The following is a 144,179-nucleotide window of genomic DNA, read 5'->3' on the forward strand; positions in this document are numbered from 1 at the left end:
ATTATATCTACCACTGTGGGCAGGAATCCCTCAGAAGAAATTGAGTAGCCATCATGGTCAACAAAAGAATCTGAAATGCAGTATTTGGATGCAATCTCAAAAATGACAGAATGATCTCTGTTTGTTTCCAAGGCAAACCATTTAATATCACAGTAATCCAAGCCTATGCCCCAACCAGTAATGCTGAAGAAGCTGACATTGAACGGTTCTATGAAGACCTACAAGACCTTTTAGAACTAACACCCAAAAAAGATGTGCTTCTCATTATAGGGGACTGGAATGCAAAAGCAGGAAGTCAAGAAACACCTGGAGTAACAGACAAATTTGGCCTTGGAATACAGAATGAAGCAGGGCAAAGGCTAATAGAGTTTTTCCAAGAGAATGCACTGGTCATAGCAAACACCCTCTTCCAACAACACAAGAGAAGACTCTACACATGGACAGCACCAGAAGGTCAACACCGAAATCAGATTGATTATATTCTTTGCAGCCAAAGATGGAGAAGCTGTTTACAGTCAGCAAAAACAAGACCAGGAGCTGACTGTCGCTCAGATCATGAGCTCCTTATTGCTAAATTCAGACTTAAATTGAAGAAAGTAGGGAAAACCAGTAGACCATTCAGTTCCGTTCAGTTCAGTTCAGTCGCTCAGTCGTGTCCGACTCTTTGTGACCCCATGAATTGCAGCAAGCCAGGCCTCCCTGTCCATCACCAACTCCCGGAGTTAACTCAGATTCATGTCCATCGAGTCAGTGATGCCATCCAGCCATCTCATCCTCAGTCGTCCCCTTCTCCTCCTGCCCCCAATCCCTCCCAGCATCAAAGTCTTTTCCAATGAGTCAGCTCTTCACATGAGGTGGCCAAAGTATTGGAGTTTCAGCTTTAGCATCATTCCTTCCAAAGAAATCCCAGGGCTGATCTCCTTTAAAATGGACTGGTTGGATCTCCTTGCAGTCCAAGGGATTCTCAAGAGCCTTCTCCAACACCACAGCTCAAAAGCATTCAGATATGACCTAAATCAAATCCCTTATGATTATACAGTGGAAGTGAGAAATAGATTTAAGGTACTAGATCTGATAGATAGAGTGCCTGATGAACTATGGACGGAGGTTTGTGACATTGTACAGGAGACAGGGATCAAGACCATCCATAGGAAAAGAAATGCAAAAAAAACAAAATGGCTGTCTGGGGAGGCCTTACAAATAGCTGTGAAAGAAGAGAAGCAAAAAGCAAAGGAGAAAAGGAAAGATATAAGCATCTGAATGCAGAGTTCCAAAGAATAGCAAGGAGAAATAAGAAAAGCCTTCCTCAGTGATCAATGCAAGAAATAGAGGAAGACAACAGAATGGGAAAGACTAGAGATTGCTTCAAGAAAATTAGAGATACCAAGGGAACATTTCATGCAAAGATGGGCTCGATAAAGGACAGAAATGGTATGCACCTAACAGAAGCAGAAGATATTAAGAAGAGGTGGCAAGAATACACAGAAGAACAGTACAAAAAAAGATCTTCATGACCCAGATAATCACGATGGTATGATCACTCATCTAGAGCCAGACATCCTGGAATGTGAAGTCAAGTGGGCCTTAGGAAGCATCACTATGAACAAAGCTAGCGGAGGTGATGGAATTCCAGTTGAGCTATTTCAAATCCTGAAAGATGATGCTGTGAAAGTGCTGTACTCAATATGCCAGCAAATTTGGAAAACTCAGCAGTGGCCACAGGACTCGAAAAGGTCAGTTTTCCTTCCAGTCCCAAAGAAAGGCCAACAAAGTTCCATCTAGTCAAAGCTAGGGTTTTTCCATTAATCATATATGGATGTGAGAGTTGGACTATAAAGAAAGCTGAATGCCGAATAATTGATCCTTTTGAACTGTGGTATTGGAGAAGATTCTTGAGAGTCCCTTGAACTACAAGGAGATCTAACTAATCTATCCTAAAGGAATCAGTCCTAAATAATATTCATTGGAAGGACTGATGCTGAAGCTGAAACCCCAATACTTTGGCCACCTGGTGAGAAGAATTGACTCACTAGAAAAGCCACTGATGCTGGGAAAGATTGAAGGAGGAAGGAGAAGGGGATGACAGAGGATGAGATGGTTGGATGGTATCACTGACTCAATGGACATTAATTTGAGTAAACTCCAGGAGTTGGTGATGAACAAGGAAACCTGGCTTGCTTCAAAATCCATGGGGTCACAAAGGGTCAGAGATGACTGAGCAACTGAACCGAACTGAAACACTTGAGGGCTGAAATAAAATAAAAGGAAGTTAGAGGGGCACCAGCGATTATGATTAGAAGTCAAGTCAACAATTTGATGGCTCATTTTGGAGATCAGGTATGCTGCTGGGTCATGTTAAAACAAGTGTTCAGAGGTGCTAGGACATATACTAAGAACAGCTAACTAATTAAGATCCTGCTCTATTGGATATTAAATCCCAAATCTATGCCCTTTTTGATTTAGGAACAAAGTGGCTCTGGGTTTTTTGTTTCTCTTTGGTTTTGTCATATCTTGCTTTGGTATTCATAGTGACCAAAAGGTACTGACAAATCCTATGTTCATTTATTCAAGAAAATTATTAGGTATATGCAAAATGCTTCTTTTGATCCTAAGTACTATGCTCTAGGTACTAGAGATACAGAGAGGAGAAACATACCATTCCTATCATCAGTGTATTTACAGTCTGTGGAGAGCAGATGCAAAACAGTGGGATGGGTCAACATGGACCAAAAGAAGCAATTGTTATTCTTTCATCTGATCTTTCTTTCCATCATAGTTTTTTTTTTTTTTTTATTCCTTTCCAGTGGGAGCTTATATATTCATTTGATTGTTTGTTCAAAGGTCTCTATCACTCTACATTCTCTGCCAAGTGTAAAGTAAATGCCAATAAACATGTATTTTAAAAATGAGCGGGGCGGTCCTAAGATGGTGGAGGAATAGGATGGGGAGACCACTTTCTCCCCAACAAATTTATCAAAAGAACACTTAAATTCTCAGTAAATTCCACAAAACAACTTCTGAATGCTGGCAGAGGACATCAGGTACCCAGAAGAGCAGCCCATTGTCTTCAAAAGGAGGTACGAAAAAATATAAAAGACAAAAAAAGAGACAAAAGAGGTAGGGATGGAGCTCTGTCCCGGGAAGGGAGTCTTAAAAAGAGAGAAGTTTCCAAACACCAGGAAACACTCTGAAAGCTGAGTCTGTGGCGAGCTTTGAAACCACAGTGGGCAACATAACTGGGAGGAAAAATAAATAAATAATTAAAACCCACAGATTACATGCCCAACAGTAACTCCTTCAGCAGAGAAGCAGCGCAGATGCCTGCACCCACCACTAGCAAGTGGGGGCTGGGCAGGGAGGAGCAGGCTGCATTGCTTAGAGTAAGGACCAGGCCTGAATGCCCTGAGGGCAATCTGAGGGAACTAACTTGGGCTAGCAAACCAGACTGTGGGATAGCTACGACGAGAAAAGCCCTAACCTGAGACACCACCAGACCCCCTCACAGAACAAAGGACTGACTAGAGCTACGCAAAAAGCCCTAACCTAAGACACTATCAGGCTAATCACAGAACAAAGAACTGAGCAGAGCTAGCAGGCTGCAGACCATCCCCTTCTGGTGACAAGCAGCCAGAGCCAGAAGTGGGCAATCGCAGCCCCAGAGAGACATTACCTACCAAACTGCAAGCAGGCTTCTTTGCTAACTAAGACTTCTTGGGGTTCTGGATGGTCAACATCCTCCTGAGAAGGTATGTCAGTTGTACAACCAGAAAACTGAGCAGCAGGGACTGGGGAGGTGATAAGTTGCAGTGACCACGTTCGCCAAACACCTCATCACCTGAGCTGCTCGGACCTGGGAAGGGTACAAAATGCAGGCCCAACCAAGTCTGCACCTCTGAGGACTACCTGAGTGCCTGAACCTGAGCGGCTTAGACCTGGGAGCTGCATGCAGCCCAGGGCTGGCCTTGGACAGTTCCAGATGGAGCAACCTAGAGCCTGAGCAGTGTGTGCAGGGAGGGTACATGCGCCATGAGCAGGGGCAGGCCCAGTGTGGCTGAGGCACTGCGAGCACACCCCAGTGTTATTTGTTTGCAGCTTCCCTCCCTCCCCACAGAGCGACTGAACAAGTGAGCCTAAAATGTGTCCACCACCGCCCCCTTGTGTCAGGGCAGAAATCAGACACTGAAGAGACCAGCAAACAGAAGAAGCTAAAACAGAGGGAACCCCCTTGGAAGTGACAGGTGCAATAGATTAAAATCCTGCAGTTAGTACCGACTACATAGGAAGGGGCCTATAGATCTTGAGAAATATAAGCTGGACCAAGGAACTATCTGAAAATGAACTGACCCCACACTGCCCACAACACCACCAGAGAAAGTCCTAGATATATTTTTACTATTTTTACTATCATTTTTTAATTTTTAAAAAAAATTTTAAGTCCTCTATTTCTCCTTATTACTCCTCTAATTTTTATTTTTATAACCTACTATTACTTTGCAAAAAAAAGAGACCCTATTTTTTAAAGCAAACTTCATATATATATATATATATATAATATTTTAATAATTTTTGTGACTTTGTTTTTTATTCTTTTCTTTAATATTGTATTTTTGAAAATCCAACCTCTACTTTAGATTTTTAATCTTTGCTTTTTGGTATTTGTTATCAATTTTGTACCTTTAAAATCCAATCTTCAGTACCCATTTTCACTAGGGAGTGAGATTGCTGGCTTGACTGTTCTCTCCCTCTTTGGACTCTCCTTTTTCTCCACCAGGTCGCCTCTATCTCCTCCCTCCCCCTTCTCTGCTCTGCCTAACTCTGTAAATCTCTTTGTGTGTTCCAGACGGTGGAGAACACTTAGGGAACTGATTACTGGCTGGATCTATCTCTCTCCTTTTCATTCCCCCCTTTATCCTCCTGGCCACCTCTGTCTCCTTCCTTCCTTTTCTCTTCTCTGTATAAATCAGTGAACATCTCTGAGCAGTCCAGACTGTGGAGTGCACATAAGGAAGTGATTACTAGCTAACTTGCTCTCTCCTCTTTTGATTCCACCTAATCTCATTCAGATCACCTCTAACTCCCTCCTCCCTCTTCTCTTCTCCATGTAACTCTGTGAACCTCTCTGGGTGTCCCTCAATGTGGAGATACTTTTCATCTTTAACCTAGATGTTTTATCAATGGTGCTGTATAGATGGAGAAGTCTTGAGAATACTGTAAAAATAAGACTGAAAACCGGAAGCAGGAGGCTTAAGTCCAAATCCTGAGAACACCAGAGAACTCCTGACTCCAGGGAACATTAATCGAAAGGAGCTCATCAAAAGCCTCCATACCTATACTGAAACCAAGCACCACCCAGGGGCCAACAAGTTCCAAAGCAAGACATACCACACAAATTCTCCAGCAACACAGGAACACAGCCTTGAGCTTCAATATACAGACTGCCCAAAGTTACTCCAAAGCCATTGACATCTCATAATTCATTACTGGACACTTCATTCCACTCCAAAGAGAAGAAATCCAGCTCCACCCACCAAAACACCTACACAAGCTTCCCTAACCAGGAAACCTTGACAAGCCACCTGTACACCCCACCCACAGTGAGGAAACTCCACAATAAAGAGAACTCCACAAACTGCCAGAATACAGAAAGCTCACCCCAAACACAGCAATATAAACAAGATGAAGAGACAAATAAACAAGATGAAGAGACAGAGGAATCCCCAGCAGGTTAAGGAACAGGATAAATGCCCACCAAACCAAACAAAAGAGGAAGAGATAGGGAATCCACCTGATAAAGAATTCTGAATAATGATAGTGAAAATGATCCAAAATCTTGAAATCAAAATGGAATCACAGATAAATAGCCTGGAGACAAGGACTGAGAAGATGCAAGAAAGGTTTGACAAGAAATAAAATAGTCAATATATAATGAATAATGTAATAAATGAGATCAAAAACACTCTGGAGGCAACAAATGGTAGAATAATAGGATTAGTGAAGTAGAAGATAGAATGGTAGAAATAAATGAACCAGAGAGGAAAAAAGAAAAATTAATTAAAAGAAATGAGGACAATCTCAGAGACCTCCAAGACAATGTTAAATGCCCCAACATTTGAATCATAGGAGTCCCAGAAGAAGAGGACAAAAAGAAAGACCATGAGAAAATAGTTGAGGAGATAATAGTTGAAAACTTCCCTAAAATGGAGAAGGAAATAATCACCCAAGTCCAAGAAACACGGAGAGTCCCAAACAGGATAAACCCAAGGCAAAACACCCCAAGACACATATTAATCAAATTAACAAAGATCAGACACAAAGAACAAATATTAAAAGCAGCAAGGGGGAAAAAAAAACAAAAAACAAATAACACACAAGGGGATTCCCATAAGGATAACAGCTGATCTTTCAATAGAAACTCTTCAGGCCAGGAGGGAATGGCAGGACATACTTAAAGTGATGAAGGAAAATAACCTACAGCCCACATTACTGTACCCAGCAAGGATCTCATTCAAATATGAAGGAGAAATCAAAAGCTTTACAGACAAGCAAAAGCTGAGAGAATTCAGCACCACCAAACCAGCTCTCCAAGAAATGCTAAAGGATCTTCTCTAGACAGGAAACACAAAAAAGGTGTATAAATTTGAATCCAAAACAATAAAGTAAATGGCAATGGGATCATACTTATCAATAATTACCTTAAACATAAATGGGTTAAATGCCCCAACCAAAAGACAAAGACTGGCTGAATGGATACAAAAACAAGACCCCTATATATGTTGTCTACAAGAGACCCACCTCAAAACAGGGGACACATACAGACTGAAAGTGAAGGGCTGGAGAAAGATATTCCATGCACATAGAGACTTCAGGAGAAGTCTTTCATAGAGAAAGCAGGAGTAGCAATACTCATATCCGATAAAATAGACTAGACTTTAAAACAAAAGATGTGAAAAGAGACAAAGAAAGCCACTACATAATGATAAAAGGATCAATCCAAGAAGAAGATATAACAATAATAAATATATATGCACCCAACATAGGAGAACCACAACATGTAAGACAAATGCTAACAAGTATGAAAGGGGAAATTAACAATAACACAATAATAGTGTGAGACTTTAATACTCCAGTCACACCTACGGATAGATCAACTAAACAAAAAATTAACAAGGAAACACAAACTTTAAATGATACAATAGACCAGTTAAACCTGATTGATATCTATAGGACATTTCACCCCAAAACAATGAATTTCATCTTTTTCTCAAGCACACATGCAACCTTCTCCAGGATAGATCACATCCTGGGCCATAAATCTAGCCTTGGTAAATTTAAAAAAAAAAAATTGGAATCACTCTAAGCATCTTTTCTGAGCACAATGCAGTAAGATTAGATCTCAATTACAGGAGAAAAACTATTAAAAATTCCAACATATGGAGGCTGAACAACATGCTGCTGAATAACCAACAAATCAAAGAAGAAATCAAAAAAGAAATCAAAATATACATAGAAATGAATGAAAATGAAAACACAATAACCCCAAAGCTATGGGACACTGTAAACGCAGTGCTAAGGGGAAAATTCATAGTAATACAGGCATACCTCAAAAAAAAAAAAGAAAGAAAAAGAAAAAAGTCAAATAAATAACCTAACTCTACACCTAAAGCAACTAGAAAAGGAAAAATGAAGAACGCTAGGGTTAGTAGAAGGAAAGAAATCTTAAAAATTAGGGCAGAAATAAATGCAAACAAAACAAAACAAAACAGACCATAGCAAAAATCAACAAAGCCAAAAGCTAGTTCTTTGAAAGGATAAATAAAGTTGACAAACCATTAGCCAGACTCATCAAGACACAAAGGGAGAAAAATCAAATCAATAAAATTAAAAATTAAAATGGAGAGATCACAACAAACAACACAGAAATACAAAGGATCATAAGAGACTACTATCAGCAATTATATGCCAATAAAATGGACAACGTGGAAGAAATGGCCAAATTCTTAGAAAAGTACAACTTTCCAAAACTGAACCAGGAAGAAATAGAAAATCTTAACAGACCCATCACAAGCATGGAAATTGAAACTGTAATCAGAAATCTTCCAGCAAACAAAAGCCCAGGTCCAAATGGCTTCACAGATGAATTCTACTAAAAATTTAGAGAAGAGCTAACACCTATTTTACTCAAACTCTTCCAGAAATTGCAGAGGAAGGTAAACTTCCAAACTCATTCTATAAGACCACCATCACCCTAATACCAAAACCTGACAAAGATGCCACACACAAAAAAAGAAAACTACAAGCCAATATCACTGATGAACATAGATGCAAAAATCCTTAACAAAATTCTAGCAATCAGAATCCAACAACACATTAAAAAGATCATACACCATGACCCAGTGGGCTTTATCCCAGGGATGCAAGGATTTTCAATATCCACAAATCAATCAATGTAATTCACCACATTAACAAATTGAAAAATAAAAGCCATATGTTTATCTAAATAGATGCAGAGAAAGCCTTTGACAAAATTCAACATCCTTTTATGATAAAAACTCTCCAGAAAGCAGGAATAAAAGGAACATACCTCAGCAAGATAAAAGCTATATATGACAAAACCACAGCAAACATTATCCTTAATGGTGAAAAATTGAAAGCATTTTCCCTAAAGTCAGGAACAAGACAAGGGTGCCCACTTTCACCACTACTATTCAACATAGTTCTGGAAGTTTTGGCCACAGCAATCAGAGCAGAAAAAGAAATAAAAGGAATCCAAACTGGAAAAGAAGTAAAACTCTCAGTGTTTGCAGATGACATGGTCCTCTACATAAAAAACCCTAAAGACTCCACCAGAAAATTACTAGAGCTAATCAATGAATATAGTAAAGTTGGAGGATATAAAGTCAACACACAGAAATCCCTTGCATTCCTATACACTAATAATGAGAAAACAGAAAGAGAAATTAAAGAAACAATTCCATTCACCATTGCAATGAAAAGAATAAAATGCTTAGGAATATATCTACCTAAAGAAACTAAAGACCTATATATGGAAAACTATAAAACACTGGTGAAAGAAATCAAAGAAGACACTAATAGATGGCGCAATATACCATATTCATGATTGGAAGAATCAATGTAGTGAAGATGAGTATACTACCCAAAGCAATCTATAGATTCAATGCAATCCCTATCAAACTACCAATGGTATTTTTCACAGAGCTAGAACAAATAATTTCACACTTTGTATGGAAATACAAAAACCTCAAATAGCCAAAGCAATCTTGAGAAAGAAGAATGGAACTGGAGGAATCAACCTACCTGACTTCAGGCTCTACTACAAAGCCACAGTCATCGAGACAGTAAGGTACTGGCACAAAGACAGAAATATAGATCAATGGAACAAAAGAGAAAGCCCAGAGATAAATCCACACACATATGAACAGCTTATCTTTGACAAAAGAGGCAAGACTATACAATGGAGAAAAGACAATCTCTTTAACAAGTGGTGCTGGGAAAACTTATCAACCACTTGTAAAAGAAGGAAACTAGAAGACTTTCTAACACCATACACAAAAATAAACTCAAAATGGATTAAAGATCTAAACGTAAGACCAGAAACTATAAAACTTCTAGAGGAGAACATAGGCAGAACACTCTCCAACATAAATCACAGCAGGATCCTCTATGACCCACCACCCAGAATATTGGAAACAAAAGCAAAAATAAACAAATGGGACCTAATTAAACTTAAAAGCTTCCACACAACAAAGGAAAGTATAAGCAAAATGAAAAGACAGCCTTCAGAATGGGAGAAAATAATAGCAAATGAAGCAACTGACAAACAACTAATCTCAAAAATCTCAAGCAACTCCTGCAGCTCAATTCCAGAAAACTAAACTACTGAATCAAAAAATGGGCCAAAGAACTAAATAGACATTTCTCCAAAGAAGACATATAGATGGCTAACAAACACATGAAAAGATGCTCAACATCACTCATTATCAGAGAAATGCAAATCAAAACCACAATGAGGTACCATTTCACGCCAGTCAGAATGGCTGTGATCCAAAAGTCTATGAGCAACAAATGTTGGAGAGGGTGTGGAGAAAAGGGAACCCTCTTACACTGTTAGTGGGAATGCAAACTAGTTCAGCCGCTATGGAGAACAGTGTGGAGATTCCTTAAAAAACTGGAAATAGAACTGCCATATGACCCAGCAATCCCACTGCTGGGCATACACACTGAAGAAACCAGAATTGAAAGAGACACATGCACCCCAATGTTCATCACAGCACTGTTTATAATAGCCAGGACATGGAAGCAACCTAGATGTCCATCAGCAGGTGAGTGGATAAGAAAGCTGTGGTACATATACACAATGGAGTATTACTCAGCCATTAAAAAGAATACATTTGAATCAGTTCTAATGAGGTGGATGAAACTGGAGAGGATTATACAGAGTGAAAGTGAAAGTGAAGTTGCTCAGTCGTGTCCGACTCTTTGCGACCCCATGGACTGTAACCTACCAGGCTTCTCCAGGCAAGAATACTGGAGTAGGTTGCCATTTCCTTCTCCAGGGGATCTTCCCGACCCAGGAATTGAACCCAGTTCTCCCGCTTTGTAGGCAGACGCTTTAACCTCCGAGCCACTAGGAAAGCATACAGAGTGAAGTAAGCCAGAAAGAAAAACAGCAATACAGTATACTAACGCATATATGTGGAATTTAGAAAGATGGTAATGATAATCCTGTATGCGAGACAGCAAAAGAGACACAGATATATAGAACAGTCCAGGTTCGATGCAGGATATAGGATGCTTGGGGCTGGTGCACAGGGATGACCCAGAGGAATGGTACAGGGAGGGAGGTGGGAGGGGGGGGGGGGTCAGGATGGGGAACACGTGTACACCTGTGGCAGATTCATGTTGGTGTATGGCAAAACCAATACAATATTGTAAAGTAGTTAGCCTCCAATTAAAATAAATAGATTTTAATTAAAATAAATAAATAAATAAAATGAGCTAGTGGAGATTCCTTAAAAAACTGGAAATAGAACTGCCATATGACCCAGCAATCCCACTGCTGGGCATATACACTGAGGAAACCAGAACTGAAAGAGACACGTGCACCCCAATGTTCATCACAGCACTTCCATAATAGCCAGGACATGGAAGCAACCTAGATGTCCATCAGCAGATGAATGGATAAGAAAGCTGTGATACATATACATAATGTAGTATTACTCAGCCATTAAAGAGAATATATTTGAATCAGTTCTAATGAGGTGGATGAAACTGGAGCCTATTATACAGAGTGAAGTAAGCCAGAGAGAAAAATACCAATACACTATACTAACACATATATATGGAATTTAGAAATATGGTAACAATAACCCTGTATAAGAGACAGCAAAAGAGACAGATGTATAGAACAATCTTCGGACTCTGTGGGAGAGAGCAAGGGTGGAATGATTTGAGAGAGTGGCATTGAAACATGTATATTATCTTATGTGAAATGAATCACCAGTCCAGGTTCGATGCATGATACAAGATGCTTGGGGCTGGTGCACTGGGATGACTCAAAGGGATGGTATAGGGAGAGAGGTGGGAGGGGCGTTCAGGATGGGGAACGCATGTACACCCATGGCGGATTCATGTCAATGTATGGCAAAACCAATATAATATTGTAAAGTATTTAGCCTCCAATTAAAATAAATAAATTTTTACTAAAAAAAATTTGAATAGAGAAGGAAAAAAAAAATGAACTAGTGGATAATGATGAACAGCTAACTGAGCCTAACCAAGTGAGTATTTCTAGGTAGATATTAGATGACAGGAAGATGGAGAAAATTAGACTATGGGAGTAAAAATTCTAGTTAAAGGCCAGGATCTATTAATCACTTGGTACTGCTGAAATATAGATGTTGAAGCTAGTTAAGATAACTGAAGTTTGGAAGTCAACAGAGGTCAGATATAAAAGGGCTTTGCTTTAGTTTCCTAATTCTTTGCATTCCATTTGTATGTTCTCATAGCTTCCATGTTACAGGAATCTGGGCATGGCTTAGTCGATGCCTCTACTCAAGATCCCATAAGTCTACAATCAAGGGGGCTAAATTGAGGGTCCCAGCTGAGTGTTGGAATCCTCTTCCTAAAACATGTGTTTGTTAGGCAAAATTCACCTTCCTGCCAGCAGTAAAGTTCATGATGGCTTTTTCAAAGCCAGCAGAAGGACCAGCACCACTTTAAAAAAAAAAAAAAAGAAGAAGAACTTTCACCTGATTAATTCAGGCCCACCCTCAGGCAATTTTCTACTGGCATGTAATATAACTTAATCATAAAAGTGACATCTATAACATTGACAGGTCAAGGGAAGGAGATTATGCAAGCCACAACTTAGCAGTTTAGGGCCCCTCTTAGAAATCTGCCTACCACATTGTTGCACATTGTGTAAAGGAGCTTGTCGTCTCTCCTGAGTAATGGAGAGTAACTGAAAGGTTATGAGAAATGGAATAGTAAAAGCATATTGTTTTATCTGTGAATCGGTGATGTGGATGACAGATTTTAGAGGGCATGTAGTTTCACCAATATCTCAGTGAAAGATGGTGATGGGGCAGTGGGAGTGAAGGGTACCGCTGTCCACCTTTAATTCATATCAGAAACCTAGGTAAACCCTGATTTATCTATTTGCTTTATTTTCCACATCCCAGACATCAGCAAGCTGTATCAGCTATAACTTTCTAATACTAAGAGAACATGTAACTTCTCTCCATAGCTATCACCTAGCCTAAGTCATCATCATCAACATAATTCATTCTCTATATCTTTTAAAATATAGCTTAGATTTATGTTACTACCCTTCTCAGACCCTTCAATGGGTTTTCATTGCATTTAAAATAAACTAAAACTCTTCATCGTACCTCACTGGATTCTTTATTCTGCTTACCTTTTAGACCTAATGATAGGCTCTGAAACCACCCTGTTTCAGCTAAAGGTCCTTTGTTTGTATAATATAACTGTTCATCACTCTTAGGTATTTGCTGCTGCTGTTCCTTCCGCTTAGACTTCTCTTCCTCTAGATATTTGTAGCTGGCTCCTTCACATCATCCAGATCTCAGGTTAAATGTCATTTTGATAAAGGGATAAGCGAGCCATTCTCAGTCATAGTACCTTATTTTATTATCTTCTTGGTTTCAGAAAAGGCAGAGGAACCAGAGATCAAATTGCCAACATCCGCTGGATCATCGAAAAAGCAAGAGAGTTCCAGAAAAATATCTACTTCTGCTTTATTGACTATGCCAAAGTCTTTGAATGTGTGGATCACAATAAACTGGAAAATTCTGAAAGAGATGGGAATACCAGACCACCAGCTGTCCTCCTTGAGAAACCTGTATGTAAGTCAGGAAGCAACAGTTAGAACTGGACATGTAACAGCAGACTGGTTCCAAATAGGAAAAGGAGTACATCAAGGCCGTATATTGTCACCCTGCTTATTTAACTTCTATGCAGAGTACATCATGAGAAATGCTGGGCTGGAAGAAACACAAGCTGGAATCAAGATTGCCAGGAGAAATATCAATCACCTCAGATATGCAGATGACACCACCCTTATGGCAGAAAGTGAAGAGGAACTAAAAAGCCTCTTGATGAAAGTGAAAGAGGAGAGTGAAAAAGTTGGCTTAAAGCTCAACATTCAGAAAATGAAGACCATGGAATCTGGTCCCATCACTTCATGGGAAACAGATGGGGAAACAGTGGAAACACTGTCATACTTTATTTTGGGGGGCTCCAAAATCACTGCAGATGGTGATTGCAGCCATGAAATTAAAAGACACTTACTCCTTGGAAGAAAAGTTATGACCAACCTAGATAGCATATTGAAAAGCAGAGATGTTACTTTGCCAACAAAGGCCCATCTAGTCAAGGCTATGGTTTTTTCAGTGATCATGTATGGATGTGAGAGTTGGACTGTGAAGAAAGCTGAGCACTAAAAAATTGATGCTTTTGAAATGTGGTGTTGGAGAAGACTCTTGAGATTCCCTTGGACTGCAAGCAAATCCAACCAGTCCATTCTAAAGGAGATCAGTCCTGGGTGTTCTTTGGAAGGACTGATGCTAAAGCTGAAACTCCAGTACTTTGGCCATCTCATGCAAAGAATTGACTCATTGGAAAAGATTCTGATGCTGGGAGGGATTGGGCGCAGGAGGTGAAAGAGACAACAGAGGATGAGATGGCTGGATGGCATCACCGACTCTATGGACATGAATTTGAATGAACTCCGGTAATTGGTGATGGATAGAGACACCTGGCATGCTGTGATTCATGGAGCCGCAAAGAGTCGGACTGAGCGATTGAATTGAACTGAACTGAAGGGATTCACATACAGATTAATTTATTTGTTTATAATTTGCCTCTCCCCCTGAAAGGAAGTTTCAAGATTCCATCCCTTTCACTCATTGTCTCTAATGTACAGACATATAGCTCATACATAATAGACTGTTTAACAGGTATCTATTAAACCAGTATATGCATATGAAGAAAATTTGAACTCATTTGGACTTAATGGTTAATTGAATGTGATTGACAATGGAAATGAAACATGAACAGACCTTAGCTTTTTAATTTGAGCCACTGAGATTAAAAAATATATATACATAAAAAGGAGTAGAATTTGGACAGAAGATAGGCATATCATCTAAACAGAAAAACAATAAATGAGATGTGTAAGAAAACCTTTTAAATAGATTGACAAAGTTTTAGGAAGGAAATGGATCAACAATATTCAGTAATCAGAATATTACAACACAGCCTTTCCATTCACTGTGAAGAACCTGCTGGTGACTTTAAGGAGAGGAATTTCTTTGTCTTCTGCAGGATTAAGTGAAAAACTGGGGAAATGCCAAGTATCTCAAATACTAATCATTTAAATAAGTAATCACTGATGTATAGGAGTTAGTGTCAGAGAGACAGACCTCTGTCTGTAAGGACAAACATGTTTAAACCATTCTCCTTGATTTAACAAAAGAGCGATTCTAATTATTCAATGATTGAGGAGTGATTTTTGCTCTTGTTGAGGGTGGGTAGATATTTTATCTGAATTTTTCATGCCCAGCATGTTTTCCTCCTAATGTTTTTCTTGCCTTTTAGAAAGGCCACGTTTATTTAAAGGAAAAACTAATCTGTCTGTGCCTGATGCTTTTCCATTTAGCTCAGCCAATTATTTTTTTTCTTAAGAATTGCATTCTGATCAAGTGATGTCATTGATTGTCAAAGGTGAAAGTCACACTTACCTAGCAAAAAATCTCCTGACCCTACCAAAAGGCATGCACTCACTTTGAGATGGCCACCCCCAGGGAGTCTGCCTGAGGTTATGGGCTTGAGAGAAGCAAGACAGAGTGCTGTGTCCTTTTACTACTGCTGCTGCTGCTGCTGCGTCACTTCAGTCGTGTCCGGCTCTGTGCGACTCCATAGACGGCAGCCCACCAGGCCCCCCATCCATGGGATTCTCCAGGCAAGAACACTGGAGTGGGTTGCCATTTCCTTCTCCACTAGAGGCCAGCAATCGAACATGAGGCAGCACTGGAAATTAACCCTCTGCCAGGGATCTGTGTTATCCCCTAGTCTATCATTCATTTGGTAGCTTGTTCCTGAAAGTTTTGTGTGTTTCAGCTTTTCTCCCTAAGCACCACTGATCTAGCAACACCATGGGATATTGAGACACAAAACAAAAATGAGGAAGAGAAATTAGTGGAGTGTTTGAATCAGACCAAAGGCACTCTCCACTCCGTGTGAATTCACACCCCGCACCTTAAGGAAAATCCTGTGCAGAGGACAATGAGGCTGCCGAGTCCTGGTTTATACAGAACCTAGGATAGTGGATTGTGGATTTGGATGAAGTCTTGTTGCTGTTGGTTTATTCTTTTTTTCCATCTTGATTCCTCACTAAGACACATTTTAGGGAAAATAGTGACTAAGCCCTTAGGTTGTCACCTTGAACTTCAGCAGAAATTGAGGGATGTTTAAGTCCTGCCCTCCCTTCCCCAGGGGACTTCCAGGGTGACTCTTCCTCCAGTGGGTTCTTCCGGTGACATTCAACTCTGTGCACTGGAGACTCAGCACAGCTTCCATCTATTTGTTTCATTCTGGAGCTCGCAATATCAGAATGAGTTCATGGCATCACACCTTTCCTCCCTCTCTGAATCAACTGATCTGGAGATCACATTGTTTTGTTTATTCATTCATATCTGTCTCTTTTTTGACCCCATGAAATGTAGCCTGCCAGGCTTCTCTGTTCATAGGATTTCCCAGGAAAAAATACTGGAATGGGTGGCCATTTTCTTCCCCAGGGAATCTTCCCAACCCAGGGATCAAACTCACATCTCTTGCATTGGCAAGCAGACTCTTTACCGCTGAGCTACCTGTGAAGCCCGAAGATAGTGTAAGCGTGAATTAATAGAACAAGAAGATGCTCTGCAGATTATTTTGCTCATTGTCATTTTGAGTGTTGCATATTTATTTATAGTTGGTAAGCACCTGTTTTACATTTAAATAAGAAAGAATTAAGATTATCCTTTTAATACCTTCACACTTTTCTTGGACTCCTATATGTTTGATGAGTGGGGAAGAATTAACCAAGCTTTAGCCAGTGCTAGGAATGAGAAGTAAACACACAATTTTTTATTCCACTGGTCATGTGTCACACTAGTCCTAACTTTAAAGAAAATGATGGATACCAAATGAATTCCAACCACTCTCTGAAGGAGAGCTGGGTCCCCTGGCTGCCAGTTTTTATCTCTGTTCACTACACCATGGACGCTTAGATGGCAATGAGGGTGTGGGATTGTGCTTGCCCAATGTACATGGGCAGGAGGAGAAGGGGACGACAGACGATGAGATGGTTGGATGGCATCACCAACTCAATGGACAATGGGTTTGGGTGAACTCCGGGAGTTGGTGATAGACAGGGAGGCCTGGTGTGTTGCGGTTCATGGGATTGCAAAGAGTCAGACGACTGAGCAACTGAACTGAACTGAATGTACATCAGCAAAATTAAACTATACTCATAGGAGGTAACTTCTCTCAACTCTCGTATCCTCTAATTCCCCACTACTGACCATGTGCCTGCAAGTTAAATATGTGAGTTCTGAGCCGTGAACAGATGGACTTAGAAGCAATTCCCTTTCTCCCTTTTAGGGCTTACTAGGTGGCGCTAGTGGTAAACAACTTGCCTGCCAATGCAGGAGACCTAAGATAAGGAAGACCCCCTGGAAGAGGGCATGGCAAGCCATTCCAGTATCTTTCCTGGAGAATCCCAAGGACAGAGGAGCCTAAGCATCCATGACACTGTCCTCCCCTGTGCTCTCCACTCTATCGAGAACTAAAGAAACTTTGCGACCTCAATTCTTGCCCAGAGGGAACGTTCTTGTTTTCTCCTGAACCTACTGTAAATTGTTTCACTTTCAACATAGTCAAGACTAGGCCTGACCTTTATGCCAGCAAATTTAGAAACCTCAGCTGGTGGCCACAGGACTGGAAAAAAATCAGTTTTCATTCCAATCCCAAAGAAAGGCAATGCCAGAGGATGCTGAAACTACCACACAATTGCACTCATCTCACACGCTAGTGAAGTAATGCTCAAGATTCTCCAAGTCAGGCTTCAGCAGTACGTGAACCATGAACTTCCAGATGTTCAAGCTGGTTTTACAAAAGGCAGAGGAACCAGAGGTCAAATTGCAAACATCCACTGGATCATCAGAAAAGCAAGCAATTTCCAGAAAAACATCTATTTCTGCTTTATTGACTATGCCAAAGCCTTTGACTGTGTGGATCACAATAAACTGAGGAAAATTCTGAATGAAATGGGAATACCAGACCACATGACCTTCCTCTGAGAAACCTATATGCAGGTCAGGAAGCAACAGTTAGAACTGGCCATGGAACAACAGACTGGTTCCAAATAGGAAAAGGAGTACATCAAGGCTGTATATTTTCACCCTGCTTATTTAACTTATATGCAGAGTACATCATGAGAAATGCTGAGCTGGAAGAAGCACAAGCTGGAATCAAGATTACTGGGAGAAATATCAATAACCTCAGATATGCAGATGACACTATCCTTATGGCAGAAAGTGAAGAGGAACTAAAAAGCCTCTTGATGAAAGTGAAAGAGGAGAGTGAAAAAGTTGGCTTAAAGCTCAACATTCAGAAAACGAAGATCATGGCATCTGGTCCCATCACTTCATGGGAAATAGATGGGGAAACAGTGGAAACAGTGTCAGACTTTATTTTTTGGGGGGGGGGGCTGCAAAACCAATGCAGATGGTGACTGCAGCCATGAAATTAAAAGATGCTTACTCCTGAGAAAGAAAGTTATGACCAACCTAGATAGCATATTCAAAAGCAGAGACATTACTTTGCCAACAAAGGTTCGTCCAGTCAAGGCCATGGTTTCTTCTAGTGGTCAGACCACCTGAGAGTTGGATTGAGAAGAAAGCTGAGCGCCAAAGAACTGATGCTTTTGAACTGTGGTGTTGGAGAAGACTCTTGAGAGTTCCAACCAGTCCATTCTAAAGGAGATCAGTCCTAGGTGTTCATTGGAGGGACTGATGTTGAAGCTGAAACTCCAATACTTTGGTTACCTGATGCAGAGAGCTGACTCATTGGAAAAGACTGTGATGCTGGGAGGGATTCGGGGCAGGAGGAGAAGGGGATGGCAGAGGATTAAATGGCTGGATGGCATCACTGACTCAGTGGACACGACTTTGAGTGAACTCTGGGAGTTGGTGAGGGACAGGGAGGCCTGGTGTGCTGCGTTTCATGGGGTCGCAAAGAATCAGACATGACTGAGCGACTGAGCTGAACTGAAATGTTCAGTAATAACAAAATGGAAGTCTAGACCTACTGTATCAGGCTGTATCAGACAGCTAAATGCTAAGGATCATGGAGCTCGGGCTTTCCAGGCTCATCCACAGGATCTACCTCTATGTGTCAGGAATAACTGCTAAAAATGGCCTGGAGCACTCTGACTGTAACAGGGAAGAATATCTGACTGCTTACTAGATTTATTTATTTTATATTAACCTTTTTTATTCTATTGCTTTTGTTTCCAGTTAAGAATGTTGCCTATAGGCTGAAATATATAGGATAGCCCATTCTCAAGGGTCTAACCTTAAATGTTATAACATTTTTCCACTCATATAGAGATAAAAATTTGCAGAACAGAGAACAACATTTGTCTTGTTGGAGATTACAGAAACACTATGACCTGGGCTGTATGTACAACTGCAAGAACAAAAGTTTACAACACCAAGAAGTTTGTAACAACCAAGCACATCCCTACCTCCTATTAGTATAAAAGAAGCCTGAATTCTGACTTGGTTAAGATGCTCCTCTAGGACATTAGTCTTCCATCTACTTGGACTTGCAGCTTTCCAAATAAGGTTAATGTTCCTTGCTCCATCAGCTTGTATCCTGATTGATTGACTTGTTGTACTGTGAACAATATAAGCTTGAATTCAGAAACATGAACACCACTGCTGCCAAGTCCAGACCTAATTGCCTAGAGATGGAAAGAAAAGTTCTGCTTTCCCTCTGGTCTTAATGCCTGCTTCTCCATCCCTCATTCCATAATTCAAAACAGGCCTTATATCAGGTTTGTGCATGCACGAGTGCTAAGTCATTTCAGTTGGGTCGGACTCTTTGCGAAACTGATGGTGGAAACAGCCATTCATTGTGGGGATATTCTGCTTCCACCCACAAGGGTATGATTTTACACAGTGGCCTCCACTGTGGAAGTTCAATCAAAATGTCATAGTTTCAGATTGGTGTCTCCTGAATTATAAGTTCAAAAATATCTTTCATTCATTTCGTAAACCAATGTTTGTTGAGTACCTAATATGTATAAATTGTTACTGTGACTGGCAAATAGTACATGCTCCATATATTAATATATCTGTTCACCGAATGAATGGATGAGTCTGATACTTTCACTTAGATAAGCTGATGGCTTGTTACAACAACTTTCTCTGTAATCACTCCTAATCTGAATTCAGGTGAAGGTTATATCCTTTTATTAGTAACCATGGGCAGTGAAAGTGAAAGTCATTCTGTTGTGTCTGACTCTTTGCAACCCCTTGGAATTCTCTAGGCCAAAATACTGGAGTAGGTAGCCTGTTCCCTTTTTCAGGGGGTCTTCCCAACCCAGGGATCGAACCCAAGTCTCCTGCATTTTAGGTGGATTCTTTACAGGCTGAGGCACCAGGGAAGTCCAAGAGTACTAGAGACCTTCCTGACCCAGGAATCGAAGCCAGGTCTCCTGCTTTGCAAGTAAATCCTTTACCAGCTGGGCTAACAGGGAAGCCCAGCAACCATGGGCAAGTTACCTAATTTCTCTAAACCACAACTGCATGATTGGTATAGAAGATGCTGTCAGTGATGATGGTGATGATGATAATAAAGCACTAATGCCTCTCTTATTGGCTTATTGTCAAACATTTCAGTTATGGAAAATAATATTAGGATATGAGAGGACTCAGTTTAATCATGAATGAGATCTGTAATTAATCTTGTGAATCTGAGTCTCATGTACCTAATGAATTGTAGTTAATCCATAAAATCAATGAGGTTTACCTCTGCCAAACTTCTTGTCTCAGTTTGCGAGGTACTGTTCTGGATGTCTGTGTGGATAACAGTCTCTGAACAGGGTCGCTCTTAATTGGGACCCTGACAACCTGTGTAACACTTTTCAGGTTTCTCACTTAGCAAAGAGAAATTGTATGTCTCGGTTTCTGCTTGAAGGTCCATCTTGACTGGACTCACTGTCTGGCATTCTGACAAGGGGCATGCTTAGTCTCCAGTGTTACCTGCCTCCATGTTTTCCAAACAGAATAAATCCTTCTGATTATTGACACTGAGCAAGCCTGGCCTCACCTGGGCCCTTGAGAGTTGTTACTTTTTAGGAATAAAACTAAAATCTATATCAGAGGCTTATCTCGAAGATTGCAAGAGAAAAAGAAAAAAAAATGTGAAAACAGCGCAGTAATTCAACTGAAAGTATTCAGTGAATGATAACCTTTATAATAATGATGTGCTATCATCACTCACTTCCTTTTATCATTTATCTCTGCCTTATCTTTTTTTTTGCTTATCATTTAATGATATAAATTAGCTTAAGTTGTATGGGTTGACTAGTAAATACAATCCTCATTTTCTACAATTCCAAAGAACCAAAAGACATCTGGCACTATAGCCCTGGTGATGCTGGGATACAATTCATGCCCACAGTTTCCTCTGGGCTAATCTATTTCGCTTTTTCTTATTTTTAATGTAAAACTCATAGAATCATAAAGGTCTCCCACTATTCCAGGAAATGCTTGCCTATAAATTTAAATTTCTTCCTAGAATCTATCAGGTATCAACATTTTAATATTTTATGTACTGCAACCATACCTTCAGGACACACTACTTGTTTATATAGCAAATGAGCAATTGCAATTTCCTTTCAGGAAAACTTTTTATTCTTTGAATAATTCTAACAATGGTTGAGTTTCTAGAAAAATCTACATGATGTTTTGTATTATTCATGGAAGAAACTATGCCTCCCAATTTACTGAATTCCCGGATCTATTTCAAGTAAACTCACAGTAAAAAGTCTTGAGACATTGGTATAAAAAATGTGGCCACAAAGTGGCCTTTTGTAAAGCAGCTAAATATTTTTTATACTAATTTGGTTTATCCAGGTTTTACTATTATAAGGGCCAATATCTAGCAGATAAAATTAATATAAGAGAAACAACGTCTTTGGTCTGTCTTCTAGAAAATAAGTACATTTATGAATTATTCTCAGCATATTTGGACCACAGGGGAAGTGATGAGCTCTACCTATTTGCCTTCTTTCCAGATGCTTATCTCATCCTGTGTTACATGCTATCGGAACAATGGGCTTCCATCCATTCTTATACACTTCAAAGTACTCAGTCCAGTGACTTTCATAATACTGGAGTCAAAAGAGTTTAAAATAATACATGAGCATAAATAAGAGCATAAGAATCTGTTTGCTTTTTTAAATATTGGAATAACAGGAAGCAAGTGAGAAAACAGCACTGAAACATGTATATTATCATACGTGAAATAGATCACCAGTCCAGGTTCAATGTGTGAGTCAGGGTGCTCAAGGCTGGTATACTGAGATGACCCTAAGGGATGGGATAGGGAGGGTGGTGGGAGGGGGTCTCAGGATGGGGAACACATGTACACCCATGGCTGATTCATGTCAATGTATGGCAAAAACCACTACAATATTGTAAAGGAATTAGCCTCCAATTAAAATAAATTAAATAATTTTAAAAAACAATAATAAAAGGATCATGGAAACAATATCAGAAGTATAGGAGAATATTACTACTTTTTGCTAGAAAGGACTAAAACTAGTAAAGTCATGATCATCATCCTCATTATCAAATTTTTATTTGATAAATATTTAAATGTGTAACTTGTCTATAGAGTTATTAGTGTCCTTTTCTATTTTTAATCTATGTTCTATCTAGCCTCCTTCTACCCCATGCTTAGCTTTCAGAGAAATGCTGGTGTTGCTGTTGTAGCTGTTGTTATTCAGTTGCTGAGCTCTGTCCAACTCTTTGTAGCCTCATAGACTGTAGCATGACAGGTTTCTCTGTCCTCCACTATCTCCTAGAGTTTGCTCAAATTTATGACCATCGAATCAGTGATGTTATGTAACCATCTCATCCTCTGCCTCTTCCTTTTCATTTTGCCTTCTATCTTCCCCAGAATCAGTGTCTTTACCAATGATTTGGCTCTTTGAATCAGGTGGTCATAGTATTGGAGATTCAGCATAGTCCTTCCAACGAATATTCATGGTTGATTTCCTGTAAGATTGACTGGTTTGATCTCCTTGCAGTCCAAGGGACTCTTAAGAGTCTTCTCTGGCAACACAATTTGAAAGCATCAGTTCTTCAGCCTTCTTCATGGTCCAGGTCTCACATCCGTACTTGATCACTGCAAATAATAATAATAATTATTATTATTATTATAGCTTTGACAATACAGACATTTGTCTACAAAGTGATGTCTTTGCTTTTTAATATGATATCTAGGTTTGTCACAGTTTTCCTTCCAATGAGCAAGGATCTTTTAATTTCATGGTTGCCATCACTGCCCAGAGTGATTTCGGAGGCCAAGAAAAGAAAAATCTGTCACTATTTCCTTTTTTCCCCTTCTATTCGTCATGAAGTGATGGAACTGGATGCCATGATCTTAGTTTTTTGAATGTTGAGTTTTAAGCCAACTTTTTCACTCTCCTCTTTCACTTTCATTAAGAAGCTCTTCAGTTCCTTTCCACTTTCTGTCACTAGAGTGATATTACCTGTGTATGTGGCTTGCAAATATTTATCCTGGCAACCTTGATTCCAACTTATGTTTCATCCAGCCTGGCATTTTGCATAATGTACTCTTCGTATAAGTTAAATAAATTGGGTAACAATATATAGCGTCATCATACTCCTTTCCCAATTTTGAACTAATCAGTTGTTCCATGTCGAATTCAAAATGTTGCTTCTTGACCTGTATACAGGTTTCTTAGGAGACAGGTAAGGTGGTCTGGTACTTTTCCACAATTTGTTATGCTCCACACTGTCAAAGACTTCTTTAGTCAATGAAGCAGAAGTAGATGTTTTTATGGAACTAGCTTGCTTTCTCCATGATCCAACGAATGTTGGCAATTTGACCTCTGGTTCTTCTTCCTTTTCTAAGCCCAATTTGTACATCTGGAAGCTCTTGGTTCACATCCTGCTGAGGCCTAGCTTGAAGGACTTTGAGCATAACCTTGCTAACATGTGAAATGCTGTGTCTTTGTGTGTTGGTTGCTCAGTTGTGTCCGACCCTTTGTGGCCCTTGAACTGTAGCTTGACAGGCTCCTCTGTCCATGAAATTCTCCAGGCAAGAATACTGGAGTGGGTTGCCATTCCCTTCTCTAGGTGATCTTCCCAACCCAGGATCCAACCCAGGTCCCCTGCATTGCAGGCAGATCCTTTACTGTCTCAGCCACCAGGGAAGCCCCAAATGCTGGAATACTATCTAATTATTTTTGGTTAGACTCAGACTCCTGCCAAAGATCCCCCACCTGATTTCCTTCCACACCAAGCTGGAGTAGGCACAAAAACAATCTCAATGACCCTGTAATGCCTTGAACTGAAAATGCAGCTTCATCCTAACTAGAGAGGCCTATACTCTGTTGGAGACTGAACTGCTGTGCTAAGCATATCAAAGTAAAGCAATTGTCCAAAACGAAAAAACTTGCAAACCCATGTTTCTACCCAATGCTGCACAGATGAATATAGGTCTCATCCCATATCATTCTTTCTCTCCGAGACTTGCTCCCACTCATGAGACTGCCAAAAGTATATCTTTATCATAATTATCACTTCAAGAGGATGTCAGATTTGTACTGATTTTTCATTCTTTCAACAAAGGTTATTCTTTAAAAGTGACTCCATTGTAGCTACAATGGAGGTACACTGTATGTACATAGAGGTCTAAAAGGGCCCTTTCCTAATGAGTTGAAAGTAAGAGGAGGAGATGATGTTTTACATGGGCATAACATATTCTTTCCCTTAAGTACTTGAAAAAATCTAGAAGAATAAAGAATAAAGTGACAATATTTTTTTAATGCATATCAAAAATCAGACGTTTTAAAACATTCTATTATTTTTTATATGGGTCACATCAATGTAATAACTCATAGCTTACATTTTCTACCATTATACAAACACTGAATTTCACAAAATGTCTTAACTTGCAAGATATGATGAACAAAATATATTCAATTATATTTTATATCCTACTCTATTTCTTTCAATAACAAAAGTGAATCTTTACTCCTAAATTGATTTTCAAACCCATTAATGGATCCTGACCCACAGATGAAAATCCTTGTCTCAAAAACTCACACTCTATGAACTTACATATTAAAAACAAGTTTTAATAACTTTGATGATTAATCCCAAAATACAAAAACAGAAAACAGCCAATTGCACAGTTAAACAAGTAAATTGGACTCATCTCAAATGCTAGTAAAGTAATGCTCAAAATTCTCCAAGCCAGGCTTCAGCAGTACGTGAACTGTGAACTTCCAGATGTTCAAGCTGGTTTTAGAAAAGGCAGAGGAACCAGAGATCAAATTGCCAACATCTGCTGGATCCTGGGAAAAGCAAGAGAGTACCAGGAAACATCTATTTCTGCTTTATTGACTCTGCCAAAGCCTTTGACTGTGTGGATCACAATAAACTGTGGAAAATTCTGAAAGACATGGGAATATCAGACCACCTGACTTGCCTCTTGAGAAACCTATATGCAGGTAGGGTAGCAACAGTTACAACTGAACATGGAACAAGAGACTGGTTCCAAATAGGAAAAGGAGTACGTCAAGGCTGTATACTGTCACCCTGCTTATTTAACTTATATGCAGAGTACATCATGAGAAGAGGTGGATTGGAAGAAGCACAAGCTGGAATCAAGATTGCTGGGAGAAATATCAATAACCTCAGATATGCAGATGATACCACCCATATGGCAGAAAATGAAGATGAACTAAAAAGCCTCTTGATGAAAGTGAAAGAGGAGAGTGAAAAAGTAGGCTTAAAGCTCAACATTCAAAAAACTAAGATCATGGCATCTGGTCCCATTACCTCATAGGAAATAGATGGGGAAATATTGGAAACAGTGTCAGACTACTTTTTTGGGCTCCAAAATCACTGCACATAGTAATTGCAGCCATAAAATTAAAAGATGCTTAAAAGAAGAGAAGTGAAAAGCCAAGGAGAAAAGGAAAGATATAAGCATCTGAATGCAGAGTGCCAAAGAATAGCAAGAGATAAGAAAGCCTTCCTCAGCAATCAATGCAAAGAAATAGAGGAAAACAACAGAATGGGGAAGACTAGAGGTTTCTTCAAGAAAATTAGAGATACCAACAGAATATTTCATGCAAAGATGGGCTGAATAAAGGACAGAAATGGTATGGACTTAACAAGCTGAAGATATTAAGAGGAGATGGAAAGAATACACAGAAGACCTCTATGAAAAAGATCTTCACGACCAAGATAATCATGATGGTATGATCACTCACCTAGAGTTAAACATCTTGGAATGTGAAGCCAAATGGCCCTTAGATAGCAACACTACAAACAAAGCTAGTGGAGGTGATGGAATTCCAATTGAGCTATTTCAAATCCTGAAAGATGATGCTGTGAAAGTGCTGCACTCAATATGCCAGCAAATTTGGAAAACTTAGCAGTGTCCGCAAGACTGAAAAAGGTCAGTTTTCATTCCAATCCCATAGAAAGGCAATGCCAAAGAATGTTCAAACTACTGTACAATTGCACTCATCTCACACTCTGGCTAAGTAATGCTCAAAATTCTCCAAGCCAGGCTTCAGCAATACGTGAACTGTGAACTTCCAGATCTTCATGCTTCCTTTATTTTTTTTTTCTTTTCTTTTTTTTTTTTTTCATGCTTCCTTTAGAAAAGGCAGAGGAACCAGAGATCAAATTGCCAACATCCACTGGATCATCAAAAAAGCAAGAAAGTTCCAGAAAAACATCCATTTCTGCTTTATTGACTATGCCAAAGTCTTTGACTGTGTGGATCACAATAAACTGTGGAAAACTCTGAACGAGATGGGAATACCAGACCACCTCACCTGCCTCTTGGGAAACCTATATGCAGGTTGGGAAGCAACAGTTACATGGAACTGGACATGGAACAACAGACTGGTTCCAAACTGGAAAAGGAGTACGTCAAGGCTATATATCGTCACCCTGCTTATTTAACTTATACGCAGAGTACATCATGAGAAATGCTGGGCTGGATGAAGCACAACTGGAATCAAGATTGCCAGGAGAAATATGAATAACCTCAAATATGCAGATGACACCATCCTTATGGCAGAAAATGAAGAGGAACTAAAAAGCCTCTTGATGAAAGTGAAAGAGAGTAGTGAAAAGGTTGGCTTAAAGCTCATTATTCAGAAAACGAAGACCATGGAATCTGGTCCCATCACTTCATGGCAAATAGATGGGGAAACAGTGGAAACACTGTCAGACTTTATTTTTAGGGGCTCTAAAATCACTGCAGATGGTGATTGGAGCCATGAAATTAAAAGACACTTACTTCTGGGAAAGAAAGTTATGACCAACCTAGATAGCATATTGAAAAGCAGAGACATTACTTTGCCAACAAGATCCATCTAGTCAAGGCTATGGTTTCTTCCTGCGGTCATGTATGGATGTGAGAGTTGGACTGTGAAGAAGGCTGAGTGCCGAATAATTGATGCTTTTGAATCGTGGTGTTGGAGAAGACTCTTGAGAGTCCCTTGGACTGCAAGGAGATCCAACCAGCCCATCCTAAAGGAGATCAGTCCTGTGTGTTCATTGGAGGGACTGATGTTGAAGCTGAAACTCCAATATTTTGGCCACCTCATGTGAAGAGTTGACTCATTAGAAAAGACCCTGATGCTGGGATGTATTGGGGGCAAGAGGAGAAGGGGACAACAGAGAATGAGATGGATGGATGACATCACCGACTAGATGGACATGAGTTTGAGTGAACTCCAGGAGTTGGTGATGGACAGGGAGGCCTGGCGTGATGTGAATCATGGGGTCACAAAGAGTCGACACGACTGAGCGACTGAACTGAACTGAACTGATATTGGATAGAAATAAGAAAGGAAGCAAAGAAGTTGAACTTTCCAGCAAGACATGTGAAGATTCAGTACATTTTCTGGAGTACTCAAATAGGGACCATTTAGAAAAGACTTTTGGATACCATTGGGGTAGGAAAGGATGGGATTAATAGAGACAGTAGCATTGAAATATATACATTACCATCTCTAAAACTAGATAGCCAGTGGAAATTTACTGTATGATGCATAGAGCTCAAATATAGTGCTCTGTGACTTCTTAGATGAGTGGGATTGAGTGAGAGGTGGGAGGGTGACTCAAGAGGAAGGGTATGTATACCTATGGCTGATTAATGTTGGTATATGAAAGAAATCAACACAATATTATAAAGCAATTATCCTTCAATTAAATGACCCGTCTCCTAGAGTAATGGAAATAAAAACAAAAATAAGCAAGTGGGACCTAATTAAACTTAAAAGCTTTTGCACAGCAAAGGAAACCTTAAACAAGGTGAAAAGACAATCCTCAGAATGGGAGAAAATAATAGTAAATGCAACAATTGACAAAGGTTGATTTCCAAAATATACAAGAAGCTCATGCAAAAAATACCAGAAAAACAAACAATCCAATCAAAAAGTAGGCAGAAGACCTAAACAGACATTTCTCCAAAGAAAACATACAGATAGCTAATAAACACATAAAAATGTGGTCAACATCATTCATTATTAGAGAAAGAGATTTTCTCAAAACTACTATGAGATATCACCTTATACCAGTCAGAACAGCCATCATTAAAATAAAATTACAAGCAATAAAGGCTGGAGACAGTATGGAGAAAGTGAAACCCTCTTGCACCATGGATGGGAATGTAAATTGGTAAAGCACTATGAAGACAGTATGGAGATTGCTTTAAAAAACTAGGAATAAAATTTCCATATGACTCAACAATCACACTACTGTGCATCTAAACAAGAGGAAACCATTAAAAAAAGACACATGAACTTCCACGTTCATTGCAGCACCATTTATAATAGCTAGAATATGGAAGCAACCTAGATGCTCATCAACAGATGGATAGATAAAGAAGCTGTGGAACACATATACAATGGAATATTACTCAGCCATTAAAAGGAACACATTTGAGTCAGTTCTAATGAGGTGGATGAGCCTAAAGCCTATTATACAGAGTGAAGTAAGTTGGAAAGAGAAAAGCAAGTGTTGTATATTAATGCTTTATATGGAATCTAGAAAGATAGTACTGATAAATCTACTCAAAGTAGGCAATGGCACCCCACTCCAGTACTCTTGCCTGGAAAATCCTATGGACAGAGGAGACTGGTAGGCTGCAGTCCATGGGGTCACAAAGAGTCAAACGTGACAGCAACTTCACTTTCACTTTTCACTTTCATACACTGGAGAAGGAAATGGCCACCCACTCCAGTGTTCTTGCCTGGAGAATCCCAGGGATGGGGGAGCCTGGTGGACTGCCATCTATGAGGTTGCACAGAGCCAGACACAACTGAAGCAACTTAGCAGCAGCAGCAGCAGCAGCAGCAGCAGCAGATGAACCTACTTGCAGGGCAGTTGAGTCGGAGACTTAGAGAACATACTTGAGGATATGAGGCAGGGTTGCGGGTGGGAAGGAGAGGATGGGAGGAATGGAGAGAGGAGCATGGAAATATATGTTGTTGCTGTTGTTCAGTTACTCAGTCATGTCCAACTGTTTGTGAACCCATGGGCTGCAGTACGCCAGGCTTCCCTGTCCTTCACCATCTTCTGGGGCTTGCTCAAACTCATGTCCATTGAGTTGGTGATGCCATCCAATCATCTCATCTTCTGTTGTCCCCTTCTCCTCCTACCTTCTCTCTTTCCCAGCATCAGGGTCTTTTCCAATTAGTTGGCTCTTTCCCCCTCCAAACACCATCCCAGGTAACAGAGTCTCTCTGCACACCATGTGGTTTAATAGCCTAAAAATTGGATCTGTTGGAAATACTAATTTTATTATTTTTAATCACTCCCAACAGACATAAATAAGTCTATACTTCTGATAGAGAGGCTAATACTGAACTTGACCTCTTAATTCTCTTAGCGAGCCTCCCCTGTCAACTCTGCTCCAACCTCACCTCTCTGGACCAGCTTCTAGTTCTCTCTTATCTCAGCATAGGCACCAGGATCTCTGTTCAGTCATCTCAGCATTTTGTGAAATACTGTGGATTTTTCTCTGACAACTCAGTCTCCAATCCTTTTTGCTTATAGGATTTCTTCTGTTTTTTCTTCTACCCAGTTTTAAGTACCCTCTCTTACCTGAGTAATGCACATTTCACCTTTATTTTCCTATTTTTGATTATACAGTCTTACTAATTCTGTACAAAGTAGCTAAAGACAGAAAAGGGTGAAAAGTCAGGGGATGGAGAAAACTAAGCTTTTTTTTTTTTTTGACACAGGACTTTGGAGTTCCATGAAATCTATGGACTACTAAGGTTACCAAGAGTAATCCTCAGTTATCTGCAATATCAACTTGTGCAGAACAATTTCTTCCTAAAAGATTATGTAAATGTACTTCACTTGCTTTTATGCCAAAAACATTCCATATTGCTTTACTAATAGAATTTTAGTTGTCTGGTGAAATGTATAATAGTCCTGACAACTTGATAGAATACATCAGTCTAGGTATGACTGAAGAGAATGGGTTTCACAAAGACTTTCTAAGCTCCAGAGTGCTTAGTCTTAGTGTTTCAGGAAATGTTATAACCCCCAAAATGTATATCTCCTCAGTCAAGGCCCTAGTAAGTTGTTCTGTGTATATTAACAACTGATTCTAAAGTTAACATGGAAAGGCAAAAGTCCTACAAGAGCCACCAGAATGGCTCTTGTAGAACAAAGTTAGGGAACTGATACTACCCAATGTCAAGACTTACTGTAAGCTATGGCAGAGTGGTACTTGTGAAGGTAAAGAAAAATAAACCAGTGAAACAGATTAAAAATCAAAGGAATAGACCCACATCAATACTGATCAGTCAAAGTCAACTGATCCTTGATGAAGGAAAGGTTACTTGATGGAGAAATGATTGTCCTTTCAAACACACAAATATTATGCTGGAAAAACTGAACATCCTCCTACCAAAAAAAAGGAATAATAAAAGAATATAGACACAGACCTCTCACAAAAACTAACTTGAAATGTATCATAGAACTAAATGTCAAAGGCAAAACAATAAAACTTATGGAAGATAACTTAGGAGTAAATGTCTATAACCTTGGTTATGGCAGTAACATTTTAGACACAACACAAAAAGTACTGGGCTTCCCAGGTGGCTCAGTGGTAAAAAATCTGCCAGCCAATGCAGGAGCTACAGGAGATTTGAGTCTGATCACTGGGTCAGAGAGACCCCCTGGAGAAGGAAATGGAAACCCACTCAAGAATTCTTGCCAGGTTAATCCTGTGGATAGGGGACCCTAATGGGCTAGAGTCCATGGCATCACAAAGAGTCAGACTTGATTGAGCAACTAAGCATGCATGCATGCAGCACTACTTTTGTTATATATCACAAGTTTGATATAAAGTATATACTTATCTTCTCAGTTTTAACATAATTATGTCTTCTATTGTAATTTGTTTTTTGAGCCATCAGTTATTTAGAGGCATATTTTTATGTTCAACCAAAATTATGTTTAGGTGAACATTTCAGTTGCTGCAGATCCAATTTGATTATGATTAAAGGACATGCTCTGAGTGCATTTTAGTCTTTTGAAATTTGTTGACAATTGTGTGCAGTTCTTTCAGCATTCTTTGGCATTGCCTTTCTTTGGGATTGGAATGAAAACTGATCTTTTCCAGTCCTGTGGCCACTGCTGAGTTTTCCAGATTTGCTGGCATATTGAGTGCAGCACTTTCACAGCATCATCTTTCCGGCTTTGAAACAGCTCAACTGGAATTCCATCACCTCCACTAGCTTTGTTAGTAGTGACGCTTTCTAAGGACCACTCGACTTCACATTCCAAGATGCCTGGCTCTAGGTGAGTGGTCATACCATCATGATTATCCGGGTCATGAAGATCTTTTTTGTACAGTTCTTCTGTGTATTCTTGCCACCTCTTAATATCTTTTGCTTCTGTTAGGTCCATACCATTTCTGTCCTTTATCAAGCCCATCTTTGCATGAAATGTTCCCTTGTTATCTCTAATTTTCTTGAAGAGATCTCTAGTCTTTCCTATTCTGTTGTTTTCCTCTATTTCTTTGCACTGATCTCTGAGGTAGGCTTTCTTATCTCTTCTTCTTTGGAACTCTGCATTCAGATGCTTGTAACTTTCATTTTCTCCTTTGCTTTTCACTTCTCTTCTTTTCACAGCTATTTGTAAGGCTTCCACAGACAGCCATTTTGCCTTTTTGCATTTCTTTTTCTTGGGGATGGTTGATCGCTGTCTCCTTTACAATGTCATGAACCTCCGTCCATAGTTCACCAGGCACTCTGTCTATCAGATCTAGTTCCTTAAATCTATTTCTCAATTCCACTGTATAATCATAAGGGGTTTGATTTAGGTCATACCTGAATGGTCTAGTGGTTTTCCCCACTTTCTTCAATTTAAGTCTGAATTTGGCAAAAAGGAGTTAATGATCTGAGCCACAGTCAGCCTTGTTTTTGCTGACTATATAGAGCTTCTTCATCTTTGGCTGCAAAGAATATAATCAATCTGATTTTGGTGTTGGCCATCTGGTGATGTCCATGTGTAGAGTCTTTTCTTTATCTTTCAAATCCTAAAAGATGATGCTGTGAAAGTGCTGCACTCAATATGCCAGCAAATTTGGAAAACTCAGCAGTGGCCACAGGACTGGAAAAGGTCTGCTTCCATTCCAATCTCAAAGAAATATAATGCCAAAGAATGCTCAAACTACCGTGCAATTGTACTCATCTCACACACTAATAAAGTAATGCTCAATATTCTCCAAGCCAGGCTTCAGCAATGTGTGAACTGTGAACTTCCAGATCTTCAAGCTGCTTTTAGAAAAGGCAAAGGAACCAGAAATCAAATTGCCAACATTCAGTGGATCATCAAAAAAGCAAGAGTGTTACAGAAAAACATCTATTTCTGCTTTACTGACTATTTCAAAGCCTTTGAAGGCACGAATCACATAAGCTGTGGAAAATTCTGAAAGATATGGGAATACCAGACCACCTCACCTGCCTCTTGCGAAACCTGTATGCAGGTCAAGAAGTAACAGTTAGAACTGGACATGGAACAACAGACTGGTTCCAAATTGGAAAAGGAGTATGTCAAGGCTGTATATTGTCACCCTGCTTATTTAACTTACATGCAGAGTACATCATGAGAAACACTGGGCTGGATGAAGCACAAGCTGGAATCAAGATTGCCAGGAGAAATATCAATAACCTCAGATATGCAGATGACACCACCCTTATGGCAGAAAGTGAAGAAGAACTAAAGAACCTCTTGATAAAAGTGAAAGAGAAGAGTGAAAAATTTCGCTTTAAAGCTTAACATTTAGAAAATTAAGATCATGACATCCAGTCCCATCACTTCATGGCAGATAGATGGGAATACAGTGGAAACAGTGGTTGACTTTATTTTCTGGGGCTCTAAAATCACTGCAGATGATGATTGCAGCCATGAAATTAAAAGACGCTTACTCCTTGGAAGGAAAGTTATGACCAACATAAACAGCATATTAAAAAGCAGAGACATTACTTTGCCAACAAAGGTCCATCTAGTCAAGGTTATGATTTTTCCAGTAGTCATGTATGGATGTGAGAGTTGGACTATATAGAAAGCTGAGCACGAAGAATTGATGCTTTTGAACTGTGGTGTTGGAGAAGACTCCTGAGAGTCCTTTGGACTGCAAGAAAATCCAATCAGTCCATCCTAAAGGATATCAGTCCTGGGTGTTCATTGGAAGGACTAATGTTGAAGCTGAAACTCCAATAATTTGGCCACCTGATGAAAAGAGCTGACTCATTTAAAAAGACCCTGATGCTGGGAAAGATTGAGTTCAGGAGGAGAAAGGGATGACAGAGGATGAGATGATTGGATGGCATCACTGACTCAATGGACATGGGTTTGGGTGAACTCAGGGAGTTGGTGATACAAAGGGAGGCCTGGCATGCTGCAGTTCATGGGGTCACAGAGTCGGACAAGACTGAGCAACTAAACTGAACTAACAGCTCTGTGGTCAATTTCAATAAATGCTTAATGAAAACTTGAAAATAATTTCTGTTATATTGTTATTAGGTTAAGGGTTCCATGGGGATTCCCTGGTGGCTCAGTTGGTAAAGAATCCTCCTAGGGTGCAGGAGACCTGGGTTTGATCCCTGGGTTGTGAAGATCCTCTGGAGAAGGAACAGTTACCCACTCCAGTATTCTGGCCTGGAGAATTCCATGGACTGTATAGTCCATGGAGTAACAAAGAGTCGAACACCACTGAGTGACTTTCACTTTTACTAAGGGTTCCATCGGCTCATGTTTGTCCATTGAGTCAAGTTTGTAAAGAATATTGTTCAAGTCTTCTCTATCATTAATTGGCATTTTTTGGCCCATAAGTTCTATTGATTATTGAGAAATATTTAAAAATATTTAAAAATATTTGTAGAATGTATAAACTTGTCAATTTGCTTTACATGATTTCCGTTGGTGTTATTAGATAAATATACCTTTAATTCGGTCACATTTTCTCTGGTAAATTAAATATTATACTGAAATAATCTTTTCACTGCTAGTATTTTTTTTTTGCCTTAAAACTTCACTTACTGATATTAATGTAATATTACGTTATCTTATAAATATATAATATGACATGAATATTACATTGTACTGTTTATATATATCACATAATATATTTATTATATGCTATATTATCATGCATTTATATTATTTGTCATATATAGTGATATATAATTGTGTACATATTTTATATTTTATGAATATAATGTCCACTTTATAGATGAAATGTGTTCTTTATCAAAATATATTGCCTCTTTCTTATCACTTTATTTAATTGCATTGTATCTTTTAATGGGTTTATTTAACTGTACATTTTCATTTAAAATAGATACTGATCTAAAGAGTTTATATCTGTCATGTTACTTTACACTTTTTCTCACTTATTTTTTCCTTGTTTCTTCTCTCTGTTGTGTTAGCTAAATATGTTTTGCAGTCCATTACTCCTCTTATTATTTTGAAAATGTTATGCTCTATATTTTAGTGGATATTAGAGAAATTAAAACACACTTTGTTAGTTTATCAATGTCTAAATTTATTTATGGCTTTCTGTTTTATATTGCTGCTATTAAGAAACAAGTTGAATTTTTATTGGTTGCTCTCTGAAAAAAGAATGACATTTTCTGTTTTTGTGATCTTATTTCTGTCTTTTGTATTCTGCTATTTCATATTTTGAATGGTTGTCAGGAAGATCCGCTGGAGAGGAATGGCAACCCACTCCAGTATTCTTGTTTGGAGAATTCCATGGACAGAGGAGCCTTCCAGGCTCTAGTCTGTGTGGTCGCAAAAAGTCAGACACAACTGAGCGACTAACACACACTCACAGATATACTTTGGTCTTCATTCATTTTATAGGTTGTCTCTAATTGGTGCATTTCCTGAAAAATTACTGTTTCAAGTATACTTCAAATATTTTTTCCTGTCACGTTTTTCCTCTTCTCTGTTCTAAGTTCATTCTATATTTCAGTCCTGTCTTTATGCTGTATCCTGTTTGATTCCTTTAGGACGTATCTTTTAATTTACTAAAATTATTTTACTAAAATGCTTTATATTTTATTAATTTTGCAGTCAGTTGGTCTCAAATCACTATTAAACTTTATCTTTGAGTCTCTACTTTAGTTTGTTTTTAATATTTATGAAATCTATTGATTTTTACAGACTTACTACACATTTATTTTTTCAGTTATTCGCAAACTTTGCTTTCACTATTTAAATGAAGAAATACAGTGTTTTAATTTTTCTTTTGTAATTAAGATATAAAAGGTTTTTCTTTAAAAAATCTATTACTACTGTATTTTCATCATGGTGCAAAGTTTCCTAGTGCTTTTGTTTTTGTTTTCATTTTAATTTAAAAAAATATATAAGATAAAAAATCATGAGCAAATTTTTTATCGCAAATTTTTATCACTAATTTGTTTGCTCGATGAAAAATTACAAGATAAACTACACTTTAACTACCACCCAAGTCAAAAATAATGATATGAACCACACCAAGATTCTCTCCACAATCCTGAATCATAGACGCTATCTTTTCCCAAAATATAACCATTGACCTGACTATTTTAGTAATTGCATTTTTTTCTTTACGCTTTTTTCACCCAGATTGCAGTCCTAAGCACCATAATATAATCCTGATCATTAACTCCTCACCATTTGTTAAATATGTATATGTATACATGATTCCTCCTTTGCATGTGTTCCTTTCTAAAACAATTTACCTGAATGTCCCAGGTTATTTCACCTTTAGGTTTCCCAAGGTTTTGAATTTTTCTGATTGTTTACTCTTGGTATAGGTCTACATGTATCCATGTTCTCTACATCCCTCACAAATTGGCATCTGAATCCAGAGGTTTGAACAGGGTTAGCTTTAGTCTTTCTCTCAGGATAATATGTGCTTTTATAAGTAGGCACAGAATGTCTGGGTTTTGCTTTTTATTTTATTCTTTTGTACTTTAGGAGATGTCTGTGCTCAATGCATAGGTATTTAATTAGAAGTACTGCTAAGTCTCTTCAGTCATGTCTAACTCTGTGCGACCCCAGAGACGGCAGCCCACCAGGCTCCCCCATCCCTGGGATTCTCCAGGCAAGAACACTGGAGTGGGTTGCCATTTCCTTCTCCAATGTATAAAAGTGAAAAGTGAAAGAGAAGTCGCTCAGTCACGTCCGACTCTTAGAGGCCACATGGACTGCAGCCTACCAGGGTCCTCCATCCATGGGATTTGCCAGGCAAGAGTACTGGAGTGGGGTGTCATTGCCTTCTCCAATTAGAGGTACAAAATGGTAATATTCTAAATATATACAATTAATTAGCTTGAAAAAATTTATAGATACTTCCTTCATATACTATTTATACAGTGGTATGTATTGTATCTATACATACTGTACTTACTTTTACAGTTCATGTAGATAGTGCAAATTAATGCTTAATTTATCCTTCTCATTTATACAGTTTTATAATATATTTTGATTTCATTTTATCCTCAGAAGATGATAATTTATATATTTTTGAAAATATACTAACTCATGTACCTGAACATACATTAGTTTCAATTATTTAAAATTGGTATCTTTATTACAGTTCAAACTGCCCCATCTTTGGCCTGTGTTATAGATAAAAGTTGTTTTCTGAGTTGTTGTGTGTAATTCTACCCTCTCCAGATTTCTGACCTGGAGAATTCCATGGACTATGGGTCGCAAAGAGTCAGATACAACTGAGCTACTTTCACTTCACTTCAATTCTAGAAGACTTTGACAGATGTATTGCTATCAAACGACAAGTTCCAGATAGACATTCTAGATTCAGACATATCTTCACAAGTCTTCATTTCTTTCAACAAGAGACTTTTGGACTCAGAGGGAGAGGGAGAGGGTGGGATGATTTGGGAGAATGGCATTCTAACATGTATACTGTCATGTAAGAATTGAATCGCCAGTCTATGTCTGACGCAGGATACAGCATGCTTGGGGCTGGTGCATGGGGATGACCCAGAGAGATGTTATGGGGAGGGAGGTGGGAGGGGGGTTCATGTTTGGGAACGCATGTAAGAATTAAAGATTTTAAAATTAAAAAAATAAAAAAATTAAAAAATAAAAAACACGAGAGATAGTATTTCAAGACCACAATTTGAATTCCAGAATGCTTACTACTGAGCTAGAAATATCTCTTAAAATAGTTTCCCCTTATAACTGCATCTGTGTATTTTTTTTTAACTTTTTAATTATTTTGGTTGTCTGAATCTTGATTTCTAGTAAATTCCTTAGGAAAGAACAGTATTCTCTGAGCTTTTGTATGCTGATTAACTTCTTAAATGTGATTTTATATTTGAAACTCAACTTTACTAAATATAAAATAGCATTTCTCTCCCTTAAACATTTTAAATATGTTAATAGCATTTTGACATAAAACTACAAGAAGTCTAATAGTAAACTAATTTTATTTTCCTTATAATTCATATGCCTTTTTTTCCTTAGATATCCAAAGTATTTTTTATTATTTTTGTTTAAAGACCATTATTATAAATAGAATACATCTTGTTTCTAGTCATTCTGGATCAATATTATCAAGTGCCTGCTATTTTCTTCAATGGATATTTTCTGAACATCATTACAGAAACTTTTATTGACCAATAGATTTTGACATTTGTTCTCTTTTCTTGCCTTGGCTTCCTTTTCAGGACCTGCTAGTATAAATTCGATCTTCTGTGCTTGTCTTCAATCTCTCACTTCCTTCAACAAGTTTTTCTTTAATCTTACCTTTAATTTTTCTACAGGTATTATTTGTCATTTTCATTTACTTTGAATTTCATTTACTTTAGCCTTAATGTCTAAGTGAATGGTTACTTAGATTTTGAATTCTTGAATTATGTCTCCTAGTTCTGCATTTTTATCATTCTGATATATGTACTCTCATGTCTTACTATGGATGTGAGAGTTGGACCATAAAGAAGGCTGAGTGCTGTAGAGTTGATCCTTTCAAACTGTGGTGCTGGAGAATACTCTTGAGAGTCCCTTAAATTGCAAGATCAAACCAGTCAGTCCTAAAAAATAATCAGCCCTGAGTATTCATTTGAAGGACTGAAGCTGAAGCTCCAACACTGTGGCCACCTGATGTGAAGAGACAACTCACTGGAAAAGACCTGACGCTGGGAAAGATTGATGGCAGAAGAAGGGGATGACAAAGGATGAGATGGTTGGATGGCATCACCAACTCAATGAACTTGAGTTTGAGCAAGTTCTGAGAGAGGGTGAAGGACAGAGAAGCCTAGTGCGCTGCAGTCCATGGGGTCACAAAGAGTCAGACACTACTGAGCAATTGAACAACAAATGACTTATTTAATTTTATTAATATATTTTAAACATAGTACTTATAGTTGTCGTGTATCTATTAAGTATGTCTTTCTGGAATTATTTTACTCACTGGAAAGATGTTATTATTCTGATCTCTTTTACTTCATATAGTAACTCTGTAGGAGGCTCTATAGTTCCTGTAACTGCTGGTGGTTTGTTCCTATAGGCTTGTAACTTAAAGTATATGAGCAAACCTGTTATCTAACTTTCATCTTAAGTTTATCTGTGATTTTTGTTTTTCATTTTCATATGTAAAATTATTTATAAAACAGAAACAGACTCACAGATTTATGGAGCAAACGTATAGTTAAAAAGGGGAAAAGTCAAGGGAGGGATAAATTGGGAAGTTGGGATTAACATATACATAATACTATTTATAAAATAGATAACAACGTCCTCCCTACATAGCACAGGGAACTTCACTCAATATTCTGTAATAATCTATAAGGAAAAAAATCTGAAAATTAATAATCTATGAGGTTTTGCTTTTGAAAGCATAGAAAATAAGGTAGTTTTACCCTGAAAATCAAGATTCAAAAAAAATGAAGTGATGAGTTTCATCAAATTTCTTTCTACTGTTTTCATATTTTCCAGTTTCTCTTTCTCTATATCAGAGGTCAGAAAATATTTATTATTAAAGGTCAGACAGTAAATAGTTTCATATTTACAGTCTGTATGGCCTCTGTCAAAACTAGGCAATTCTTCCTTCATAGCAAAAAAAGCATGATTGCATTCCAATAAAACTTTATTTTAAAAACCAGAGAGTTGTCAGATTTGGCCTACAACTCACAGTTTGCAAACCTCTACAATATATATATTCCACTGAGAGTGATGGAGCCATCCATAATCCATGAATGCCAATGGAAACAGATGAAAAGATCTTGCAGAAAAGCCCATTTTCTCCAATCAAAGAATGAGAAAGAAGAATGTTCCCATCCCATCCCATTGGTGCTTCAGGGACCCTGAGTCAGAACCCTGTTTATAATTCCCAGTACATTAAGGCCAACAGAAATAGCCCCCCTTTCCCTCTCCAAATGGGGAGGAAAAGCCACATTGTCTATCCTTGCTTAAAATTAAGCAAATATGAATCTCGCGTGCTTTCATTGAATATCCCATCTGTTTACATTGATACAGTGTGTGGACTGGATTATGGAGAGGAGGAGCTAATGAAAAGGATTCTTTAAATTTGTGTATAAAATTTTAAGCAAAGCCCTAGACATATCATGGTTAAACAAGCTAGAATCAACACAGCAAAAGTTGTGAGATTTCAACCATAGTATGAAACACTGCCTGGTTTCAGATTAGCATCTGGGATCATACAAACTAGACAGAGTAGAAACTCTGTAAGATTTTGAAAACTCAATTGACAATTGAACCACTTTCAACAAAACTGCAAGATATGCATTCTAAACCTAAATACAAAGATTGCCTGCTTAGCTCTTATTTTAAAATAAAAACTAAACATAATACTGAAAACATCCAGAATAAAAGCCAAGTTTACTTGCCATATCAAAAACCAGGAAAATCTCACCTCAAATGGTAAAGACAATCAACATTTGTCAATACAGAGATGAGAGAGATGTTGGAATTATTTACAAGATTTTAAAATAGCTATCAAAATGCTGTATGTAATTATAAACATGCTTGAAAATTAGAACATCTTAGTAAAGAATTAGAAGCTATTAAAAAAGAATTTTATAATTTTTAAAAAAAGCTACTGGAAAAAACTCTAAATGGGCTCAACATAATAATAAAATTGACAGAGGAGAGAATCAGTGAACTTGAAGGTAGATCAGTAGAAATAATTCAATCAAAACAGGAAAAAAAAAAAGAAAGAAACCCTAAAACCTAGAAAATTAATAAAAAATCTAATGCTCAGGTGTCTACCATCCATGGGGTCGCAAAGAGTTAGAAACAACTTAGGGGCCAAACTACCACTCAGGTAGTCAAAATCCAATAAGGAAAGGAAAAGAGTTTTGAGGCCAATAAAATATCTGAAGAAATAGTACCTTGAAAACTTCCTAAATTTGAGAAATAAATGAAGGTAGCCTAAGGAGCTCAATGACTTCAAAAGACTTTACACACAAAAAAACAAATCCATGCCAAACATAAACAGTCAAATTTCCGATAACTAAAAATAGCAGAAATAATATTGTAAATAGCCAGAGAGAAATGATGCATTACCATAAGGGAATAATTACATAAATAGCTGCAGATTTATAGATCCAACAAAATCCATAGCAAAATTTGAGCAGGTATTTTTGGAGAAATTGACAAGGTCATACTGATGCTAAAATCTACAAAATGCAAAACACAAAAAAAAAAATCCTTGAAATAAAAGAAAGAATTAGGACAGCTTTCTCGATTTTAAAATTAACTATAAAACAGTAATAATCAAGATAGAGTGATAATTGACATAGGAATAAACATAAAGATAAATGGAAGAGTTAAGAGTACATGAATAAATCTGTATATGAATGGTCAATTGATTTTTGACAAAGATACAAAGGAAGTTCAATGAAGAAAAAGATTATTTGTTGCCTGAGTCTAGAGTTGAGGATCGAGATTGATGGATTGACATATAAAGATTATTTGAGGGTGGTAGAAATGTTCTAAAACTAAATTGTTATCATTGCTGGAAAACTCTGTAAATTTACTCTACATCATTGAAGTTCAAGCAGGTGAATTACACAGTTTTTAAATTACATTACAATAAAGCTATTCTTAAAAGAGATAAATAAGAAACAAACCTGAAAAGGAGATCAATCTGAGGATTCACTATTTAATTATTTTGAGTTTTAGAATAAGAAAATAGAAAAATGGAAAGCAAAATTATACTAAAGAAATAATTTTAAACAATTTCCCCAAACTGAAACATAACATAATAAATAACATCTAAAAATAAATAAATTCTGTACCTAACATCATACTTAAAGGTGAAAGACTGAACTCTTCTCAAGCATAATCAGACAAGGAAATGTAAACTCTTATTATTGAAATCACACTCATTATTATCACTCATCTTATAATATTATCTTATTATTATCACACTGTTATTATTGCTAGAAAAGACTCCGATGCTGGGAAAGAGTGAAGGCAGGAGGAAAAGGGGATAACAGGGAATGGGATGGTTGAATGGCGTCACTGACTCAAGCTCTGGGAGAAGGACAGGGAAGCCTGGGATGCTACATCCCATGGGGTCACAAAGAGTCAAACTTGACTAAGTGACTGAACAACAAATTGTTATCACTCTTATTCGACATCCTACTTGAGACTCTAGCCAGTGCTATAGGGCAGAAAAGAAAAAACAGTCATACAGATTGGAAAGAACAAAATAAAACATATTCATTTTGAGACTTGAAAAGCACAGAAGATGACTAAAAGCTGATAGAACTGAAAAGTGATTTTAGTAAGGGCATAGGATACAAAGTAAATATGCAAGAGTCTATTTAAATTCTATACAGTAGCAGTGACCAATTAAAGATTTAAATGAATGGAATAATATAATTTATTATAGCTCCAAAATCATGAGTTATAGAAAACATGTATAAATATTATGAAATATGTGAAAAGGCTATATGCTGGAACCATAAGCCACTGGTGAAAAAAATCTAAGACCTTAAAAGTTATTGACATATAGCAGATTTATGGAGCTTTCCAGGTGTCTCAGTGGGTAAAGAATCTGTCTGCAATGCAAGAGATGTGGATTTGATCTCTGGGTTGGGAAGAGCCCCTAAAAGAGGGCATGGCAACACACTCCAGTATTTTGGCCTGGAGAATCCCATAGACAGAGGAGCCCAGCAAGCTATAGTCTACAAGGTCACAAGGAGTCAGACAGAGCTGAAGCAACTGAAAGTGCACCATATTTATAAATTAGAAAACCTAATGTGTTCAAGATGTCAGTTTCTTCCTGACTAACCTATTTAATGCAATCCTAATCAAAATCTCATTAAGTTTTTTGCAGAAATGTATAAGATGCTTCTAAAATATGTATGAAAACACGGGAAAATATTTCCTCAAAGTCAGTCATGAAAGAAATGAATATTTGGGATCTTGGCATAAAAAAGAAATATGAAGAAAAATTCCCTCGAGTAACAGTGACAGAGATCTCATGAAAATAACTGAAGTTGCACCAGCAAACAAAGATTTCAGATAGTAGCTACTGAACACAAAATTCCAGAGGGAAGTCTCCAAGGAAAATATGTCAGTGCTATTTTGTAAAACAAGTTCATCTTAATGAGACGGGAGTTAAATATGTTTTACATCTCTGACATAGAGTTCAGATTAATGATACTCAGAAAAAAATAAGATGAAAAAACAATCATATATTCAAAGGAGAGAATATGATACAAAAGAAATGAAATTGTGTGAATGTGTGTGATGGTGGTAATATACACGTTAAATCTTTTTTCATAGAGTAGTAAGTCTACAGAGAAAAATTTTAAAAATCAGGAAACAGAAGTGTAAATTTGTCATTTAGGAAAACAGCTTTAAATAAATGAAGAAACAACTGAAAAACATAAAACTGGAATTGAAGTGGGAAAGTAGGGAGTAAGAAACTGCTATGAATTGCAATAGGTATATTGTAATATGTACATCTCATTCACATTTTCAATTAAATATTTATTAAAATTTTATAAAGTGTAGCACACACATAATGCATATATTACTAGTGCACAGTTTAATAATTTTCATAAAAGTGTTCTTAAGTTTCAAAGACCAGGTAAAGTCTGACACCCTGCATGAATTCCCTTACCTCTTTGTTGTTCATTTCCTAAGTCCTGTCCAACACTTCGTGAACCTATGGACTGCAGCAAGGCAGGCTTCTGTGTCCTTCACTATCTCTCATTTGTTCAAACTCATTTCAGTTGTGTTGATGATGCCATCCAACCATCTCATCCTCTGTCACCCCCTTCTCCTCCTGTCCTTAATCTTTCACAGCATCAGGGTCTTTTCCAAAAAGTCAGCTCTTCACATCAGGTGGCAAAGTACTGGAGTTTCAGCTTTAGCATGAGTCCTTCCAATGAATATTCAGATACGATTTCCTTTAGAATCCACTGGTTTGATCTCCTTACAGTCCAAGGGACTTTCAAGAGTATTCTCCAGTATCACAATTCAAAAGCATCTATTCTTCAGCACCCAGCCTTCTTTATGATCCAATTATCACACTCATACATGACTACTGGAAAATGATAGCTTTGACCATATGGAAATTTGTCAGCAAAGTGATGTCTTTTCTTTTTTTATAGAGTCGTATCATCTGGATATCTGAGGTTGCTGATATTTCTCCCAGCAATCTTGATTCCAGTTTGTGATTTATTCAGGCTGGCATTTCACATGATGTACTCTGCATGTAAATTATATACACAAGTTAACATTATATAGCCTTGTTGTATTCATTTCCCAATTTGGAACCAGTTCGTTGTTCCATGTCTGATTCTAACTGTTGCTTCTTGACCTGCACACAGGTTCCTCTGAAGACAGATAAGGCAGTCTGATATTCCCATCTCTTGAAGAATTTTTCGCAGTGTATTGTGATCCAGATGGTCAAAGGCTTTAAGCAAAATTTTTTTGTTTCTGGAATTCCCTTGCTTTCTCTATGATCCAACAAATCCTGGCAATTTGATCTCTGGTCCTTCTGCTTATTTGAAATTTAGCTTGTACATCTTGCAGTTCTTGGTTCATGAACAGCTGAAACCAAGTCCGTTATATTTTGAGCATAATCTTACTGGCATGAGAAATGAGCACAATTGTACAGTAGCTTGTACAATTGTACAGTCAGTTTTCATTCCAGTCCCAAAGAAAGGCCAACAAAGGTCCATCTAGTCAAAGCTAGGGTTTTTCCATTAATCATATATGGAATGAAAATCGACCTTTTCCAGTCCTGTGGCCATAGCTGAGTTTTCCAAATTTGCTGACATATGGAATTCAGCACTATAACAGCATCATTTTTCATCATCTTGTAGGATTTGAAGTAGCTCAGGTGGATTTCCATCACCTTCACTAGCTTTATTTGTGGTAATGCTTCCTAAGGCCCACTTGACTTCACACTCTAGGATGTCTGGCCCTAAATGAGTGACCACATCATCGAGGTTATAAGGGTCATTAAGACTTTTTTTATATAGTACTTCTGTGTCTTGCCACCTGTTCTTAATCTCTTCTGCTCCTGTTAGGTCCATTTCATTTCTGTCCTTTATTGTGCCTATCTTTGCATGAAATGTTCACTTGATATCACCAATTTTCTTGAAGAGATCTCTAGTTTTTTCCATTCTATTTTTTTTTTCTCTCTTGTTGCACTGTTGTTTTAAGAAGACCTTCTTATCTCCCCTTGCTATTCTCTGGAACTCTGCATCCAGTTTGTTGTATTGTTCCCTTTTTCTCTTGATTTTCACTTTTCTTTTTTTCAGCTGTTTGTAAAACCTCCTCAAACAACCATTTTGCCTTCTTCCATTTCTTTTTCTTTGGGATGGTTTTGTTCACTGAGTCCTGTACAATGTTAGGAACCTCTGTCCATAGATCCTCAGGCCCTTTGTCTACCAGATCTAATCACTTGAATCTATTTGTCAGCTCCACTGTATAATTATAGGGGTTTTGATTTAGATCTTACCTGAATGGCCTACTAGTTCCCCTACTTTCTTCAATTTAAGCCTGAATTTTGCAATAAGGAGCTCATAATCTGAGCCAGTCAACTCCATTTTTTGTTTTAGCTGATGGTGATGGAGCTTCTCCATCTTCAGCTACAAAGAGTATAATCAATCTTTGTATCACCAAGCATCAACCACTTAATGATGTCCATTGTGTAGAATCATCTCTTGGGTTGTTGGAAAAGGGGATTTGTTATGACCAATGTGTTCTCTTGACAAAACTCTTTTAGCCATCACCTTGCTTCGTTCTGTACACCAAGGCCAAACTTGCCTATTACTCCAAGTATCTCTTGAATTCGTAGCTTTGTATTCCAGTTGTCTATGATGAAAAGACTCTTGTTTTTGTTTTTGCTTTCAGTACTAGAAGATCTTGTAGGTCTTCACAGAACCAGTTAACTTCAGTTTCTTCAGCATTTGTGTTTGTGACATAGACATGGATTAGAGTGATGATGTATTCTCTGCCTTGGAAATGAACCAAGGTTATTCTATTGTTTTTGAGGTCGCACACAGGTATTGCACTTCTGACTCTTCCCTTGAATATGAGGGCTACTCCATTTTCTAAGGGATTCTTGCTCCCAGTAGTAGATATAATGGTCATCTGAATTAAATTCACCTATTCCCATCCACTTTAGTTCACTGATTCCTAGATGTCAATGTTCACTTTTGCTACACTTTGTTGACCACATTTAATTTACCTTGATTTATGAACCTAACAGAAGCAGAACCTAACAGAAGCAGAAAATATTAAGAAGAGATGACAAGAATACACAGAAGAGCTATACAAAAAACATCTTCATGGACCAGATAACCACGATGGTGTGATCACTCACCTAGAGCCAGGAATCCTGGAATGTGAAGTCAAGTGGGCCTGAGGAAGCACCACTATGAACAAAGCTAGTGAAGATGATGGAATTCCAGTTGAGCTATATCAGAAAGATGATCCTTTTTAAGTGCTGCACTCAGTATACCAGCAAATTGGAAAACTCAGCAATGGCCACAGGACTGGAAAAGTTCAGTTTTCATTCCAATCCCAAAGAAGGGCAATGCCAAGGAATGTTGAAACTACTGTACGATCGTACTTATCACACACGCTAGTAAAATAAGCTCAAAATTCTCCAAGCCAGGCTTCAAGAGTATGTGAACTGTGAACTTCCAGATGTTCAAGCTGGATTTAGAAAAGGCAGAGGAAATAGAGATCAAATTGCCAACATCTGTTGGATCATAGAAAAAGCAAGAGAATTCAAGAAAAATCATGTACTTCATCTTTATTGATTACACCAAAGCCTTTGACTTTGTCAATCACAACGAAGTACTTCAAGAGATGGAACTATCAGACCCACTTACCTGCCTATTGAGAAATCTGTATGAAGGTCAAGAAGCAATAGTTAGAACTGGGCATGGAATAACAGACTGGTTCCAAATTGAGAAAGGAGTATATAAAGGCTGTATATTGTCACCCTGCTTATTTAACTTATATGCAAAGTACATCATGAAAAACGCTGGCCTGGATGAAGCACAAACTGGAATACAGTTTGTCAGAAGAAATATCAGTAACCTCAGATACACAGATGACCACACCTTTACGGCAGAAAGTGAAGAGGAACTGAAGAGCCTTTTGATAAAAGTGAAAGAGGAGAGTGAAAAAGTTGGCTTAAAACTCAACATTCAAAAAACTAAGATCATGGCATCCGGTCCCATTGCTTCATGGCAACTAGATGGGGAAACAATGGAAATAGTGACAGACTTTATTTTATTGGGCTCCAAACTCACTGCAGATGATGACTGCAGCCATGACATTAAATGACACATGCTCCTTGGAATAAAAGCTATGACCAATCTAGGAAGCATATTAAAAAGCAGAGACATTACCTTGTCAACAAAAGTCCATCTAGTCAAACCTATGGTTTTTCAAGTAGTCATGTACAGATGTGAGAGTTGGACTAGAAAGAAAGCTGAGTGGCAAAGCACTGATATTTTGAACTGTGGTGTTGGGGAAGACTCTCGAGAGTCCCTTGGTCTGCAAGATCAAACCAGTGAATCCTAAAGGGCATCAGTTCAGGCAGTTCAGTTCAGTCATTCAGTCATGTCCGACTCTTTGAGACCCCATGAATTGCAGCACGCCAGGCCTTCCTGTCCATCACCAACCCCAGTATTTCACTCAAATTCATGTCCATTGAGTCAGTGATGCCATCTAGCAATCTGATCCTCTGTCGTCCCCTTCTCCTCCAGCCCCCAAACCCTCCCAGCATCAGAGTCTTTTCCCAATGAGTCAACTCTTCACATGAGGTGGCCAAAGTATTGGAGTTTCAGCTTTAGCATCATTCCTTCCAAAGAACACCCATCCTGAGCTATTTCAAATCCTGAAAGATGATGCTGTGAAAGTGCTGCACTCAATATGCCAGCAAATTTGGAAAACTCAGCAGTGGTCACAGGACTGGAAAAGGGCAGTTTTCATTCCAATCCCAAAGAAAGGCAATGCCAAAGAATGTTCAAACTACTGCACAATTGCACTCATCTCACACGCTACTAAAGTAATGCTCAAAATTCTCCAAGCCAGGCTTCAGCAATATGTGAACCATGAACTTCCAGATGTTCAAGCTGGTTTTAGAAAAGGCAGAGGAACCAGAGATCAAATTGCCAACATCTGCTGGATCATCGAAAATGCAAGAGAGTTCCAGAAAAACATCTATTTCTGCTTTATTGACAATGCCAAAGCTTTTGACTGTGTAGATCACAATAAACTGTGGAAGATTCTTCAAGAGATGGGAATACCAGACTACCTGACTTGCCTCTTGAGCAACCTATATGCAGGTCAGGAAGCAACAGTTAGAACTGGACATGGAACGACAGACTGGTTCCAAATAGGAGAAGGAATACATCAAGGCTATATGTTGTCACCCTGCTTATTTAGCTTATATGCAGAGTACATCATGAGAAATGCTAGGCTGGAAGAAGCACAAGCTTGAATCAAGACTCCTGGAAGAAATATCCATAACCTCAGATATGCAGATGATACCCACCCTTATGGCAGAAAGTGAAGAGGAACTAAAAAGCCTCTTGATGAAAGTGAAAGAGGAGAATGAAAAAGTTGGCTTAAAGCTCAACATTCAGAAAAAGGACATCAGTCCTTAATAATCATTGGTAGGACTGATGCTGAAGCTGAAATTCCAATACTTTGGCCACGTGATGCACAGAACTGACTCATTGGAAAAGACCTTGATGCTGAGAAAGATTGAAGGCAGGATGAGGAGACTACAGAGAATGAGATGATTGGATGGCATTACTGACTTAATGGACATGAATTTGAGCAAGCTCTGGGAGTTGGTGATGGACATGAAAGCCTGGCGTGCTCTAGTCCATGGGGTCGCAAAGAGTCAGACATGTCTGAGCTTCTGAACTGAACTGATGAATCTAACATTTCAAGTTTCTATGTAATATTGTTCTTTACATCACTGGATTTTACCTTCATCACCAGACACACCCATCAATGAGCACCACTTCTGCCTTGGCCCAGCCCCTTCATTCTTTAAGGAGAGGTAGATGAAACTGGAACCTATTATACAGAGTGAAGTAAGCCAGAAAGAAAAACACCAATACAGTATACTAACACATATATATGGAATTTAGAAAATGGTAATGATAACGCTGTATGCAAGACAGCAAAAGAGACATAGATGTATAGAACAGTCTTTTGGACTCTGTGGGGAGAGGGAGAGGGTGGGATGATTAGGGAGAATGGCATTGAAACATGTATAATCTCATATATGAAATGAATCGCCAGTCCAAGTTCGATGCATAATACAGGATGCTTGGGGCTGGTGCACTGGGATGACCCTGAGGGATGGTACAGGGAAGGAGGTGGGAGGTGGGTTCAGGATGGGGAACACGTGTATACCCGTGGAGGATTCATGTTGATGTATGGCAAAACCAGTACAATATTGTAATGTAATTAGTCCAATTAAAATAAATAAATTTATATTTTTTAAAAAGGAGCTATTAGTAACTGCCCTATCCTATTCCCCAGTAGTATATTGGGCACCTTCTGATCCGATGGCCTCATTTTTCAGTGTCACATCTTTTGTCTTTTTATACTGTTCATGGGGTTCTTGTGGCAATAGCACTGGAGCAATTTGCCATCCCCTCCTCCTGTGCACCATGTTTTGTCAGAACTCTTCACTATGACCCGACTGTCTTGGGTGGCCTTGCACAGCATGGCTCACAGCTCACTGAGTTAAGAAAGCCCCTTTGCCATGACAAGGTTATGATCCATGAAGTATTACCTACTGGCAAATTCTGTTTACTGAGTACAAACAAAATCTGCATCCTAAATATAATGTCTTTCACATACTTAAATACATTCAGTTGGTAGGGTTACATAAGTTTGAAGAAAGAAGTCATGGAAAATCTAGTTATTTCACACAAATTAGGGATAATCACATGGAGGTTTTGGCTCTAAAAACTTCTGGAAAGAGGACTACAATTGACCTCATTTCTGCATGAGTAAGAAATGAAACAAGCAAAATAACAAATCTAACTTTATTTTTCAATGAAATGCCATTTAATTCCCTTTCTTTATTTCCCTAATGAAATCTTCAGTAAATTCCCCAACATTCACTAATTTCCTTTTGGAAATAAAAATTTACTTTGGAAAGCACAAGCGAAAAGATAAGAGGATATGAGCATAAGAGCTACAGACCTGAGAAAAGAGGCAAACAGTCTTTCAACACATAAAAAGTCAGCTTGTTTCTATGACCACTAAATATAGAACACATATCTTAAATAACAGGCTATCAGGGGAATAAAATTAATAGACTCAAAGGGTACTACATGCCTCTATTTGATCTTGAAGTTTTCTGCTCAACAAAGTTCATTCTGAAGTCTTCTTTTTCTCCAAAACATTTATTATATTCTTTACTTTGGGTAAATAATTAAACCAATTGACCCCAAACTTTTCTAAGTTTAGCAGTGGAAGTACTGCTTCTATGAAATCCCCTTGTCAGTGGCAAACTGGGATGGTTTGCCACCTTAGAACTCCAGGATCACCTGGCTCCTCCTCAGCGCTAGAGAGTTTTAATAGGTAACTGAATTAAAGAAATGAAGGTATGAGATAATATGAAGGAATCTGTGCTCCTTCAGGTCTGGGGTCAGCTCAGTTTGAAAGATGGAAGGGGTCTCTTGATACACTCTCTCAGGAGGTTACATAAAAACACACCACCAGATTATAGACAGGAAATTTGCTGTCACACTCGCTGCTTTATCCAGCCTGCCTGGCTCTCTCTGAATCCTGTCTTAAATGCAGCATCCTTGTATTCTTGAGAAAACCTGAACTTAAGTGATAGGACATAAATAGCTGGAGAGAAAAATCTAGTTCAATATAGGCCAGAGAAAATCCAAACCCCCACAAATCCCACCCTAAGTCCTCGAGCTGAAAAAGTTAGGAGCATTACATCACCAGTGATTGCTCCCATTGGCTGATTGTACCCGAAGGATCAGAACACCTGCTCCTCGTACTAACTCTTTCTTTCTCTTGCAAAGCATCAGAAACCTAGGTAGCATAGACTATGACAAAGGTCCTGGGCAAGAACAGGTTTTCAGAGAGGCCTACATTTCCAGTTCACTGCTTTAACATGCAAGACAGGGTGAGCATGTCTGTGGACAGGACACAGTGAGCCCTGGAAACAACTCTCCCCTTGGGAAGCCTAAGATGCTAGCTTGTCTAGGAGTTGAAGGAGATCCCCAGTGAGCTAAATGTGCTTGCTTTCTTTTCCCAGTGGTGCTATCAGGAAAGATTCTCACTCAAATAAGTTTTGACAAAAGCGAGCAAGGAGAGCAGGTGCCAATGAACCCAACTAGTTGGAGGCATTAGAGACACCCTGGGCACCAGAGGATGGAGGTGTTGCTATGGGAACCGAGTGAAAGGTGTTTGGTGTTAGCTGGTTAGGAGGTTTGTTTTCTTAAGACAGAGCTGAACAGCTGCAAGTCATGCTCTCTGTTTTCTACTTTAGCATCAGTGAGTAAATTCCCCTGCTCTCCATCCCCCCATTCCCAGCCTTAAATAGGATTTCAGGAATTTAATTTCTCTGCTAACATGAATAATGCTTAAATATGAGGTATACCAAAATCCTTTGAAAAAGGCATTTGCAGCAAATCAGGACAGTTCTAATCACAGAACTCTTTATGTTGAAGAGAAGATTGTTGCTTCAGGGTTAGAGTGGTGTTTTTTCAGCAGGATTTGAAGACATCACTTTGAGCTGCAAGCTGTCACCCTAGCTTGCATAAACATCTTTCCATCACGTGTCCTTTGGCATTCATACTCCAATTTTTAGAACTTGTATATCTTGGAAAGGACTCTAAAACACAGGACTTCCTAAGAAAGGGATAGGATCTCTGATTTTGCAGATATTTTTAAAGTCTTTTAAAGACAAAGAATCAAGGAAGAGAAATGTTAAGTTTTAAAATATTAATTATCCAGTAGCAAGTACTATAATTGGGGTTACCACAAATTTAGTCCTCTTCTAAGAGCTGAAGAAGACATGAAGAGGATCAAAATTAGGATTCTGGTGACCTGCCAGACTGAGGGAGCAATGGCATCTTCTAGACTTGACAGACAAATGAATAATGGAGGGGATCTGGGAGGTCTGAGCTACAGGAAACTGGAGGAGCCGGTTACATGGGTAAGATGTTGATATCCTGATAAAGAGGGAAAGGCATCTTCTCTTTCAAGCAAGACTAAGAAGGATAACCAACCCATGCTGTAAGTGGGGTCATAGCAGTATGTAACAAGCAGAAACAGTATAACAAACATGGAAGAACAGTATCACTGAGCTACTAAAACAGGAGTCCACATGCTGAAGTTAGAATTCAAAGTGCAAACTTAGTTACAGAATCAGAACCAAGACTAGCTGAGAGTATCCATGCCTAGGATTAAAACAGGGCTAGCAACCAGTGAGTTGTAATCCTATGTCACTGGGGCATCGACTTCGCATTTTTTTTTATTGATTCCCAGGGTTATTGCTATACTTATAAGATGTAGTTAATGGTGGAAATTATGAAGGTTATTAGAGACACAAGAGAAGGAGTCCTCATTTCAGGGATATCTCAGATTACCTGCAATCAAATAGTTTGTAATTCTGCCATGAAAAAATAAGCCTTTGAATTCACAGGTTTCAGTAGAACACAATTATGTGCCAACCAGATATGCAAGTCCTCAATGCAACAGAAAGAGCAAAAAATAGAGATTGGCATGAACTGGAATAACTGGTGGGACTTGGAGAAGTATATCTCTGTTTCTATTTTTGTAAATGCTGCATGTATGCTTGATAAGTATATATATAAAATCTAAGAATTAAGTGCAAAAATAAAATGCATGTATTGTGTGTGCATGGATATTAGCTAGCTAGATAGATAATAGACAGACATATATACAAGGATAGTTTTATTCAGTGTGGTATCTATAAAATCATACTTTACTATATCATTTAATATTCTTAATACATATGTTTTCTTACTAATTGTTCTAGTTTCTAAGAGACATATTTTAAACTCAATATGGTTCCAGTTTAATGATGATTTCTTTAAAATTTTATCAGTCTTTGTTCTGTTTGCTTTATATAAATTGAAGCTTACATTTAGGATTCCTGATAAAGAAATTATTTTATTATCATGTAATGATATACAAAAAGCTTATTGCTTTAAAAATCTCTACCCAGAGAGATGATATGGGGTGGGAGGTGGAAGGGGGGTTCAGGATTGGGAACTCATGTACACCCATGGCAGATTCATGTCAATATATGGCAAAACCAATACAGTATTGTAAAGTAAAATAAAGTAAAAATAAAAATTAAAAAAAAAAATCTCTACCCAGCTTTTATGTCTTTATCTCTCTTTGCTGCATCCTGAGTAATTTTCTTGGTTTCAAATTCCAGTTTAAAAATTCTCTCTGTATTAAATCAGCATTTTAGCCCATCTATTACATTTTTCATTTCATTGGTAGTTGATATTTTACTATCTCCTGTCTCAGGATTGCAAATGAGAAGCCCAATGTTTATCAGATTTATTTTTCCTTTCTAAATAACATATTCTTTTGCCTATGAGGTTACAAGGTTTTTGGCATTGGCATAATTGAAAAATTTTATATGGTATGACTAAATGTTTTACTGTTTTTTATTTGCTTCTTTTTTAAATCATTGCTCCAAATTGAAATTCTATGAGCAAATTCAAGGCATAACATTCTTAAACTCAGGAAAATTTTCTTCTACTATTTCTTTAAATCTTGATCCTTCCCCCAAACTTTTTGTCTCTTTCTTTAAAACTTCTACCATTTGAAAAATATGCCTTGTGTCTTTGACTGTTCTAATAGCTGTCTCTATTTTTTTTCCATTTTGATTATTTTCTTACAGTTTTCTAGGTCATAATTGTAAATCTTAATAATGGTCATCCCAACTTTCAATTCACATAGAAAATTATCTACTTGAAAATCATATTTTAACTTTGAAAACATATTTGTGCCATACCCTCAATCTAGGGTAATAAAATAATTCAAGGTCTTACTTAATCCCAGGCATCCAAAGTTACCAGTGACTGTTGGATTAACAGAAACAAGTTGTTTGGAGTTGGGATAGATGAGAAGGAATCTGTGTTGAGGGTAGCATTTCTCAGAGTGCTCAGCTTTCAAATCCTTGAGAACATCCTCTCTAAATCTCCCTCGCTTTTTCAAAAAGTTAATAGCAAGTATTATCAAGGATATGGAGAAACTGGAACCCTCATATATTGCTGATTGAAATGCAAAATTAAACAGCCATTTTGGAAAACTGTGTGATGGTTCCTCAAAAGAATAAAGAAAAGTTTTGATTTTACAATGTATCAACTACACTTCTAGGTAAATACGGGAAATTAAAACACACATGAACTCAAAACTTGTATGCAGTTGTTCAGGTAGCATTTCTCATAACAGTTTAAAAGTGTAAATAATTCAAATGTTCAAGTTATCAATGATAAATAAAATGTAGTATGAATATTATTTAATAATTAATAAACCAATAAATAAATAAAATATAAATAACTGATGCTTGCTACAACATGGATAAATCTTATAATATGATAAGTGAAAGAATTCAACCACAAAAGACCACATATTGTATGGTTCCACCTATTTGAAATGTCCCCAATAGGCAAAACTATATAGTCAGGCAATAGATAATTGGTTAATTAGGACTGTTGAAAGAATAAGAAAAACAGGAGGAAGAATGATTGTTAAAGGGTACAGCATTTTGGTGGGTATTATTAAGAGAAATTAAAAATTGGTTGTAATATGGTTATATAACACATTGAAAGTACAGAAAAACACTGTACAGAATAAATGGATGAACTGGATAGTATATGATCTAAATCTCAGTAAAAATGTTAATAAAAAGACTGTAGATAAAACGACTTCCCTGGTAACTCATGTAAAAAATTCACCTGCCAATGCAGGAGACACAAGTTTGATCTCTGGGTTGGGAAGGTCTGCTGGAGAAGGCAATGGCAAATGCATTCTAGTATTCTTGCCTGGGAAATCCCATAGACAGAGGAGCCTCATGGGCTTTAGCCATGGGATCACAAGGGTCGGATATGACATAGCAACTAACCATCAGCAACAGATAAAACTAATTGGTTATAAAATGGCTGTTGTTATTCAGTTGCTAAGTCACATCTGACTCTTTGCAACCTCATGAATTTGAGGCACTCCAGGCTCCCCTGTCCTCTACTATCTCCCAGAGTTTACTCAAATTCATGTCCATTGAGTCAGTGATGCTATCTAACCATCTAATCCTCTGTTACCTCCTTCTCCTTTTGATTTCTATCTTTCCCAGCATCAGGGTCTTTTCCAATGAGTTGGCTCTTCACATTAGGTGACCAAGGTATTAGAGTTTCAGCTTCAGCTGAAAGCTTCAGTCATTCCAATGAATATTCAGAGTTGATTTCCTTTAGGATGGACAGGTTTGATTTCCTTAAAGTCCAAGGAACTCTCAAGGGTCTTCTCTAGCACCACAGTTTGAAAACATCAATTCTTCAACACTTAGCCTTCTTTATGGTCCAACTCTCACATTCATATGTGACTACTGGAAAAACCATAGCTTTGACTATATGGACCTCTGTCCTCAAAGTGAGATCTTTGCTCTTTAATATGCTGTCTAGGTTTGTCATAGCTTTCCTTCCATGGAGCAAGTATCTTTTCATTTCATGGCTGCAGTCACCATGTGCAGTGGTTTTGGAGCCCAAGAAAAGAAAACCTGTCACTGTTTCTTCTTTGTCCCATTCTATTTGCCTTGAAGGGATTGGACTGAATACCATGATCTTAGTTTTATTAATGTTGAGTTTCAAGCTAGCTTTTTCACTCTCCACTTTCACCTTCTTCAAGAGGCTCTTTAATTCCTCTTTACTTTCTGCCATTAGAGTGGTATCATCTGCATATCTGAGATTGTTGATGTTTCTCCCAGCAATTTTGATTCCAGCTTGCAATTCATCCAGCCCTACATTTCACACAATGTATTCTGTGTATAAGTTAAATAAGCAGAGTAACAATATACAACATTTTCAAACTCCTTTTCCAATATGGAACTAGTCAGTTGTTCCATGACCAGTTCTAACTGTTAGGATAAAATAATTGCTGATTGGCCAGCAAGATGGTGGAGTAGAAGGAGGTGAACTCACCCTTTTTTACAAAAACACCAAAAATCACAACTAACTGTTGAACAACCAACCATCCCTCCACCCTCAAAAAAAGAAAAAATCCTGGAACTTAGCGAAAAAGATACCCTACACCCTAAGACAGAGAAAAAGACACAACAAGATTGTGGGGGAAGGGCAATCATGATAAAATAAAATCTTGTCTCTTATCATGCCAGGTGGGCACCCATAATCTGGAAAATAATTAATCACAGAAGTTTTCCCACAAAAGTAAAAATCCTAAACCCCACATCAGGCTTCCAGCCTAGGGGTCCTGGGGGTCCAGGAACAGGAGAAGCCCACTGAGAATCTGATTTTGAAAGCAAGCAAAGTTTGATTGTAGGAAATCCACAGGACTAAGGAAAATATAAATTTCACTTTTGGAGGGTGCACACAATGTCTAGTGTACACTAGGACTCGGGGGAAAAAGCAATGACTTCATTATAGACTGGGTTGGATCTACATTCTATTATTGGAGGGTCATCCATGGATTTGGGGGGCAACTGATGTTCATAATGGGGACAAAGACATTGGCAGTGGCAACTCTGGCAAGTATTCATTGGCGTGAGTCCTCATGGAGGCTGCTATTTTTCTCACATGACTTGCCATACCCCAAAGCCTATAGACTCCTTTACTGGGCTATCTCAGGCCCAACAACCAATAGGGCAGCAACTCAGCCCCCTCATCAGCAGAAAGGCTGCTTAAAGCCTTCCTAAACATAGGCCTGCCCACCAGAGAGACCATATCTAGCCCCACCCACCAATAGGCAGGAAGTTCTTCTCACTAGAAAGTCTGCACAAGCCTCTTGGACATACTCCTTCACCAAGGGGTGTCAGTAAGAAGAACTATGACCCTGAAGCCTGTGGAACAGAAACTGTAACCACAGAAAGTTAGATAAGATAAAACAGTAGACAAATATGTCCCATAGAGGGAACAAGATAAAACCCCAGAAGAACAAATAAGTGAAGTGGAAATATGCAATCTACAGGGGAAAAGAATGATAATGAAGATAATCAAAGATCTCAGGTAAAGAATGAAGGTACATATTAAGAAGATATAAGATATGTTTAATAAAGACCTAGAAGAACTAAGAAGCAATACAATAAGTGAGATGAAAACTAAACTAGGAGGAACTGATAGCAGAGTAACTGAAGCAGAATAGGTAAGTGACCTGGAAGACAGAATGATGGAACTCGTTGCCACAGAATAGAATAAAGAAAAACCAATGAAAAGAAATGAGAATAGTAAATAAAAAATACCTGAAAACAAATGAAAATGAAAGTATGGTGATTCAAAAACCTATGGGACCCAGCAAAAGCAGTTCTTAGAAGGAAATTTATAGCAATACAATCTTAAACTTCAGAAAACAAGAAAATCATAAATAAACAACCCAACCTTTTGCAACTAAAGAAATAAGAACAACAACAGCAGAAAAAAAAACTTAAAATTAGTAAAAGGAATTAAGTCATAAGGATCAGAGCAGAAATAAATGAAGCAGAGATGAAGAAAATAATAATGAAGATCAGTGAAACTAAAAGCTGGTTCTTTGAGAAAATAAACAAAATTGATGTGCTTAGCCATACTGTTAAAGAAAAAAGAGAGAGGGAACAAATCAATAAAATTGTAAATGAAAGATGAGAATTATAACCGACACCACAGGAACACAAATGACAATAAGAGACTACTACAACCAATATGTACTACTACAAGCCAACAAAATGAACAATTTATAAGAAATGGACAAATTTTTAGAAAGGTACAATCTCCTAACACTGAACAGAAAATATGAACACACCAATTGCAGATAATGAAATTGAAACTGATTCAAAAAACTTGCAATAAACAAAAGTTTTCAGGACCTGATGGTATATCACAGGCAAATTCTATCATATATTTAGATAGGAGTTAATGCCCATCTTTCTGAAACTATTCCAAAAAAAATTGCAGAAGAAAATATTGCAAATTCATTTTATAAGGCCATCATCACCCTGATACCAAAACCACACAAGATATCACAGAAAAGAAAATTACAGGCCAATATTACAGACGAATCTAGATGTGAGAACCCTCAAAAAATTACTAGCAATCTGAATCCAACAACACATTAAAAGGATCGTACACCATGATCAAATGGGATTTACCACAGGGATGCAAGGGATTTTCAATTTCTGCAATCAAAAAGTATGAAATATCACATCACCAAATTAATGAATAAAGACTACATGATTATCTCAATAGATCCAGAAAAAGGTTTCACAAAAATTCAACATCTATTTAAGATAAAAACTCTCCAGAACCGGGGCATAAAGGGAACCTTCATCAAAACAGTATGGTGCTGGTACAAAAACAGAAATATAAATCAATGGAACAGGATAGAAAACCCAGAAATAAATCAACACACCTATCGTCAATCAATCTATGACAAAGGAGGCAAGACTACAATGAAGGAGAGAAAGCATCTTCAATAAATGTAGCTTTGAAAATTGGACAGCTATATGTAAACTTAGAATATTCTTTAGTACCATAAAAAGTAAACTCAAAATGAATCAAAAGCCTAAATGTGAGGTCAGATACAACAAAACTCTTAGAAAAAAACATGCAGAACACCCTTTGGCATAAATCACATCAATATCTTTTCCAGGGTGCCTTCTGGATTAATGCAAATAAAAAGAAAAATAAACAAATGGGACCTAATTAAACTCAAAAGGTTTTGTATACCAAAGGGAATCATAGGCAAAATGAAAAGACAATCCACAGAATGGGAATAAAAATTTTCAAATGATGGGACAAATGAAGGATTAGTCTCTAAAAATTGCAAACAGATCATGCAGCACATTATCGAAAAAAAAAAAAACCCAATCAAAAAATGGGCAGATGACCTAAATAGACTTTTCTCCAAAGAAGACAGACTGATGGCCAAGAGGCACATGAAAAGATACGCAACATCACTAATTATTATCAGAAATACAAATCAAAATAACAATGAGGTATCACCTCGCACAAGTCAGAATAGCCATTGTCAAAAAATCTACTAACAATAAATGCAGGAGAGAGTGTTGAGAAAGGAGAACTCTCCTGCACCGTTGTGGGAATATAAATTGGTATAGCCACTATAAAGAGTATGGAAATTCTTCGAAAAGCTAAAAATAGAGCTACAATTTGATCTGACCGCCCCACACCTGGACATATACCTGGAGCAAAACATAGTTTGAAAGGATACAAGCACCCCAGTGTTCACTGCAGCACTGTTTAGAGTAGCCAAGACATGGAAGCCACATAAATATCCATCAACAGAGGAATGGATAAAGAAGAAATGGTACACATATACAATGGAATATTACTCAATCATTGAAACCAATGAAATCATTTCATTTCCAACACCATAGAAGGAATTGGCGATTATCATACTAACTGAAGCAACTCAAACAGAGAAAGACAAATATCATATGATATTGCTTATATGTGGAACCAAAAAAATGATTTAGAAAATATACAAAATGATACAAATGAAAGTATTTGGAAACTAGAAACAGATTCACAGCCTTAGAGAACAAACATTGTTAATGGGGGAAAGGGAGAGGGAAAGGACTGATTGGAAGTTTGGGTTGATGTATATATTCCTCTATTTAAAATAGATAACCAGCAAAGACCTATTGTATAGCATAGGGAATTCTGCTCAATATTCTATAATAATATAAATGTGAAAATAATTGAAATTAACAGATTGTTGTTAATCAACTATGCTCCAATATAAAATTTTCTAAATGCTGATTGTAATAGTAATAGTTTAATTTTTCCTACTGTATAACATTTCATTTGCATATATGCTATAATTCATATATTTATTTTACTGTTGATAACTATATAATACTGTTAAATAATACTATTTAATCTCTTAATAACTACTATGGACATTTTTATGCAGATACCTGTCTGTATATGCACAACATTTCTGTAGGGTAGAAACTTAGGAATGAAATTAGTATATACTAGGTTACATACTCCAGAGAAGAAAATGGCAACCCACTCCAGTATTCTTGCCTGGGAAATCCCATAGACAAAGGACCACAAAAGAGTCAGACATGACTGAGCGACTCAGCACAAGCACAATTACATGCATCTTTAATTTTAATAGGCACGACACCAATATTTTCCACAATGTTGTGTTGAAGTGATATGAAAATAACTGCATTGAAACCATTTTTACTATATTCTGAACATTTTTTGGTCCCTGAGTTTGCACCTATAACATGAATAAGACATAAAAACCTAGCATAGCAGTGAACACAGAGAACTGGTACAAACACTAGGATAGTGAAAAGTGTATTACCATTGACTATAAATGTCTGCTTAGTTAGTTATTTCCACAAAGTGGGGAGAGCAAGAGTTAATTTCAAGGGAACCAATGGCAAGAAATACCTGGAGTAACAGGCAAATTTGGCCTTGGAGTAGAGAATGAAGCCGGGAAAAGGCTAATAGAGTTTTGCCATGAGAATGCACTAGTCATAACAAACACCGTCTTAAAATCACATAAGAAAATACTCTACACATGGACATCACCAGATGGCCAACACCAAAATAGAGTTGATTATATTCTTCACAACCAAAGATGGAGAAACTCTATATAGTCAGCAAAAACAAGACAGGGAGCTGACTGTGGCTCAGATTATGAACTCCTTATTGCCAAATTCAGACTTAAATTCAAGACAGTAGAGAAAACCATTAGGCCATTGAAGTATGACCTAATTCAAATCCATAACGATTATACAGAGGAAGTGACAAACAGATAGAAGGGACTAGACCTGTTAGAGTGCCCAATGAACTATGGACGGAGGTTCATGACATTGTACAGGAGACAGGGATCCAGACCATCCCCAGGAAACAGAAATGCAAAAAAACAAAGTGGGTCTGAGGAGGCCTTACACATAGCTGTGAAAAGCAGAGAAGCAAAAAGAAAAGGAGAAAAGGAAAGATATACCCAGCTGAATGCAGAGTTCCAAAGAATAGCAAGGAGAGATAAGAAAGTCTTCCTCAGTGATCAGTGCAAAGAAATCGAGGAAAATATTAGAATGGGAAAGACTAGAGATCTCTTTGAGAAAATTAGAGATACCAACGGAAATTTTTGCACAAAGATGGGCTCAATAAAGGACAGAAACAGTCTGGACCTAACAAAAGCAGAAGATATTAAAAAGAGGTGGCAAGAATACACAGAAGAACTGTACATAAAAGACCTTCAGGACCCAGATAATCATGATGGTGTTATCACTCACCCAGATCCAGACATCCTGGAATGTGAAGTCAAGTGGGCCTTATGAAGCATTACTATGAGCAAAGCTAGTGGAGGTGATGGAATTCCCGTTGAGCTATTTCAAATCCTGAAAGACGATGCTGTGAAAATGTTGCACTCTATATGCCAGCAAATTTGGAAAATTCAGCAGTGGCCACAGGACTCGAAAAGGTCAGTTTTCACTTCAATCCCAAAGAAAGGCAATGCCAAAAGATGCTCAAACTACCACACAACTGCACTCATCTCACATGCTACTAAGGTAATGCTCAATATTCTTCAAACCAAGCTTTAGCAATATGTGACCCGTGAACTTCCAGATGTTCAAGCTGGGTTTAGAAAAGGCAGAGGAACCAGAGATCAAATTGTCAATATCTGCTGGATCATCAAAACAGGAAGAGAGTTCTAGAAAAACATCTATTTCTGCTTTATTGATTATGCCAAAGCCTTTGACTGTGTGGATCACAAGAAACTGTGGAAAATTCTGAAAGAGATGGGAATACAGACCACCTGACCTGCCTCTTGAGAAACCTATATGCAGGTCAGGAAGCAACAGTTAGAACTGGACATGGAACAACAGACTGGTTCCAAATAGGAAAAGGAGTACGTCAAGGCTGTATATTGTCACCCTGCTTACTGAACTTCTATGCAGAGTACATCATGAGAAATGCTGGGCTGGATGAAGCACAACTGGAATCAAGATTGCTGGGAGAAATATCAATAATCTCAGATATGCAGATGACAGCACCCTTATGGCAGAGATTGAAGAAGAACCAAAGAGCCTCTTGATGAAAGTGAAAGAAGAGAGTGAAAAAGTTGGCTTAAAGCTCAACATTCAGAAAACTAAGATCATGGCATCCTGTCCCATCACTTCAAAGCAAATAGATAGGGAAACAGTGGAAACAGTGGCTGACTTTATTTTGGGTGGCTCCAAAATGACTGCAGATAGTGATTGCAGCCATGAAATTAAAAGACGCTTACTCCTTGGAAGGAAGGTTATGAACAACTTAAACAGCATATTAAAAAGCAGAAACATTACTTTGCCAACAAAGGTCAGTGTAGTCAAAGCCATGGTTTTTCCAGGAGTCATGAATGGATGTAAGATTTGGACTATAAAGAAAGCTGAGCACCGAAGAATTGATGCTTTTAAACTGTGGTGTTGGAGAAGACTCGTGAGAGTCTCTTGGACTCCAAGGAGATCCAACCAGTCCTTCCTACAGGAGATCAGTCCTGAGTGTTCATTGGAAGCACTGATGTTGAAGGTGAAATTCCAAAACTTTGGCCACCTAGAGCTAACTCATTTGAAAAGACCCTGATGTTGGGAAAGATTGAAGGCAGGAGGATAAGGGGACAACAGAGGATGAGATGGTTGGATGGGATCACTGACTCAATGGACATGATTTGGGGCAAACTCCTGGAGTTGGTGATAGACAGGGAGGCCTGGTGTGCTGTGGTCCATGGGGTAACAAAGAGTCAGACAAGACTGAGTGACTAAACTGAACTGATGAAAAAAAGTTTAGAATTTACATTATAAACAGAAATAAAGAGTGAACAGTATTATGTGCAGCAAAAAGTGTCATTTTTTTTAATTTATGCTATATAGGTTTGCATAACCTAGGGAAGGAAGAAATGGAGAGTGAAAGATATTAAGTATGGAAAAGAATTATTAATAAAATGAAGTTCCAGAGAAACTCTAAGATAATAAGAACAAGAGTACAGGTAAAGGGGAAGCTGTTGAAATAATGAGTAGGGGCATGCCTTCTTCCAAAATGACAGCTAAAAAGGAGGAGTGGAAAGTGAAGAGATATTGAGATGGAAGGCGGGATTCATGTTTGACAGCATCATGACTTAATGAAGGAAACAGCTTTGCCTACGTGTATCAGGTACATTAGTCTACACCTACACAGAAAACCTCTATTAACAAACTTGTAGAATATTGGATTTAAGACTCTTTTAAAGGTTTTTCTCAGCTGATCTCATTTTTTTTAATAGACTATCTTCTGGTACAACTCAGGATCCACTTCTTCTGTGGAGGTTTTGTTATACCAGTACAGCCTACATGAAATGAGAATTTAAAAATTATAGTTTATGTTTAACTCATTAGTTGCTGTTTTACTGTCTTAGACAAGAGTCTTAACTTCTCTGATGATGAGGGTAATAATATCTTACTGAAATCTTGGTAGAGTTGATTGATGAGGTAACATGAAAGCATTTTTTAGATGCTATAGCACTAAGCATATATGAAGTCATTTTTTTTTTTAATGGCCAATTGTCTGACTCTCTCTTCATCTTTTTTAATGGGATGTTGCATTGTTATCCAAGTGTTTCACTTGTGTAAACATAGTCCTCCCAACAAGAGGAGCCTCTTACAGGTTCAGCAATTCAAGTGAAACTGTTTGACTGATTGACTTGACAACCATGGCAAAGATGGAGCGGAAAGTGTGAAAGCACAGATTGTCACATAATATCCAGGCATCCTGTACTCTACAGTGATCCACATTGGTACACCGAGAGTAATCAGGTCTTAATAATACACTGAGATGTTACATTACCAAATGATAAAAGTGGCATTCAAAAGGACCATGCATTTTGATTGGACACAAAACACAAGCAGATGTAAACATTTTTTTAAAAATTCAAGAACCACATAATAAAGAAATTGGTATAGGAAATGGAACAAAGCTATCATTTTGTGCTGAATTTGAGATGAGTTCTAAAGCAGTGGTTCTTCAAATTTCATTTAGATTGCATTCCTATTTCCCAAACCTAAACAGACCATCTCTCACTGAAGTACAGGGTTGTATCTCAGCGTTCAGGGCTTCACCTCCTTCTTCCAACTCCTTCTCCCCATTCATCACAATCTAACCGGAAGACTTTGAGACACCTCTGAGGAAGCTGGTGGTTCCACTGAGAGAATTAGAATGATTGAATTATGAGGAAAAGAGGAAAAAGCTAAGAGTTTCAGTATTTGAAAAGTAGACAGTAGGAGGAAAATTGTGCAGTGACACTGAGAATTCCTGCTCCCTTGGAGCTGGGGGTTGATAAGGTACGTATTGTACACAATGGGATTAAATAGCATGGAGATCTATGGAAGAGTTCAGTTATGGATTGTTTTTAATCTTATGCATAAGAATTCTGCTAATTAAAAATCCCCAATAGATAGATCAATATACTTCATTTCATGATCTAGATTTGTCCCTACAGAATGCCTGGTGCAATATCTTCTTCTTTTCTTTAATTAATGTTCTGTGATCCACCACATATTTCTGAGGATACAGGCTCACATAGATAATTGATCCACATGTGACTCACAGACATCACTACCAGAAAACTTGCTCTCATCCCAAACACAAGCATGGAGAGATGTCAGTGATTCAGAGCTATGAAAAGTAGCTCCTCATTGCAAAGGTTTGGAGTCTCCTTCCTTAAGCAATGTTTCTTAAATCTGAAAATAATAGTGAAAAAGTAAAAACGGAGCTTTCCTGGAAGATGAGAGGTAGGAGAGCAAGAAGAAACTATTTATTCTTTGTGAGCAGATATCTGTGTATGTTGTTATAAGTATTTGCATGTTTGCATATGTCTGTGGTTTAAGTTTTAAAGGAGGCACAATGGTGGATATGCTGCCTGGAGTTTCCTCCTCCCAGGTTAGCAAGATAATTCACTCAAAGTAAAGAGAAATAAATAGGATAATTTGGGAAGCTTATTTCCCTTCAACGGCAAGAAGATTGAGTTACTTATGATGTCATGTCAGATCATCACAAGATTTCTTTGGGGTTATGGAGAAGCTGATGCAATGTCTTCAAGCACCTATTGTGCTCTTTAATTTTAGCTGACTCTGGTGAAAATTTAGTTCATAGGGACTAAGGGTGTGTGAATATATAAATTTATACACATGCTTAGGCACACATACATGCCAAATCAAATGCACAGTCTCACTCAGATTATTACACATGAGGCTGTTGATTTGTAGATTTCTTAGTAATGGTAGCACATTTGTCCCAATGCTAGTGGAGAAGAAAACTAAACCAATCCACACTGGAAAATAAATGAACTTTACTGAAAATGATATACAGTTTCAGCAGAATAAACATTATATACCTACACACAAGGAAAAAAGAAAGTGAAGCTAAGAGCTCATTATTTCTCAGTCCTGTGATTTAAAAAGAAAATTCTGGAATTCTCAGTATAAAACCCCTCATGGGGATTTTCCCTCTCAGAATAAAACAAATGGTAATAGCCTGCATTATTTCTGTCCTTAGAAGATGGAAGTGAGGAAAATCTTAATGAGTTTTAATTGTGAGTGATGATGGTAAGAGGTGAGTAGCAGAGACCTTGCATGCGAAGTCACTCCTCCAGCTAGAAAGCCTATGTGTGAGAGCTAAAATAGAAGAGACTATTTTTGTTTATTCTTGACAGTTAATTAGAAAGGGAAGTGAATCTCGTTTAAAAGATAATCATTTTTTTCTCTAATTAGTAGGAGGAAAGGAAGATCGTACTAGATAAGGTGAATAGACGGTCATCAGTATCTTTCAAATTCCAAAAGAAGAGGTCAAAGTCTTCTGGTGTTCCTTTGAAATGTCAAAATTCAACCTTAATAATACTGGCCTCAGGAAGGCAGCTCTGCATACAAAAAGAAGCTAGAAAACTGCCAGTCAGGTTTACTTCTGTCTGACTGAGTCAGCGTGCGCAAGGACAGGCAAAGCTCCTTTGTTGAGAGTAGAAGATTGAATTTACAGTATCTTCACTTATTCAAACTAAAAGAAGAGGGGCAGTCGTGGGAATTAGTGATTAGCGTAAATTATTGAACACTCTTGAAAATTTCATTCCAGAATGTCTATCCATACTAAGAGTTAGATGAACACTAAAAGACATGCTATTTTATGAAGTAGGTTCATGGACTAACTGGAGATATGTATTTTTAAAAATGTGTTTTATTGCATTACAATATTGGGGCATGAGTCAATCCAGCAAATGACTGACTGTTGGAAACTTAGTTTATAAATGACTAGATAATAGTTATTGTCTGAGCATTTATCAGTTGAGTGTGTGTTGACTGGAGCAAATCATAAGTTTTTCTAGATAAAAATGCACTTTTCAAATCTTGAGTGTTTTGTACATGATGTGGGCTGAACTGTGCCCCTTCCCAAAATTCACATGTTGAAGTTCTATCTCTCAGTATTTCAGAATGTTACTATATTTGGAGATAAAATCTTCAAAGAGGTAATTAGGTTAAAATTAGGTCTTTAACATCAGCCTTAATCCTATGACTAATTCAATATGAAAAGTGCCTTTATAAGAAAAAGAAATTCCACACAGACACATTTAGAGGGTGACTCCATGCAAAGATACTGAGAGAAGATGGTTATCTACAAGCCAAGACAGAGGCCTCAGAAGAAACCAGCCATGCAGGCACCTTGATCTCAGACTTCCAGCTTCTAAAAACTGGGGAAATAAATTTCTGCTAAGTCGCCCAGTCTCTGGTGCTTTGCAATGGCAGCCTATTACAGACTGAATGTTTATGTCCCGCACAATTCACATATTGAAGCCCCAAGCTCTACAGTCACTCAGGTGTGACTGTACTTGGTGATGGTCCCTCTAAAGAAGTAATTAAGGTTAAATGAATTCATAAAGGTGGAGCCTTGATCTGACAGTATTAGTGTCATTTTAAAAAGAGACATCAAGAGAGTTCTCTCATGCTTTCTCTGAGCACTTAACAACAACAAAATAGAGGTCGTCCTGGCACACACTAAAATGGCAACCACCTACAAACCAAGAGCCAGAATGAAACCTACTTTGCCAGTACCTTGTTCTTGCACTTCCCAGCCTTTGAAACGTAAGAAAACATTTCTGTTGTTTAATCATCGAGTCCATGGTATATTGTAAAGGAAGTCTGAACAGACTAATACACAGCTTTAACAAATTAATACATACTATGCAAAAGTTATGTTTCTATCTTATGTTTACCATGAAGATCTGGAAATGGGAGTTAGAGTCATATACATCCTATGACACTGAGTTCCAAAAAATTTTGCTGTAATGTCCTTACTCTCAAGGAGTTTTTAAAGTAAGAACTGAAAATTGACTTCATAAATTTTTAATAACTCACAATAATTTCAATTGTTTATGTATATTTAACTATACTTCACACTTATAATTATTAATATTAATCCATCTTACAATACATTTACATTTTTATTGACTTTTCAAGACATTTTTATAAGTTAGTTATCTCAATCACATCTCTCAGAAGCCTGGGACAAAGATGCAGAGCACAACAATTGCATTGTACCTATGGAAACCTAAATTTGGAGAGGCTAAGTAACCTGCCCAAAATGTCATATAGGTAAGAAGGATGTCCATCCACTAGCAACAGTAGATACATAAGAGGAAATGAAAACCTTGTAGAGAGGGCTTTGGTTATGCCCATAAGGTTTAGAATCTTTTCAGGGTGGTCTTGTTTAATTATTGCTTATGTAACTATAAGAATTTTTTTTTAAGTTATTCAAGACAACAACATAATCAGAAAGTTCAGTCCCATTCAGTAGCTCAGTCATGTCTGGTTCTTTGTGACCCCAAAGACTGAAGCATACCAGGCTATCCTGTCCACCACCAACTCTTGGAGTTTGCTCAAACTCATGTCCATCAAGTTGCTGAGGCCATCTAACCATCTCATGCTCTGTCATCCCCTTCTCCTCCAGCATTCAATCTTTCCCAGCATCAGGGTCTTTTCTAGTGAGTCAGTTCTTCGCATCAGGTGGCCAAACTATTGGAGCTTCAACTTCACTGTCAGCCCTTCCAGTGAATATTCAGGTATGATCTCCTTTAGAATGGACTGGTTTGACCTCCTTGCAGTCCAAGGGACTCTGGAGAGTCTTCTCCGACACCACAGTTCAAAAGCATTAATTCTTCAGTGTTCAGCTTTCTTTATAGTCCACCTCTCACATCCATACATGACTACTGGAAAAACCATAGCTTTGACTAGACAGATCTTTGTCAGCCAAGTAATGTCTCTGCTTTTCAATGTGCTATCTAGGTTGGTCATAGCTTTTCTTCCAAGGAACAAGCATCTTTAATTTTATGGCTGCAGTCACCATATGCAGTGATTTTGGAGACCAAGAAAATGAAATCTCTCACTGTTTCCATTGTTTATCCATCTATTTGCCATGAAGTGATGGGGCTGGATGCCATGACCTTAGTTTTCTGAATGTTGTGTTTTAGGCCAGCTTTTTCACTTTCCTCTTTCACTTTCATCAAGAGACTCTTCTGTTCCTCCTCGCTTTCTGCCGTAAGGGTGATGTCATCTGCATATCTGAGGTTATTGATATTTCTCCTGTCAACCTTGATTCCAGCTTGTGATTCATCCAGGCTGGCATTCACATGATGTAGTCTGCATAAAGGTTAAATAAGCAGGGTGACAATATACAGCCTTGATGTACTCCTTTCCCAACTTGGAAACTGTCCATTTTTCAATGTTTTCATGGCCAGTTCTAACTGCTGCTTCTTAACCTGAATGTAGATTTATCAGGAGTCAGGAAAGGTGGTCTGGTATTCCCATCTCTTTAAGAATTTTCTGCAGTTTGTTTTGATCCACACAGTCAAAGGCTTTGGTGTAGTTACTAAAGCAGAAGTAGATGTGTTTTTTCCGGACCTCTCTTGCTTTTTTGATGATCCAATGGATGCTGGCAATTTGATCTCTGGTTCCTCTGCCTTTTCTAAATCCAGCTTGAACTCTGGAATTTCACAGTTCATGTACTATAGAACCCTGGTTGAAGAATTTTGAGCATTAGTTTTCTAGAGTGTGAGATAAGTCCAATTGTGCAGTAGTTTGAGCATTCTTTGGCATTGCCTTTCTTTGGGACTGGAATGAAAACTGACCTTTTCCAGTCTTGTGGCCACTGCTGAGTTTTCCAGATTTAAGGCATATTGAGCACTGCACTTTAACAGCATCATCTTTTAGGACATGAAATAACTCAACTGGAATTCCATCATCTCCGCTAGCTTTGCTCGTACTGATGCTTTCCAAGGACCACTTGATTTTGAACTCTAGGATGTCTGGCTCTAGATGAGTGATCATACCAGAAAAGTGAGTATTAAAACAGGGAATAGATCTAGCTTTTGAACCCTGGATCAACCTTATATTAATACATTTAACAGGTCAATTTGAGTCCCATTTGCTTTCTTCAAAATTGCACTGTCAACATTTTTAACTTGACTCTGAACATGGAAGAACATTCCTTCCAATCCCTCTCTATATGTTCAACTTGTGGAAAATGTTGCCTCTTAATTCAGCCATTGATACAAATATTGTCTTGGAGATTAGAGTAAGAAGGAGAACAAAATAACTTGGTTACTGTTTGTGCTGGTTATTCTTTGTTCTGTAGCATTGAGAGAGAGGACAAGATCTACACCATGCATTTGCACACAAACTTTCTGAATTCCAAGTAATTCACACTCTTCAATATTAACACATCATCAAAGATAATTCTCAGTCCAAGGAACATTCAACACATGCCTAAGAAAAGTGTAGATGTTCATTGGACTTGGAGTTTCAGCTTTTAGTGAACTATCAACAGCAATCCACATGAGAAGGAAAAAAGAAAGTAGGCAATTATTCTCAAGTGAAGGTTAGCACCTGAGATTTTTAACTGTGCTGTACATTAAAGGATTTAGAATTGGTTCTCAAATCTAGCTGAAATTAAAATCAGCAGAGGGGTTTTAAAGAAATTCAGATTCCAGAATTCTGGACAAAACAAAAGCATTTTAGACTCAGATACAATATTATCCCAGTGATAACACACATGAAGAAATGCTTTAAAAAATGTGACCAAATAAAAATAAATCAAGATAAAATCTCAAGATAAGGGAAAACAAAAGTCTCAATATAAGAATAAATATTGAGCAATGTATAATAAATCAAACTGAATATCAATAGTATAAAAAATCATAATAGAAGTTCTAAGCAAGAATTATTGAAGCAGCTCAAGATATATAGCGTAAAACTAAAAATTCTAAACCATCAAAACAAAATCAGAGCAAAGAGTTAAGAAACCAAAGTGTGCAAAAGTCCGTTATACACATCTGTGTCTCTTTCCCTGTCTTGCATACAGGGTCGTCATTGCCATCTTCCTAAATTCCATATATATGTGTTAGTATACTGTATTGGTGTTTTTCTTTCTGGCTTACTTCACTCTGTATAATCGGCTTTTGGACTCAGAGGGAGAGGGAGAGGGTGGGATGATTTGGAAGAATGACATTCTAACATGTATACTATCATGTGAATTGAATCGCCAGTCTATGTCTGACGCAGGATGCAGCATGCTTGGGGCTGGTGCATGGGGATGACCCAGAAAGATGTTATGGGAGGGAGGTGGGAGGGGGTTCATGTTTGGGAATGCATGTAAGAATTAAAGATTTTAAAATTTAAAAAATAAAAACTAAAAATAAAAAAAAATAAAATAAAATAACTAAAAAAAAAAAAAAAAGAAACCAAAGTGTGTGCTTTGGGTGTCTTCTTCTTAGTGATGGTGAATAAAGGTACAGAAAAGTAAAAATAGAGATTCCATGGTCCAGCTGCACATCTAATGCAAAATGTCTTGCAAAAGAATCCAGAAATCCGAGTTTTTGTTAAACTTGCCTGTGATTCTGATGAAGTATTGTCAGGCAGGCTTTTGGGAACCACTGATTTAGAGGATAGTTTCTGAAGCCAGAAGTAAACATGCATGCTGCATATCAGTGTTTTCACTCCTACTGTCTACATTTCTAGACAACTGTAGGCAAAACCACTTCCTCTGCCTTAATTCCAGTTCTTTTAGGTGGAAGTTATATAACACAATGAAAAAGACTGCTGAGAGGCTGATCCTGGAAATGCTGTGTACTTGACTCTGATATTTTTGGAAAAATATGAATTGTAGTAAACTATAACATATAGAACTTCAAATTTAAATGAATTTATAAAGAATCATGTTATATTTAGGAATGATATTTAGGGGAAATTGTAGAATTTTGTTCAGGAAACAATCAGAAACTCATTATCTGGATAATTTGGCAATAGATATTTGGATTGGAGGCAGGAAACATGATATTTTTTTCTCCAAGTTTCTCCTGATCCTATAATGCTTTCTTCATCCTAGACACATAATAAGCACTTGTATTTTTAAATAAGGGAGTAAGTCAATGAAAATAAAGTTCCTTGGGTGTATTTTGGGAAATGCAAGATGAAATCAAATCAGAAATGAAATAGTTTATTGCTACTAGTGTCTGGTAACCACTGACTGAGAGGTCAAATCTTAAATTTGAATGTCTAGAATAAATGAATCTAAACGGATTTCTCAGAAGGCTTACTGAAAACAAAATATAAAAGAAACAGTGACAAGAGGAACAGAGGGCAGAATGAATAAAAAGTGGAGGTGAAGTTTTATGGTAATTTTGTAGTCATAAAGTCATCAAATTTCAGGTTTGACAGGAACCCTAAAGGTTATTCCTGCCAATCACACATCTCATACTAGAAAATCCTACTTTTTTCCCCCTCCAGTCAGATGACTCAGTACCTCTGAAGATTCTACTTTTCCTCCTTGGAAAGTTCTAACTGTAAAATGTTTCCTTTTTAGAACTTTACCTTATCTCTTTGACATTTCCTCTCCTAGCATCTATTTTTCACATGGACTTTTGATGGCATAGTTTTATCTCTTGTCTGCATGTCAGATTTACACATATACACATGTCCACAGAATCTTCTAGTGTTCTGTTTAAATCTATAAAAGAGATTTCTAATTTTCTTAGAAGTTTTTCAAGCAGGGTTCTTAATTCCTGATTTCCCTTTTCTAAACTTCAAATTCGGGTAATCAAAATTGTTTGGTGACTTTAGAAGAGAGGTAGATTAACATTATCCTTGTTTCTAATATTTTTCTTGGATGATTATTTCCCAGAACCAGTGTGGATCTTCTTTGGGTAGATTCTATCATGACTTCTGCTTCCTTGATGGCTCAACAGTAAAGAATCCTCCTGCAAAATCAGGAGACACAGGAGTTTTGTGCTTGATCCCTGGGTCAAGAAGGTCCCCAGGAGTAGGAAATGGCAATCCATGCAAGTGTTCTTGCCAGGGAAATCCCATGGACAGAGAAGCCTGGAGGACTACAGTCCTTGGGAATGAAAAAGAGTCAGACATAACTTAGCAAATAAACAACTCACAAAACAACAAACAAAATTATGACAAGTATACTGTGCAGTCAATATGCATGCCATAAGTATTTTTTCTGCTAATTTCTAAAATTGTCATGCAAAAAATATTCCATATCTTAGTATAAGACATTCATGTAATTATCCAGGGTAGAACCTTGCGTCAAACCATTAACAACTTTCTCCAAAATTTGCATTAATCCACTTATCAGTATTTATTTATGATTTTATGATCCATTACTTATCTAAGTAATAAGCTGTGTAACTATTTCATTTTTATTATTCACAAAAGAGACTTTTCCAAATGCCCTGTTAAAGACAGGTATTTCAAAGCTACCTGATTCACCCCATATAGCAGACCAGTAGCAGAGAAAAATTATGCCTTGCTTTTTTTTTCCTCCTTGGTAAATCCATGTTGGGTTCTATTGTTTTGAATTTTTCTATTGCTATGTACTCTCAAGTCATTTTTTTAGTATCCTTTTATAAAACTTGCTGAAGGTTGATAAAAAGTTAATGAGTAGTTGAATAAATTAACCTCTTCTTCCTTTGGAAAACAGTCTGTCATTTGAGCATAGATCCACCTGCAATGCAGGAAGCACAGGAGACATGGGTTCAATCCCTGGGTAGGAAAGATCCCCTGGAGAAGGAAATGGCAACCCACTTCACTAGTCTTGCCTAGGAAATCCCAAGGACAAAGGATTCTGGTGGGCTACAGTCCAGTTCAGTTCAGTTAAGTTCAGTCACTCAGTCATGTCCGACTCTTTGCGACTCCATGAATCGCAGCACGCCAGGCCTCCCTGTCCATCACCATCTCCTGGAGTTCACTCAGACTCACGTCCATCGAGTCTGTGATGCCATCCAGCCATCTAATCCTGGGTCGTCCCCTTCTCCTCCTGCCCCCAAACTCTCCCAGCATCAGAGTCTTTTCCAATGAGTCAACTCTTCGCATGAGGTGGCCAAAGTACTGGAGCTTCAGCTTTAGCATCATTCCTTCCAAAGAAATCCCAGGGTGGATCTCCAACAGAATGGACTGGTTGGATCTCCTTGAAGTCCAAGGGACCCTCAAGAGTCTTCCCCAACACCACAGTTCAAACGCATCAATTCTTCGGTGCTCAGCCTTCTTCACAGTCCAACTCTCAATCCATACATGACCACAGGAAAAACCATAGCCTAGACTAGATGGACCTTAGTCGGCAAAGTAATGTCTCTGCTTTTGAATATACTATCTAGGTTGGTCATAACTTTTCTTCCAAGGATAAGCGTCTTTTAATTTCATGGCTGCAGTCACCATCTGCAGTGATTTTGGAGCCCCAAAAAATAAAGTCTGACACTGTTTCTACTGTTTCTCCATCTATCCATGAAGTGATGGGACCAGATGCCATGATCTTAGCTTTCTGAATGTTGAGCTTTAAGCCAACTTTTTCACTCTCTTCTTTCACTTTCATCAAGAGGCTATTTAGCTCCTCTTCACTTTCTGCCATAAGGGTAGTGTCATCTGCATATCTGAAGTTATTGATATTTCTCCCGGCAATCTTGATTCCAGCATGTGTTTCTTCCAGTCCAGCATTTCTCATGATGTACTCTGCATAGAAGTTAAATAAGCAGGGTGACAGTATAGAGCCTTGACTTACTCCTTTTCCTATTTGGAACCAGTCTGTTGTTCCATGTCCAGTTCTAACGGCTGCTTCCTGACCTGCATACAGATTTCTCAAGAGGCTGGTCAGGTGGTCTGGTATTCCCATCTCTTTCAGAATTTTTCACAGTTTATTGTCATCCACACAGTCAAAGGCTTTGGCATAATCAATAAAGCATAAATAGATGTTTTTCTGGAACTCTCTTACTTTTTCCATGATCCAGCGGATGTTGGCAATTTGATCTCTGGTTCTTCTGCCTTTTCTAAAACCAGCTTGAACATTAGGGAGTTCACGGTTCACGCATTGCTAAAGTCTGGCTTGGAGAATTTTGAGCATTACTTTACTAGCATGTGAGATGAGTGCAATTGTGTGGTAGTTTGAGCATTCTTTGGCATTGCCTTTCTTTGGGATTGGAATGAAAACTGACCTTTTCGAGTCCTGTGGCCACTGCGGAGTTTTCCAAATTTGCTGGCGGCTGCAAGCCGGCTCAGTAAGCACAGGCAGCTGCGAGCCAGCTCACTAAGCACGGCCGAGAGGAGCTACCCCACATCCGAGGTCAGGGGCAGCGGCCTAGAGTGCCAGGCTGGGGTGGCGCAGGAACGGCCGAGAGGAGCTACCCTGCGTCCGAGGTCAGTGGCGGTAGCTGGGAGGAGACACCCCGCGTCCGAGATCAGGGGCGGCCAGGAGAATCCACCTCGTGCCAGAGGCCAGGGGCAGTGACCTTGAGGAGCCACCCAGAGCCCAAGGCCAGGGGCAGCAGCTGGGAGGAGCCACCCACACCCGAGGCCAGGGCTGGCGGCCGGGAGGAGCAACCCGAGGAGTGTTGGCTGTGCAGGCACAGGCAGGCCTAGAGGAGCTATCCCACGTTGAAGGTCAGGAAAGGTGGCAGTAAGGAGATACCCCTTGTCCAACGTAAGGTACAGCTTTTCTGGAGCAGCCATGAAGAGATACCCCACGCCAAGGAAAGAGAAACCCAAGTAAGATGGTAAGTGTTGCAAGAGGGCATCAGAGGGCAGACACACTGAAACCATGCTCACAGAAAACTAGTCAATCTAATCACACTAGGACCACAGCCTTGTCTAACTCAATGAAACCAAGCCATGCCTGCGGGGCAACCCAAGACAGGCGGGTCATGGTGGAGAGGCCTGACAGAATGTGGTCCACTGGGGAAGGCAATGGCAAGCCACTTCAGTATTCTTGCCTTGAGAACCCCATGAACAGTAGGAAAAGACAAAATGATAGGATACCAAAAGAGGAACTCCCCAGGTTGGTAGGTGCCCAATATGCTACTGGAGATTAGTGGAGAAATAACTCCAGAAAGAATGAAGCAATGGAGCCAAAGCAAAAACAATACCCAGCTGTGGATGTGACTGGTGATAGAAGCAAGATCTGATGCTGTAAAGAGCAATATTGGATAGGAACCTGGAATGTCAGATCCATGAATCAAGGCAAATTGGAAGTGGTCAAACAGGAGATGGCAAGAGTGAACGTCAACATTCTAGGAATCAGCGAACTAAAATGGACTGGAATGGGTGAATTTAATTCAGATGACCATTACATCTACTACTGTGGGCAGGAATCCCTTAGAAGAAATGGAGTAGCCATCATGGTCAACAGAAGAGTCCAAAATGCAGTACTTGGATGCAATCTCAAAAATGACAGAATGATCTCTGTTCATCTCCAAGGCAAACCATTAAATATCACAGTTATCCAAGTCTATGCCCCAACCAGTAACGCTGAAGAAGCTGAAGTTGAACGGTTTTATGAAGACCTACAAGATCTTTTAGAACTAACACCCAAAAAAGATGTCCTTTTCATTATAGGGGACTGGAATGAAAAAGTAGGAAGTCAAGAAACACCTGGAGTAACAGGCAAATTTGGCCTTGGAATAAGGATGAAGCAGGGCAAAGGCTAATAGAGTTTGGCAAGAAAATGCACTGGTCATAGCAAACACCCTCTTCCAACAACACAAGAGAAGGCTCTACACATGGACATCACCAGATGGTCAATACCGAAATCAGATTGATTATATTCTTTGCAGCCAAAGATGGAGAAGCTCTATACAGTCAACAAAAACAAGACCGGGAGCTGACTGTGGCTCAGATCATGAACTCCTTATTGCCAAATTCAAACTTAAACTGAAGAAAGTAGGGAAAACTGCTAGTCCAATGGGATCACAAAGAGTTGGACACAACTGAGTGACTAAGCACATTCTCTATTACATCCTTTATTCTCCAAAGTCCCTCAAAGAATACTAAGCACCTCGTTTGAAACTTTATTTAAGATCCTAAAATATAACTAGTCTAAGCTGCCAATCTTAAAGTTCATATAAGAAAGCAAGATGTTTTACAAAATTCCTTCAGCAGCTATGTAGGCATTGGTCATTCTTATTACACCCTCCCATGTCAAAGATAATTGTCTTCAATGCAAAATGTAAAATCAAATAGAAGTCGCTAATTTCTACTTTGTCTCCAGTATCCATCCATATGAAAAATATATATACATTACAGCTTAGTTCTCATCAATACATATGTATTCCTGGATAGCATGATGGTCTTTGAACTTTTGCTTCAAACAGATTTTGCAGAGTTTGATTAATTTTAGTCTTTATGGGAATATTATCTCAAGGACAAGTGAGAAAACCACATGGTTGCTCTTTTGACTAGGACCAGGAAATGGCAGCCCACTCCAGTACTCTTGCCTGGAGAATCCCATGGAAGGAGGAGCCTGGTAGGCTATAGTCCATGTGGTCGCAAAGAGTCGGACACGACTGAGCAACTTCACTTCACTTCACTTCACTTGTGACATAAATTCAGGTCAGCATCTTATTAATCACTCCACCATCCTGACAGACACCAGTGGTTTACTTGGTCCCTGGGGATTTTAGTTAGTTCAAAACAAGTGCCTCCACACACCCAAAGGATCTGGAGGTTTCTCTTTCCCCACTGCCTATTTGTTAAAGATTTCTTGGGAAAAGTTAAGAAGATCAAAATATAACACTTCTCAATTCACATATTACTTCAGAAACTCATGAAACTCATATCAGTAAATATGCCCTTCCTTCCTATGTCTAGTACTTTTTTGTTTAATGAAATAAATTAGGAAAACCAGCATTTACTTTGTGATCAAAATATCTCCTCTCAAGTCTGATGCTGCAATTGGCATCCTGGGTCATGCTGAGATCTGTTCCTAGTTATATGTCTGAATCATTGGAAGTATGATGGGAGATCTAAAGGGAAATGGCAACCCCAGGCAAACTAACTAATGAGACAATGTAGTTATGGAACCTGATATATTAGAAAGGAAAAGAGAGGCTGATTTCTGACTTCGCTGGCAGTGGGAACTCAGTGGTAGTTGAGGATTTGGTAATATGTCATATAAATTATTTCAAACAGTCCTCTTCTAATATCTATATTTAAACTCTCAAGGATCAATTTCCTAGTTCTCATGTAGAAAATATGACAAGAATAGAACTCAAACTTGAATGTAATTTAGCAACCCAAAATATTTGTTATATATTATTTCAGGTATATCAGTAAAATATCAGGCAACAACCCAGAAGAAACAAATTCATTTATTTTTTAGGATAATGATAATAATGCTAATTCTCAAATTTGTTTCAGCTCTTCTGATTTCTTTTTTTATTAAGGTAAATTTATGATTTTTTTCAGCAAAACTACTGAGATTATAATTGGGGTTGTATTAAACAAATAGGTTAATTTTAGAAGAATTTATATGTAAGTCATTTCAATCTGTTAAACCATATACACAGTTATTCTTATGTTTATTTAGGTCTTAGTTTTCCTCTGTAGTGTTTTAGTTTTCATCATATAAATATTGTGCATCCTTAATTAGGTAACATTTTTAATCCTATTATAAGTAGTACTTTCTAAATATTTTATTTCTAATTATTTATTGACAAGAAAGAGAAGAGAAATTTTGTATATACATGCACAGACACACATACTTTCTCACATATAACCTTCTTAAACCTGCTTATTAGTCCTAGCAGCTTTTTTGTAAAAGCTTGAAGATTACCTCTATAGACAATAAAGTCTGCAAATAAAATTCATTTTATTTATTTTTTAATTCAGTTACCTTTTGTTTCTTTATCTTGCCTATTGAACTAACTAGAACCTCCACAATTTAAATTGGAAAGTTGTAAGCAGACATTCTTGTTCTTTTCTTCATCTTAAAAAAAAACAGATTCTGTCTTTCTGCATTAAATGTGAAGATAGCAACAGGTTATTTTTGGATATGCCTTGAGAACATTACCTTTTTTAAAATTAATTAATTTGCTTTAATTGGAGGCTAATTTCTTAACAATACTATGGTGAGTTTTGCCATACATCAACATGAATCAGCCATGGGTATACATGTGTTCCCCATCCTGAAACCCTGTCCCACCTCCCACCCAACCCATCCCTCTGGGTTGTCCCAGAGTACCAGCTTTGAGTGCCCTGCTTCATGTATTGAACTTGCCCTGGTCATCTATTTTACATATGGTAATAACATGTTTCAATGCTGTTCTCTCAAATTGTCCCACTCTTGCCTTCTCTCACATAGTCCAAAAGTCTGTTCTTTACATCTGTGTCTCTTTTGTTGTCTTGCATATAGGCTAAACATTATCATCTTTCTAAAGTCCATATATATGCATTAATGTACTGTACTGGTGTTTCTCTTTCTGATTTACTTCACTCTGTATAATAGGCTCCAGTTTCATCCACCTTATTAGAACTGACTCAAATGTATTCTTTTATATAGCTGAATAATATTCCATTGTGTATATGTACCACAGGTTTCTTATCCATTCATCTGCCAAAAGACCTCTAGGTTGCTTCTATGTCCTAGCTATTGTAAACAATGCTGCAGTGAATACTGGGGTACACGTGTCTCTTTCAGTTCTGGTTTTCTCAGTGTGTATGCCCAGCAGTGGGATTGCTGGGTCGTATGGCAGTTCTATTTCCAGTTTTTTAAGGACTCTTCACACTGTTCTCCATAGTGGCTATACTAGTTTGCATTCCCACCAACAGTGTAAGAGGGTTTCCTTTTCTCCACACCCTCTCCAGCATTTATTGTTTGTAGACTTTTTGATGGCAGCCATGCTGACCAGCATGAGATGGTACCTCATTGTGGCTTTGATTTGCATTTCTCTGAATGATGAATGATGTTGAGCATCTTTTCATGTGTTTGTTAGCTACCTGTATGTCTTCATTGGAGAAATGTCTGCTTAGTTCTTTGGCCCACGTTTTGATTGGGGCGTTTATTTTTCTGGAATTGAGCTGCATGACCTGCTTGGATATTTTGGAGATTAATTCTTTGTCAGTTGTTTCACTTGCTATTATTTTCTCCCACTCTGAAGGCTCCCTTTCCACCTTTTTTATAGTTGCCTTTGTTGTGCAAAAGCTTTTAAGTTTAATTAGGTCCCATTTGTTTATTTTTGTTTTTATTTCCATTACTCTGGGAGGGGATCATAGAGGATCTTGCTGTGATTTGTGTCACAGAGTGTTCTGCCTATGTTCTCCTCTAAGAGTTTTATAGTTTCTGGTCTTACATTAAATTCCTAGTTTTTCTGATTTGTTTTATTATAAGTATTATGCTTGCAAAATGTATTTTTTATGTCTCTGAGATGATTTTATTTGTTTTTATATGTGTTTTCCATGTATATACTAATGATATGAAAAATAATGTTGATTAAATTTTTCAAATTTTGGTCTAACATTGCATTTCCATGTGAATAGAAACAGTTGATTATGATATAGTATCATTTTTATATATTACTAGACTTTATTTGCTAATATTTTACTGACAATTTAGACTATGCTTATAAATTTTGTTTTCTTGAAGTATTTTTGGCATCAGAGAAAGGCAAACATCATAAAATACATTGAGAATCCCTTCTTTTAAATTTCCCAGAAGAATTTGTATAGAACTGATTTCCTCTTTTCCTTAAATGCTTTGTAAAATTTCTAAGTAAAGCTACATAAGCTTCATGTTTTTCTTTGTTAGCTGCTTTAATATAAATTCAATTTTCAGATAGGTATAGGAATATAAATTCTTCTTGATTGAACTTAGTAGTTTGTTTATTTCAAGGAATATATTTCAATTATCAAATTCATTGGCTTAAATGATAATATTTCCTTTTAAATTGGCATCATCTCTAACAACTCTTCATTTATTGCTGGTGTTGGTAGTTTGTGTCTTCTCTCATTTTTCCTGATTATTCTATAAACAAATTTACCAATTTAGTTGATTTTTGAAAACCATATTTTGGGTTTATTTCCTTTTATCCCCTTTCTTTCTTCTCTTCTTATTTTCTTTCCTTCTTTTATGACATTAAATTTTGAATATTATTATATTTACCTCTTCCACTTACTTTGCTTATTTTTTTATTTTTGCTTTTTTTAATACTTAAAACATTAATTTGAGAACTTTACTATATAACTTACTGCTATAAATGTTTCTGAGAGCCCTATTTTAGCCACACTGCACACATTTTTATACTTTTAGATTTGATGTATAGGCAGCTAAAATATTTTCTAGAGTTCTAGCTCTGGATCAGAAGAAATTCTAAAATTCAATTGTTTTCCTCACTGAATACAACTACAAAAAAACACATAACACATAAGTAATTTTTTGAGGCTACTAGAATAAAGAGCTGCAATACTGAGAAAGAAGATAAGAATTTAAAATATTATAGAACTGGTGATAAGTTTAGTATATTTTATTTCTCCAGCATGCCTATTGTGGAGGGATATTCTTTTCCCTCAGAGTGAGTGATAGCCACTATCATCTTCTGTTGAGGCCTCTACATCTTGTTGTTCTGCCTCCACGACGCTATTTTTCATATAGGTTGTAAAAAATATAAATAGAGGAAAAACTAAACAGCATTTTTTTTCATATTCTGAGCATTCAGAATTACCTTTATAATTTTCTTTAGCCAGTACTAGCAGACTCCCCAGAGCACTATCTATCTGTGCTGATATGCACTTCTGCATTTCAGACTATATTGGCTTCTGGCTAAGGAATATAATTAATGTTACTTTCTGTTTGTGCATATATATTGCTCCTTTGTGCAACAGGAGATGTTGACAGCTTAATCATTGTGATCTTAAACTCTCTCTGTTCATTGCAATATCTGAGTCATCTCTGAGTCTGGTTTTGTTGGTTGTTTGCCTCTTGACAGTGAGTTTAATGGTCAGTTTTTCCCCCTGACTTTCTGTTTATCACTATCATGACACTAAAAATAAAATAATTACTAAGAGATAAAAATTACTAGATAAAGATTACTAGGGATAAAAATAATTATTAAGAGAAATTAGATGCTTATCCCTTTATCATGCTGCTAATATGGGCAGTTGAGTAAATCTAGTCAGGAGTTGACAGGAGCATAAGATTGTTATTAATAAAGCTACTTTCAGTGGGCCAAAAGATTCAAATATCACTTCCAGAGGACTAGTGCATACTATTTGTCCTGGGATATGATCATGTGAGCGGGGAATTCTCTGTTGTTTTGGTTCAGCTTCCATCTTAAGGCAGTCCTAGGCACTAGAGGCTTAGGGTGAGGCTTTTTCAGAGTTACAAACTTTTTTCCCTGTCGTAACTCAAAACTGCCTTGTTTCTGAATTAGTCTTTATTAACATTTTCTTATTCTTCTCCCAGAAGTAGGAGGCTTCTACTAGGTGTTACAAGGGGATAATAAGATTATCAGCATCTAGAAACTAGTTTGGAATGAATGTAGATTTCTTGTCATTTTCTCCTGAGGTGGCGTTTTTCTTCCAACTTCTGCTCCTTGTGGGCCGTAGTCATTGTGGCTTTCAACTGTTGCTTTATAGGAAAGAAGAGTCTGGGAAAAAATAGGCATATTTTGTTTATCCCTGCACAACTGAATAGCTGATGGTCTGTGTATGCCTTTACCAATAAAAAGAGGCTTTGATTTCCTCTTATGCTCACAATCCTTCCTGTGAACTCCTACAGAAGATCCACAGGACTGAATTTTTGGATCAGTTCAAGGTCCTTTTAGTGAGGTGGCCCTAGCTATTTTAGACTAACATGCTAAACTACACTTGACCATTGGCAGTTCTCTAAAATTATAGCGTATTAATTTTCATCTGTTCCTACCATGTCTTGCAGGATGCCTCTCTTTCCTGTATAAAGACACAGATGGGTTTGATAACCCATCTCTTTTCAGAAAGGCTACTTACACTTTATATTTCAGGTTACCAGGTCATCTTGTCACCTAGAAATTCCAATGGACATTTGAAAAGTTATTATTTGGTAGTTTAATCAGCTTTTTCTAATTGCTATGTTGGGCACATCATCCTCTACAACTTTCATTAGTGAATTAAGAAGATCCCTGACTTTGCTTTAAATATTGTTTCTGCCCAAAATGTATCTCACATCCCTTCTTACTTTTTGATGTATACAGCCTCTGCAAGTGTGAATATTTGACTTTTTCTTTCTCTAAAATTTAAATCTGTTGCCTATACTGATTATTTGTCAGTCAGCATTCATCATCCCACATATGTATGTTTCACATTTTCATATATGCCTTTATTACTGGTGTAGATGACATATTCTTTATGAAAAAACTATTATATTTTTATTATCCCCTTCATGTTCACAATCAGCACATAGAAACTGCTTTTGAATGAATATAGATTTTTTGTATAAAGGTCATTAGAACAACATTTTAACATTTCTCTTTCTCTCTCTCTTCATTACAAACATGCTATCTCACAGATGATTTTTAAAGATCTCTTTAAAGATGATTGAATAAGATTTTGATGTTTTTACTCTGCTCCCATGTTAGTTTTCATTCCAATCCCAAAGAAAGGTGATGCCAAAGAATGTTCAAACTACCATACAATTGTACCTATTTCACATACTAGCAAGTTTATGCTCAAAATCCTTCAAGCTAGGTTTGAGCAGTATGTGAACTGAGAACTTCAGATGTACCAGCTGGGTTTAGAAAAAGCAGAGGAACCAGAAATCAAATTGCCAACATTTGTTAAATCATGGAGAAAGCAAAGGAATTCCAGAAAAGCATCTACTTCCGCTTCATTGACTACATGAAAGCCTTTGACTGTGTGGATAACAGCAAACTATGGGAAATTCATAAACAGATGGGAGTACCAGACCATCTTACTTGTCTCCTGAGAGAACTAAATGCAGGGTCAAGAAGCAACAGTTAGAACCAGACATGGAACAACCAACTGGTTCAAAATTGGGAAAGGATTACAATCGTCACCCTGCTTATTTAACTTCTATGCAGAGCACATCTTGTGAAATGCTAGGCTAAATGAACCACAAGCTGGAATCAAGATTGCCGGGAAAATATCAACAACCTCAGTTATGCAGATGATACCCCTTTAGTGGCAGAAAGTGAAGAGGAACTAAAGAGCCTCTCGATGAGAATGAAACAGCAGGGTGAAAAAGCTGGCTTGGAATTTAACGTTAAAAAACGCTAAGATCATGGCATCTGGTCCCATTACTTAATGGCAGATAGAAGAGGAAAACTGGAAGCAGTGACAAATTTTATTTTCTTGGTATCCAAAATCCCTGTGGATGCAGCTGCAGCCATGAAATTAAAAGTCCCTTGCTCCTTGAAAGAAAAGCTCTAATAAACCTTGACAGTGTATTAAAAAGCAGAGATGTTACTCTGCCGACAAAGCTCTGTATAGTGAAAGCTATAGATTTTCCAGTAGTCATGTACAGATGTGATAGGTGGACCATAAAGAAGGTTGATAATCAAAGAACTGATGCTTTCAAATTGTGGTGTTAGGGAAGGCTCTTGAGAGTCCCTTGGACTGCAAGGAGATCAAACCAGCCAATCCTAAAGGAACAACCCTGAATATTCATTGGAAGGACTGATGCCGAAGTTGAAGCTCCAATATTTGGCGACCTGATGTGAAGAGGAAAGGTTGAAAGCAAAAGGAAAAGGAAGTGGCAGAGGATGAAATGGTTATATAGCATCACTGACTCAATGAACATAAATTTGAGCAAACTCTGGGAGATAGTGGAGGATGCAGAAACCTGGTGTGCTGCAGCCCATGGAATCACAAAGAGTAGGACATGATTTAGCAACTGAACAATACCTACCCATGTTCTTGGTGAGGGGTTTGGGCTGTGGCTAGAAACAGAGGACCAATCTCTCTCTATGCTAATATCTTATGGCACAGGTTAGGGCTCTATCAGTAACTTGGCCAGAAGTCAAGTACATGTTTATGGGATTGCTGTACTCACAGGTTAAGGACACCTATGTCAGCAGTCATCTGTGGTTGATGTTGCTACCTGACTCTTTTGGGAACCCACCAAAAAGAGCAAATCAGGGATTGATCCTGTGATTTATGAAACTTGCAGATGCAAAGCTCTAACCCAATGAGCAGAGTTCCCCAATAAGATCACCAGAAACAATATGTCAATGCAGAGAATACAGCAGCATGCTAACAGCTGAAGGCCAAGTAGGTTCCCCAAATAAGCCTTTCAACTAAAGAATGCTTTTAGCTTTATACCATCAAATTGCCGGCAATTAAAAATGAAAAGATCTGTACATTTATAGTTTGACTCTTCATAAGCTGTACGTATGTATGTATGAAAGATAAATACAGGGAGAGAGAAGAATCTGGAAAGAAAAACACAGCAAATTAACAATCTTGTTTTTATTTATTTCTCAGATTAAAGCTTCAATTAATAAATCAAAAATTGTCTTAGGGTGATTCCAAGAAAGATTAATGCAAAAGTGATGAATCTTACCTTTTATCTCAATTGTGTGACAGAAGTCTTGCAAAGTTGAAAAGCTGCTAATTTAGTAGTCAACAGTGTCAAATAAAATTTCTAAACTGTATGTCTATAAAAAAAACATCTTAGCAATAAGGCATAGCAAATATGCTTCAAAACAGTGCAGTCAGCAAATCTGTTTCAGGTTTTGAAATATCTAGCAATGACATTTATTAGAAAGAAACTATAATATATCAGTGATATAAAAAGCTGTCTCTTCATCAGCATTGCTTTATTATAGGCACTAATTTTGTGCAAAATCCTTCAGATTCTTTGCAAAACACCTGCTGAACTTAAAGAAATATGGTGAGTGCTTGCACAGAGCCAGATGTAGCTTAATCACATAATACTGAATTTGACTTTGTGGTGCTTAACAATAAACGAACTGAGCACACCAGTACAGAAGGCTTAAATCTTCCTCAAATTTGTATAAAGTTTTCAATGAATATGCTGTTTGTGTTGATCCTTTCTTCATCAAGTTTGAGAGTATAAACAAATAGCAATTATAAGAATCCTATTAAGATTGAGTTTTTAAATTAAATTGAATCACATTGAAGACTATGGTCTGAAATTGCACTCCCTACTCTCACCCCCCAATCCTCCCACCTATTTCAGTTGTCCTAACTGGCTGCTTTCTGACTCCTTCTCTCTTTGTACTTTCTACCCATGCATTCATCCATTCATCATGACCTGTTTATTCTATCCGATTACTTGAAAATTTTCATGTTATAGACGAATCTGCTTCAAGGTCAGATATGACGGTATTATGGCTCAGTAAAAGATGAAAATAGAATAAGAAAGACCATTTTCTCATTCTCTCTTCTGCTGCACACGATTAGGTTTATATGTTGATTGATTTTCGGGAGTAGGTTAAGTCGATTTCAATGAATTTCACTCACCCAGTGTTGACCAGATTAAGTTTCAAAATTGTTTACCCATATCTTTTTCTCTCCTCTTCTTCCAATCTTCTAATTTATATGTTCAGAGACGTTGTATTTGTACATATATGATGTAGTCTTTACGTGGGCCTACATGTATTCACATTCCCTATTGAATTAACTATTCTTTCTTCATTGATTCTTATTTGCATTGTAATGTTAAATAATGGTACTTTAATTTTACTTCTTCAGATAAGCTGTGTGCTTGAGAAAACCATAAAACAATGAAACTTCATGAATATTTATATCAATGACTACACAGAATTATAGTCATAATCTCTGGAACTAGTTCTCACCAGTTCAGAATTAATTATCAAGTTCAGTTTTAATTGCATTCTTCTAAATTACAAACCCTTCCCCCCCGCCCCCAAAAAAAGACTATAATGAATTATCTGGTAAGTACTTTACTGGGACTAATGCATCTAGGAGAGCTTCCGAAAATCCTATTCTTAATGTCTAATAACCAAACGAAGACATATGATCCCAAACCAGCATTCTAATCCTTGTTATCCAATGTATTAGACATTTGAGGCTGCTTCTTGGGGTTTAATATATTTCATTTTCAGTCAAGATTCAGTAAGAATTTAATTGAGTTTGGGGAACTTTTTTATTAAAAATTAAACCCTAAACACTCATTGTTTTGCTTTCTTATAGTTATGGGTCTGAAATAGCATAGAGAGGAGTATTTAAAAGGGTGACCTCGGGAGAACAGCTGATCCTTTATTTAAAAAAATTAAAAGACATGTTTAACACTAAGATATTAAGATGTTAAGGAGTCAGAATATTAGGGCCATATATTATTTGTGGTAAATGAGATCTACTTAAAAATTTTCCAGCCAGAATGCTAAAACTATAGGAAAAATAATAAAGAAGAGCCATAATATTCTGAGAAAATTGCTTGAAATAAAATAAAATTTTAAAAATAAAGGCATGTTAAAGTACAAGTGAAACTTCCAGAGGCATGTTTATTTATTTTTTATGTTTTATTATTATTATTTATTTAGCTCTGACTGCACTGGATCTTCATTGCTTTTGTGCAGGCTTTCTCTAAATGTGCTGAGCGCAAGGACCTGCTCTTGGTTGCAATGTGTGGGCTTCTCATTGCAGTAGTTTCTTCTGTTGCAGAGCACAGGCTCTAGGCACGCAGACTTCACTAGCTGCAGCGTGCTGGCTCAGTAGCTGTGACGTGTGGGCTCTAGGGCATGCAGGCTTCAGTTGTTGCAGCTGTAGAGCGTGGTCTCAGTAGTTGTGGTGCACCAGCTTAGCTGCTCTGTAGCATGTGGGATCTTCCTGGACCAAGGATCGAACCCATGTTGTCTGCATTGGCGGGCAGATTCTTATACACTGCACCTCCAGGGAAGTCCTATTAAGGTAATATATAAGGTATCATTGGTACATTTTTTTTTCTCTTTTACTTATTTGTGAATGAAAATATCTGAAGGTTAGCACTGCATTTTTGTGGGGTGGAAAGACAACAGATGAAGTTAAACAGGTAATAATTTGACAGCATTTATTCCCAGAACTGTCCCTCATGCTCAGTGATTATAATTCTAGTTGACAAAGTGGGGAAAAATGATGAGAAATATGATGTCAGTTGGAAACCTATTCCTAGGTAGATAGCACTGAAGGAGCCCCAGTGTTCACCCAGTAGGATTCTTTGATTCACTTGAAGTTTGAGTCAAGTTTTAATAAATATTTGGTCTTAACCATGTCCAAGTTTGAAACTAAGGAATGTCAGAAATAAAGATGAGCAAATAAGAAATTACCATGATAGCGGTGAAATGGGTTAACAGGAAGAAAGAATACAATTATCTGCTCCCCCATCAAAACAATTTGAGAACAAACAAAATAGGCAGTCATTTAAGGGTCCGTATCAGTGAATCAATATAGAGGCTGGAATTCAATCTATTGGAAGCCCTATGAAAAGGATTCAATTGAAAAAAATTATCTTCTGCTTTAAGCAAAGGCTCAGTGACCTAAAAATGTTATAATGTGTTTATGAATAGATTCAAATGCAAATAGATTTCCATATTTATATGAAAGAAACACCTCAGTCTTGAGGGCCATATTCTAGAAATTAAGACGTTTTCTGGAATGAAGAATTTTGGTTGGAAATGCCGCTAGGTCACTGGTGATTTTCCAGGGCTTAATACAATTCCCAAGACACAGAAGGCACTGCCTATATATTTGATGAATGAATGAAGAAATGAAATTTTGAGAGTTGTTCCAAATCAGAAGATGCAATTGTCTAGAAATCAGACAGAAGATGAATATTGTCATAAAAGTGTATTTAATTCCATCTATCTTTTATAGCCGGTTTGTTCCTAAAAATGTTCATTTTGTTTCAACATCTTATGAAGAATTTAATAAATTCACTGACAGTGACACCTATCATTCCTTGGTTTAATGATCTTCCCACATGACTTTCTTATGCGAGTTCTGCCCAATCTGGGTAGTCCAGGAATTCATGTAGATGGCTACACCAATAGGACAGGTTCTTCCCTTGATGTTATTTATGTGGCAGCAATTTATACTCACAGATCAGATCTTTTAAGAAAACCTTTTTCTTGCTCTCTGGTCAACAAATGGAGACACTAGCCTATTTGATCAATGTAACCCCATTTGAGTCAGTTTAAGCAGTGAACTAACATGGCAGAGGATCAGATCAACATTTTTTATTCAGCCTCTTTTTCTAAAGGGAGAAAATATCCCAACTGTGTGATTTTCATCATCTGCTTCTTGAATTCCTTTGCTGCCCAAATCAGGCACAAACAGCAGCATCTCAGCTGTATGATCTGCCTCTTTTAAATAAAGTTTTAGAGCATACCACTGGTTTTTGACACATTTATTCCATAATATATTAGACACAGTGCAGCTTCAGTCATTATTAAACATTTTTAAATGTCCAATTAGGAATACATAGCATATAACATATGACACAGCGTATGTTTTTATCACACTGCATTAAAATCATTACTAAAGGGACAAGATGGACGTGGCATGCTGTTTTTATAGCATGATGAAAATGTGACAATAATCACTGCAATAAAAATGACCTAAGTGTAAATACAGATTGTCTTCTATGGACTTTAAAATAGACAACTTATATTTAAAAACATATTTTTATAATGAGTCCCCTTTTCAATATCTATTGCCTTAATTCAAATTTCATATGGTCCATATGTGGAAGTATTCAATGAAAAAATTGCCACACCTATTTGTTTTTGAATGATCAGTTGAACACTGTTCACAGTTGTAGAGCAATTCTAAACCTCTTAGAAATGATGGAAATAGCAATTTATGAAAAGTGGTGTTTAAAGGCAGAATTAAAATTAAAGGAAGTGCAAAAGAATTTGAAACATATTTTAAAAATAGAAGAGTGAAAAAGAAAAAGAGCAAGAAAATGAAACCTATAGCTTCAGAGGCAGTGATTTATTGTATGGCTGAATTTTAAGTGAAAATTTTTCATGTATTTGAAAATTCTCATGTGCTTTTTCTCTCAAGAATGTTAGAAAGCTATCTTATTTTAAAATTGATATGCTTTTTATTTGTTTGTATGAATTTACACATAATAAGCAGTGTTCATTTATTTTTGTCTACAATTCTGTGTTTTAACATAGGCATTGACTCTTACAATCACCACCCCCAAAAGATATAGAACGGTTCCAACACCCTACAGAATTTCTCTTTGCTGAATTTTTGCAGTCAACTCAAAACCTCCACAAACACCTAAAAAAATAGTATAGCCACTCAGAAAACAATCTGGCAGTTTCTCACATTTTAATTTGACTCATAAATTATTACCATATTTACAGAATTGTCTGGGGTGAAAATGTGACTTTAACATATTAGATATTGATTTACCATAGAGAACACCACAGAAAGAGCCCCAAAAGTGGGAAAGTTAACATTTTTCATACTGATGAAGACTGGAGTCTATAAAGAAAACCATCCCACAGGTTATCCACTGTTGACACATACCTATGAGAAAATGAATGATGAAAAAACTGGAGCTCAGAAGTCCATGAAATCATCTTTTTTATATATTCTCTTATAGGGGCTATCTCTCATAACCAGGTGTCTTTAGCTTGAGTTCAATCCACATGTCACCTTACGTGGATATATGATTCCCCCAGCTCTGCGTAATGCTCTTTTCCTGATGCACACCAAAGCAATCACTCAGGATGAGTAAACTGGGCATTGATTTGGGGATAATAAACTCCCCTACCCTTTGCACACTCCATAGCTGTCCTCTTGGCTCCAGTCACCAATCCAAATTCATTTACTTTTTTCTACAATCCTTCCTGTTTCTTTATTCTTCTTAAGTTTAAGAATAAACTTAAAATTTATCAAGGTTTAAGAATCTTAAACTTTATTCTTCTTCTTGAACATTTTTCAAATAGAGTTGGAAGCTAACTACTTGAAGTGTAAGAACCACACATGGTCTGTTTCCTTGTAATTGAAAATTAAGTTTCCAGAAGCTAGAACATCTAACTTTGGTTACATCCACCAGGTTAGAAGTGAATGGAGAAAAACATTGTTAAGAGAGTTGTGACTACAAAAGAAAGTTTCTTCCATTAAATGAGAGGTTAGACCGCATGACCTCTAAGGTATTTTCCAAGTCTTAATAATCATTCCTGGAACACCATAATCTGTGCTAGGATATGTTAATTTACTGACTAAGCTATGCTATGTCACCTCCTCACATCACTTGGCCTATGTAGACTGAACTCCACTGGGTTTAACGAGTGTTTAACTGCTTGTTAAATTCAAGCTTCTGGAACTTTAATTAATGATTGACTTGTCACTAGTTTTATTTTATTTGAGACTCTGACTTTTCATTTGAGGGCAAATTATGTTCACCATTTGTCAAAAGTCTCAGCTGTGGTTATTTGATGGCAGTCTTTTAAGTTGCACATTTTTATCCATGTCACATCGGCATGATGTTCCCTTCTCCATAGCCTTGTACCCTTAGACCTTAGTGATTTTACTTTTCACTAGATTCCTCCTACTTGATGTAAGCTGTACAGTAGTATAGGAACATATAAATTAAGAGGAAAATAAAATATGTATAATTATGTTTAAATATGTAAATATGGATTTAAGAGTGAGGTGAACACACAAAAGAAGAGGGAAAAAATTCTCATATGACTTGTCATGGGGGACCCATGCACACGTTGCCACTCAAAAGCAAGACAAAACACACATATTCATGAACAAACACACGCATATAAGACATACTTTATAATAAATAAAGAATGGATTAAAGTACTTCTTCTAAAATAAAGAAATAAATATGCCTGCTTATAACTACTTCTATTCAATATTATTGCAGAACTAATTAACAAAGAAAGATAAACAATAAAACATGAGGTTTACAAAGGAGCAAACAAACCTAGAATTGTTTGAACACAATAATTGTATATATAGGAAACAAAAAATTACAATAAACTAATGAATTCATAAGAAAATTTCTTATGTACATCATTCAAAATGCTGGGCTGGATGAATCACAGGCTGGAATCAAGGTTACAGGGAAAAATATCAATAGCCTCAGATATGCAACAGACACCACCCTAGGCAGAAAGCAAAGGGGACATAAAGAGCCTCTTGATGAAAGTGAAAGAGAAAAGTGAAAAGGCTGGCTTAAAACTCAACATTCTAAAAACTAAGATCATGGCATGTAGTCCTATTACTTCATGGCAAATAGATGGGGAAGCAATGGAAACAGTGGCAGATTTTATTTTCTTGGGCTCCAGAATCACTGTGGACAGTGACTGCAGCCATTAAATTAAAAGACGCTTATTCCTTTGGAAAAAAACTATGCTGTCATAGCTAGACGACATATTAAAAAGCAGGGACATCACTTTGCTTTTGTCATCACTTTGTCATCACTAATGACAAAGGTTCATTATAGTCAAAGCTATGTTTTCTTCCAATAGTCATGTATGGATGTGAGAGTTGGACCCTAAAGCAGGATGAGTGCTGAAAAATTGGTGCTTTCAAACTGTAGTGCTGGATAAAACTTTTGAGAGACCCTTGTATAGCAAAGAGATCAAACCAATCAATCCTAAAAGGAAATCAACCTTGAATAACATTGGAAAGACTGATGCTGAAGCTCTAATACTTTGGCCACCTGATGTGAAGAGTCAACTCATTTGAAAAGACCCTGATGCTGGGAAAGACTGAAGGCAGGAAAAGAAGAAGGCAACAGAGGATGACATATTTGGATGGCATCACTGACTCAGTGGACATGCATCTAAGCAAACTCTGGAAGATTTTGAAGGACAGAGAAACCTGGTATGCTACAGTCCATGGGGTTGCAGAGTCAGACACGCTGAGTGACTGAACAACAATAGCAAGAAAATTTATAAACATTGCTAGAATCATAATTCATATGCTATAATTGGCTGAATTTCTACATGACAGCAACAAGCACTTGGATAATTTATAATGAAAGTGTTATTTGTCATAACTAAATAAATAATTTATAGATAACATCTAACAAAGTCTATGTACCTCATCCTGAAAGTTTACATTTTTTAACTTTGTGGAAAGACATGAAAAAGAATTTAAATAGGAAAACATTTTCCCTATGAATGCAGTGTGCATTTGCATTTTAAAACGGAAAAACACTCTTCCTAAAAACCTGATTTTTAAAATCTACTTAATTAACAATAATATATTCAGTCTCAAGAGAAGGAACAAATATTCAGACAAAAAACAAATACCTTAAAAGGTGCAAATAAATAAAAATCTCCAGTGCTAAAAATATACAGAGCTAAGATGGGGAGACATACCATATTCATGGATTAGAGTTTTAATATTTTGATTGTTGACCCACATTGATGGATACATGCATACAGTCAGTGTAAGTTATTGATGTTTTTTGATTTGGTACCAATCAAACTCTGAATAGTATCTTGCATAGAGTTAGACATACTGGTTCTAAAATTTACATGAAAAATCAAGTTCAAGAAGAGTTTAATTATTCTAAAAGAATAGAAGGTAGAAACATTTGTTTTTATAATTGTCAAGTTTTAAAGATATGGTAATTATGACTCTGATAGTATCAAAATAAATATTTCAATACAAATTTGAAAGAGACAGAAATTCAGCAAAGCGGAAAATAAGGAAATAACAAATCATTAATTACCCCTATGGAAAATAAAATTTCCTAGCAAAGATTCCAAAAACCCATCTTCTCTGGATTAGAGTCAATATGATAAAAATCAAAACTGTAAATCAATTAGAATACAAATGAGAATGCCTTTCAGATCATTGAATAAGAAATAATTTTGTATGCAAGATATAAAAATATTAACCAAAAAGGAAAACATTAATACATTCAATCGCAAGTAAGAATTTCCATTAGAAAATAAGGTATCTTAAAGACAATGAAAAACAGCTTAAGTACTGGAAGAATTAAGGTTTAACACATATAAACTGGACAAGGTTTACCATCTAGAACATAGTCCTACAATTCATAAAAAACAAATACTAAGACTGGACAAAAAGAAAGCTCTATGTGAAAGAAAAATAAGTATATAAATATAAACTTACAGTTATTAGTTCAATTTGCATCATCTGATGCCATTTAATTCCTATCATGTTAGCAAAAAATTTTGTCTGAAAACATCAAGCATTTGTAAAGGTATAGAGCAACTGAATCAATGTGTTCAGCTCTCTATACAATGCTATACTCTAATATAGTGTAGTACTGCAAAAGGATGAACTGTAGCTACAGATATAACCATAGATAAATCTCATAACAGTGAATTTCCAAAAAAAAAAGAGTTAAATATGGAAATGTTTTCCATTAAGCATGTTTTAAATTTTAAGAATTACAGACAAATGTGTGTGTGTGTGCATTTTGAAATAAGTTTTGCAGAAAGATGACAAGGATCACACCAGAATTCTCCTCTGAAATTGTTATAGTTTGATAGCCTACTATACATGTCACTCATATCTATTGATATGGTTAAGGCAAAAGTAAATTTGTTTATAACCATATGATCTTGGAAAAAATATTGAAATGTAAGTAACATATACTTTAATATGAAGTTTAGTTTTTAGTTTTCTTCAGAGTATTCATATTTTGAATCTTATTTCCAAATATCAGGTGTTTTGTAGTTTTCACACATACATTTTCTCGATTGCTCATTACAACTTTCCTTTGAAATAAGTACTATCACCCTGATACAGAACATAGGAAACTGAGGGTGATAAGTATGACATAACATTAAGAGCACACAGCTAAGATGTATGATAATAAGAAAATCTCAAATACTACTGAATGACATCTCAAGTTCTTAAACACCAGCATTCTCTTTTCCCATGATAGCTATCCATATAATTATTATTCATTCATTTTCTATCCATGAGTAAGCTAGTAAGGACACTTGCATTTTCAAAGCATGCATAGTCCAAAGCCACTTTCAATTTTACAATGACCTATTTGAGGCACCTGATTCGTCAGTGTCATAGAGTAAGTAGCAACAATGACTAAGTTCCTGCTCTCCTGAGCGTCATATCAATAGTTCTTCATAATAATACCTTGCTAAAAGTTTTAGACTCTTAATCACAAAGTTTAGTGCATGTATTTTTTTTTCAAAATGATGGTCAACTCTAAGCAGCATGGATGATTGTCTCAAGCATCATCATACGTGATTGATTAGGAGGTTCCTTTTGAGTTGAAGGATAGAAATCAACCCAAATAAAATACTGTCTCCCTTGACTGTAACACAGTAGAATTTGTTCTCACAAAGCTTTATTGTAAAGTTTTAGATAAGGTAATACTCTTCAGCAGACAGACAGATTAACTTGCAGTAGTAGCTACAATTTTCTTAATGATAAAACCCTCTGGGGACTAATTTTATGCATCATCTGGTTTCAACATTGGAGTCCTTCTGAACACTCCAACGGTGTGCTCATAATAACATAACACCTGAAGCACTGTTTTGCACATATCTGGTATTCAACAAGAGGATCATTGTATTGAATTAAATGCAAGCTGCAGCCATACAAATTGGAAAAGCAAGCAACAAACATTTATTAAATACTGCTTGAATGTTCAGACTATATGTTTGTAAAAAATTGAAGAAGAAAATATAACTCTTAAGTGTAGTTAGAAAAAATGACTATGAAGAAATGTTTTGAGTTCTAGAGTTCTCAAAACAGATGACTACACTGCAGGGACATGGCCAGGGGAGAATGTGAATTGAAGTGACTACAATGAGGAAATGGACTCTAAAGTGGCCCTTGAATGAATGAATGATTCAGTATATGGGAAATGAAGGGACAGGGAACCAACTGTATTAGGGAGGGCATTGTGAGCATGCATGCTGAGGTAAGGTGGCCCTAAATTATTTGATCTGTTGCTACTAGCTTTACTGAATATATCCCATCATCAAGAATAAAATAATTATGACAATTTCTATCTTTAAGAATCTCTCTCCCTTTATAAAGAGATAAAAAGAGAAATAATTATTCAAAGTTTAAAAATACAGGATGGGAATAGTGGTTTTACTGGCTGAGATCACAATCACTGAAGACTTATTAATAAAACTAGATACCTGGGACTTACCTAGGAGTTTCTAATTCAGAGTCACTGGCACTGACCCAGAGTGTAGTTAGAAGGCCAGCTACATAAATATTCAGCTATGATAGGAAGAAAGCCTACACTGTGAGGCAGCAAAATGAATGGCAATAAAAAGGCAGGTATGAAAAGTACGAAGGGAGAACTGGAGAGGGCTCTAGGTTTGATAGAAATCCCCAAAAGCCAATGTCATTATTTCAAATCCTAAGAGCAAGAATAGCAATGATGCACTTATTAGGCAATTAAGAGGTAGAGCTGTATTCAGAGGGGCAGGGCAATCAGAGATGTATTCAGACATGTTGCAATTTGAGGAAACTAAATTTCCAGGGTAAGCATCATGTGACTTAACCACTCAGTATCTTTGTGGACACAGCATTAGAAAAGAAGAGGGAAAGAGTCGATATTAAGCTCGAGAGGAAGAGAATGAGCAGAAAGAAAAAAAAAATCAAGAATTCTTGCTAAAGTTGGATGGAAACTCTGAAATAAGTTTAGTCCAACCAGGAATCAATAAAGGCAATCATGCACAATCAACACTTATGTGGATTTAAGTCATGTGATTCAAGAGCTTAAAATAGAGTTGAATTAGACCAGATGGCAGCTTTCAGAGCAACAGCCTAGGTGCAAGAATGCTTTACTTTAAGAAGATTTCACTGAGGTGTTACTGACAGAGTATTTTACAAGTGAGACAGGATTCAGAGTAAATCACAGCTGAAGGTAGAAGTGGGTATAATATAAGCCTGGCTTTATGGAGAGGTATAAGTGCTTTCTACTTATATATATGCAGCATTGAAGAGACCAAAAAAAAATTGCTTGAAGTTTTTCTGTCAGGCTGGGGTTCCTCTTTCCCACTCACAGACAATTTCCTTTGAGTTGAATCTTGAAAAGAACATCTTGATATCTAGCAAAGGGGTTAACCTTTTAGGAAGCTTTTCAATATTTATACCTCAGAACACTTTGTAAGTTTTTCCCTTTCAGGATAGATCCTGTGTGTGTACCTAGGGGCTTTTTATAACACTGTCCTGACTGGAATCTGCATGTAGTTTTGTAGATTCCCTTCTTTGTTATTAGGGAACTCTCTCTTGGCTTTGCCCCCAGGCCAAGTGTGGGAGACACAAAGTAACAGACTTGGTTGGACTTTCTTTGAATAGTTACATCAGTTTGGGAAGAAATAATAACTCAATTTTGAATCTTCTGATCCAAAAATATACTGAAACTTCCTATTTATTTGTGTGTTTTAAATTTTCCTCTAAGAAATGGTTTATAGTTTTCAATGTATAGGTTCTACAAACATTTTATCACTCATTATTTCAGATATGATGCTATTGTAAATAGTACTTTTAATTTATGATTGTGCATTGCTAATATATTGACTTAGAATTGAGTTCTATAAATTGATCTTATGTACTACAAATTTCCTAAACTCAATTTTCACTAACTTTTTTGTAGAATCCACAGGATTTTCAGTTCAGTTCAGTTCAGTCGCTCAATCCTGTCTGACTCTGTGACCCCATAAACCGCAACATGCCAGGCCTCCTTGTCTATCACCAACTCCCGGAGTTCACCCAAACCGATGTCCATTGAATAGGTGATGCCATCCAACCATCTCATCTTCTGTTGTCCCCTTCACCTCCTGCCCTCAATTATTCCCAGCATTAGGGTCTTTTCCAATGAGTCAGCTCTTCGCATCAAGTGGCCAAAGTATTGGAGTTTCAGCTTCAACATCAGTCCTTCCAATGAATACCCAGGACTGATATCCTTTAGGATGGACAGGTTGGATCTCCTTGCAGTCCAAGGGACTCTCAAGAGTCTTCTCAACACCACAGTTCAAAAGCATCAATGCTTCTGCACTCAGCTTTCTTTATAGTCCAAATCTCACATCCATACATGTCCACTGGAAAAACCATAGCCTTGACTAGATGGACTTTGTTGGCAGAGTAGTCTCTGTTTTTGAATATGCTATCTAGGTTGTCATAACTTTCCTTCCAAGGAGTAAGCGTCTTTTAATTTCATGGCTGCAATCACCATCTGTAGTGATTTTGAAGCCCAGAAAATAAAGTCAGCCACTGTTTCCACTGTTTCCCCATCTATTTGCCATGAAGCAATGGGACTGGATGCCATGATCTTAGTTTTCTGAATGTTGAGTTTTAAGCCAATCTTTTCATTCTCCTCTTTCACTTTCATCAAGAGGCTTTTTAGTTCCTCTTCACTTTCTGCCATAAGGGTGGTGTCATCTGCATATCTGAGGTTATTGATATTTCTCCCAGCAATCTTGAGTCCAGCCTGGACTTCTTCCAGCCCAGCGTTTCTCATGATGTACTCTGCTTAGAAGTTAAATAAGCAGGGTGACAATATACAGCCTTGATGTACTCCTTTTCCTATTTGGAACCAGTCTGTTGTTCCATGTCCAGTTCTAACTGTTGCTCCTGATCTGCATATAGATTTCTCAAGAGGCAGGTCAGGTGGTCTGTATTCCCATCTCTTTCAGAGTTTTCCACAGTTTATTGTGATACACACAGTCAGAGGCTTTGGCATAGTCAATAAAGCAGAAATATAGGTTGTTCTGGAACTCTCTTGCTTTTTCCATGATCCAGCTCATGTTTGCAATTTGATCTCAGGTTCCTCTGCCTTTTTTAAAACCAGCCTGAGCATCTGGAAGTTTACAGTTCACATATTGCTGAGGCCTGGCTTTGAGAATTTTAAACATTATTTTACTAGTGTGTGAGATGAGTGCAGTCGTGTGGTAGTTTGAGCATTCTTTGGCATTGCCTCTCTTTGGGATTTTCTACATAGGTAAATATGACATCTGCAAATATAGAGGAGTTTTATTCTTTTTAAATTTGGATTTTAATTGCTAATTGCACTGGCTAAAATATTAAATGCCATACTGAATGAAAGTGATTAAAGTGGGCATCCTTGTCTTGCTGCTGTTCTTAACTGGAAAACATTCCAATTTCCATGATTATTTATGAAGTTAGTTTTAGAATTTTCACAGATGCACTATCTCAAGTTGAGGAAGTTCCCTTTCATGATAATTGTTGAAAGCTCTTTCTTTTAAAAGAAAAATGGATAGTGAATTTTTCCTAGGATTTTTGTGCATTTATTAAATTTTTATTTATTTGGTGCTTGGCTGGCTAATATGGTAAAAATATATTGATTTATTTTTAAAGTACAAATTCCTTTTATAAGTGCCATTTTGTCAAGATGTAATATGCTTCTTGTGTTTTTGGATTCAATTTATTAAATATTTGTAGATAATTTTTGCACCTATATTTAAAAACATATTGGCCAGTGGTTTTCTTTTCTACTGATGTCATTGATTTTGGTATGGCTCCAAAGAATCAGCTGGAAAGTATTACCTCTTTTTCAATTTTTACCAGTTTGTGTAGCATTTGTATAATGCTTACTTAAAAGTTTGGTATAATTCACAATAAAGCTATCTGAGCTTGGAGTTTTTCTTTGTCAAAGTGTTTTTAACTAAAACAAAAATAATATATGAAAGCTATTGATATTATATATTTCTTCTTTAGTAAATGTTTTGTCATTTGTGCTTTATAGCCAGTTTGGCCATTTCTCCTAAACTTTAGAATTTGACATAAAATTGTTCATAATACTGTCACTTCTGATATTAATAAATAATTTGCCTCTCCTTTTTTTCATGATTAATGTGACTAAAAGTTTGTCATTTTATTGATCTTTCATTAGAACCAGATTTTGTTTACACTTTTTTTTTTCTGTTTTCAATTTAATTGATTTCAGCTCTGATCTTGATTATTTTTCTTTTTTTTTTTCTTTTATTTTAAATTTTCTTTATTAGGGTCAAATTTACAATCCTTTCCATGGACAGAGGAGCCTGGCAGGCTACAGTCCATAGTGTCGCAAAGAGTAAGATATGACTGAAGCAATTTAGCACACATGCCTTGATTATTTAACTGATTTTGAGCCTTAGAAAAAATTTCCCTTTTGAACTATTTTTTTTTGAGATTATTGTTGGTAGCCTTTTATTTCTATTTTTTTTAAGATAAAATATTTTAGTTTTTTATTTTTTAAAATTTTAAAATCTTTAATTCTTACACGCATTCCCAAACATGAACCCCCTCCCACCTCCCTCCCCATAACATCTTCCTGGGTCATCCCCATGCACCAGCCCCAAGCATGCTGCATCCTGCGTCAGACATAGACTGGCGATTCAATTCACATGATAGTATACATGTTAGAATGTCATTCTCCCAAATCATCCCACCCTCTCCCTCTCCCTCTGAGTCCAAAAGTCCGTTATACACATCTGTGTCTCTTTCCCTGTCTTGCATACAGGGTCGTCATTGCCATCTTCCTAAATTCCATATATATGTGTTAGTATACTGTATTGGTGTTTTTCTTTCTGGCTTACTTCACTCTGTATAATCAGCTCCAGTTTCATCCATCTCATCAGAACTGATTCAAATGAATTCTTTTTAACGGCTGAGTAATACTCCATTGTGTATATGTACCACAGCTTTCTTATCCATTCATCTGCTGATGGACATCTAGGTTGTTTCCATGTCCTGGCTATTATAAACAGTGCTGCGATGAACATTGGGGTACATGTGTCTCTTTCAATTCTGGTTTCCTCGGTGTGTATGCCCAGAAGTGGGATTGCTGGGTCATAAGGTAGTTCTATTTGCAATTTTTAAGGAATCTCCACACTGTTCTCCATAGTGGCTGTACTAGTTTGCATTCCCACCAACAGTGTAGGAGGGTTCCCTTTTCTCCACACCCTCTCCAGCATTTATTGCTTGCAGATTTTTGGATCGCAGCCATTCTGACTGGTGTGAAGTGGTACCTCATTGTGGTTTTGATTTGCATTTCTCTAATAATGAGTGATGTTGAGCATCTTTTCATGTGTTTGTTAGCCATCCGTATGTCTTCTTTGGAGAAATGTCTATTTAGTTCTTTGGCCCATTTTTTGATTGGGTCGTTTATTTTTCTGGAGTTGAGCTGCAGAAGTTGCTTGTATATTTTTGAGATTAGTTGTTTGTCAGTTGCTTCATTTGCTATTATTTTCTCCCATTCCGAAGGCTGTCTTTTCACCTTGCTTATATTTTCCTTTGTTGTGCAGAAGCTTTTAATTTTAATTAGATCCCATTTGTTTATTTTTGCTTTTATTTCCAGCATTCTGGGAGGTGGATCATAGAGGATCCTGCTGTGATTTATGTCTGAGAGTGTTTTGCCTATGTTCTCCTCTAGGAGTTTTATAGTTTCTGATCTTACATTTAGATCTTTAATCCATTTTGAGTTTATTTTTCTTATAATTCCCAGCTATACCTTCTTTGGCTTTAACCTGCCTTTATTTTTCAGTTTCCTTTTGGTGGAAGGTAAGATCATTGATTTGAGACCTTTTATGATATATACTTCCTTTTAGGTAACTGTTTTAGCTGAACTTAAAAACTGATATGCTTTCTTTCAGCTTAAAATACCTTATAATTTTAGATATGTTTTATATTTTCTAAATATTTAATTATTTTTCAGATATTTCTTTTATTAATTACAAATTTCATTCCATTTTATTGAATTCTGTAAATCTCTAAATATATTAAAACTTCTTTTATACCCATAACATAGGCTACTTTGGTAAGTGTGTGTTTGAAAAGGATGTAGTTCCTATTAGATGGAATGTTCTATAAATATCAATTTTATTGATGTGATACACACACACACACACACACACACACACACACACACACACACACACATATATATATATGCCACTCAGTTTTGCTCTGAAATTCACTAATACTCTTGATTTTTTTTTCTCTTTTTATCTCTATATTTCATTTTGGAAAATTTCTGTTGCTAACTGCTATGTCATTAATTTCACTAATCTTTTCTCCTATGGTGTCTAATTTGCTATTAATACCATCCAATGTATTTTGAACTACAGACATCACAGTTTTCATTTAAAGAAATTTGATTTGGGTCATTTTTTATAGCACACATATCTGCTTATAGGATCAATCATTCCTCTTTTTTCTACCTTCCTGAACATAACAGATAGAGGTATAAAATTATAAATAATCGTCTACAAATTCTATCCTCTCTGTCACTTCTATACCTCTTTGTATTGACTGATTTTTCCTCTTTATGTATTATATTATTCAATTTCTTCCATACTTGGTAGTTTTCTTTTCGGTTGTTTGTTTTTGCCAGACATGTGCATTTTATTTTGGGGGACATATATATCTTTTTTCTCCTATAAGCATTGCTAAAAGTTTTTCTGGGATGTAACTAAGTTACTCCTTTCATATTCCACTTTTAAGCTACATTAGGCAAGATGAGGGCACCATTACCCCCAGAACTAATTTTGTCTCACTATTGAAACAAAATCCTATTGAAAATTCAACCTCTTGCCCTGAGAAATATGAAGTTTTCTCTCTGGCTGGAAATAACAAAACCTATTCACAGTTCTGCATGGTATTCAGGACCTGTTCTCTCCAATATTTTTAAGTAGTGATTTTCCTGGCCTTAGTTTTCTTCAAATGTATGAACTGAACTGGACTCACTTGAAGACTCCAGTGGCATGGAGCTCTCTTTGTACAATTCTAACATCTCTAATATGGTGCCTTATGAACTTGTCCTTCCTGAAATGTCAACTCTATCAACTCAACTCAGGGGATTCACCAGATTCTACTTGAATCTCCTCTCCCTTTTTGTGCCTTGTAAATTTTTTCCTGACAATATGCTGACTTATCATAGAGTTCACCGTATTCATTTCCCATTACACAGGCATCACTGTTCTTTGTTGTCTGGCTCTAAATCACTTGAGATCTGTTATCCTATATATTATATTTACTTTTTAAACATAATTTGGAAAGGATAAATCATCCCTGTTGTATCATCTTGGCTAGAAAGCCTCATCTATAGTATCTATGTTTTTAGAAATGATTACTAATTTGATTGAAGTCATACTCATCTTTGTTTTATAGTTTAGTATTCATTATTATCTTTAAGAGATATTTGTGCACCTAATGTGCCTTATATAGTCTTTTAAAGGTTTTATAGTTTAGGCTTTCATATTTAAATCTATAATAAAGATGAAATAGAAATTTGTTGATATCTTACCCTATTTCTAATTTTTAAATGTGTTTGCTTATTCATTCATATTTCATCTACTACTGTCATAAATTGCACATAACATAAAATTTATCATTTTATACATTTTTAAGTGTACAATTCAGTAATATTAAGTATGTATAGCATATTGCACAACCACCAGCACAATCTATTTTGAGATGTTTTACATCATCCCCAACAGAAACTCTGTAAACAATAAATAATAACTCACAATTGCCTCATACCTTAGGTTCCTGGTAACCTTCATTCTAGTTTAAATTTCCGTGAATTTGCCTATTATATGCACAAACATGAAATCATATGTGTTTTTCTTGAATTAATTTTGGTACTTTATATATTTCTAGGAATCTGTCTATTTATTCTAGATTATCCAATTTGTTGGTATATAATTATTCCTGCTACTGTCTTCCAAAGCTTTTTATTTATGTAAGGTCAGTACTAATGTCTTTCTTTATACTTCTTAATTTGTAGTGAAAGTGAAAGTCACTCAGTTGTGTCTGATTTTTTGCAAACCCATGGACTGTAGAGTCCATGGAATTCTCTAGGCCAGAATACTGAAGTGAGTAGCCTTTCCCTTCTCCAGGGTATCTTCCCAACCCAGGGATTGAACCCAGGTCTCCCACATTACAGGCAGATTCTTTACCAGCTGAGCCACAAGAGATGCTCAAGAATACTGGAGTGGGTATCCTATCCCCCCTCCAGTGGATCTTCCTGACCCAGGAATCAAACCAGGGATTCCTGCATTGCAGGTGGATTCTTCACCGACTGAGCTATCAGAGAAGCCCACTTCTCAAGTTAGTAATTTGGATTTTGTTTATTTTTTAGTGAATCTAGCAAAAATTTTGTCAATATTGTTGATCTTTTAAGAGAAACAACTTTTGGTCACAGACAGTTCAGTTCAGGTCAGTAGCTCAGTCATGTCTGACTCTGCGATGCCATGGACTGCAGCACACCAGGCCTCCCTACCATTACCAACTCCCAGAATTTACTCAAACTCATGTCCATTGAATCAGTGATGCTATCCAACCATCTCATTCTCTGTTGTCCCCTTCTGCTCCTACCTTCAATCCTTCCCAGGATCAGGGTCTTTTCAAATGAGTCAGTTCATCGCATGAGGTGGCCAAAGTATTGGAGTTTCAGCTTCAGCATTGGTCCTTTCAATGAATATCCATGACCCATTTCCTTTAGGATGGACTGGTTGGATCTCCTTGCTGTCCAAGGGACTCTCAAGAGTCTTCTCCAACACCACACTTCAAAAGCATTAATTCTTCAGCGCTCAGCTTTCTTTATAGTCCAACTCTCACATCAACACATGACTACTAGAAAAACCATAGCTTTGACTAGATGGACCTTTGTTGGCCAAGTAATGTCTCTGCTTTTTAATGTGCTGTCTAGGTGAATGCAAAAGTAGGAAGTCAAGAAACATCTGGAGTAACAGGCAAATTTGGCCTTGGAATACGGAATGAAGCAGGGCAAAGACTAATGGAGTTTTGCCAAGAAAATGCACTGGTTATAGCAAACACCCTCTTCCAACAACACAAGAGAACTCTACACATGGACATCACCAGATGGTCAACACCAAAATCAGACTGATTATATTCTCTGCAGCAAAAATGGAGAAGCTCTATACAGTCAACAAAAACAAGACTGGAAGCTGACTGTGGCTCAGATCCTGAACTCCTTATTACTAAATTCCGACATAAATTGAAGAAAGCAGGGAAAACTGCTAGACCATTCAGATATGACCTAAATCAAATCCCTTATGATTATACAGTGGAAGTGAGAAATAGATTTAAGGGTCTAGATCTGATAGAGAGAGTGCCTGATGAACTATGGAATGAGATTCGTGACATTGTACAGGAGACAGGGGTCAAGACCATCCCCATGGAAAAGAAGTGCAAAAAAAGCAAAATGGCTGTCTGGGAAAGCCTTACAAATAGCTGTGAAAAGAAGAGAACCAAAAAGCAAAGGAGAAAAGGAAAGATATAGGCATCTGAATGCAGAGTTCCAAAGAATAGCAAGAAGAGATAAGAAAGCCTTCTTCAATGATCAAGGCAAAGAAATAGAGGAAAAGAACAGAATGGGACAGACTAGAGATCTCTTCAAGAAAATTAGAGATACCAAGGGAACATTTCATGCAAAGATGGGCTCGATAAAGGACAGAAATGGTATGGACCTAACAGAAGTAGAAGATATTAAGAAGAGGTGGCAAGAATACACAGAAGTACTGTACAAAAAGGATCTTCACGACCTGGATAATCACGATGGTGTGATCACTCATCTAGAATCAGACATCATGGAGTGTGAAGTCAAGTGGGCCTTAGAAAGCATCACTATGAACAAAGCTAGTGGAGGTGATGCCATTCCAGGAGAGCTATTTCAAATCCTGAAAGATGATGCTGTGAAAGTGCTGCACTCAATATGCCAGCAAATCTGGAAAATTCAGCAGTGGCCACAGGACTGGAAAAGGGCAGTTTTCATTCCAATCCCAAAGAAAGGTAATGCCAAAGAATGCTCAAACTACCACACAATTGCACTCAACTCACACGCTAGTAAAGTAATGCTCAAAATTCTCCAAGCCAGGCTTCAGCAATACATGAACCGTGAACTTCTTGATGTTCAAGCTGATTTCAGAAAAGGCAGAGGAACCAGAGATCAAATTTCCAATATGCACTGGATCATCGAAAACGCAGGAGAGTTCCAGAAAAACATCTATTTCTACTTTATTGACTATGCCAAAGCCTCTGACTGTGTGGATCATAATAAACTGGAAAATTCTTCAAGAGATGGGAATACAGACCACCTAACCTGCCTCTTGAGAAATCTGTATGCAGGTCAGGAAGCAGCAGTTAGAACTGGACATGAAACAACAGACTTGTTCCAAATAGGAAAGGGAGTATGTCAAGGCTGTATATTGTCACCATGCTTATTTAACTTCTATGCAGAGTACATCACAAGAAACTCTGGACTGGAAGAAACACAAGCTGGAATCAAGATTGCCGGGAGAAATAGCAATAACCTCAGATATGCAGATGACACCACCTTTATGGCAGAAAGTGAAGAGGAACTAAAAAGCCTCTTGATAAAAGTGAAAGAGCAGAGTGAAAAAGTTGGCTTAAAGCTCAACATTCAGAAAACGAAGATCATGGCATCTCGTCCCATCACTCCATGGGAAATAGATGGAGAAACAGTAGAAACAGTGTCAGACTTTATTTTTGGGGGCTCCAGAATCACTGCAGATGGTGACTGCAGCCATGAAATTAAAAGATGCTTACTCCTTGGAAGAAAAGTTATGACCAACCTAGATAGCATATTCAAAAGTAGAGACATTACTTTGCCAACTAAGGTCCATCTAGTCAAGGCTATGGTTTTTCCAGTAGTCATGTATGGATGTGAGAGTTGGACTGTGAAGAAGGCTGAGCGCCAAAGAGTTGATGCTTTTGAACTGTGGTGTTGGAGAAAACTCTTGAGATTCCCTTGGACTGCAAGGAGATCCAACCAGTCCATTCTGAAGGAGATCAGCCCTGGGATTTCTTTGGAAGGAATGATGCTAAAGCTGAAGCTCCAGTACTTTGGCCACCTCGTGAGAAGAGTTGACTCATTGAAAAAGACTCTGATGCTGGGAGGGATTGGGGGCAGGAGGAGAAGGGGACGACAGAGGATGAGATGGCTGGATGGCATCACTGACTCGATGGACGTGAGTCTTAGTGAACTCCGGGAGTTGGTGATGGACTGGGAGGCCTGGCGTGCTGCGATTCATGGGGTCGCCAAGTTGGACACGACTGAGCAACTAAACTGAACTGAAATGAACTGAACTGAACTAGGTTGGTCATACTACATTTTTATCATTTGTGCACTCATAGATTTATAATTCCTATTACGTGCATTTACCTTTTAAATCATATAGAAAAGAAGTTATAATCAAAAGTCCATTAATGTTGACTTTTCTTCTGCCTATTGTTAACTTTACCAGTGTCCCTTATTTCTTCAGATGGCTCACATTACGGTTTCATGTTATTTGCATTTCATTGTAAAGTATTATTTTTGGTAACTCATGAAATTCTGCATAATTTCTTCAAATTTGCTGAATTTTTCTTCTACCTGCCCAAATCTGCTGTTGAACTGATATAGTGAATTTTTTCAAAATAACAGTATCTCACTTTTATCTCTTAAAGTCTAAATGCATAAAAACACTAATTTACTATTTCACCTTCAGAATTTCTATTTGATTTCTTTTTATAATCTCTACCTTTTTATTGATAGTCTCATTTTGTTCATCTATCATTTATTTATTATTGTTGTAGGTTTTTAAAATTTTATTCATTTTATCAATTTTCTTTCTATTGCTTATTTTCTAAAAGATTTCATTTTATTTTTAATCAAGATTGACTGTTAGATGCTAACACTTTCTCTGATAATTAAGATAATCGGTCGTATTCATTAATATAGTGGATTTCAACATCAAGTGATGTTTTAATGTTGATTAATTCAGTATTCTTGGGATAAAGCAACTTTGACCGTATGTACTATACATATCTACACATACACACATTCGGGTATATTTTCACAGGTATATCATTAAATTAGCTTCAATAAATTATTTACACTTATACAATATAGAATTTAAGCTCCTTGAGTGTGGATTATTTTGCCTATTTGATTTATTATTACATTTTTAACACTAAGAAGCAACCAAACTTGACACTTAATAAAATGCTCCATACGTTTGTTTTACAAACAGAGTGAAATGAATAAATGAGCTTAATATAAATTTTATTTATTCCACTGTCCATGTCATATTAGGTGCCAATGTTACAGTTGACAAAGAAAGAATTAATGAATTTGAAGACCGGTCAATAGAAATTATAAAAATTGAATATCAAAATTAAAATATAGAACAAAAACTATAAAGGAATATGCACAATTTTCATGAGAGCATTCAATAGACTGAAGCATTAGTCAATCAGTTCAGTGTCTCACTCTTCGACCCCGTGGACAGCAGCACGCAAGGCTTCCCTGTCCATCACCAGCTCCTGGAGTTTACTCAGACTCATGTCTGTTGAGTCGGTGATGCCATGCATCTCATCCTCTGTCGTCCCCTTCTCCTCCCAACTAAAATGTATGCGATTACAATCCCAAAAGAAGGAAAAGGAAAGAATGAGAAAAAACAAATATTTGAAGAAGTAATGGTCATACTGAGTGAAATAAGTCAGAGAAGGCAAAGTATCATACGGCATCCCTTATATCATTAACCTACAAAGAAATGATACAAATGAACTTATTTACAACACAGAAACAGACTCACAGATTTAAAGAATGAACTTATGGTTGCCTAAGGGGTGGCGGGGAGGGATAGTTATGGAGTTTGGGATGGACATGTGCACACTACTATACTTAAACTTGATAACCAGCAAGTTCCTACTGTATAGCACAGGCAACTCCACTCAATGTTATGTGGTAGACTGGATGGGAGTAGAGTTAGGGGGAGAATGGATACATGCATATGTATGGCTGAGTTCCTTTTTTGTCCATCCAAAACTATCACAACATTGTTAAGTGGCTATACTCCAATACAAAATAAAAAGTTTTTAAAAATCTGTTGCATTTCTATACACTAACAAATAACTATCTAAGAGAGAAATTAAGGAAATAATCCTATTTACCATAGAATCAAAAAGAATAAAATATCTAAGAATCTATATACCTAGGGAGGTAAAAGACTGATAATCAAAAACTATTAATATTTGACACTGATAAAAGAAATTGGATATGACACACAGATGGCAAAATATACTATATTCTTGGATTGGAAGAATTTGTATTGTTAAAATGACTATATTATTCAAGGCAATCTATAGACTCAATGCAATCTCTATCTAAATATCAATGGCATTTTTCACAGAACTAGAACAAATAATATAAAAATTTGTATGGAAACAGAAAAGACTCTGAATAGCCAAAACAATCTTGAGAAATAAATTCACAAATTTGAAGCCAGACTGACCAAAAGAAAAACAGAGTTCAAAATAACCAACATTAGGAAATGAAAAATAAAAGAGTAATTAATATTAAACCTAGAGACATTTATAACAATTAAATAGTTTGTTATAAATATAGAAAATATTGGTAGAATCAGTAGAGAGATAAATACAAAACACTGAAGACTAATTAGAGAAAATCTAAATAAACTGTATAATATAGCATTCATGTAGTTGTAACTCATAGACTAATAAACACATTGCTAAGATGTTAGTTCTCTCCTACTTGATTTATATATTCAATATAATCCCAGTCAAAGTCTCAGCATTTTTTTAGATATGGAAAAGCAAATTCAAAAATGTGTATATAACAGAAAAGGAATTTGAGCAGCCAAACAATTTTGAAAAGGAAGAGCAAAGTTTGAGTATGCTCATAACCTGACTTTAAGGCATATACAAAGTTGCATTAATTAATACAGTGTGATATTGACAAAGGCTAGATATATAAATTAATCAGAATGAAAAACCAGAAATAGTCCACACACACACATATATACAATAAACTGATTTTGACAAACATCCAAAGGCAACTAGATGGAGAAAGGAAGGTTCTTTTAATAAATAATACTGAAAAATAATTACTATATGCCAAAAACCTAGTTTATGAACACAAAATCATGCCAAACAAGATCAATAAAAATTCTGAAATCCACACCTTTAAATATAAAATAGAAGCCTCCAAAAGAGACTATCTCAAAAATAGCCAGTGGGAAAGGGTAGAGAACATTGAAAACAGTGATAAACCGCTGCTTCTGCTGCTGCTAAGTCGTTTCAGTCGTGTCTGACTCTGTGAGATCCAATAGACGGCAGCCCACCAGGCTCCTCTGTCCCTGGGATTTTCCAGGCAAGAACATTGGAGCGGGTTGCCATTTCCTTCTCCAATGCATGCATGCATGCTAAGTCTTTTCAGTCATGTCCAACTCTGTGACTCCACGGACAGCAGCCTACCAGGCTCCTCCGTCCACAGGATTATCCAGGCCAGAATACTGGAGTGGGTTGCCATTTCCTTCTCCAGATAATTAAACTAAGAGTTGTTTTTGTTTTAAGAAAAACAATTGAATTTAGTAGACTTTGGGAATTTTTTTTCAGTTTATTGAGAATATAACTGTCAACCTAGAATATATGTGAAATTAAACTATGTTTTAAGCACCAGGGAGAAATTAGGACACTTAGCTTAGCTAGTAAAGAATCCACCTGCAATGCGGAGACTCCAGTTTGATTCCTGGGTTGGGAAGATCCCCTGGAGAAGGGCAAGGCAACCCACTCCAGTATTCTTGCCTGGAGAATCACCATGGACAGAGAAATCTGGAGGGCTACAGTCCATGGGGTCGCAGAGTCAGACACGACTGACTTACTAAGCACAGTACAGCACATAAACAAACAAAATTTAAAAGAGAAATTCTAAAGGGCATACTTTGTTCTGAAAGAAACAAATTGTGCATGGAAAGTCATGAGTTAAAAAAGAAAAGATCAGAAAAATTAATTAATTAAATACAGGTATATTTGAAACAAACATTGGCCAAGCTAAAATAATAATGAACCCATACAGAATAAAATTTTACATATTTAATTATAGTACTTAGATTGCGTATGTGTTGAGAGTGTAGTGATATGTTCTAAAGACCTTGTATTTCTAAAGAATATATTTGTCAGTTTTAGATTTTAAGTTAAAGAACTTTTCAATTTTCTACCACGAACATTTAATAAATATAGCACATAGCTTTTAAAATTTTGAAATTTTAGACTAAAGAATCAGTCTAAAAAATTTAAAAAAAAAACACTAGTGGTTAGAAAGAGTAATATAGTAATATAGAATTTTTGGAATAAATGAATACAAATAAATAGCTTTAAAAAGCCTTTTTCAAAATAGACTGTGTTACAGTTTGAAATGCAATGAATATCAACTTAAATGCAATTTAAAAAATACATTCACAAATTATCAATGGAAAGAGGGAAAGTTAAAAGAGGGGGAAAAAGTGCAGCAATACTATCAGCCAATATTCACACATAGGCAAAGAAGTAAAACAATTCATACATAATGGAAATATCACCAATTCACCAAGGAAGAAAAAATGTCTAGACATCTATGACCGTAGTAACTGAGAGTCAAAACATTAATAGAAGAATTAAAAGAAATTTTAAAAGTCTACCATAATGGCAGGAGATTTTGACACAGTACTCACAGTAGTTAAAAGATCAATTAGAAAGAGTCGGACACGACTGAGTGACTTCACTTTCACTTTTCACTTTCATGCATTGGAGTAGGAAATGGCAACCCACTCCAGTGTTCTTGCCTGGAGAATCCCACGGACGGGGGAGCCTGATGGGCTTCCGTCTATGGGATCGCACAGAGTCAGACATGACTGAAGCGGCTTAGCAGCAGCAGCAGCAGAGAATTTGAACTACACATTAGCAAGATTGATCTAGTGGGCAGATATAGAACAGCACATCCAGTAAGAAAACACACACTTCATAAATATATATGGAACATTTATACACGATAACTACAAACTTGGTTGTGAAGTAAGTTTCAACAAATTTAGAATAACTGATGTAATAAGAATCATGTTCATTGCCACAACGCACTTAGACATCAGTAACAAAATGCTAAACAGGAAAATCATATATTTAGAAAATAGGAAAGTGAGGGAAGTCGCTCAGCTGTGTCCGACTCTCTGCGACCCCATGGACTGTAGCCTACCCGGATTCTCAGTCCATGGGATTTTCCAGGCAAGAGTACTGGAGTGGGTTGCCATTTCCTTCTCCAGGGGACCTTCCCGATCCAGGGATGGAATCCAGGTCTCCCGCATTGTAGGCAGACGCTTTACCGTCTGAGCCACAAACATGTTAAAAAAAAAAAACCTTAATGATCAAGAAAATAATAATAATGAAGATAGCAAAATGTTTACAACCTATATTTACCCGAAAATTGTAGAATAGAATTACTATACAAATTAGTACATACGTGGCAATACACATCGCTAAATGTTTATTCTTAAATTAGGTTAAGACAATAATACAAGTATGAATGTTAAAAGAAAGAAAAAGAACTCTCAAGAGAGTGTAAAGAAAATATAATTTTTTAAAGAGAAGCTAATTAACTGGAAAACAATGTTACAGACACCAAACAGTTAAATACTCCTCTATATGTGTGTGTTTTAAAATATAACAAAATAGACACTTCTGATGAGGCTGAACAAGCACAATGCAAACACATAAATAACAGGCATAGTAGAATTTAAAAAGGAATGATATAATATAATACATAGAACTAGTCCAATAAACTTGAAACCGAACACATTTTCAGACAAAAATGTCAAAACTGACTCAAAAAGAAAACCAATAGAAACAGTCATCCAATAACCACTGAATAAAACAAATCAACAGATAAAAATCTTTCTATAAAGAAACATCACCCAAGATGAGTTATTAAAAGGAAAACATTTCAAAGTAGGGAAAACATTTACAAATTTATTATATTTATTTCTATCTTGAAACAATTTTAGATTTACAGATTTGCAAAGATAGTACACAAAGTTCCCATAACCTCTCCCCTCAGTTTCCACAAATATTAACATCTTACCTAACCAATATATGAGCTTCCCCAGTGGCTCATTGGTAAAGAATTCAGCTGCCAATGCAGGAGACACAAGTTAGACTCCTGGGTCCAGAATATTCCCTGGAGAAGGAAATGACAACCTATTCTAGTACTTTTGCCTGGGAAATCATAGACAGAGGAGTCTGGTGGGCTATAATTCATGGGGTCACAAAACAGTTGGACATGACTAAGTGACTAAACAACAACAAGAAAATCAATATATATTTGTTAAAAATGTAAGAAGTTAAAATTTATAAAGTGTGTTAACTAACACAGACTTATTCAGATTTTACAAGTTTTTACACTAATATCCTTTTTCTGGTTTAGAATCTCATAAAGAATACCACTTTGCATTTAATGATTATGTCTACTTAGTAACCTCTAATTTGACAATTTCTTATTTTTTCTTTGCTTTTCATGATGTTGATACATACAGATTATCTCTCACTTTTAGTCTATGTGATGTTTCTCATGGATATTAAGGAAGACTACCACAGAAGTGAAATGCCTTCCTTCTAATATCGGAGGAAATATGATATTAACATGGCATTATTCAGGATGTTAAACGTGATCACGTGATTAAGGTGATGTCTGCCACTGTGGCCACTTCATGGATCACAGCCTTGTAGTGGCAAAGGGACTTGAGTAACTCAATGAAGCTGTGAGCCACACCCTGCAGGGCCACGCAAGATGGATGGGTGATAGTGAAGAATTCTGAAAAACGCGGTCCACTGGAGAAGGAAATGGCACCTGTTCCAGTATTCTTGCCTGGAGAACCCCATGAGCAATATGAAAAGGCAAAAAGACATGACAGCAGAAGTCCCTATATTATTTGGAAGGTGAAAAATATGCTACTGGGAAGAGAGGAAGGCAATTACTAATAACTCCTGAAAGATGAAAGCCTGGACCAAAATGGAAATGATGCTCAATTATGGATGTGTCTGGTGGTGAAAGTAGAGTCTGATGGTGAAAGTACAGTCTGAAAGTAAAGGTTGTGAAGAACAATATTGCATAGAAAACTGGATTATTAAGTCCATGAATTAAGGTATATTGGATGTAGGCAAACAGGAGATGATAAGACTGAACATCAAAATCATAGAAATCAGTGATCTTAAATGTGTGGGGATGGATGAATTTATATCAGATGACTATTACATCTACTACTGTGGGTAAAATTTCCTTAGAGGAAATGGAGCAGCCCACATGGTTAACAGAAGAGTCTGAAATACAGTACTTAGGTGCAGACTCAAAAATCACGGACTGATCTAAGTTTGTTCCCAAGGCAAAAATTATGATTTAGCATCACAGTAATTCAAGTCTATGCCATAACCACTGATGCTGAAGAAGCTGAAGTTGACCAGTTGTATGGAGACATACAACATTTTCTAGAACTCACAACAAAAAGGAGTTCTTTTTCATCATAGGGGATTAGAATGCAAAAGTAGGAAGTCAAGAGATACAGGGAATAACAAGCAAGCTTGGTCTTGCAGTACAAAATGAAGTAGGGCAAAGGCTAACAGTTTTGGCGAAAGAAGTCACAGGTCATAGCAAACATCCTTTTCCAACAACCCAAGAGAAGACTTTACAAATAGATAATACCAGTTGGTCAATACCAAAATCAGATTGATTGTTTTCCTTGCAGGCAAAGATGGAGAGGCTCTGTATCATCAGCAAAAATAAGACCTGGGGCTAATTGTGGCTCAGATCATGAACACTTTATTGCAAAATTCAGGCTTAAATTGAAGAAAGTAGGAAAAACTAGGCCATTTAGGTATGACCTAAATCAAATCCTTTACAAGTATGCAGTGGAAGTGACAAATAGATTCAAGGGATTATATCTGGTAGACAGAGTGCCTGAACTATGAACAGACATTCCTAACATTGCACAGGAGGCAGCAACGCAAACTATCCCAAAGAAAAATAAATGCAAGAAGGCAAAGAGGTTGTCTGAGGAGGCTTTACAAAGAGCAGAGGAAAGAAGAGATATGAAAAGTGAAGAAAAAAGGGAAAGATATACCCAACTGAATGCAGAGCTCCAGAGAATAGCAAGAAGAGAGAAGAAGGCTTTCTTAAATGAAAAATACAAAGAAACAGAGGAAAAGGGAAAGACTAGAGATCTCATCAAGAAAATTGGAGATATCAAGGGAATATTTTATGCAAGGATGGACATGATAAAGGACAGAAATGGAAAGGATCTAACAGAAGCAAAAGAGATTAAGAAGAGGTGACTTCCCTGGTGGCTCAGACAGTAAAATGTCTTCTACTGGGGTTGGATCCCTGGGTCGGGAAGATCCGCTGGAGAAGGAAATGGCAATCCACTCCAGTACTATTGCCTGGAAAATCCCATGGACAGAGGAGCCTGGTAGACTACAGTCCATGGGGTTGCAAAAATTCAGACACGACTGAGCGACTTCACTTACTTAGTAGAATACACAGTTCAATTCAGTTCAGTTGCTCAGTCAGGTCCAACTCTTTGCGACCCCATGGACTGCAGCACGCCAGGCTTCCCTGTCCATCACCAACTCCTGAAGCTTACTCAAACTCATGTCTATCACGTTGGTGATGCCATCCAACCATCTCATCCTCTGTTGTCCCCTTCTCCTCCTGCCTTCAATCTTTCCCAGCATCAGGCTCTTTTCCAATGAGTCAGTTCTTCGCATCAGGTGGCCAAAGTATTGGAGTGTCAGCATCAGTCCTTCCAATGAATATTCAGGACTGATTTCCTTTAGGATTGACAGGTTGGATCTCCTTGCAGTCCAAGGGACTCTCAAGAGTCTTCTCTAATGGCATTGTAACATGTATACTATCACGTAAGGATCGAATCGCCAGTCTATGTCTGACGCAGGACACAGCATGCTTGGGGCTGGTGCACGGTGATGACCCAGAGAGATGTTATGGGGAGGGAGGTGGGAGGGGGGGTTCACTTTTGGGAACGCATGTACACCCATGGTGGATTCATGTCAATGTATGGCAAAACCAATACAGTATTGTAAAGTAAAATAAAGTAAAAATAAAAATTAAAAAAAATAAATAAATAAACAGTAAAATTATAGAAATTAAAAAAAAAGAGTCTTCTCTAACACCAGAGAACAATATTTTTAAAAAGGTCTTAATGACCAGGCTAATCATGATGGTGTTGTCACTCACCCAGAACCAGACATCCTGGAGTGAGAAGTCAAGTGGACCTTAGGAAGCCTGATTATGAACAAAGGTAGTGGAGATGAATTAATTCCGGCTGAGCTATTTCAAATATTAAATGACAATGCTGTTAAAGTGCTACACTCAACATGCCAGCAAATTCAGACAACTCAGCTGTGCCCACAGGACTGGAAAAGGTCAGTTTACATTCCAATCCCAAATTTATCCATTATTTTTGGCAGTTGATTTTTTCTCTGCAATTATTGAGGTACTCGAATGGTGATTTTCTATTTCTTTATTTCTATAAGGATTTTCCTAAGGACTAGTTATTCATTCCATTTCCTGTATGTATGTTTCTGATTTTATATATACATATATATGCTCTAATGATTTCTGCTCAGGCTTTGGCATCTTTTTTCAGTTTGATTTCTGTGTCCATTTGACATGCTTTCATCTTTTCTTGTTTTTTTATTTATTTTCTATTATTTCAGTATTCCAGCCATATCTGAACTTTCCCTTGTCTCCACAACTCTCTCCAAGGAGAAAGCTTTTAGAAACCAATAAAAGGATGCTAATGTTGCTTGATGCTAGTGTGTCAAGTATGTGTGCATACATATACACACAATGTGTATATATACATACACACCCACACTCACAAACCTCTAACATCTCCAACTCTGATTCGGGAGATCTGATCTTCTCCCTTGCTTATTTTGTCGCTTCTGACTCTGGCAGTGGGACATTTGGTCCTCATTATCTGCACTTTCGTTATTTGGTCGTAGGATCCATGAAAAGCAGTTTAAGAAGTGCTAAGCCATATCTCCCATGAGAAGTAGAGTTACCAACTACAGTAAGGGGTCTACATACAGTTTTCTGTTTAGCCTTACAGTACTTAGAAAATCACTGCTTTTCAAAGTTATTTAGATCAGTTCTCCACCTACTTCCTTCATTTGTGTTAAACATTTGCAATGCATTTACATTACTGATCACAGTGTATATTTCATTCTGGGACCACTGGTCAGATATTTTGCCCAATTTTGATTGCATTGTTTATACTTTGGAGTTCCAAGAGTTCTTTACATGTTCTTGATTCAAGTACCTTTGCATAAGTATGTTTTAAAATGCCATTCTGATGATCTGTGGCTTGTCCTTTTATTCTTTCAACAGTGTATTTCTCAAAATAACATTTTTAATTAAAAAGTTTTGATGTTATATCTATAAATTAATCACCAAACCCAAGGTTACATAAATTCTCCTGTTTTTATCTAGAATTATTAGGGATTTATAACTTACACTATACTCTGATCTATTGGATTTGTGGGTGCAAGTGGGTATGTCTGTGTGTATAAGAAATGTGATAAGGGTCCTTTTTCTTTCCTGTGAATGTGCAGTTGTTACAACACCATTTGTTGAAAGGACTATATTTTCTCCACTGAAATACCTTTGAACATTTGTCAAAAATGGTCTTTTTATGACTTTGTATTCTGTTCTATTGATCTGTGTCTATACTTTCAATGAAACTGCAATGTCTTCATAATCTGGTTTTTAGCTATGCTTTGGTCAACTATAGCCTTACTGATTTTTTACTTACTGGTGTATGAGTTACTGAGAGAAAAGTTCTGGAGCTTCAGACTAAAATTGTGGGTTTGTTTATTCTCAGATCTCTCAGATATCTCTTATATCTCTCTCAGATTTCTCAGTTGGACATGATTGAAGCGACTTAAACACAGACACAACACACATCTAATGTTGACTTCTTCTGAACAGTATAGCATATCATTGACTCTTTTTATCCAGTCTGAAAATCTGCATTGTATCTGGTGTTTTTAAAATGTGTTTAAAGTGTTATTGATATGGATGAATTAAATTATGTCATGTTTTGCTATTTTCTGTTTTCAAAATTATTTTCTTTTTTTTTTTTAATTTTACTTTACAATACTGTATTGGTTTTGCCATACACCAACATGAATCCACCATGGGTGTACACGTGTTCCCAATCCTGAAACCCCCTTCCACCTCCCTCCCCATACCATCTCTCTGGGTCATCCCAGTGCACCAGCCCCAAGCATCCTGTATCCTGCATCGAACCTAGACTGGCGATTCGTTTCTTACATGATATTATACATGTTTCAATGCCATTCCCCCAAATCCTCCCACCCTCTCCCTCTCCCACGATAACCCTGTATACAAGACAGCAAAAGAGACACAGATGTATAGAACAGTCTTTTGGACTCAAAGCTATTTTCTTAATAATTATTTTTCTCTGGGTTTAAGACCTGTGATTTAGTATCTATCATTAATTTTGGAAATTTTTCAGGCATAATTTCTTCAAATAGTTTCTGTCCTCTTGTTTCTTCTCTGAATGGATTCAAATTTTGTATAATTTAAATGGATTAATATTGTCTCACAAATCTTGGATAGTGTCTTTTTACTTTGCTTGTCCTACTGCAATTAAATTTTTATAATTTCTCTTGATCTATTTTCAAGTTTACTGAATCTTTTTTCAACTTTGTGTAATGTCCAGGTAAGCTCATCAAAAATACTTTTCATATTTTTATTCTTTAATATCTAGCATTTTTTAAAAGTATTACAACTTGCATTTATTTTGCTGAAATTACCTCTTTTAACTTTTATATTTTGTACCTTTTCCATTAGAGCTTTTGACATACTAACTTATCAGCTATCTTTAAGTTTCTTATCTGATAATTCAAACACCTGTGTAATATCTGAGTCTGGTTCTCATGACTGCTCCGTCTCTCCTGACTGTGCTTATTATTTACTTTCTCTAAGTCTCCTAATCTCTTATTGTTAATTGAACATATTGTGTAGGACAATGGATACTGAATTATTTTTAATGCTTGAAGATGAACTTCCCTCCTACCAGGCCTCTTCATGTTAATGTAGCAAAGAATTAGCTGAGGTTTGCTGTTAGCTATTGCTACGGTTACCCACAGTTCTCCAGAGATTTCAGATTATCTAGGGATACCTCATTTTTATGATGTTGGCTAAAATGTCTGTCTTTTTTCATATTTAATTATTATTTATCTTAGGATATTCTTACTTACCTTTAGTTCTCCCTTTTCACTTCTCACAGAATTTCATTCTCCTGCCTTTCTCCCTGTTGAAATTCTACTATTTTTAACATTTCTTAATATTTTCATTTCCAGAAATTCCATTTTTAAAAATATGTTATTTTGTTATAATATTTTTATCTCTATTAATTTTTCCAAAATTTCACTTACTTATATAATTATATTATTCTCATTTTCTATTAGATATAATTATAACACCTGAAATCTTTGAGCATCTTAGTTTGATGTGTGTTTTTTCTTCTCTTGCTCATGATGTCATCTTTTCTTATTTTTGTTTTTTATTGCCATTTCATATTAGCCTGAGATATGAGATTTCCTTGAGACGTGGGTTGATATTGCGTCCCTCTAGGTAGATTTTTTTTCTTTCATTCTCTTGAGAACCTGGAGATTCTACCAAATCAGAATGTCTTATGTTCTTAGCCCTTTAGGTTTTATTTGCCTGCTTATTTTACAGTAACAAAGGTGTTTTGCATTTGGATGGAAAACTTTCATGAAGATCAGATTTTGGTCAATTTTTCTCCAAAAAATAATTACCCAACTCAGTGGTAATTTTAGACTGACAATATTCTTTCCATGAAATATATCAGTTAAATTCCCAGTCATATAAATTTTGACACTTTGCAATTTTATACATTTTATTCTATCTGTTTTTCTAATGCTTTTACAAATTTATTGACTTCAAATATGATATTGAATAGAAGCTTTCCTTTCCTTGGTCTTTAATTTAATGTCTGAAATGAAACTTTAAAACTTATAATCTCCTATTTTAAGGAGATACTTCCATCTGATTATAAAGATGTATTTCATTTCTAATTTATTTGGTCTTTTATTAAGTAAATATTCTGTTTGTTGGGGTTTTTTTTACTGAATTTTTGCTGTTCCATTTCTTATTTTGTGTGTTTGTTTTTTAGAAGTAAAAAATAATTTATTCAGTAACTTGGCCAAATAAGCAAGATTTTATTATAAATCTTTTACTGCGGTTCTATTTTTTAAATATGTATTGGAGTATAGTTGGTTTACAAATTGTTAGTTTCTACTGTACATCCAAGTTAATCAGCTATATGTACACATATATTCTCCCTTTTTAGGTTTCCTTCCCATTTAGGTCACCACAGAATATTGAGGAGAATACCCTGTGCTATATAGTAGGTTCTCATTTGTTAACTATTTTATACATAGTATAAATAGTGTATCTATGTATATCAATCCCAATCTCCCAATTCATCTCACCCTCCTCTTTACCCATTAGTATCCATATGTTTGTTCTCTATATCTGTGTCACTACTGCCATACAGAGTGAAGTAATTCAGAAAAATAAAAACAGATTTTATATATTAACACATATATTTGGAATCTAAAAAAAAATGGTATAAACAATCTTATTGACAATCTTATTTGCTGTTCCATTTCTGATAACAATGTCATTAAAGCTCAAAATGAGCAACATAGATTTTCTTAATTTTCAAATTTCTGACTACTTATGTATTGGCAGCAATTATTTCCTCTTTCAAGGCTGATACCTCTAAATGTTTTTATTTTATTCACTTTTCTTGAGTTACTTTTATTTTTCAGAACAGTATCTATTTCTTCTCTCAAATCATCCCACTCTAGCCTTCTCCCACAGAGTTCAAAAGGCTGTTCTTTACACGTGTCTCTTTTGCTGTCTCGCATACAGGGTCATCGTTACCATCTTTCTAAATTCCATATATATGTGTTAATATACTGCATTGGTGTTTTTCTTTCTGACTTACTTCACTCTGTATAATAGGCTCCAGTGATTTTTTTAAATTGATAACTCCATTTTTTTAAAGCCATTTTAGGTTTACAAAAAAATTGATCCAAAAATACAGAGTGTTTTCCATCTCCTCTCATACACATTTGTTACAACTAACAAATGTTGATATATTATATATTATTATCATCTAATATCCATAAGCCCACTTTCACTCATTGTACAATTCTGAGTTTTGATCAATATTTAATGTCAATATATGCCAGTGTATATGCATTATATCAGTATGTGTGACCATTATAATATCATATCCACCATTGCGGTATCATACAGAATAATTCACTGCCACCAAAATCCCTTGAAATCTTCCTACTTATTCTTCCTTCTCATAACCCTGTCGCCACTGATATTTTTACTGCCTCTGTCAATTTTTCCTTAGCATCATATATCTGCAATCATACATGTAGCTTTTCAGCTGGCTTATTTAACTTACCTATACCCATTTAAGTTTTCTCAGTGTCGTTTTGTATCTTGATAACTCACTTCTTTTTATCACTGAATAGTATTCCATAGTAGAGATGTACTGTAGCTGCTTTTAGTAGATGTGTAGTTGCATCTCATTTTAGCAGATGTGTGCTTATATCTCATTTATCTAACCTGTAGTTCACTAATAACATATGATGTTGAACATTTTAATTCCATATGCTCATTTGTCAAGACAACATTCTTTGTCTTGCTTATTGCTGTAAATCTCTTGATTTTCATGGAAATGCTTTTGGTTCATTCAATTGATATTTTATATTTTTGGCATTTTTTTCATCTATGCTTCTTTACCTCTTAGTTTCTGAAGTTGACCTTTACCTTATTTAGTTCATATTTCATTTGTTTAATGATTAAATTTATTTAAATTTCCAATAGTTTTATAGTGAAGCTTTAGCTGACTTCTAAACCAATTTGATGGAGAGTTGTCAGAGGAGTCAGAATGGATGTACTAGGTAGAGGCACTTAAAGAATATCATAGGCATTATGGTGTGTTGAGTATATGAATTTACCCAGTAGAGAGAATCAGAAAATTGTAGTAAAGTGAAGCACAAAGTGAGACACAGGTCTTAGCCATCTTAGCTAAATATCCAACATCAGCTTAAATTGAGATCAGAGGAAAGAAATATATAGGATGCTCATACGAAGAAATTAATAGAGAATATTTTATGTGTCATAAAATAGACAATTAATTTTCACTACAAATAAGTTCTGAATGCATTGGCATATGGTTTTTCAAATCTATAGTGAATATTACCTCATCCTTGAAATTTGCTTTTAACATGGTATCTTCGACAAAACAGAAAAGGCTAGAGGCAACAGGAATATACAGTGGAAGTGAGAAATAGATTTAAGGGCCTAGATCTGATAGACAGAGTGCCTGATGAACTATGGAATGAGGTTCGTGACATTGTACAGGAGACAGGGATCAAGACTATCCCCATGGAAAAGAAATGCAAAAAGCAAAATGGCTGTCTGGGGAAGCCTTACAAATAGCTGTGAAAAGAAGAGAGGTGAAAAGCAAAGGAGAAAAGGAAAGATATAAGCATCTGAATGCAAAGTTCCAAAGAATAGCAAGAAGAGATAAGAAAGCCTTCTTCAGCGATCAAGGCAAAGAAATAGAGGAAAAGAACAGAATGGGACAGACTAGAGATCTCTTCAAGAAAATTAGAGATACCAAGGGAACATTTCATGCAAAGATAGGCTCGATAAAGGGCAAAAACGCTATGGACCTAACAGAAGCAGAAGATATTAAGAAGAGATGGCCAGAATACACAGAACTGTACAAAAAGGATCTTCACGACCTGGATAATCACAATGGTGTGATCACTCATCTAGAGCCAGACATCTTGGAGTGTGAAGTCAAGTGGGCCTTAGAAAGCATCACTATGAACAAAGCTAGTGGAGGTGATGGAATTCCAATGGAGCTATTTCAAATCCTGAAAGATGATGCTGTGAAAGTGCTGCACTCAATATGCCAGCACATTTGGAAAACTCAGCAGTGGCCACAGGACTGGAAACGGTCAGTTTTCATTCCAATCCCAAAGAAAGGCAATGCCAAAGAATGCTCAAACTATTGCACAGTTGCACTCATCTCACATGCTAGTAAAGTAATGCTCAAAATTCTCTAAGCCAGGCATCAGCAATATGTGAACCATGAACTTCCTGATGTTCAAGCTGATTTTAGAAAAGGCAGAGGAACCAGAGATCAAATTGCCAACATTCGCTGGATCATGGAAAAAGCAAGAGAGTTCCAGAAAAACATCTATTTCTGCTTTATTGACTATGCCAAAGCCTTTGACTGTGTGGATCACAATAAGCTGTGGAAAATTCTTCAAGAGATGGGAATACCAGACCACCTAACCTGTCTCTTGAGAAATCTGTATGCAGGCCAGGAAGCAACAGACAGAACTGAATATGGAACAACAGACTGGTTCCAAATAGGAATACGAGTACGTCAAGGCTGTATATTGTCACCCTGCTTATTTAACTTATATGCAGAGTACATCATGAGAAACTCTGGACTGGAAGAAACACAAGTTGGAATCAAGACTGCTGGGAGAAATATCAATAACCTCAGATATGCAGATGACACCACCCTTATGACAGAAAGTGAAGAGGAACTAAAAAGCCTCTTGATGAAAGTGAAAGAAGAGAGTGAAAAAGTTGGCTTAAAGCTCAACATTCAGAAAACAAAGATCATGGCATCCAGTCCCATCACTTCCTGGGAAATAGATGAAGAAACAGTGGAAACAGTGTCAGACTTAATTTTGGGGGCCTCCAAAATCACTGCAGATGGTGATTGCATCCATGAAATTAAAAGATGCTTACTCCTTGGAAGAAAAGTTATGACCAACCTAGATAGCATATTCAAAAGCAGAGGCATTACTTTGCCAACTAAGGTCCATCTAGTCAAGGCTATGATTTTTCCAGTAGCCACGTATGAATGTGAGAATTGGACTGTGAAGAAGGCTGAGTGCTGAAGAATTGATGCGTTTGAACTGTGGTGTTGGAGAAGACTCTTGAGAGTCCCTTGGACTGCAGGAGATCCAACCAGTCCCTTCTGAAGGAGATCAACCCTGGGATTTCTTTGGAAGGAATGATGCTAAAGCTGAGGCTCCAGTACTTTGGCCACCCCATGCAAAGAGTTGACTCATTGGAAAAGACTTTGATGCTGGGAGGGATTGGGGGCAGGAGGAGAAGGGGACGACAGAGGATGAGATGGCTGGATGGCATCACTGACTCAAGGGACGCAACTCTGAGTGAACTCAGGGAGTTGGTGATGGATAGGGAGGCCTGGCGTGCTGTGATTCATGGGGTCGCAAAGAGTCAGACATGACTGAGCGACTGAACTGAACTGAACTGAACATGATGACTGTCTTTCAAAAAAAACAACAAAAAAAGAAACATTGAAAAGGAAGAAGAGTCAAGTTTTATTTTTTCTGTGTGAACTGGAAACAGTTGAAGTCACAAAGAGGTTATTTTTTATTCATTTTTATTGGAGTATAGTTGCGTTATAATGTTGTGTTGATTTCTACTGTACAACAAAGTGAATAGGCTATCTTTATACATATATTCCTCTCTTTTTTGGATTTCCTTCCCATTTAGATTGCCGCAGAGCACTGAGTAGAGTTTCTTGAACTGTGCAGTCAGTTCTCATTAGTTATCCATTTCATATATAGCGTATATGAATCCATCTCCTCTCCCCATTCATCCCACATTTCCATTCTCCCCTCAGTGTCCATATGTTTGTTCTCTAAGTCTATATCAACTTCTGTTTTGCATATGGGATCAGGTATACCATTTTTCTAGATTCCACATATATTCATTAATATATGACTTTTGTTTTCCTCTTTCTGACTTAATTCACTCTGTATGACAGTCTCTAGGTCCATTTTTGTCTCTACAAATGATCCTACTTAGTCCCATTTATATGGCTGAGTAATATTCCACTGTAAATATTTACCATATCTTCTTTATACATTCCTCTGTTGATGGACACTTAGGTTGCTTCTATGCCCTGATTATTGTAAATAGGATCACAATGTTTTTTTGAACTATGGTTTTCTCTGGGTATATGCCCAGTTGTAGGGTTGGTTGGCCATGTGGTAGTTCTATTTTAAGGTTTTAAGGAACCTCCATACTACTCTCCAAAGTGGCTGTATCAATTTACATCCCTACCAACAGTGCAAGAGGGTTCCCTTGTCTCCACACCCTTTCCAGCATTTAATGTTAGTAGATTTTCTAATTATGACCATTCTGATGGGTATGAGGTGATACCTCATTGTAGTTTTGACTTGAATTTCTCTAGTAATTAGTGATGCTAAGTATCTTTTCATGTACTTGTTGGCCATCTGTATGTCTTCTTTGGAGAAATGTCTCTTTAGGTCTTCTGCCCATAATTTTGTAACAATTTCATTTTCTAACAAAATTAAAAAGTAATTCCTTATGAAAAAATACAGCCCTCTTACTAACCCTGCCAAACAAAGATTAATGAACACTGCCAAGTCCTATGACAGTCCATCCTAAATCTGAGTGTCTGTGTTTGCTCATGTGTGCATATATTTCTGTATGTGTATGTATATTTGTGAAAGTATGAAAAAACATGTTTATGAATGTGTATTATGTAATCACCCACAAAAATATTTTGATGGCATTTTCTATAATGTATATCCCAGTTTCCTAATACTTAAAAACTCTGTGTTTTTCAAGATACTTGCTTAGAAAATACGTGGAGTAGAACAAGATTTTATCTTATAAAACATGAGAAGTTTTCCCATCAAATCCATTTCCCTCTTTTTCCTTTAAAACACCTTTCTCATAAATCCATATCCGTAATCTTTCACATTTCTTATAAAGAATTTAAATATAAAATATTGGCTTTATATTACAATATAAGGCAGTGTTTTTGCTCCTCTGGGCATATTTGTGCAAAACTCTTCTCTCTAATTGAGGAACAAAAGTCAGTCCTACATTTAAAAGTTCCAACCATCCATGATTAGATAAAGAATGTAATTATGAATTGAAAAGAACCTTATCATGACATGTCAAAAATCCCAATATTAAGCAGATTTAAGCAGAAACTTTGACTAAGAATTAAACCAAAACTGGAAAGGCAGACTTTGTGAACTTAAGTAAGCAACATCTCAAATGCTGTGTTGGTCTCTCTAATCCCCTTGTCCCAATCACATCTTAATGCAAGTGGGAAGGAGTGGTACTGATGAAAAATGGCTCATTTTCTTCCTTAAATATTATCACCCCTTAGTCACAAAACCGCCAAAGGATGCAACTTTCTGAAGCAAGTGAGGACACTGAGAGGCAAAAAATGCATCTTTATTTTAGGAAGTCTTGGTGTGATAGTTTCCTGCCCAGACCCCAGTCTCCATATATAAATTATTAAGAGATGAATGAGCATCAGAAAATGAAAATTAAATTCAGAAAGTCAAAGGAAATCAAAGTCAAGCAGAAGGGTCCTCAGAGAAAGAGAACAAAGGCAAGAAAGACAAAGAGAAAAGAAGGGCAAAGTGGAGAAAAGACAGAGAAATAGGCAAAAACATGGAAGGCCCCGGAAGGGCATGAGCAAGAATAGAAATGACATTCTGCATGGGTTTTTCATCCTGGGAGACCCCAGAGAAAGCAGAGAGTGTAAGGAGAATCTTCCTACTAAGGAAGGTATTTTGTGATATGAGATGCGTTTGAGGTTTAATATCCAAATGAAATTATAGCACATGATTATGTTTTCTCATACAGTGACCACAGGCTTGAGACAGCCACTTCTTGAAAGCCAGAATCACTTCTAAAACTTGAAGATGATATACCCCTAATATACATTGTCTAGGAGTCTTTTTACATCACCCAACCTCTCATTAACCATTTAATTTCTTATTCTAAACTTCCCACCTAGACTGTGTATGCCTAATATACAGGAAATATATTAAGATAACTTTTATGTTCCCTCTTTATATAGTTTGGGAAATCTCTCTCTGCTATTTAGGTTAAAAGTTGATAAAATTCAGATCTGCTTAGACTAGTTGAAAAATGCCATGAAAGAAGAAGTATGGTGAGGTTAGTTTCAAATGATTGATAATATTTGAATGAGCATAGAAAGAAAAATCTGGTTTAACTAATGGTAGATATGTCCATTAATTAGCTGATAAAACCAATACAACATAAAAAATATAAGTGTATAAAAGACCAACGGATAAATTAAATCAATAGCAGAACCACAAGTTAATCCGAATAGAAGCTCTCATATATTCAGTTTTTCTGGGAATGCTGAAGATAAGTAGGCCAACTTATTGCAATTCCATTGGAGTCCATGCTATCAAAGGCTCGAAGCACTGAAAGGGGTTAACCGTGATAAGGTTTCCTGTATATCTATAATCAGAGAAAGAAAGTAAAGGTCAGAGCTGAGGCTGGTATAAATATGTGTATGGAAGTAAAGGTTTTATCTGTGGAGAAGGAGGGGATGGCTAGAAATAAGATAGGAAAGAGAGATTCTTCCTTGTCTAAGCCTTTTGTGGGATACACTAGAAAACATTGCTGCTTCTAAAACTTTTCTTTTGATCACCCTCTATTCAAAGGCACCAGATCTCTAAATACATCTATCTATATCTATATGCATATCTTTATCTATCTGTCTATCCATCCATACATCCAAGTCAGATCAGTTAATATTTTATCAAGGGATTCTGTGATTATCAGTCCATCTGCTACATGCTTTGGAATTGATTTTCTTTGCAAGGGACTGGTTGATATTCCTTTAAATACACTGAGATCTACCACTTGATCTTCTGATTCTTATCAGTCATGTTAGCAAATCTTATGATTTACCATCATAATATCTCAAGTAGCAAGAGAGCCAGAAAAGGTGAAACAGGAAGGATGACAGTAGTCATCTTGAGGTCCCTAAGCTGATGGGCATTTCATAAGGCCAGGATATGCCTCTTAAGGGGAAGATTCAAGTCATATCAACCACCCAGCTATCTAGGGCTGAATCACAGCAACAGTAAAACACTAAAGATAAAGCTGTTAATGCTTTCCTAATTGTTTCCTATGATGTAGCAGGACAGTGTTTGATACTTAAAGTTTCCGCATTTGTATTTCCAGTTTTGACCTTGTGTTACAGGATTTAAGGGCTTCCTTGGTGGCTCAGATGGTAAAGAAGCTACCTGCAATGCAGGACACTGGAGATCGATCCCTGGGTTGGGAAGATGCCCTGAAGAAAGCAACTGCAATCCATTCCAGTATTCTTGCCCGGAGATTTCCATGGCCAGAGGAGCCTGGCAAGCTACAGTTCATGGGGTCACAAAGAGTCGGACATGACTGAGAGACTAACATTTTTGCTACAAGATATAAAGATTCTTTTAATGGTGAGAAACAAAACAAAAACACTTGAATAGACAACATTCTTTGTTACTTACAGACCTAAATGAGAGAAGACTGCCATGCAGGACCACCCAGAGGGTTGTATCCTGGGACAAGGTAACTGCAAGCTAGAACTGTAAAAGGAGGTGTATTTATGGTAAATACGGTGGGGTCGAGTCCGACTCTTTGCGACCTCATGAATCGCAGCACACCAGGCCTCCCTGTCCATCACCAACTCCCAAGTTCACCCAAACTCATATCCATCGAGTTGGTGATGCCATCCAGCCATCTCATCCTCTGCCGTCCCCTTCTCCTCCTGCCCCCAATCCCTCTCAGCATCAGTGTCTTTTCCAATGAGTCAACTCTTCCCATGAAGTGGCCAAAGTACTGGAGTTTCAGCTTTAGCATCATTCTTTCCAAAGAACACCCAGGACTGATCTCCCCCAGAGAGACTGAACTGAACTGACGGTGGGGTTAGTTAGTTTCACTGGATTCCTCAAGTCTGGGTATTTTGAGTAATTCTGCAGGTCCAAGAATGAGGGGACTGTCCCAGGATATTACATGTCTGGGGACCTCTTGAATTTGGGTATGTATATATTGTAATCCAGATGTATTAAAACTTGATAAGAGAAGAAAACAAGGGGCATGGTCCCTGGTGGCTCAGACGGTAAAGCATCTGCCTGCAATGCGGGAGACCTGGGTTCGATTCCTGGGTGGGGAAGATCCCCTGCAGAAGGAAATGGCAATCCACTCCAGCACTCTTGCCTGGAAAATCCCATGGACGGAGAAGCCTGATTGGCTACAGTCCATGCGGTCGCAAAGAGTTGGACACGACTGAGCGACTTCACTTTCACTTTCAAAACTGGATAAAGATAGCGCTTAGGAAATATACTATTGATCTCTCCCTTAAATACACAGCTCAAATATTAACTGCCTTCTAAACAGTTCCTCATGATGTCTACTAGGCATCTCTACCTCAAAATGTCCAAAACTAAACTTTTTATCTTCCTAACCCATACTTACTGTTTCCAAATCTCCCCCCCACCCCCTTCTCTGTTGCTATAACATTGCCTTTTACCTTGGGAAGTGTCAAGTCTTACACCCATTTCTACTGTCTGATCTCAGACTTTCTCACCTTATGTCATGCAGTGAAAAGACATGGTTGGCAGCTTGACCTTCTCTAAAATGATGTAGACAAAAATGTTGAAGCAACAGAAAACAGAACTCAGACAGATAGACAAGCAGTAACTTTTGATTTACAGTGAGCACCATCATAAGTTTTTATAACATGTCACCATCTTAGTCTTAGTCAATGGCGTTAATCTTGGGTGACAAGTCATGAATGATAAGCAGCTGTAACTGAAGTTTCCCCCATGACACATTTGACAGGGCCAGAAATCTTGACCTGAGATAAAATACCAGCTGCTTGCTCACTGGCTACTTTCAAACCAAACCTTGTAGCATAAAGCATGGGAAAAAATGTCAAAAGTTCCTCAAGCTGTCTCATTACCACATAATAAAAATTATCTAGCAGTCATCTTGAAAGGGGCAAAAAGTTAGTGTGAATTAGTTTTTTTTATTCACAGTCTTTTCAAAGGGCTACTTTCTAGTCCATACAATTGTGAAAACTCTAGTCTACAATAGCTCTCCACTGACCTTGATAATTAACATTAAATGTGTGGACAATAAACTTAAACATTGTGGTAATAAGATTTTTGGATGGCTACCCTGGTCACTCAGACTGTAAAGAATCTGCCAGAAGGAAACCTGGGTTCTTATCCCTGGGTCAGGAATATACTCTGGAGAAGGAAATAGCTAACCCACTCCAGCATTCTTGCCTGGAGAATTTCATGTACAGAGGAGCTTGGCTGGCTACAGTCCATGGAGTCACAAAGTGTCAGACATGACTGAGAGACTAACATTAACTTTCACACTTTCTTTTCCATCGTTGTTGTTTAGTCATGTTTTACTCTTTGTGACCCAGTGGACTGTAGCCTGCCAGGCTCCTCTGTCCATGGGATTTCCTAAGCAAGAATACTGGAATGGGTTGCAATTTCCTTCTCCACGGGATCTTCATGACCAGGGATCAAACATGTATCTCTTACATTGGCAGGTGGATTCTTTATCACTGAGCCATCAGGGAAGCCTGTGTTCTCTTCTTGTTGTATGAGTGCCTCTTCTACAGGACTATAAAACTGAAGAACTAAAAAATATTTTAGATTAATCTGGTCTAAAAAGCTCATTTAAACATGGGGCATCTGGAGCTCAGTAACTTGGAGAAATTTTTCCAAGGGCCACATTGCTATTAAATCAAAAATTCAAAATTTCATCTTATGTCTTCCAACTATATGTCAAGGTTCTTTCCATTCATCACTTTTATCAGCCTTTTTTTAGGAGGATATTGAATTGATTGATGATGATTCAATCAATTAAATGAAATTGTGTTCTTTGAATCATCTTTGGCTACATTTATAAATAAATGTGAAGGCACTTCTCTGGTGGTTCAATGGTTAAGAATCTGCCTTCCAAAGCTGGGGCATTTGGTTTGATTCCTTATTGGAAAACTAATATCCCATATGTTCCCAGGCAATGAAGACTTCAAGAAAAAGCCTTCATGCCACAAGGAAAAGATCCCACAGACAGCAAGGAAGATTCTACATGCTGTAACTAAGACCCCAACACAGCCAAAAATAAATAAATACATAGATATTTATTCAGGAAATACAACCTTGTGTTAACCCAAGAAGCTAATACCAAATTTAAGGAAATTCAAAATGGCCAACTAGAATAGAGACTATTCCACAAAACTCTAGTAAACATAAAATAAATACTTTAGAAAACTTACCTAGAGCAAGGAAGTTAGAAGCTGTGTGGAGTTACAAAAGCATCTATGAAGACTGACATCTAGAAAGTATCTTCTGAGAAAAGAAGAGGGACTCTAGAAAAGGCTTCTTTATTATTCAAACTGTCGATAAAAATGAAGTTTCAGGTTAGCTCTGTAGCTAGTCTCAAGTCTTAAGTTTCTTCAAAGGCGTCAGTGTGTCAGTGTAAGACCTGGATCCAAACCCAGTTAGGAGCACTTTTTAATCCCCAAACCTCTCTGTCTATTTAAAAGACTTTCCATTCATTTCTGTTGTGGGGGGATGAGCTGCTGATGCCTGCTCTGGGCCTGGCTGGTCCCCACGTGGCCATCTTGCTGACACACTTCCTTGACCAAAGGCTGAGGGGGAGTACAGCAGATATCCACAAATACAGAAGGCCAGTCTATAAAAAGGACAGAGACCAATTATTCTCATTAGTCAACAAGGACAGAGTAAGAGCTAATGGGGCTTCTGTTTCAACAGAGGGAGAATTTAGGTTAATTATTAGGAAAAACTTTGTAACTATTAGAACAGTTAGGACTCTGGAAACAAGATACCCAGGGAGGAAGCAAAATTACCTTCACTTATAGGTACTCAAGGTAAGACTAGCTCACTATTTATCAAGGAAGATTAAAAGATTATTAAATCAGGACCACTAGGAAGTACCAGAAAAAAAAAAAAAAAAAGAAACCGTGGCCTGAGAATATTACCTGGCACTTCAACTTGTGTCATTAGCATTCTAGGCAGGAAGGATAGAGCAGTGAACAAAATCAACAAAAACCTTCTCTCACAAAGCTTACAACACACCAAGGGGGTGAGGGAAGAGAAATGAGCAAGTAAAATAAATGCCATTTTAAATCGTTCTAAGTGCTCAATAGAAAACTAAAACCAAGTACTCCATAGAAAGAAGGATATGAGGTGACTGGGTAAAAGGAATGGCAATTTTAGGTAGGATTGTTAGAGAAAGACTCAATGAGAAGATGACATTTTATTGAAAATCTGAAGAAACAAAACAACCACCATGGGAATCCTGGAATGTTCCAGGTGGAAGGAATAGAAAATAAGCCCTGAATGGAAAACTAATCAATATCTTAAAGAAAAAACAAAGATCTCTTCTTATTTAGATTAGGGTGACTAAGGAGGAAGATGAGCACAAGATAAGTAAAAAGGGGTAATGGAATGAAGATGGAGCAGATTACTTAGGCTTTGCATTTCCTGCAGGACTTTTGCTTTCAAGCTGAGTGTAGTGGGAAGCAGAGAAAGGAGATGATCTCACTTTCAGTTGAACAGGATTTAGCTCTGGCTGTTGGTTTGGGAAAGACTAAAAAGGAGAAAGAATAGAGAAATTAATTAATAGTCTTAGTAGCTTTTATTAGAGTGTATGACATAAATTTAGAAGCAAGTGGAAATGGTTTGATGAAGTCAACTTCTAGATTAGTTTCAAAGGTATGCACAACAGGCTTTGACGAAGAGTCAAGATAACACACTGAGGAATGAAAGGAGGAAACAGAGAACAATGTCATTACAGAGTAATTCCAAAAGATACTATTAAAAACAGTCCAAAATAGTATACTTAAATGGCCAATAGAAGAATTCAATGGAAAGTTAAAAATTAAAAGGAGACTTTGGAAAATGCACAATGATAGCTGGAAATTTTAATATCCATATTCAGTAAGTAATAAGGACTTCCCTCGTAGCTCAGTCAGTAAAGAATTCACCTGCAATGAAGGTGTCTGCCTGCCAGGCAGGAGATGTGATTTCCATCTCTGCCTTAAGAAGATCCCAAGAAGGAGAAGGCAACCCACTCTAATATTCTTTCCTGGCAAATCCCATGGACAGAGGAGACTGGCAGGCTATAGTCCATGGGGTTGCAAGAGTTGGACATGACTTAGCGACCAAACCACCGCCACAGTAAGTAACAGAAATGGATAAAATATTGAAGAAGGTGCATAGTATGTAAACAACACTATACATTATCTTAATCTAATCAATATTGATCAAATAGAAAACCAAACAAGAAAAGAATATGCCATATTTTCAAGGTCATACAAAATATTCAACAAAACAGAGCCATATGTTAAGAAATAAAACAAGGACTAATAATTATTGATATTATAGGACATATTCTTTGAACAAAGGAGAATTTATTTAGAAATCAACCAAAAAAATGTACATAGAGAGCTACATATATTTGGAAATTAGATATTTCCAAATAACCTATGAGTAAAAAAAAAAAAAAAAGGAAAGCAAAAGAGAAGAAATAAAAAGGAAAATTGAAAAAAAAAATCCAAAATTAACAGTAATGAAAATACAAAGTATCAAAAATTTTATAATGCAACTAACACAGGGCTTGGAACACTAAGAAAGATTTAAAATCAATTATTTAAATTTCAAACTTAGATTAAGGTATTATATGAAAACCAATTTAATTTTAAAGTATTAGAAAGTAATAAGGCAAAAAAACTAAAATGCAGATAAAAATATTTCTAAAAATTAGAAAAAATAAAAGATATTTCTTTGAAAGTGTCAATAAAGTCAATAAATTCCTGGCAAGACTGATTAGGAAATATCAATAGGAAAATAACAGAATATTTAAGTGACATTTTACTAAAACACTTGATAGTTTGGGTGAAATAAAAGAACCTATTGAAAAACAACCTACAAAAACTGACATGAAAGAAAAGAGAATTTTTGAATAGTCTCTTATTTTTCAAAGAAAATTAATTTTGTTAAAAATTTACACACATACACAGGCATGCAGAGTAGTAAGTCATCAGGCAGAGTACCCTCAATTATTACATATTATTTGTGAAGTATAAAATTACTCAAATATTTTATAAAAAGTTATGGAAATCTTTCATAAGGTGAAATACATACCTATCTGTCACCCAGTCTTCCTGCTCCCGGATATTTTGCCAAGATAAATGAAAACATATGACCTTAAAAAAGATCTGAAGAAGAATATTCATAGCAGCTTTGTTGATATTTCCCAATCTAAGCAACTCAAATGTCTATCAAGAGAATTAATAAATTGTGTTATATTCATACAAAGAATACTCAGTTTAAAAAGCAAACTACTGACAGATGTAAAATATGGACGAAGGCCAGACTAATGGTGGTCTTTAGGTGATGCAAGGGATTGACTTTGAAAGGACATGTGGAAACTTTCTGTGTTGATAAAATGTAATTTATCTTGATTGGAGTGTTGTTTACAAAAGGTATCTAGTCATCAAAACTTGTACACTCAGGATTTTTGCTTTTCAATTAATATCAATTTTACCTTGAAAATACAAGCCTAAAAATAAGTGAGTGATGCATAAGAAAAAATATATATATTTTTTCTTTTTCCAAATTGCTGTCATTTTGCAATATGATCACCCTCTTCACATTCAGCCTGGCCTTGAAGCTAGGATTTCAGCTATAAGTTCTCACTTTACTTTTCCAGGGGTACTTGTAAAAATAATCACTTAGAGTCAAGTCTGCAAAGTTTGTGAGCTCTACCCCAACCTCCTTATGCATAATAGGAGCTTGCTCTTCTGCTCTCCATCTCTTTCTCTCTCCCCCATGACCAGGGACAAAGGACTGCCCTTCCTCTGGCTCATTGCAACTCAGCCTCATCCTGGGACCCATAAGTTATAAAAGTTGTGACTCTAATTCCTCTTTATGGGTGTGTTGAAAGTGCACCATCAATCAAAAGGACCCATGGGTTCCACTTCCTGGAAGTGTGAGCGCAGATGCTCAGGGGGCTACCAGTCAACCAGTATGGATGGCCAGTGTTCCCTTAATATGGCACGTCATAATCTGCAAATTCTTAGTTCAGTACACCAGCTCCAGATGCCCAGTACAGTTGGTAAGCTGGACGATAGTACTGCGGGCGCAGTTTTTACTTCATATGTTTCCTCGAAGTTGTGAATCTAACATCCTCCTCCAGGTCACTCCACCTCTCCAGGAGGGAACCACAGCTAGCTGGCTCATTGCTGCTGCGAAGTGTTGCTATGAACCCCCACCCTAAACTGTCGGTGTTGTAAAAGGTCAGGTTTCACTGTATAGACGTCTCAATCAGAGAAGCCAAGGTGAGCTAACAGACCATCAGGCTATGGGCTCTAACTCTGTCTCCCAGGCTGGCTTTGGGGCAGACTGAATACTAGGTTGGTGTTAGAGTGGGGAGGCTGGCAGCATGGCCCACTGTGACGGGTCAGGGCTGGATGTTGAGCTTGGGGAGCCGGCCAAATCCATGAGGAAGCGGCTCTACCAGGGCCACTGTGGCAACCCAGCAGGCAAACACTGCGAGGCAAGCACATCATATGTTGCTGAGAGCGATAGTGGCATCCCTAGCACATAGTGCCAGCTCTTCCCAAATCTCTAAAGGAGGTCGGAAAACTATTAGATGCTTGTAAAACCCCTTCCTCATGGCTCCAGCTTTTCAGGGCGCAGTGGCGTAGTATGCACCAGGCAGGTGGGCAGGTGCTGCATTTTCAGGGTTTGGGAACTTTCCGAAATACATCAGCTAAAGCTGCACTGATTGAGGTGGACCCTGAACACTTGGAGGTCAATTGGGACTTTCTAGAACAAGAAGCAACAGCACAGGAGTCAGGGAAAAGGCAAGCTCTGCCCCAGGTGTCCCCTGGGAGTGGTGAGTGGGAGAAGTTACATAAAATAAGGACAGTATATTGATATTCATTGGAGCTGGGTGATGGTTACAAAGCAGTCCATTATATTTTTTCATTTCCTTTATATTTGTTGAAATCTCCCATAATAAAACATTTAGTTTTTTAAAGACTTGAGCATTTGAAGTATAAGCAATTGGAATAAATCTGACATTGGGAAGACTAAAATGAAGCAGATTATGTAAGCAGTTGAGGTGGAAGCAAGTTTGAACGTGTTAAATTTCAGGTGTTTATTCAATATCCATTTGCAGATGTGCAGTTCATGGCAGTTATTGATGAATTCAGTATTTGAGATAGACAACTAAAAGTTAATAGTTTAAAGACTATAGTTAAAGACATGAGGCTGGTTTAAATTATCTAGGGAATTAGTATAGGTAGAGAATAGTGGAAATCCAAAAGTAGAACTCTAAAATTTAGAGCTAATGAGACAAAAAACAGAAGTTTGAAAGTTTCTGAAAGACAGAAACAGTAGTCAGAAAGCAGGAAGCAAACCAGATGAGTATGGGATCCTATAAGGCATCAAGAACTTGCATAGATTTCAGAGAAATAGCAGTTATAGAAATCTAGATCAACTATTAGAAGCAGGGCATATAAAACTGATTTTTGTTTACTGTGGAAATACTTTAGCAAAAAATGTGCCTGTCTGTGACTTTCTTAGGCTATTATTAATTCAATAGAGACTGATGGAGTGATGTAATATAAGTTTACATAGGATAAAAATAAATGTTCCATACACAAAAGTTTATGTTCTAATAAGAGAAACTAGGTTAACATAAATGGCAGGATATTCTACACAGAAAATTAAATATGAGTGCACACCACAAAATGAGAAATGCCAAAAGGTACTATATAAGTATCAAATAAATGGTTCAGAAAGTCAGAAATCAGAATTTCAGAGAGATTAGAGTTCACCATGCATGCGAGTTGCCAGCAAAAACTTGGTAGAGCAAGTTTAGATTGAACTGGGCTATATAAAAAAAGAGTAGGTGTAAAGAGAAGAAAACATTGAGAAAGAGCCTTCAGGATAGAGAAATGGTGAGCAAATAAAGCCCATGTGATGTACAAGAGATATTTTGGAGATGAGTATGTCAGTAATAGAAGATGTGAATAGAACAGGGAAAGAAGATGAGATTGGAAAAGCAAGATCATGGCCCAGATTGCTCAGAATTTTGAATGGGCAGGTAAGTATTTTCATTTTCTCCAAGAAGTATTCTCAGGGTTGTTAGACCTTGAAAGCATCAGTCATGGCTGACCCACAAGAGGATAGGGAGACATGATTCTAGAACCATCCACATGGCAGTGTGAAGAAAGGCTGCCAGAGGCTAAAACCCTGCCTATTGATTTTTTATATCAATATAGGAGAGATTCCATTTTAGAACTTCATGAACCAGGTGAAAGAGGACCACATTTCCATTACCCAGTTTTCCTAAAATAATGGAAACAACTATTAGAATTTTTTATACCGCTTTCTTCCTCCTCCTTTCACTTTAAGAAATTGAAGCACCTTCAAGTATAAATAGAGTTGCTCCACGGGAGTTTTTGTGTTATTCCTGAGCTGAGTCTTGATAGAAAAGAGATAGAAATTGAGTGCAGTGAAAAGTGCTGAATTTTCTACCATACGTCAAAAAAACAGCAGTCCTGCCTCTTTCTTCCTTCTTTATCAGTATCAATATTCTTCTTCAGACTAACTTCCAAATTTACATTTTATTATTAAAATCATCTTGACCATAGTCAACCTAGTATATGCTTTGTGATTTCGTTCTTTCCAGATGGATACTTATTATCATGTGGGAAAGACCCCCCCATCCTATATGCTTCACTTTGCCAAGGCTTTGTCCAGGCCTGGATACAAAGCAGCTGCTCAAAACATCTTTGTTAAATGGACAGAATTGAACTTGAGTCAAGAAAGTTCCACACAGGAGGAGGTCTTAACAAATAAAGGAGCTGAGCAGCAGCTGTTGGAAGTTACAAAGTTAGCATCGATCTGAAGGTTGTTTGGAAGCTTCTTTCATTTTCTTGCTAATGGCATTAGGGGCTCTGCAGCAGATAACAGGCTCTGACATGGAGACCTTAATCCAGGCAGTCTGCAGAAGCCCTGACCTTCAAGGAGTGAAGACATTGATCAGCACAGAAAGGGTGGAGGGTCAGAGATTGAGAGTCATGTAGCCATACAGAACTGCAAAAACAAAGAAAAGTTGCTCATTCTAGACCTTGGAAAGGGCCCAGTTTCAGTCCAGTCAAAGAAGAGACACATCTGTCAGAGTTCCTTAGAAAAATATAGACCACTATTTTGCTCTGACACTAGATAATCTCTTGAAATTTATCTAGAGGCCTAGGATATGTTAAAATATCAGGCCACACCCACCAAGAGGAAGGTGGAATAGATTTTCTGAGATGACATCAAATCCTTCCATTCTTATCCAGTTCCTGTTTCTATAGATATCAGATGGAAGCTAAATAATTGAAATTTAGCTCTTTTAGGGGAAATTAGCTGTGTTTTCCATTTTGAGTTTTCTTTATATGGGCCATATTCTCTGAATTTATTGGTCTGGTTTTCATACTACCTATCTTTCTGAATAACATCAGCTCAGAGCAGAGGGCAAGAAAGTCTATACTCATGTAATTTGATTTGAGGCTTCCTCTACTACCAAGTTTAGATTTCTTTGTCATTGTCTCCAATCCCTAAAAGGCTTGAAATGTTTCCCTTTTGAGTAACTAACAGACTAGACAGCAAAAATAGAGAAATTAATCCATGTGGGTGCCATTAATATATACAATTGCTGAGAAATGAAGACAGTGAAAAAAAGTAGGACTCTAACGTTATTGTGTGACTCTTATAGTCAAGAATTGAGTGCTTTACATATTTGCACTTATTTAATATGGTTCTGATGCTGGGAGGGATTGGGGGCAAGAGGAGAAAGGGATGACAGAAGAAGAGATGGCTGGATGGCATTACCAACTCAATGGGCATGAGTTTGAGTGAACTCCGGGAGTTGATGATGCACAGGGAAGCCTGGTGTGCTGCGATTCACTGTCACTGAAAACAGCAAATATCACTGAGAGAAATAAATAGGAAGATATACCAAGTCTATGAATGGGGAAGACACTATTATTAAGATATCAATTCTCTCCAAAAGCATTAATAGATTTAATCCATTCAAATTGTAGTCCAAACCAGCTATTGTATTTAAATTTATTATTATTCTTAAAATTTACAGGGAAATACAAACATTCGGGAAAGTAAATAATGTTGAAAAAATTGGGAAATTATATTTACTCTACAAGTTTTATATAAAAGCTAGAGTAACCAAAAGACTGTGTTTTGAGATAAGAATGGACATAAAATTAAAGGAGCAGAGTATATAATCAAAAGATAGACATGCATCTACATGGACAATTGATTTTATACAAAGATAATCACCAAAGCCACAGGCTAGTAACACGATAATTACATGAACAACAGATTCTTAGTTGTATCACAAGGGCTTTATAAACGGAAGCAATATTAGAATAAAAGTCCACAGAAGGCAGGCTGGAAAAAATAGCCTGACCATAATCCTTGTACAATCTACTAAAATAAAAATATCAATATTTTCCATAGGATTAAAACAAAACCCAGAGTCTCATAACATAATATTTTAAATGTCAGAATACAATACAAAAACTACTTGGCATATTTGGAACCTAGAATATCACAACTTGCGTGGGAAAACACAATCAACACATGCTACCACAAAGAAGACAAAGATTTTGGAATTATCTGAAAAAGACTTTCAAGCAACTACAATAAATACATTATAGCAAGCAAACATTAATGTTATTGAAGGTAATGGAAAGATATCTGTGCTGTGCTTAGCTGCTCAGTTGTGTCCGACTCTTTGTGACCCCATGGATTGCAGCCCGCCAGGCTCCTCTGTCCAGGGGGATTCTCCAGACAAGAATACTGGAGTGAGTTACCATGCCCTACTTCAGGGGATCTTCTTGACCCAAGGATTGAACCCAAGTCTCCCACATTGCAGATGTCAAAAGAGAAATTGAAGATTTATGAAGAAAAAAATGCACAGTTAAGACCTTAAAATCACAAAATGAAATAAGCAAATAAAAATACATTGAAAATATGGATCGACAGCAGAGAAGAAGAAAAGCAATAGGGGAAAGAGTCAAGAAAGTTTATTTATCAATAAATATTATCCAGTATGGATAATATACAGGAAAAAATGCAAAAAATGTACACTGATCTGTGAAAACGTTTTTAAGGTCTAACTGTGAAACTGAAGTCCCAGAATGGAAGAGAATTACAGTGATACTGTAAAATATATTTGATGTAATTATGGCTGAAATTTCAAAATTGTTAAAAGATTAAAACTATAAATTTATGTAATTTAGTTAACTCCAGACAGGCAACTAGGGTTTCCCTCATCACTCAGACAATAAAGAATCTGCCCGTCCTGGGATGGAAAGATCCCCTGGAGAAGGGAATGGAAACCCACTCTAGTATTCGTTTGTTTTTGCCATACATTGACATGAATCCACCATGGGTGTACATGAGTTCCCAATCCTGAATCCCCCTCCCACCTCTCTCCTCATATCATCTCTCTGGGTCATCCCAGGGCACCAGCCCCAAGCATCCTGTATCGAACCTAGACTGGTGATTAGTTTCTTACATGATAGTATACATGTTTCAATGCCATTCTCCCAAATCATCCCACCCTCTCCCTCTCCTACAGAGTCCAAAAGTCTATTCTATACATCTGTGTCTCTTTTGCTGCCTCACATACAGGGTTATCATTACCATCTTTCTAAATTCCATATATATGTGTTAGTATACTGTATTGGTGTTTTGCTTTCTGGCTTACTTCACTCTGTATAATCGGCTCCAGTTTCATCCACCTCATTAGAATGGATTCAAATGTATTCTTTTTAATGGCTGAGTAATACTCCATTGTGTATATGTACCACAGCTTTCTTATCCATTCATCTGCTGATGGACATCTAGGTTGCTTCCATGTCCTGGCTATTATAAACAGTGCTGCGATGAACGCTGGGGTACACGTGTCTCTTTCAATTCTGGTTTCCTCAGTGTGTATGCCCAGCAGTGGGATTGCTGGGTCATTAAGCACTTCAATTTCCAGTTTTTTAAGGAATCTCCACACTGTTCTCCATAGTGGCTGTACTAGTTTGCATTCCCACCAACAGTGTAGGAGGGTTCCTTTTCTCCACACCCTCTCCAGCATTTATTGCTTGTAGACTTTTGGATAGCAGCCATTCTGACTGGTGTGAAATGGCATCTCACTGTGGTCTTGATTTGCATTTCTCTGATAATGAGTGATGTTGAGCATCTTTTCATGTGTTTGTTAGCCATCCAAATGTCTTCTTTGGAGAAATGTCTATGTAGTTCTTTGGCCCACTTTTTGATTGGGTTGTTTATTTTTCTGGGCTTGAGCTGCTGCATAAGTTGTTTGTATATTTTTGAGATTAGTTGTTTGTCAGTTGCTTCGTTTGCTATTATTTTCTCCCATTCCAAAGGCTGTCTTTTCACCTTGCTTATAGTTTCCTTTGTTGTGCAGAAACTTTTACTTTTAATTAGATCCCATTTGTTTATTTTTGCTTTTATTTCCAGTATTCTGGGAGGTGGATCATAGAGGATCCTGCTGTGATTTATGTCGGAGAGTGCTTTGCCTATGTTCTCCTCTAGGAGTTTTACAGTTTCTGGTCTTACAATTAGATCTTTAATCCATTTTGAGTTTATTTTTGTGTATGGTTTTAGAAAGTGTTCTAGTTTCATTCTTTTACAAGTGGTTGACAAGTTTTCCCAGCACCACTTGTTAAAAAAAGATTGTCTTTTCGCCATTGTATATTCTTGCCTCCTTTGTCGAAGATAAGGTGTCCATAGGTATGTGGATTTACCTCTGGGCTTTCTATTTTGTTCCACTGATCTATATTTCTGCCTTCGTGCCAGTACCATACTGTCCTGATGACTGTGGCTTTGTAGTAGAGCCTAAAGTCAGGCAGGTTGATTTCTCCAGTTCCATTCTTGTTTCTCAAGATTGTTTGGCTATTCGAGGTTTTTTGTATTTCCATACAAATTGTGAAATTATTTGTTCTAGCTCTGTGAAAAATACTGCTGGTAGCTTGATAGGGATTGCATTGAATCTATAGATTGCTTTAGGCAGAATATTCATTTTCACTATTTTGATTCTTCCGATCCATGAACATGGTATACTTTTCCATCTATTAGTGTCCTCTTTGATTCCTTTCACCAGTGTTTTATAGTTTTCTATATATAGGGCTTTAGTTTCTTTAGGTAGATATATTCCCAAGTATTTTATTCTTTTTGTTGCAATGGTGAATGGAATTGTTTCCTTAATTTCTTTTTCTACTTTCTCATTGTTAGTGTATAGGAATGCAAGGGATTTCTGTGTGTTGATTTTATATCCTGCAACTTTACCATATTCATTGATTAGCTCTAGTAATTTTCTGGTGGAGTCTTTAGGGTTTTCTATGTAGAGGATCATGTCATCTGCAAAGAGTGAGTGTTTTACTTCTTCTTTTCCAATTTGGATTCCTTTTATTTCTTTTTCTGCTCTGATTGCTGTGGCCAAAACTTCCAGAACTATGTTGAATAGTAGTGGTGGAAGTGGGCACCCTTGTATTGTTCCTGACTTTAGGGGAAATGCTTTCAATTTTTCTCCATTGAGGATAATGTTTGCTGTGGGTTTGTCATATATAGCTTCTATTATGTTGAGGCATGTTCCTTCTGTTCCTTCTTTCTGGAGAGTTTTTATCATAAATGGATGTTGAATTTTATCAAAGGCCTTCTCTGCATCTATTGAGATAATCATATGGCTTTTATTTTTCAACTTGTTAATGTGGTGAATTACATTGATTGATTTGTGGATATTGAAGAATCCTTGCATCCCTGGGATAAAGCCCACTTGGTCATGGTGTATGATCTTTTTAATGTGTTTTTGGATTCTGATTGCTAGAATTTTGTTAAGGATTTTTACATCTATGTTCATCAGTGATATTGGCCTGTAATTTTCCTTTTTTGTAGCATCTTTGTCAGGTTTTGGTATTAGGGTGATGGTGGCCTCATAGAATGAGTTTGGAAGTTTACCTTCCTCTGCAATTTTCTGGAAGAGTTTGAGTAGCATAGGTGTTAGCTCTTCTCTAAATTTTTGGTAGAATTCAGCTGTGAAGCTGTCTGGACCTGGGCTTCATTTGCTGGAAGATTTCTGATTACATTTTCAATTTCCATGCTTTTGAGAAACAAAAGAAACCATAGCAAAAATCAACAAAACCAAAAGCTGGTTCTTTGAAAGGATAAATAAAATTGACAAACCATTAGCCAGACTCATCAAGAAAAAAAGGGAGAAAAATAAAATCAATAAAATTAGAAATGAAAATAGAGAGATCACAACAGATGACACAGAAATACAAAGGATCATAAGAGACTACTATCAGCAGTTATATGCCAATGAAATGGACAATGTGGAGGAAATGGACAAATTCTTTGAAAAGTACAACTTTCCAAAACTGAGCCAGGAAGAAATAGAAAATCTTAACAGACCCATCACAAGCATGGAAATTGAAACTGTAATCACTCTAGTATTCTTGCGAGGAGAATTCTATGGACAGCAGAGTCTGGCAGGCTGCAATTCTTGGGGCCACAAAGAGTCAGACATAGCTGAGCAACTAACATGAAAATAAACAGGCAACTATAATCCAATCTGTATAAAGAAATCTATATATTGCTAAGATTTAGTAAGATATCTATATTCCATTTGAATTGGTAAAACCCTGACTCTGTTAAATTTAGTATATATGTATTAACATCTAGAGCACTCACTAAAAATCTTTACCCAAAGATATAATGAAAAACACAATACACAAAGTATACTAGAATATTTAGTAATGCTCAAATATTCCAAAGAAAGTAGAATCATGGAAATAGAAGAACAGAATGCAAAGGGAGCAAACAAAATAATTAATAAAATGGTAAATCTAAATCTAAACATTTCAATAATTGTATTAAATACAAATAGTCTGAACTAGCCAATTTTTTAAGACACAAATTGTCAGAATGGATTAAAACACACATGCATGACACATGCATGCACATGCACACACATACATGCACATGCACACACATGCACTATCTAACCATATGCTGTGCCAGGATAATTTCAAAAAAATCATTTAAAATATAATGATGTAGGTGTATTAAAAGTTAAATGATGGTAAAAGAAATGCGTGTTCCATGCACACACTGCATACTCTGACACACTCACAATGCTGGGGCAACTATACGATATCAGGCAAAGTAGACATCAGAGCAAAAGAAATTATCAGACACAAAAATGGCATTACCCAATAAGGAAAGGGTCAATTTTCCAAAATACTTAACTATCCCAAATGTACATCATGCACATATCAAGAGAGCTTCAAAATACATAAAGCAACAGAACAAAATAAAAACAAAATCAACAGAACTGAAAGGAAAATTATAATTGGAGATTTTATTATCCCTCTCCCAGCAATAGATAGAACTAATAAACAACAAAATTACCAAGGATATAAAATAACTAAATAATACCTTCAATCCACAGGGTCTAACTGGCATATATAGATCATTCCACCAAACAATAATCGGATGAATATGGAATATCCATCATGATAGATTATATTCTGGATCATCAAATGAAATTTAACAATTCTATGCAAGTTGAAATCATACAAAGTATATTTTCCAATGATAATGGAATGAAATTAGAAGTCAGTGAAAGAAAGATAGCATGAAAGTCTGCACAGAGTTAGAAATTAAAAAACATAATTATAAATAATCCATGGATCAAGGGAAACTAGAAAATCTTTTGACCAAAATTAAAGAGTTCCAGAAAAACATCTATTTCTGCTTTATTGGCTATGCCAAAGCCTTTGACTGTGTGGATCACAATAAACTGTGGAAAATTCTGAAAGAGATGGGAATACAGACCACCTGACCTGCCTCTTGAGAAACCT

Source organism: Ovis aries, chromosome 23, assembly GCF_016772045.2.
Source record: "Ovis aries strain OAR_USU_Benz2616 breed Rambouillet chromosome 23, ARS-UI_Ramb_v3.0, whole genome shotgun sequence".
Taxonomy (NCBI): domain Eukaryota; kingdom Metazoa; phylum Chordata; class Mammalia; order Artiodactyla; family Bovidae; genus Ovis; species Ovis aries.